Source organism: Anomalospiza imberbis, chromosome 9 (genome assembly GCF_031753505.1).
Source record: "Anomalospiza imberbis isolate Cuckoo-Finch-1a 21T00152 chromosome 9, ASM3175350v1, whole genome shotgun sequence".
In the NCBI taxonomy this organism is placed as follows: Eukaryota; Metazoa; Chordata; class Aves; order Passeriformes; family Viduidae; genus Anomalospiza; species Anomalospiza imberbis.
The window spans coordinates 6,531,148-6,675,326 of NC_089689.1; the positions used below are offsets into that span (position 1 = coordinate 6,531,148).

Below are 144,179 nucleotides of genomic sequence, written 5' to 3' on the forward strand. Positions count from 1 at the left end.
TGCTCTTCACAAGGAGCTCAGCAGAGACTTTGGTAAGGAGCAGGACAGAAAGCAGATGGAAAAAAAAGTCCAACAAACCAGATTGGAAAGGCAGCAAAATTCAACCAGCTTCACTGGTGCAAAAATGTCTTGAGAGAAAGCCCAGCATGAAGCAGGTAACCCACTCCACCTGACTGAACAGTGATTTTATTGTTTCTTCTTTCATGTGATCACAGCCAGGAGCCGCCACTTGAGACACCACAAACACTATTGATAGAGGCAGGCACTACCCATGTGCAGAGCCAAAACAAAAGTGGAGGGAGGGAGGAAGGAAGGCTGGATACAAAACCTGCTGGGGTGAGAATGCAAAACCTACATGTGACCAAGGTCCTCTGCTCCCTGTGACAGGGACAGGACCCAGGGAATGGCTGGAGCTGTGTCAGGGCAGGGTCAGGCTGGAGCTCAGGGAAAGGCTCTTCCCCAGAGGGTGCTGGGCACTGCCCAGGCTGCCCAGGGAATGGGCACAGCCCCAAGGCTGCCAGAGCTCCAGGAGGGTTTGGACAACGCTCCCAGGGATGCACAGGGTGGGGTTGTTGGGGTGTCCTGAGACAGAAGTTGGACTCAGTGGTGCTTGAGGGTCCCTTCCAGATCTGGAGACCCTGTGATTCCATGAGCCAGGAGCAGAGGTGTGCACAAAAGAAATATAGGGGTGCAATAAAAATGTTGGAGGCAGCCTCCAGCACTTTTTCCTTAACAAGCACAAATGCAGGCACAGAACAGCAGCAGCACTAGAAATGTGGCTGTGAGAGGCAGCAAAAGACACACCTGTTGGTGCAGAGTGCTAAGTGGGGGAAACAAACAAATAAAATAAAAAACACCTGAGACTTTAGGTGAAGGAAACACTTCCTACTTGTTTCTCCCAAAGTTAAGGGCAATGGGGTCTCCCATGTAGGCAGACAGCACTTGGCTGTTAAATTTTCCTGCAAAAAAGAACCTGTAAGAAAGAAAACATCAAGTAACCAGCCAAATAAAGGAGAGGAAATTTCCCTTTTATGTGCCTATAGTTTATAATGAATTGGGCCCAATTTCTGTAGCAATTGTGAGCTGAAAGCCAGAGCTTTGCTATAATTCAGTTTGATTACTATTGTTGACTTCCTTTTCAATAGTTTTCCTAAGAACCAATAGAAAAAACCAAGAATCTATTATCAAAAAGTCCAGCAAGGAGGGGAGGAGGAGGAGGGAATACATGAAATAACAAAAATTTAGATGTTTTGAGCAGAACATTCTATTAGAAGGAAAGGGTTTACTTCACAGGCAAATTTCACTCCATTGCCAAGAAATAACAAGCAAAGGAGCAAAAAAATGAATATGTCAGAAATTCTGTTGTCTTGTCAAAAGCAAAGCACATTAATTGTGTAAATATAAATGTAATAGTAGTGATATAATTCAGCTCAAGCAAAGCCAGCTAATTCAGAATCCCACTGCCTAAAAGAGCCTGCTTAACTTATCAGCATTCCAGTCACAACTGCCACAATTTCCATTTGTGTTGTCAGAACACAGAAGTGGCTTAAAAGAAAAGGCAAAAACCCTAGAAATGCATGTATAACATTTACTAATCACTACTAATTCAGAAAGATTTAGGAATTTGTATGCCTTCAGCTGCCAAATATAATCTGAAATGTTTTAATACTCTCCAAGACCCTTACTGCCCTTTCACTTGCAAATTTCAGACAGGATTACATTTTCTTGCTTGGCTTCTTTGCACAGAAATTGTGCTCTATGCAAGGAATCAGCATTATGTGATTAACACAGACAAGAAACAATCAATACAAATAAACAGCTTAAAATGGGCTGGAGTGACAGGACAATGAGGAATGGCTTCCCACTGCCAGAGGGCAGGGTTAGATGGGCTATTGGGAAGGAATTGTTCCCTGTGAGGGTGAGGAGGCCCTGGCACAAGGTGCCCAGAGAAGCTGTGGCTGCCCCTGGATCCTTGGAAGTGTCCAAGGCCAGGCTGGCCAGGGCTTGGAGCAACCTGGGCTGATGGAAGGTGTCCCTGCCCATGGCAGGGGTGGCATTGGATGGGCTTTGAGGTCCCTTCCATCCCAAACCATCCCGTGGTTCTGTGACTCAGTGGATGGTGTTGGTAGCACCCAAACCAATGCAGGATAAGAAAGAAATGCCATATTCCTGCCACTATTAGGGAAACAATTCCAATACAATGATACTTATCATCCAAGACATATCAGTCAGAAAACTTAACGTCTTTAATGGAAAAGATAACAAAGTTTTGATCATGAACAGGTCCTGGCACAGGATCATCCAAATTTGCTATGCTGCTAATTCAGAGAGCTGCTGCTAATTGGTCCCAGACAAACTTCTCCATGTTATCTTCTTTGATGCACTTCAGAAAACAGAAAAAATTAAGTAAATTGATGAAAAACACAAACCCAGGGCTTACTCCAAAAATCTGTGGGTCTTTGTGTTTGTTTTTTTTTTATTGTTTTCCATTTTCTAAGCACTGCAACCCATAGATCTAAAAATGTGTTGATTAGCCAACCCCAAAGCAACATTTTGTGAATACCACTAGCAAAGGGAAGAGAGGAAGAGAGAGCCCACCAGTTCTGAGAGGGTCTTTACAGGACAGGGCCAGTGTTAACAAACAGAATGCTACCTGGTACACACTGGATACCAAGGAAATACATGAAAATATGCAGCTGGGCCTATGGCTGAGTGAGCTGTTTCTATCAGAATTCACTTTGAAAGCTATTAGACTAAATTGGACCGTGGAAAATTGTGAGACAATTTGCATTCCTGCTTAAAAATCTATAGTCTGAGTAAATCGCCCTCAAAGCTTCATCTCTGTTAAACTGAAACATAAGACTCGGTATTAAAGAGCAAAATTTACCTGTTGACAGCAGTGATGAACGGTCTTTGCTCTACAGACATTGCTTAATTAAAAACAAATGGGGTTAATGTGAGTTAAAGCTACAAGCTCAAGTGCAATCAACAGTCAAGTCAATCTGAGAGTGGGGTGACCTTCGAAGGAGAATGTTTTCACTCCTTAAACACATTGCTGGCTTTGGGGAAAGAAATAGAAAGTTTAAAAAGAAAAAAGAGAAGAGGTTGTTAATAGGCTGTGAGGAAAGGATCTAAAGAAAAACAATCTTGCATCTTTCTCTTCCCTAGCCACTGAGACAAGGACCTATATTTTTAATGAATATTTTCTGTGCATTTTCATTTATCTCCTCCATATTGTTCTCCCTAAGTGTCTACAGTTAAATCAAAAGAGATACTCACTAGGGAAAAACAACCCAGTCAAGTCTAACAACAACAAAAGTGCTGTTATCCACAGGAATACCACAGCTTCTAAGGAAGAGAGAAAATCAGGGAGCCATTAATTAGAAAATTAGTTCCAACCAAGCTGGCAAGGTTTATTTTTATGTGGAAAATGGGAATGTTGCTGTTTATGTCTCTCAGAGGCCTTTAGAGATGCCAATTGTAAAGAAAGTTAGAAATGCTCAAAAAGAAAGGATTTTTTTCTACACTTCAAGGCACAACGGCAGAAGAATCAACTAATTACATCCCATCTTCTCCACCAGCACATGAACAACGGGATGTGTTGAGGAGTGGGGTGTGAGAGAGCAGCCAGCCAGGGCCACCCCAACCCACTTTTTATCCATAAAGATTCTGGAAAGCTTGGGAGAAGTTTTTTTATGAAATCTCAGAGAAATAAGAGTCTTTAGAGGATGCCATTCTGCCAACAGAGCCCCAGTCCTGCCCACTGGGGAATTTCCACTAGGACAGGGGAATTTCCACAGCCCCATGAGGAAGTTCCCAGGCAATGAATGAGATTATAATTTTATAGCACAGTTACCTGCACAAAACTTATTTCATCTTCACAACTCGCTTGATTGCTTTTCCCATTATTATTGGAAAGTCATTCCAGAACCTCATTTCCTCTATCTGTGAGCAAACTTCTGGAGTCCAGCTGGAATTTATGAGCAGACTGTTTGAAACCACTCATTCTTATGCTAACATTTCCCTAGAACTTTCTCCATTGATTACTTTTCTTTCTAAAGTGCCTCTCCAGACAAAGGCTATCGCCTGTCAACTTTAATTTCACAACGTATCATCATATAAAATAGGTCTCTATTTCTTTAGTCAATCTAATCATTTCAGAAAAATATGGGACATTTTGCAAGATAAATGTTGGAGAGCCAGGATTTAACATGAGTAATAGGAGTTGGAGTAAGGGAGTGCCTGGAGGCAGGAGGCCTTTCTGTGCTCCATCCCTCCTGCTCCCTTCTCAGAAGTGACACCTCCAAAAGGTGCTTTAATGAGCCTGAACCAGGCAATAAAACTTTACAAACACGTATCACCTATACACAAAATAATCCAGGAGCTGTCCTCTGTAATAAGCAATTTCCAAGGATTGAAGCACTCAATCTTTCTTTTCTTTCCAAAACAAGGGTATATTCACTTCTTTTTCTCACTTAAAATACAATTTAAGACTTTCTACCAAGGAATAGAAAAGGTTACACAGACAATTGTGTCACAATTCATTTTCTCAGGAAAGTTCCCAAAATCCCAGACTGAGGATTAAAAGATCTAGCTCAGGTTGGTCGTGCACAGTTCCCAAAGCCAGAAGGAGAACTAACAGAAGGAATGCTCTGTAGCAGAAGGAATGCTCTGTCTGCACACTGCAGGAAGATAATGAGTCTTCAATTTACTTCAGGAAAATAATATGCAAAAATAAGAGTCTCCCATTATACAAAGGACTCTGGGAACACCTGCAGGCTCCAGAATACCAGCTGGTTTTGGGCAAGTCACAGATTTTTTATGTCTTCTCTCTGTGTCTTTTCTAAGTGTGGTTTCCATGGTCCACATTTAGAAAAAAAAAAAAAAGAAATCAATTTTTCTAGGTGTTTGCAAGATCCTGCCTGTGCTGACCCTACAGATGGGATGTGTAAATGGGAATAGTACGGGCAATGCCACCCAATCTGACCACAAACAGCTCAGTTAAAGTTAAACCAGCCAAAAATCTCAATTAGTGTGTGGTTTGGGGCTGCTATAAAAGAGGGGAAGACAAAAGATTGGGCTCATGTGTTGTTTCATGAAAGGTCACATGAGAATTGTGACAAACCAGAACAAAATCCATTTCTTCCCATCACCAACACGAGGCCATGCTCTCCTCCAGACCAAGGTTATTTGTCTATCCATGTCTTAATTTGCTGATAGGCATCACACACTTCCCTTCCATTCCTTTTCATTCAAAATTAGATAAAAGTTAGGAAATTGGGCAGCACACCGTGTCCCCGCAGAGAGACACTCGGAGATTCAATGTCATCCAAAGTCTCCCTGATGTGAGGAGCCCAGACTAATTTACTGCCTCTCCTAGTCTCAACAAAATATAAACAACATCATTTACTGTGACCTGTGGTGTGCTGCTTTCCCTTCTATTTTTCAGATATGTTTAATAAGTTTCAGGGAAGCACAAATGCAGAAGTCAGAGACCAAGTGACAGGAATAATTTGCTGAAACATGGAGATCCACATCCCTCTTTGTTTTTAACATAAATGACAGCTTTTCCTGCCTTTAAAAAGGAGACTGAGGAGCTGGGCACTCTGCATTAGCCAGGTTTAAAACTCTTTCCAGGAACTTTCATTTCCTCTGAAATAGCAACGTGAGAAGAAAACTCGACTCACGATCTCCACAGTCAGCTCCAGGACTGGAGGATTTAACACCACCCACCAAAAAGGACAAATGAGCCCCCAAAAACACCTCTGTCTGGAGCCAGAGGTGAAAGAAGGAATTTAACAGAAGCACTCCCTGGCCATGGGAGCCACAATCCTGGCAGGGCAGCTGCTCTGTGCCTGGAAATCAGGGACAATTCAGGGAGCCAAGAAAGCCCAAGCCTTTAAAGCCAAGGTGTCCATCTCCACCCCAAACCCTTCATCCTTCAGGTGTTGGGAGAGCATCTACTTCAAAGAGCCCTTCCCATGGCTCTGAGAGGTTTGGAGAGTGTTTCTGTGCTCAGCTCATTCAGTTCCTCGTTAAACTCGGGTCTGGCAAGGCTGGAGAGGGTGTCCCACACTCACACAGGGAGGGTGGAGGGAGATCAGCCTTCGAATCCCCGGCAGGGATGTTGCACAAGGCATTCACGTTTCCAGCCTCCCTGGAACACCCCAGAGCAGAGGAAATGTTCTGTAATTTACTGCCATCAGTGCTTTTGCCCAGAGCACTGATAAAAAAGTTGGCTTGGACAAAGTAGCAATAAATGAAACAGAAATAAAATTTTGCGGGGTTATTATCATTGCTGCTCTCATTTTAGAAGAAAGCCAGAAGGGGGATTTCCCAAGAAAATCTGGTTTTCTAAGACTGAAACTACAGCCAGCCATCCCCACTGTGGGACTAAAAAGAAAGCAAAGGCTACAAGGAAATTGCAGCAGTTAGAGACACTTAGGGTTTATCCCGGGACAGGAGGGGAATGCCTGATTTCCTGTGGCTGCTCTCTCTGTGATCCCAGTGCAGAAGAGACTCACCCACCCTGCTCAGCACCCCTTCTCATTCACCCCTTCCAGCCATCAGCAGATCCTCAGGCAGTGTCGATTTCTGGCTAATGCCAGGCTGGCTGCCACTGGCAACACTCAGATGCAAAGAAAAATCCTGAGCACTGAAGTCCAAGATAATATTGAAACAAAAAAGTGCATTAGAGCACGTGCCTTGTCTATCCCATGGCATCACTTTGTCCTTTAGCAACTATAAATCCAGTAACTTGTTCTGATCCTGGAAGAATACCAATCTGGAACCTCAGATCTGCCAATCTCTGTGTATTTTGCTGGCTTAATTTATCAATACTACCAATGAATATAATTTATTCAATAATAGCAGTGAATAGAAAAAAAGATCAAATGCACAAATGCTTCTTCTGTCCTGCTACTCAGTAACAGAGTGAATAAAATACAGAAAAGGGATAGAGTGGACAACTAAACACTCACATCTTTCTCTCATGTACCAAGACATCCTGAAGCCTTGCCTAACAAAAACCCCTTCTAAAATAGAGAAAAATACCATGGAATATGAAATAAGAGAGCAACACAGAGTTTAAAGCACACTCATGCATTGGTAACAGGGTTTTGTGGGGTAGCCACAGCAAAATATTGCACTAGGGGCTGTAAAAAACCATGGAATCCCACACAGGCCTGGATAAAATTTGGCACTCTTTTACAAAAGTGGGCTGCCAAGGGGCTCTGGATTCACCCACTGAGGATTTCCCCCCTGGAAAGCCCAAACACACAGATACGTGTCTGCTCAAATGCATCTTTTATTCCCAAGTTTAAATTCTCAAAGAATATTTTGATCTGATGGTTGCAGCCATGCAGATATTAATTTAATGCCTGTAAATTTAAATTCAACTTGGCAGCCTGTGCATAGAGCAAAGCATTACCTGTCCCACATATGAGGCAAGGAGTTGACAAGCTGCTTCTTTTCTGTGAGACAAAATGTTTATTAGGGTGCTCCCCAAATCAATGCTGGGGCTCTGCAGCCAATTTAGAGGCCTCTGACACTTATGAATTATGAATTTGCCACTCAGTATTTAATTAGAGCCCAGCTATAATTAATATTAGCTTTCCTGGAATGCAGGAATAAGCAAACTAAAGTGCCTGTGGGGTACATAATTTTTGGAACACCACGATGACACAGCCAGGCACTGTGGAAGTGTGGAATGAATGTGACTCCCAAAAGGGTTGAGAAAAATGTGTGCAGCTGCTCACAGGAGGCACCCAGCAAAACTACTGATTAAAATATTATACTCAGGAAACTTGAGTTCTGTTTTGAAGCTGAGCTCTCCAGAGTTTTCCCTGTCTCTCCATCCAGCCCTTCCTCCTCTACAGTGCAGGGAATGAAGAAACCCCAGTTTCCCTCTTCCTCAGCCATTTGATTTAAACCATCCTTTACAAGCTGCTCAGGTCGCCCTTTGTATCCCAAAACACGTACACGAACCAGGATGTCCCACATGAACATTTTTCCAAGGAATGTGATGGAGCCACAGAGCTCCTGCTCCCATCTCCCAGCACACTGCTCCTGTGCACCCACAGTGCTCTCCAAACTGGATGTTGAAAAGCCTCAGACCAGAAGAGCAGCCCAGGTTAATTTTGGATGGAGTTTGATAATTAGAGTTATCAGACAGTAGGAGCCTTCCTCGGGCATGTTTGAAATTCCCTCAAAGGAAAAACAATGTGATATTGTGAATATATTATTTCTTTGCAAAGATAAAAGCTGGAGTCATGCTGTGGTCATCATAAAACTTCTCTCTCTTTTGGTTTCTGATGTTTTTCTGCACTTTCTGTAGATCCTGCTCTTCCTTTTCTTCCAGATGTATCTGCTTTAGATGAAATAATCTAAAAATCTGTAGTAGCATGACACCAGCTTACTACAGCAAACTAGATCTAAAAACACTCACAGCCCACAAGTCCATCCATTACATGGATGGCTATTTGCATAAAACAATATATAAATTCTAAAACCTGCAGAAAATAGCTGAGATATTTGAAGGTTATCACGTCTTGCACCAAAACTCTGAAATTTAATCAGCTTTGGGAGTAAATTTCTTCTGGCTGCAATGTCCCTGTGTCCAGTTCTCCCTGCATTGCCTGGTGGGAAACATCCTTCTAGTGCAAGCCAGGGAAAACTCAAATTAACTCCTATGTAGAAAGTTGTGCTTATAATCACCTTTTTTATGGAGCTGGAAGTTTGGGGAGCAGAGAGTGGTCAACAATGAACCTGCTTGACAAGGTCAGGTGGTTTGTGAAGAGAAAATTGTTGCCTGTGTAAAAGTAATTAGGTTGCACTGAAGCTGCCAAAGTCCCAGCAGCCTCCATGGGGTAAAGCAGAGTAATTAAAGCAGTTTTAATGCCTATTTTCACCCGCAAAGTCTGGCTCTAACACTGGCTGTCAAAAAAAAAAAAAAAAAAAAAAAAAAGCACACAGAGGTGATGAAATTGCATCATTTCATAAAAAGCTACTACTAAATAGTGAGGTGCTGGTGCTGAAATGCCCAATTATCTATCCACTGGAATATTAACCTCTGTGCCCACAGGTGTCCAAGCAGGAAGCAGAAGTGGGGAATTTGGTGCAGTCACACATTCCCTGAGCCTTTACCAACTCCTAAAGCCTTGCCAGCAGAGCAGCCCACAATTTAATTTGCTGTGCAGCTCCAGCTCATGTTCTGCTCTGCAAAACCCCCCAAAAGCCCCTCTATGGTCAGCCAATGCTTTCTGCAGCAAAAAAAAAAAAAAAAAAAAAAAAAAAAAAAAAAAAAAAAAAAGCATTGACAGAAAGCCTTTGGAGCAAGGGGAAAGCAGGAGGAGCTTTAGGAGCTTGAGCAGAAGTTGGATAATCCAAAACTCAAGTTTTCCAGGCTGCTCGGGTGAGGGTGCCCAACCTCAGCTCAGCTCTCCAATACCCAGATTATAACAGTCTTGGATTTAAGCACCATTTCTCCTCCCATATTTCCTGGGAACAAATTTGCCATTAAGGCCAGAATTCCATCCACCAAAGACAGGAACCAAAGATAACCTCAAATGGTAAAGAGATAAGACTTAATTATTTCCTACCATTACTGATGTTTCAATAGCTCCCATAAATTGTTGAGATTTGAGGGGCAGGTGTTGTTTTGCCTTTTGTATGTTTTTAATTAAGCAAAGCAGACAATTTGTAGTAACTCTGTAATTTTTCCCTCACCCACAGAAGAGCTTTGAACAACAACTTCTTCCAGTTCTTTCCGTTTTACCTGCGAGCTCAAAGCCAGCTTTCCTCTGCTGCTGACAAAGTGAACCTGAGCAGTGGGAAGCCAGTAAATCTCAAGCAGCAGTGATGCTTTATGTACCTTAAGTACTGCAAGATTAAAAATGTGGTTTTATCACAGTGTGATACCGACGTTAATAACTCGTCTGGGGCAGGAATTCAAAGCTTTCACTATTCTATAATTGAAAGTAGCCCAGTTGCTCACGGATTCAGGTAGCAACAGAGGAGCTCAGATCATCTTAGTCAGTGTTTCACTCCAACAGGAGCCTGAGAAGGGCAGTGGAGCATCACTCAGTCAGGCATTACCAACACTGGGGTTTGCATTAGCAAATGAAGCTACATGCAAGTCACAATCCCACGCCAGCCAACTACAAAGCAGGTCAGGCATGCAGAAAAATTCATTCGTGGCACTTGCTGAAAGCAGAGAGAACATTTAAATTTCAGATTTTCAGCCCATCAGCAATAGCCTTACCTGCTGCTACATTCTCAGTTGTCCCAGCAACAAGCAATTCCTTTTCTTTCAGCCTTTTTATTATCCCTTCTCCTTTTCAGTAGGCTTTTGTGAGACAATTATTTCATAAATCTTAATTACTGTTTCATTTTGTTTTGACTGGGCTCAACATAAGGACTGCAGGCTGTCACAGAAAGCAGCTGTCCCTCCAGCACGGCCACGGCCGCCGCAGCTCTCGCTGCAGAGCTGGCACTCTCACATCAAAAGGAGCCAGAGCAGCAGGACCAGGACACTGGAGGGATTTCAGGGCAGGACAGAGGGACACCCAGGTGGTCACAGCCTGGGAAGGGCCAGGAGGAGCTGCCCTGTGCTGGCTATGGCATCCCCACAGTACCAGGGACGGGGTGGGAGTGCCTGGCTGCAGGGAGGGCGGGCACAGGTCACCAGGAAAGCAGGCAGGGAGCACAGGCAGGAGGCTGGACTCCACTGCAGGGAGTGCTTGGGATGTCACAGCTCTGAGAAGGGTGGGGAGACGGTGGGGTGAGGCAAAGGCACAAGAGAGGCCAGTCAGGGGCACTCTGGTGGAGCAAGGAAAGGAAAGAAACCTTCCTCAAATAGTTTGAAGAAACCTTTACCCTGCCTGGGAGCTCCTGAACATCCCTCTTTGAGGGAGCTCTCCTCAGAGGGTGGGCAGGACAAGCCTTCTTAGCTTGCTAAGCAAAAGGAACATTTAAATTCTTGTAACTCCTTTAAAATCTCTTCACCACACACAGTTCACTTCACCACGAGAAGCCAAACAACCACCAGCAAGAGCAATTTGAAACATTCATCTGGATGGCAGTGCTATTTCACATCTCCTCATCAGCCATTGCTGGCATCAAGCTTAGCACAAAACCCAGAATCTGAAATGGTTCCCAATAAAAGCAGTGCTTCCATAGTTGCCCTGGAGCACCATTAAACTGGGGCCACCTTCAGTGGTGGAGCTGCAAGTTAATTTTTAAATTTTCCTTAATTGATTTCAGCTAGCCATGTTGTTCCTAAACCCTATCTCACCTCCACACTTGGCTCATCCACTGACTTTTAAGGGAGCACATTTGGTGCTCCCTTATTTTCTAGTCCCGGACTAAATCAGGAGAAGTGCATCTCCTTTCACTGTTAAGGATTAACTGCAGGATAAAACAGTCTGAGATGGGAACACTGCAGTTGGAATCTGAAATGCAGGGAACTCTCAGACCTTTGTGCCTGTAAGCCAAAGCCTAGAATTAAACACAGGATTTGATCTGAGACCTTGGGAAAGGCTTCCAAACTTAGGTGCTAGAAGTGAGAATGTGGATTTACAGTTTAGAGCAGAGACACATTAAGAAGAAGGTGGTTTAGAGTTTTGGAGTTTAAGATACAGAAAAAATAAAAGTTACAGGGGTAAACAAGGAGTTTAGAATGCAGCACTGTAGGTTTGTGTGTCATAACGTGATTGGCTAAGAAAGCTTACACTGTAGCATGAGTCCATAAGACAAAATATTTAAGGATTGAGTCAAAAACATAAATATTCTTGTTAGCAGTGTTTTATTAATCAATGAATCTTTAAAAAGTCTTGTAACTAGGAGTCTTGTGACCTTCTGAACTATGCTGTAAAGATGTGAGCCAAACTCACCCTTCCTGCCTATGCAGAAAATAAGAAAATAAACCTCCTCATCAAAAACAACTCAGAAGTCCTGTCTTTCACGCATTCAAAATTCCTTCAAAAATCCCCATACACTGCTCTTGTGCAGCTGCATCCATCTGGGAGTTGTGGGTTCTGTCCAAAAAGGGACACGGAGCAGCTCACTGCCTCTCAGAACTCATCACAGCTCCCACCAGCAGTGAGCTGGCAGTAAGATGGGGTTATAGACAAGGTGCTAAGGCTCAGGAAATACTGAATCACACAATATCACCCACTCCAACCCCTGTCCCTGCCCAGTCACCCCAACAATCCCACCCTGTGCATCCCCGAGATCGTTGTCCAAACACTTCTGGAGCTCTGGCAGCCTTGACCTCTGCCCTGACTTACTTGTGTCCATAAAAGTGTCAGAATGTCATTTTGACAGCTTTTGGTTATAATTTCACCCCCTCCTCTCCCAGGACACACATTGCACCTGATTTTAAAAGATGATAAAAATGTCAAGGATGCAAAAATGCCCTGTGTGTGTCCACAGCTTTGGAACTAAATCAGCTCTGCAGTTACAATCATCTCTGAAATCCAGCAAAAGTCTCTGGACCCAAACTGTCACCATTTGTATTTCCTAAATCAGCTTAAACCAACCTAAAACACAGGGCTCAGTTCTGCCTGTAAGCCTGTGTAAATGGCTCTCAATGCATACACATTGCTCATTTCCCACCTGGATTTCCTGCTATTCCATCTCATTTGTGCAAAGCAGGCCCAGCTCGTGTTCCTGTTCCAGGTCAGGCTGCAGAGGAGCAGGAGCTGCAGCACACAGGGAAAGAAAAAACAATTCACTCCTCCCTTGTAAATCATAAAGAAACGATGTAGGCAGAACACAACTCGGGCAAATCCCTGCATTTCTGATTAAAGAAATATAAAGGCAGCAACCAGAAACTTGCCAGAGACCTACAGGAATGAAAAAAAAAATCAACTTATGCAGACATTCACACGTTTTTCAAAAGGAAGAATATTTAAATGAAGTGGGTGAATGTCCTAAGGTGGAATTGTAAGAGTTTTAGTCAGCCATAATTTCATTTGAAAAGCCTAATAAAACCCCTGGATTTAAATTCCATATATCATTCTGCTTTTGTTTTGCAGTTGTTGAAAATGCCATCACAAGGAAACAATGTACACCATTTCTAGTAGTGCATATTTATAGTTTATGCCTTCTTTATCCCAAGAAATTGGCATGTACATAAAGAAAATCAATCTTTTCCATTTCCAAACTGTTTTAGAATTTATGTTCATTTTCTATTATAAGCATTTGATCTGGTCTATGAGAAGTGAGATGGAAAAGTTTCTACCCTTTACACTCAGGAGAAATATGTTCATGAGTATTTTTAGACTCTGCAATGTACAAGCCTTAAAACCTGAGATATCCCTTCACATTTTTATTTCCTGATGCTCAATATCTTTTCTGTTGCCCATTGGTGATAACAATTCCTTTGGAGCAAAATGAGGAAAAGCCAAAGTTTGTTCCACACAAATTCCTCCTTACATTAATAACACTGACAGGGGTAGAGATGCTGAGGCAGTTTCTGTGCACTCGACAAAAAACCCCCAAAAAACTAATATGAAGCTGTAGAAGCATTTTTGGTTCTATTTATCATCAGCTGTTGCAATTAAAGACTGACAAGTTTGCAAAGCAAACAAAACAGAAATAACAATTGAGGCCACACCTCTGGGGGGAATGGGAAAGTCTGGGTGTAAAATTATCACCTCCTGAACCTGGTCAGCATGGCTTAACACAGATCTGGAGGAAAACACAGGTGTATGACATAGATATACATGAATTTAGCTCAGATTTAGCAATAAGCCCTCTTGCTAAATACATAGAACTTCTGCTCGGAGGCCAGAAATCTCAAAAAGTTGTGAGTCACTGCTACAGCTCAGTCCATGTGACCACTTTTCATCCTTAAGGGCTCAGACAATTCAAATCTGTTTGTCTGCCCTTCTTCCCTGTCAGAAATGCAACTATTAATTAAAACCCTGAGTGGAAGCAATAACCAAGAAAAAAACAGATTGATGCTGCCAAATTTTTGGAAAATGGTTCATCATTTCTTATTCCATGTGGCTGGTGACCAGCTCTGGGGGTTACATTCCTGCTGAGATGAAGGCACCAAGAAATCTTGGAAGTGTTGGGTTTTCCCTCTTTTCAAATAAAAAGAGTAGAGCAACCATGTCTGAGAAGATGCTGACACCACTCAGCAACCAAAGTGATGGGGAAAAAACCAAGGTTGGGAAGTCACCTGCTAGAGTTCAAACCATTACCTTGAAAAGCAAAGGTGAAACCCAACAATGCAAGGCACAACTTCTGAATGATCTGCTGGGGAATGCCCACACAGGCAGGAAGGATTCCCCACAAAATGGCCCCAAAATTGATAAAACCATAAGGAAGAACTGTTTTCCAGAAAAGATTTCCCTGTTTTTGCTATCAGCACTGAAGCTCTGCACCAGTTCCTGCTCATCATAAATAAGAACAGGGCAGAAAAATCTGGAACCTCAGTGCAAGGTATGAGAGGGGAGGAGTTATAGAATTATATTCTGCTTATTTTGACCCAGGATTATATTCTGCTTAAATTTTTGTGTGCTCTGGTGAAATTTAAAAATCAGAAAGTAAAATGTGCACGTGGAGTGGCACTGGGAGAAGGACCTTCTCCATGACAGGATTAACTCAGGGAGGGGACAGGGAGAAGTGGCACAGAGAACACGTTGTGCCAACACTTCCTCCTCTAGGATTTGACAGCAAAACTCTTGAAGGACACAGGAAAAATTTAAACCCACAGTGAATCTGAGAGGCTGCAGCTCTCTGCCAACAAGTGTTCCTCTCCAGTATTGTGGGGGAATTTTGTCTTTTGGAAATGTGGAGCTTAGCAAGATTTCCAAAACTCTGTTGCCTCTCAGGGAAGAAGTGAGTCAAATCTAAATCAAGGTAATATAAATCAATGCTTATAAATCAAGGTAAACATGCAAATTTGCTTAGGCAGAAAGTACAGTTTGTCTATATCCCACTTACACATTTCTGGTACTTCCTGTGCAATTTCAATCACTTTTATTTTTTTAATGAGAAGAGAAGCCAGTCTCAGGAATTGCAATATAATTGTGAAATTTAAAGGTTGCCATCCAAGTATATTTTCATTAATCCTCTTTAGCTCTGAAATATCCCACCGAGATGCTAATATCTAATAATCCATTTAAAGAAGCTGAATGTTATCTGTAAAAATTAAATTGTTTACATTCACCATGGCTTACTGTAAATAAAAATGCTCCTTTAATATTTAAAATGCAGCAGAGCTTGGTGTATTTCGTATTTTCCCTGCTCGGTTTTGGCTCTAACCAACTCCATAAATACATTAGCACCATCTTTTGGCTAAACTGGGTCCTGACCTATATTTGTATCTTTTCCTTACAAGTGGGGTTGTTGTATTTTCCAGGAATTTCCAACCTTTTGAACATGAGGAAGAGCCAAACAGGGATGTGAAGCTCAGGCTGTGGCTGACAAACCAACCAAGACACCATTTTCATATCTACACTAAACATGGAATGTGGGCCTGCTCTAGGGATTTGCTGCTACTTTGCCATTCACTTGTACTTTATGTTACCAGATATAAAAGGCTCTAAATTCAGAGTTAAGGTGGTTTGTAAAAAGTATTTTCCCCTCTTTATTTTACCTTAGGTTTTAAATGTGTTTCTTGAAATTAATTGAAAGGTGGGATGAAAATGCAGCTTCTGTTTAGGCAAAAATCCCCCCTCCCTTGTGTATTCCCTTTATCCTTCTGACATCTCATCAGGAAAACCATCCTACATCCTTGCTCTGCCAATGGTGCCTCAACAGGATCACATCAGAGCAAGGATGGAGGGAATATATGGCAAAAAGGACAAATTCAGGACTTCAGGACATTGTACAAACTGGACTGCTGGAATTTCAAAGGTAACAAGTTGGGGTTTTTGGAAGGGGTGGGTTTGGTTTCTTTTTGGTTGGTTTGGTTTGGGGTTTTTTGTTTGTTTTGTGGGGGGTTGTTTTTTTTTTTTTTTAGTTGGTTTTGTTTTGGTTGTTTTTTTGGGGATTTTTTTTTTTTTTTTTTGCTTCTCTGGATCTGAAGGGATTCTGGATAGACATTTCAAATATGAGCACCTGTGGAGCAAAAAGGACCTTGGAAAAAGTGGAATTGTCTTGCTGAGGATCCTCTCAGTCTAGTTGCAGCCTCACTCCAGTGAAGTGTCCCAACCTGCTCCCACGGAGCTCTCTGGAGTTTGGCCAAACTCCTGTGGGATTACCTGGACCTGCAAGGAAAGGGTGCTGAGGATCCTAAACTCCTCAGTCTGACCTGGGGAGAACAAACACAATGGCAGGTCGCTCAGGGGATTTCCATCCCATGAAATCAGCACACACACGATGGGCTGCAGAGGAAAGGGCACTTCAGAGCAGGACAACAGCCAGCTGCAAAGATGGGTGGTTTCAGACAGAAAGGACACAGTTGGACACAACCTTCTGTCGAGTTTACATCATCCACAGACCTATTAATCCCACCAGAATCCTCTCTACCTCATTTGCAAAAAAAAAAAAAAAAAAAAAAAATCTTCCCAGGGCAAACCAGCACGAATTATTGTGTATTTTTAGTGATATTATCTATATTCCAGCTGGGGAATGGGATCATTTGGACACTGTGTCTGCAAAGCTCTCACCATTCATCACCACCCTGGTCCAGGAGTGCAGCTACATCAGGATTTGCCCCTGGCACTCAGTGTTGCAGCTTTGTTAATCTAGAGCAGAAAAATAATTTACTGCATGAGAGCAGCAGATACCAGAGCAGAAGCTCAGGTGAGAGGGAGGCAATGGGAAATATGTGCCGTGTATATTTATATATTTAATATAGGCATTAAAAAACACATCTTTGCAGTAACAGCTACTGGAGGAGGGTCAGTGAAAGAAAGTCAAAAAAACTTGCCTGAAATTGGCTAAACCTGTCCAAATAGAAGGCACTTCTTTCTTCCTGTTCTTCCTTTGGACTTGTTTAGCTGCAATGAGAAAAACTGGTAATTATATGCTACCTTATGACTTATGGCTAAAGCCATGCAGTTCAAAAGTCTCCTGTGTAATATATTTATCTATATAATTTTTACCTCTATAACACACATACCCACACCAAAACATATTTTTTTATCCCTACTGATGTAATTTCAGGACTGAGAAGTCTGGAAAGATTGCTTGGACTGGATGATCTGAGAGGTTTCTCACCTTCATGATTGTATTATTTGGTGATTCTAAAAGAACATGTGTGGGAACAGGGATGTTTTAAGGTCACAGCTGAAAATAGGAGACAGATAATAATGTCTTACAAGAATATTGACAGATATCTGAAGAAAATGATGCTAAAATGGGGAGAAATGCAAGGATGTACAAGAGCTTGTCTCGTTCTAGCTGGCAACAACCACATCAACCACATCAAAGAGATTTATGGGATGCAAAAACTCATAACTTGAAATTTCAGGAAGGTAGGGGAGGGATTTTTCCATTATTTACCAAATGAAGGGGAAAAGATATTCCAGGGCTACATTGCCTATATGATCATCCTACACATATCTTTTCAGGCAGGGAAAATCTGCAAGGAGCTGGTGGGATTCTGTTCCCATCTGAAGACCCAGATGATCATAACTTTGCATCATTGACTGGAAGCACAGGGTTCAGGAAATGACTCTCCAGGGACCTAGCCTGGCTCCATCCCATTCCAGCTCCTTCCAACCACATCCAGGGGAAAATCTGCCTTGACAACACACACCAGTGACAAAATCCATGCCAGAAAAATCTCATATAGGAAAGGACAAGGGCAAAGAACCAAAAGGAAAGAAAACTTTTATCATTATATTTGCAATGCAGAGGCAAAAACTGAAATCACCTGAAGCAAGGTAAAACTGCTTGAACTAAAGAATTAGAAATAGATGTTTTTCTTTTAATTCTGAAAGGCTAAAAAGTCTCACCACATACCTCCTTGCAGGAGGAATTTAAAGTTCAAGGAGATGTTTTGGATAAATAAAAAAAGACTAAAACCTGGGTGTTCCTCTAAAGGTACTACCCCAACTTGTTGCAATTAGTTTAAATCAATTCAGAAAGTATTTGAAACACACCAAAAATAATTTCTAAATAGAAATATAGTGAATACTGGGGAGGGAAGGGTTTAAAGGATTTGTAGGAAGGGTTTTGCAGGAAGGATTTTTCTCCTTGTTGCGCTGGATTTGCTGATAATTTCTTAAAACATCTTCAAGGCTTCTAAATCTATTGAAGTTAATTTTTCTTTCTATCATCTGCTAATTTTTCTGTTAATTAATCTGTTAATCTTATTTCTATAATCTGTTAATTTTTTTAAGTGTTACAGCTTGGAAATGTCAACCAACAAAACATACCATTTTTTTTTTCACCTTCCCAGTTGCTATTTAATAATGGGCTATGAAACCACTTATTTGAAGAGAGCCCAGCCAGTCCCAATGGCTTTTGGCACCTGCATTAAAAGCAACACTGTTCTGCTCTTTAAAATGGCAATTTCCCCAAGCCAACCACACATTATTTGGAGTCCTTTGGCACAGTGTTTGTGTGCTGTACCATTGTCATGGGAAGTGTTTTGTTTATTGAAAACCCACTCTCTGTGAGCCACTAAGCCGAGTAAAATTCTGTATTTAACAGCTCTCTGCACGTTGGGCCCTGAGAAAGGACTGCTGCAGTCACTTTATTGCAAACAGCAGAAAATCAGCTCCTGCCAGACACTTAAATATTCCCTTTTTAAATCACCTAAGAACATCTTATGGAGACTGGCTTGTTTAGAGATTGGTGTCACTGTTAGAGCCTCTCTCACTTCTTCACAAAGATCATTGGGATGATGTGGGAGAGACTAACCAGATTTTTCTTGTGGGTTGAGGGAGAGCTGGGAAAAACAAGACAACTGGTTTTATCTCTCTACTATATTATCCTCGCTAAAAATAAAAATAAAAATAAAAAACTAAAGAAAAAACCAAACAGGAACCACACTAGAGCACCTTAAAAAAATCCCAAACAACAATCCACACATCATCTTGGATGATCCATTCCCTTCCATAAAGATAAACCTGAACACTGCTTCCCTTTTTGCAGGACAGGATCCTTTTAAATAACCCTAACAGACACATGTCACTGCTCAACAATTAGATTTTCTTACCATATTAAACCATCCTACCAAATACCAAGCAGGCCAAGTTTTCCCTGGCTCTTAAAAATCAGCCTCAATATGGAAAAAGATACCAAACTTCTCACTAACCCTAAATCAGTACTCCCCAGGCTAAACCATAAATGTGTTCAACCAAGTCAGCCTTAGAAACTTTTCATTTAGCTCTCCATAGATAACCCTAGATCAGCATTTTCATTAAAAAGAAATGTCATGGCTCATTCCTTTCCATGATTGAAGAGGAAGCAGCAAACATCTTCCAAAACTCAGGAGAGAAACATATGCAGCAATAAAAAATAAATACAACTGTGATTGTTGTTCCATTTAATATTTCAGTCTGTGATTATAATTACTTTCTGATTGGGAAGAATTCTCATGTTAAAAGACCATGCAATGGCAGCTCAAGTAGATCAAAAAAAGCAATGGCAGAACTCACAGGATGAGCCAGGTACAAGGTGCAGGGACAGAAATTTGACTGGTTTTCATTTGCTCTGGTTTTATTCTAATTGTGCAGCTGAAGAATATTTCACCCTCGCCACCTCTCTGTTACCTGTCCAACATCTGTCATTTAGCAAAGTCCTGGAACAGAGCTACTGGAATACCAAAAGCTACAGCAGATTTTGGTCGTGGCAGGTCAGCAAGTCCTTGTCCCAGATTGCAAGGAAAGATGTATTCCATTTGCCATCTGTATGGCAGTTGTCTTCTGTTAAGTGGGCAGTTTTCCTTCTCTCTTTCACAACCAATCCTCTCTCAGGGCAGACATCTGCTGATAACGGGCCGTTGAATGTCACTGTGTGACTGATAAGAACTCTAACAGCCCATTGTGAGATGCTCTGCCCAGAGGGAGGAGCCAAGCATTCCTACCTGGATATAATCTGAGTTTTTGGGACACCAGACTCAGCCTTTTCTGCTAAATTTCCAGGAGGACTGCAGCCATTCCAATTTGGACTTCTACCAACACCCTGACTAAAGGGGTGTCAGGTTGTATTCTGACTCTGTCAGTGGTTTTTCTTTTGTATTATTGCATGTATTTTATTTCTTTTCCTTTTTCCTAATAAATTGTATTTCTGACTTGGAGTCTCTCACTGGTTTTGCTTTCAAACCAGAACAATCCTTACCAGGCCTTTCCCTTTGATATCTGCAACAGCCAGAGACTGGGTATGAACAAGTCCTTGGTCACAAAGGAAGCCACTGTCACAGAACAGGAGACAGTGTCCCTGTATTGGGCAGGCACAGACCCCACAGGCTGTTATGGTCTGTGCTTAAAGGCTCCTTAGACAGACTAAGGAGTAAACACGGAGCAGAGCAAATGGGTAAGGGTTTGGCAAAACATCTTCCTTCCCTGCAGATCATTTGAGGTCAGAACTTTTCACTGGAGTGGGGATGAGTTTCAAGGAATGATTTGTCCAGAAGTCTTTCTTCAGGATGAAATGACTGGTTGGAATAAAGAGCTGATGGAGAAAATGAGGGATTAGGAAGGGGAGAGTCTCAAGAAGCAGGAGCTGAACTTTCCAACATAATGGCTGGCATATCTGGTCCAACCATGACCCAGAACTGTAAGAAATCTGTAATCTGAAAAGCAGGAGGTGCAGCAAAGGTCCCTTTCAGGCAGCACACAGCTATTCCCCAGGGCCCATGGCAGGGGACATTAATGGGATGGAGTCAAGCCCCAGGCACACTCAGCCTCCCCCCAGGAGCGCAACACCTCCGTGCCATTTCCATTGCTCCCCTGCCAGCAGACCCCTCTGCTAAAGCCTGATGCTGTCCAGGATGGGAGTTGTACTTGAATCCCAGGAAGGTTTGGGTTGGAAGGGACCTTAAATCTCTTGTTACACCCCCTGCCATGGGCAGGGACACCTTCCACTAGCCCAGGTTGCTCCAAGCCCCTTCCAACCTGTCCTCAGACACTTCCAGGGGTGGGACAGCCACAGCTTCCTCTGGGTACCCTGTGCCAGTGAGGTGCTGGGTATTTGGTGTAAGAAAATCTTCCAAATTCCTCTGTTTGAGAGTCAGTAAGATAGACTCTGATAATTGGAGAGAAATGATGAGCAGTCTCAAGCCAAAAGCCAGTTTCTAAAGTTCACACATTTTCCCTTTTACTAAAGGCTTCATGTTCAACCAGTGTGTAAGCTCCACCAGAAAACAGCACTAATCTTTCTTCAGGAACCAAGCCCAAATTTGCAAACCAAAGTGAAGACCTGAAAGAGTCTTTTTGTTGTTTACACAGCTCTGTCCTCCAGCTCTTTAGTACCACAATGTAGAGCACTAGTAATTCAACATAAATACATAACTGTACATAAGGAGTATGCACAGAGTCACTCACAAACCCCCAAAACCCACAGACAAGGAGCTGGGAACCTTTGCTGTTGATCATGACTACTTTCTTTGTGTTAACTTTGAAATAGTAATGATCTTCTTTTATCTTAAATGCACGAACAATGAAGTAAAACAATGTCAAGTCAGATGAGAGAACCCGAAGTCACTTCAAACAATCGAGATGCGACGCTTACTGTTAAGTACAGTTCTGCTTTCCACAGATTAAAGTACTCTCAGATCTATTTTTTGTTCTAGTCAAAGGCAGACACGTTGCATAAAACATCAGGGGGCTTTCTTTGATCAGATGCATAACTTTACATTTCCTGTTAAACAGCTATAAAAATAAAAAGGCCTTGTAAGAGGTAAACTCAGAGGCTATTTATACTTTTCCGATGACAGCTCAATTGAGGTCTTGAGTTTAGCACCACTTTCAAGATGTAAAAATAATTATTTGTAGAGTAAGTTTTCAAGTTACATCTCTAGAGGAGTTAAAGGAATGATCCACAGCTCTGTGCAAAACAAGTCCCACTTGGAGAGGGTTGTTACCTTCATTGAAATAAAGCTCTGCTCAATATCACTGGATTAGAATAGAGAGACTTTCTGAGCATTAACAGGGCCTTTTTGTGCCACTCTGCAAGTTCACTGGAATGATAAAACTGTCTTAATTAAGTCTAAAGATTTTCTCAGCATAAGAGATTATCCCTGGGAGAGGCTGCCAGAGCAGCTCTTTGTCTTTGACAATTAGATCAGATCTGAGGCACAAATGGCAAAGCCCAGAACAGGGGCTTCTAAGAATAAAGCATGGCAAGGACAGGCTGGTGCTCAGCCTCAACCTATAGCCTCGTTTACTGAGGGTTTTAAGGCTTTTCCAAAAATAAAAATGAATTTGAGCTATCAAGTTTTTATATTGATTTTCCTCTCTCTCATAAAAAAAAAAAAAAAAAAAAGGCAGGTTAATCAACTACTGAAGAATTGGAAGGAGATTAACCATAGGAAAGAACTTGTAATACAAAGGAAAATGGGGCTGTTAAGACCCTCATACGAAGGGTGAGATAAAAACCATGCTGGACTAAAGGTTGACTTCTCCAAGTTTTTTTATCTTACAGCTCTGCAGATTTTAACACCCGGCAAAATAAATCCTACTACACAGGAAATGGCTGCTTTTACTGGAAGCACATTTTTTTGTTGGATCACCAAGTGAGCACCAGGGATGCACAGAACAGTTTTGGTTTGTGTGTTTCCCAGGCAACTTAGTTTTAGCAGTCAGAGCAAAGAGAGAAGGAATTCTTCTTAAAACATCAAAAAATCAAATAACCTGCTGGCAGATTAAAGGAGTTTTATCCTCATTTATCTAAACTCCTCATCAACATCCTTAAACTCAAAGGGATGTGGGTCAGCTCTGCTGTTCTTTCCTGAGTCACATCTGAAACCATGACAGTGTTCAACCGCTTTGAACAGCATCAGCTCTGTGTGTGCTGCCAATCCCACCCCAACCCTCAGGAATGTGAACTTTCATCCTCTGAGACACTGGGTTTTAAAAGTGCATTATTTTTTTTCTTGCCACAGTGATACAATAGCATTTCTAAAGTCTCGGTCTCTCCATAAAAAATGCTTGTTGGTTATGCAAATAAAGGCCAGCTCGATGCTTTGGGTTAATTGACACAGTTAGGAATTCATACACGCAGCTTTTCCAGACTGTAGAAAAGAATTTCACTCTGATTTGCAAGACCAGCTCAGAATCATCAAAGTTGGAAAAGACCTCCAAGATCACACAGCTGCATTCCTTTAGTGGCCCACTCTGCACAATCCCTCACCTATTTCACAGCTGGAAAAACAGCACTTAAATTCCAGCTCCACACTCATTAAAATTACATACAGGTACCTGTGTTGTGTACCTGCCAATGTATTATTTATTCTCCTTCCCAAAACTGGGATGGATTGTGTGGTTCTCCTTGAAGAGGAAGCCAGGAGCAGAGCTCAGACAGCTGACCCACAGCTGGCCAGGGGGATATTCCATCCCATGGAATGCCATGCCCAGTGCATAGACTGGGGGAGCTGACTGGGAGGGAGCAATCACTGCTGGGGGACTCAGATATTGGGCATCACTCATCTTTCCTGTTGTTTTCCTCTCTCTCTCTCCCTTTCACTACAATTATTATTATATTTTATTTTGTTTCAATTATGAAACTGCTGCTTTCTTCCCAATCCTCCTCCCCACCATGGGAAAAGAGGTTAAACCTCAACAGACAGAATGAGATTTTTGTCTACAGTTTTGTTATTCTCAGGCAAGTCCTTTGGCCAGTCCCAGTGCCATCCCTGGCAGGATTTTTTTCACTGCAACCAAGAGAGGAATCAAGAAATCCACTGAGGCTTTCAATTCATCTTTCAGCTGTATATCAAGCATTAAAGGATAAATATCCACCTGGTGAACAAGGAGCTTTGGTAACACATCATGGGAAAGAGAGCTCTATTCCACCTTCCAATATCAGATACTGTCTCCTGTTCGCCTTTGTGCAAAATAATTTGCAAAGAGCATATACCAGGAGATGGGGCAAGTGGTGATGAAAACTCCTTCCTTCCTTCAAAGGCTTGAGGGTGTTCTTTTCCATGAGTTCAGCTGGATCTGTGCTAAAATGTTAATTAATCCATTTGTATCATTTCCTCTGAATAATAAATAACAAGAATAATAAAAAACTAGCGAGAATGACAGAGTGAATTCTGTGTCTACACCAACAGGAGCTGGTGTCAACCTCACACTCTCCTTTGCTACTTTAAGGGCATTTTTGTTTCACCTTCCTGTGAGACCTAAAGCCATATTCTGCTTTTATTTCAAAGTTTACATTCCTATGATTGATCCTTCTTTGTACTGAGCTCCCCTGTGGGTGCTGTTCCACTCAGAGCTCAGAAAACATCTCTCCACCCTCCATTATCTGGTTTTCAGGGTGGTTTAGACAGTTCCAGGCCAAGCTGGATGGGGCTTGGAGCAACCTGAGATAGTGTAAAAGTTCCCTACTGAGAGGGACCTCTCACCTGCCCATGGCAGGGGTGGAACAAGATAATCTTGGAGGTCCTTCCAACCCAAAGCAGTCAGTGATTCTGTGATATCTGCGATAAAATCCCAGTTTCCAAGTCACAGTTACTGTCCAAAGAAAACATTCTGTCTGTATGACAAGTGATGACTGGAAAGCAGAGGGAAGAAATTCCCTGTGCCTCACAGGACTGCATCCATGCAGAGGTGACAAATGGGGGGACAGGCAGTTTGGCAGGACAGAGAACAACCAGAATTCATGAGCATGTTCCCGGTAAATGTTAGAGGATTATCCCTCAAAGAGACACAGGTTGGGGTCTGGCGAGGAAGAACCTCCCAGCTGCAGCCAGGCAGCACAAGCCAGAAACAATTAAATTGAACTAATTTCAGCTAATGAAGCAGCTCAGATGGAAACCCCTCAGACAACTGTGACACACAAACAGCCTCCTCCAGTGAAACTTTGGGAAAAGGCTGAAACTTGGCCAAAAAGCCAAAGGACACACATCACTTGTGAGCAGGTCAGCACGTTGTTCTGAATCCTGGAGTTCTGCATCAATATGAGGAATGTGGCACTGGACTATTCAATTTTAGCCAATAAACATACAGGAAGGTTCCAAGATACAAGAACAGTCATCAAATAAACCAAGGTAGAAGATAAGATTCATGTGTTTTAACAGTTTTTGTGCTGGCCCTTTCAAATGATCTCAGAATGTTTTATACCTAAATAGTTTCTAAACCCCCTTTCCCCTTTTCTTTAACAGATATGTTCTACCTTTTTTTTTTTTTTTTAAGTTAAACTGAATGGTAAGAATATTTCCTCATACACTTTTTATTTTTAAATTAAACGTGTCATGTATTACACCAGGTTAGGAAGAATTGTTGGCATAGGGTGACTTAAAAAAACATCACAAGGTTCAGAAACTTTCCCTTATTATCTCATTATGGTCAACTTTGAGTAAATATTTTCTCCCATGGGGGAACCTTGCTTTAAGAAATTCCATTCTTCCATACCAAAAATGTAGCATAGCTAAAACCTCATGTTTGCAAATGTACAACCAACACCATCTAAAGTAAACTTCAGCAGGCACCAAGATTGATGTTTCCTTTGCTTTGGAAATTTTACCGTGGTACAACACTAGAAAAACACAAGACTAATCATTATCCTCAAACTTCCCCTTTAATTCTCGAGGAGGAAAAATCAAGCTGACCAAGACCATCAAAATACTCCATGTTTCTAAATACCAGAGCCAAGGGCTGCTGAAGTTTCCAGTCAGGGCTTTTAAATGAGAATTATCCTAGATAGAGGCACCAGGAAAGCTCAGCATGCTCATTTCAGGTGCAAATCAAGCTGCTCCCAAAGGGTGGGCAAAAACAAAGTTAACAAAGCCTTGGCTGGCACTCAGCTTGAACCCTGGTTGAATCACATGTACAGACATTGTGTTTCAGGGAAAATAAAAGGTATTGCTGACATCAATACATCAGAGCCAAAGCTGCACAAGTCCCAGAACTGAAGGGCTGCTTGATGTAGCCCAAATGCGGAAGCAGGAATTACAAATGGCCAACACCTGCTGCATTACTGATCTGGATTCTCTTCTTCTGAGCCTGTGGGCATAATTTGAAATTTCTGTTCCATTTGTACTAGACCAAAGATTTCTGTCAAGGCACCATCTGTAGCAATGAAATCCCCATCCAATTCCAGTTCCTGACACAAACCAAACCGAACCAAATGGAAATTAAACCTGCAAAACACCTACATGCAAGCACACCCTTCCAAACTATCAAAGTCCTCACCCATCAGATTGTATTTACACCCTGTGTAAAATCCCTTCTGGGATCATTTGGAACAGCCACAGCCAGGAAAAGCCTCAGTGGAAGCAAAAGCACAACAATTTGAAAAAGGCTGTCAGCCTGCATTCCCAAGGCACTCTCCAAAATTGTTCCTTTTATTCCTCTGGGGACAACTGGGGTGTCTGGGGCACTCCAGCAGCTGCAGGTGCTGGTCCCAGAGTGTGCAGGGACCACGTGCACAGTGCAATCAGTGCTTTGGAGCAGAAAAGGGAATTGTTTCTGATATAAATTGTTTCTGAACTGCTCTGTTTTCTTTCTTTCATGATCTGCTGAAGGAAGTACATGACTAGGGATGGGACAAGATCCAGCACTTTTGCATAGTTTTTTGGTTTGGGTTTTTTTTTTTTTTTTTTTTTTTCCCTCAGGAGCATTCAGAAAAGCACTGGATTCTCAGCCAGGTAGAAAAATAGAAATGAGCATCTTACAAGGAGAGAAAATGGAAGGGTTTTCAACACTGCACATTTTAAGCTGGGACAGGGCACACAACCAATTGTTGTGCAAACACGAGATGTAAGAAGATAAATTTGTGCACATTCCTGTTTTGCTGAGCTGTGAGAGAGGAAGGGAAGGTCTTGGAACACACTACTACAGGGTAGGACCAGGAGGAGCTCTGTGCAGTGGGGTCATGCACAGCACCTCCTGGTCCCAGCAAATATTAATTATCTAGGGCTGATGACCCAGCAGAATTGTTTGGCAAGAGAACTTCTCTTTGAAAGGAATTTAAGAACTTCTCTTTGAAAGGAATTTAAGAAATTGAATGCTTTTGACACCACTGGGGTGGGGATCATCAGCTAATATCTATACTGAGGCTATCCTGAAAGGAAGCTGAGCTTCCAGGCAGCAAGAAAGAACCAACCTGCTGGGGGACCTCGTGTTCCTGGAGAAGTCAATTAAAACCTTTCAGGGAGAAGAGATAGCTGTAACATGGGTCACCACAGAATGCTGGAGTGGTTTGGGTTGGGAGGGTCCTTAAAGCCTATCCAGTGCCACCATGGACACTTCCCACTGGACCAGGAAGGTCCAAGCCTTGATGTCCATGAGCCCTGGATGACTTTCCAAGGAAAGACATCCCACATTTTAACACCAGTTCATGATGATCCTGTTGCCCCCTTCTCTGCCAGACTCGGGCAGATCCAGCACAACCTGGGCTGGGGCAGGACAAGAGCTCTCAGGCTGCTCCCTTTGCTTGTCCACAGACAACCATGAATCTGCCAAATCCCACCTGCCTGGGGCTCCTTACAGACATTAAATACTATCTACAAGAGACACAGTTGGTTGGGTCAAGAAAATTTATTGAGCTGTTGCCACAGACAGTTAAAATTTATGAAGGGCTTCATATTAACCAGATTGTATATAAACATTTTAAAATGCTTCATGCAGAAGTAACTGGAATAACTCAAGAGCTGAAGCCATGGGGATTTGCTTTGAAAATGTTGCATTTTTCCTCTGAAAACATTTACATGTGACCAGAGGTTTTACACCACACCTATGTAGTTGTGGCTGCTGAGGGAGAATTTTGTGGCTTTTGTCCAAAGTGACTTTGAAAGAGCATCCCCTCTGAGAGGATGCGTGGAGGGTTTGCTGCTCATGTCTTTTCTGACCTTTGAAAAGAACACCCAAACTGCACAGAAGCAGCTCTTCCACAGCACAAGTGGTCTGTTATTAATTAACACTCAGCTGAGCCTTTCTCCCTGGTCCCTGCAGGCACGGACAAGGAAGGGAAGTTAAAGTCAGACGGGGGAGGCAAGGAGAGGCTGAGTGCCCAGCAAAGCCCTGGCACAGGAATGCAACCTGGGATTTAAACTTCTGAACCCTGTGAAGGCCAGGATCTCTCTGTACAGTCCCAGAAGCTGTTGCTGCTCCCTCATGCTTCAGTTCTAGCTTGCCATTGATTTGTGATTTATGGTTAACCCATGCAACATCACCTTGCTGAACCTGCAGGCAGCCTGAGGTGATTTTGGGGACATTCAGCAGGATATATGGATGGTCTTACCTTCCCTAGACCCCTCAGTGTGATAGCAGATTGAAAACCTCCTCCTGACTTTCTGCACTGGGATGTTTTACTGAAGATCTCCCAGTGAAGTGGAAGGAAAAAGAGTGGAAGTCAAGCCTGTGAGATAAAACTCAGTTTTACAATTAATCTGAGCATGGGAACAGCTGGAGCTGTGTCAGAGGAGGGTTAGGCTGAATATCAGAAAAAGGTTCTTCCCCCAGGGAGTGGTCAGGCAAAAACACAACGAGAAGGGACACAAAGACACACAAATTCTCGTTAAAAAGACATTTTCCCAAGTGCTAATGTAACAGAACAACAACAGGTGAAAACACGAGAACCTAAAATTAAAATTAATGGCAAATTTCACAACATGTTCCTTTAATCCCTGAACTAATAACAGAGAGTGCAGAGCTCATTAGAAATTCCTCGCAGGACCAAACTCAGACTCGGGGAAGAGTTAAAATGGACAGCCTCGCTATTTGCTGGTTTGCTCTCCAAAGTGTTGCCTTGCACTGGATGAATTTAATCTGCTAAGGAAAAGGGCAAGAGAGGTCCCTGCAACCAGAAGATTTCGAGGGAAATTGTCACTTTCTCCTCTTAAGTGACAATTTTGTAAATTCTCGCTGTGACAGGAACAATCGAGAAAAGGAATTAGGGGAGGGGAGGGAGATGCTGATGCTGGGTTTGGCACAGAAGGAGCTCCACAGCTCGGCTCGGGGCTTTGCCCAGGAGTTCCGGCTCCTGCAGAGCACGAGTAGCATCTAGAGGATGTGGGGAGAACTTCCAGAGCAGGGAAAGCTCATCCTCGGGAATGGGAACGGATTAGGGGAGAAAACAAGGGCGTGCCCTTACCCCATTGCTCTCAGAGCTGCTTAAACAGCTCCAGGCAAATCCCACTTTGCCAAATTTAAATGGGATATTATGGCATTTCTGCTGACAAAAGAGGTAAACTAATAACACACACACAAATATCCCACAAACCCTACAGCAGGTGGGGAAAGGTGACAGACTGCAGGGAGGAAGAGTCCAGTGGAAGGTGACCCCACAATGGCAGGGGGGGAACAAGGTGAGTTTTAGGGTCCCTCCCAACCCAAACCAATGTGGAATTCTGTCATTAGAGGGTGAATGCTTTTTCTCCATTCTGTTAGAATTAACAGCCAGCAGTGGCAGAGGACTGGTCACCTGGCTCAGCCACCTGAAGCCTCATCTCTGATAAGAAGGGATGCAAAAACATCAGCTCTTGTAACAAAACATCTGAAAACTACAGGAGACTAAATTAAGAACTAGATATTAGGAAATCTTTTTGAAAGAACCTTTCTTCCCCCCCCCCAGAAGTAGCTTTTACAACAGTCAGTTTTCACTAAAACTCACCAATGAGCTTGGCTGTACAGTCAAACCTGTGCTTTTCTGAGCAGGAAGGATAATTTCCTACTGCTTCAAAGCAAACAGCCTTGGCTGGGTTTGCATGTCTGAATGTCCCTGTGCTAGAAGACATCCGGCACAAGCTTTGGAAGGGCACCTTCTCCTCCTTTCCTATTTCATTACGCATTTACTAAAATCAGAGCTCATTTTTTCGCCCCCCCCCCCCCCCCCCCCAGCTGCAAAAAAAAAGCGGCAATAAAAATCCAGGCAGATTTTGACTAATCTTTCTCTCTTCCTTTAGTGGAACTCCACCTAAAGCTGCAGCTGTTACCACGACTTCTGCCCAAGGCACCACTTCTTCTGTTTGTTCTGGAAGGGCACAAAAAGCCCTTTAGCCATCCCACATTAGTGTTGCTCCCAGACTTTATAGGGCAGCTCCCTGCCAACCCACCTGAGCCAAAGGAACACAATTTACATGCAGGGCCAAGAATTTACTGACAGGTTAATTAAAGCCTTGACAGTCCAATCCAGGAATTATTATTAGTCCAATTGCAAGGATACAAACATTTGGGGTGCAAAGCACCCAATTGTTTCAGCCCTTTTGCAGTGATGGGGTGGTTACAACCTGCACATGCAGAACTTTCTCACATCTCCCCCTTTTTATGGGAGCTCCCCCTTTTCTACTTCTTGACCCACCCGTCCCTGAATGTCCTTCATTGTCCTCAACATCCCACCTTCCTCACCGCGGGGAGGATTCTGTTAATGGGATTTCTTCTCCACTCTGTGGCTTTCTGAATGGTTTGCTTACTTGCTTTTTCCTTTTTAGTGCATAAATCGCATGCTATATCCAGTTTTCCTTTTTTATGGGCAGTCACTGTATGCTGGATTCTTCTTTGTTCCCTTTGTCATTCCCCAAATCAGCTTTATCAATGTCCTTGTCGCATCCCTGAGTGCCCAGTCCTTGTAGGTGTTTACAAAGAGTAAACAACCTACAACACCGACAGCCCGCTGTAGCTTCCCGTGGCAGCATTTTGGGGGCTCTCTGCTATATTCTCCTGTTTCTGAGTGCTAATAAGTCATCAGCAGGAGTTATTTCCACAAAGATTCCGCTCTCCAAGGTGCTGCTGAATGATCCACTCCAGCGGAGCAGGCATCAGGAAGCAGAGTAGTTCGCATGGATTCATGTGCAAATAAGACAAAAGTACCAGCAGCTCTTGACTTTCCTTCAGGGTTTTTTTAAGAAATTCTTTCTCCTCACTCCCAGTCACCCTCTGAAACTCCCGACCAACTGGAATTAATGGTTATTTGAAATATTGTTTAAAGAGCTAAAGAACTAAACCTAAATAGCTTACACTCTCTGGGGCAAATTCTGCAGGGCTGTCAGATTTGGGCTCATTTATTCTTCTTCCCAAATGCTTGTTGTTGCCCACTTCAGGGTTTGCTCCACCTCCTGCTGGGAAGTTTCCAGCTGTGAGAAAGGAATATCAAGCCCAGGAGGGCTGGTATCTCCTGCACATGTGTTTTTCTCCTGAAAACTGGATCCCAGCTGTGGTGTCTTAGCCTAACTCTTAAATAGACCAGGAATTGGGAGCCGATTTTGCCAGGGATCAAATTGATGGTGGGATTTGTTGTTTCTTGATAGTTTCTCATTTTTGGAGAGGTCAAACCACCATGGTTTGGTTTTCCCACCAGCTCAAAACACGTTGGGTGCCTTTCCCTTGCCTCTACTCTCCTCTTACCATCCCTGAAAATACATTGGAGTCTCTGTAAAAAAGTGATTGCTTTTCAAAAAAAAAAAAAAAAAAAATTCCCAGAGATTAAAAAAAAAAAAAACCCAAACCACAAACAAACAAAAACCCTCATTAAGTCTCCCAGTAAAATTTCCCTAGAGGGAATGAGCTTGAAGTGGCATTCAGAAACAGCAACCAGTGATGCCAGGGACACTGTGGGACAGAGAGCTGTCACCTGGGTGTGATGTACAAACGTGGTTGGCCTGGGGAACTCCTGAGGAGCCCCAAAAGAGGGGAAAATAGCAGCACAGAGATTAAAGGCTACCTGGAGAGAAAGAAGCTGCACATGCTCCTAGTTCCCATGGAAAAATAGAAATAGTGTGCTACAGTGTGCTAAGCAAGCAGATCACAAGTAAATCTGTTCCTGTGGAGCTCCTCCAGCACCCCATCCCCTGGGAAAGCAGGAAAGCTTTCTAGCATCACCTAGGGTAGCTCATGCAGGTCGGGATAATGCACCCTCGGAAGCCAAATTCCCCAGCACTTCATTTCAGGGCCCTCTGACTTCATTTCCAGGGCTCTCCACGGAAATGCTCGCTGCCCTGAGGGACAGCAGTGTCACATTTTACTCCTCTACCTTTAAAGACAGACAAGATCTCAAGAAGAGGCAGAATTCTCTTCAGCTACAAGACCAATTTAACACCATAAATGTGCAGTGAGAGACAGCCTCTCTGTCCTGGCATTCAGGAAGCCTTGCTGGACCACAAGTGACACATCAGCAGCGTTTCCACCTCCATCTCCCTGACTCCCTCCGCTCAAAGAAACAAAAATGTGAACAAGGAGTTAAGAGCCGGCACTACCCACAAAAGACAGATTTATTCCGTTTGTTCCTTACTGCTCTCTTGGGCTATTTAGTGTCTTTCAACGCTAATCCATCTTCTCTCATTTACTGTTTGTATTAAACCGCAACCCGGGGTCAAAGCTGAGGCTGAGATTACAAAGGGGTGTTCATTGCATTTTCAGAGGATGTGCAAACACATACTGACCTCTTGGGGTACTCCCTTCAAAATCCAGCTGTGCAAGGTCGGATCAAAACACTGATCACTGCAATTGTCCTTTGAGCCATTTGCAGATTTCCTGACCTCTCACAGGAATAAAAGAGAAGAAGATTTCAGTCTTTTAAAGTCCTGAACATGCACCCACACTTCCCAAAATCCCACATTACCAAAATTATTTCCTCAATCTGTGCCTTGACTCCCATTTGCTCGACAGACATCACACAGAATCCCAGAATCCCAGAATGATTTGGGTTGGAAGGGACCTCAGAGCTCATCCAGTGACACCCCCTGCCACAGGCAGGGACATCTTCCACTGTCCCAGGTGGCTCCATGACCTGTCCAACCTGGCCTTGGACACTTCCATATCCCATATTTGTCAAATTTACCTGAAATATTTTTCATTCATTCATTTATCTCCAGATAAAACTGTTAGAATTAGCGATTTCACTCCAGCTGGTTTCCAGGCTCCTACCAAACAGGAGAGAAAATAGGAAACACTTCCTTTATTTTTAGCAAACTCATTTTCTACCTGTTTTCCTTTTCTTTCTCTTGTCTTTTGCTCCAGACACAGGAAAACCTGGCCATGTTCTAGGCAAAGAAAAAACCAAGGAGATTTGATGGCATAATTCCAGTTTTACTGCTTGGCACACAGGAGCTGGAGGAGGATAAACTCAAATACTCAGAAATATAGTGCAGTGTTAGAAGCCTTATGAGTATCTGGCTGGCCTGATTGATGTCCCCGAGCCTCCCAGCTTTGCCTGGACCAGCCAGCCAAGGAGAACACCAGTCCCTGGGATGCCATATGGAAAATGGGCAATGACACACATCCTAAGGGTGGCCTGTAGGGTAAACAAGGTGAGTAACGATCCCTGTGAGCTCCTTTCTGGTGCTGGAAATGAGTCTGCAATTCCCATTTCGGCATTCAACTCCAAACATAACCCATTCACAACAATTTCAGATTCACAGAACAAAGCTGGGCCCTTGAATTATGGCTGGGACAGCAGAAAGTAATAAAAGAAAATTTTATAGAGCTGATAGTCATCATTATGCACTTGTAATCATAGAATCATTAAGGTTGGAAAGGACCTGTAAGAGCATTGAGTCAAAATCCTCTGTTTGGCGGGGGAGGAAATGGAGGGGACACAGATCACCACATTTTCATTTAAGAAAAAAATTTTTTTTTTTTTTTTAATTAAAATAAACCTTGGCATTTTGATCTCCAGTGTTTTGCTCCTGCCCCACTGAGATTTCTGTCCTATTTAATCCAATAATGACAGAAAACAATTGACCACTCAGACTTGTATTCATTTCCAGTTTCTTTCCTTCCTAATGATCCCTTTGACTCCAGGTGCAAAATTGTCTTCTGAAAGGGGGAAAAAAGAGAGCCACAAAAAGCAACCTGTGCCAGGGCCACACCACCCTCACAGTAAAAAACTTCTTCCTTGTGTCGGAGGAGGAGAACATTTACACCAGACTTTCACTGGTGAAGCTTGATCTTGTTACTTTCTGCTTTGCCTTCACCACGTACACTTTCCAGCCTGCTCTTTAAATACTCCTGGACCCCCCTCCATTCCTATAAAACTTTATTGCTTCTTGTTAACAATCCTTTAATACCTGTCAAAGATGGTCTAAAATGAAGGAATATCCTTGTGCTTTTCCAAGCCAGGTTGTAGCACTGTTCTCTCTCCACCTCCTGGCAATTAATGTTGGGTCCCCCAGGTAGAGCCAAACTGCAAATAAAGAGGAACATAAAAATGTCCAGGCCCCATCTATTGCAAAAGGCAGAGGTTGGCACCCCTTGTTGCTGGAATTTACAGACTGCCTTTTAGTTTTATCATTTTATCCCCCTTGAAGGCTAAAATCAGTTAATCCTGGGTAGCAGCATAAAACTTGCGACCAGAGAAAGACTGTAAATCATCCGAGGGTGTTGTGGCACAATTCCCTGTTGGAAAAAAAAAAAGCAGCAGCACTTAACTCCTTCCCCTCCCGTTCCTCTTCAGGGCTCCAGGCAGGCTGCAAGGTGGGTATTTGTTCATTAGCACCTCTCAGGGTGCTGCAGTAGGTGTGAAGGGGCCCGGAGGAACAGGTCTCGTAATTAGCCAGTGAAGTCCATCAAGGCTGAGAGCAGGGGAAGGCTCAGAGGACACAGTGATGCTCAGATGCTGCAGGCACAGGGCACGAGGGTTCGTTTTAAGCTCCAACCCTCACCTTCCATCCCACTGTGAAAAACACGTTCATTCTGCTGTGAAAATTGAAAAAGTTTAATAAAGGACAATAGGAGACAAGGACCACAGAGCAAAGGTTATTATGGCCGGGTGCATCTTGGCACTGAACCAAGAGCACACTGTTATCTTCGGGGATATCCCTTAAATGCCTTTTAATTACATCAGCCTGTTGCATATTCATAGGCCCTTATGCATAGTAAACTTTTTTTCCCAAACTAGTTTACATGTTCTAAGAATCGTTTAGCATATCTCCTCTTCGGATCCGCCTTTTTAGAGCATGTGTATTCCTTGGTTGTGCTTTTAGTCCTTTTTTATCATCATCTTCTGTTGATGATGAAAACTGTCTTCAGACAGTGAGTGCTGATAGTTGGCATATCTGTAGCAGGTGTTCTCCTCATGTTTATTGGATGTTCTCCCATCCAAGCAGGCATTTTAACACAAGCATACTCATATCAGCTATTTCACTATGTCCAAGCTTAATTAGCAACAAAAATAAAAACTATGTCTTTATAACAAAGTTACTTTAACATTACACATATAAAATCCATTTTAATACTTGTGACAAGCCAATATTATAATATGTATCTATAACACCAATCCTTCATCTGCAATTCTTGGGCTCAGGCTCTCCAGGAGCCACTCGAGCACTTGACAAGGAGCTCAGGAATGAGCTCGCATCCAAACGTTCAGGTGGGATCCCGAGGAAAGCCATCCCCATCTGCTCGGGCTGCTCCCCACATGCCCCCAGGAACTGGCAGCCTGCCCCCTAAACTATAGTAAAAGCAGCCCCCAACATTTGGAAAGCATGAGGTCTGACTCCAATGATTTCAGAAGGCTAATTAATTACTTTATTATATTATACTATAACTTTATTACACTATATTACACTAACATACTGTCACTAACTAGCTATACCACTAATAAGAAAAACCTGTGACTCTCTGCCCGAGAAGCCCGACACAGCTGTGGATCCAATTGGTCAATGAATCCAAAACACCATCACCAGAAGGCAATCAAGCAATCACCTTGGGTAAACAATCTCCAGACCACATTCCACATGGGCACAAACAGCAAATGAAATAAGAATTGTTTTGATTCTCTTTTCTCTGCTTCTCTCACAGCTTCTCTCAGGAGAAATCCTGAGAAAGCAAAGTCTCTCTCTGTTCAGAGGGCATGTGAATACCATGCTAAACCACTCCAGCAGGCACCATCCTGGGAAATCTGCCTTCCCAAGAACAACAAAGGATGCCAAATGCATTGTCTTAATCGGTTAGTGAAACTTTAATCAGTTGTACAAGAGGATGGATGGATGGACGGATGGATGGATGGATGGATGGATGGATGGATGGATGGACGGACAGATGGATGGACGGATGGATGGAAAGGCAGTGGAGAAATGCACCTGTGAGTTAATGAACAGGATGCTGAACCTCATCCTGTGATGTTTGCACTTCACATCACAGTCTCCCTATGGGATATAGTGGGTTTCTCTGGAAGATCTGGTATGGGCTATAATGGGGACTAAAAATCCCCACAAAAACAATGTAAGGAGTAAAACAGCAACAAAACCCAACTGGAGAAACCTCATCTGACCCAAAACATTAAATTAAACTGTTTATCAATCAGTTTCAGCTCACAGCTGTGTCATTCACAAGGGCAGGTCTGGAATGGGTTTCAGAGATGCAGGTATTTCTCATTTCCCCGGGTGGTGGTACTAAACTTCCAACTGCTGCTGCAGGGACGTTTCAGATGAGCTGCTGCCCTTCACATCCATGGCTTTCCTCGCTGGAGAACAGAAATCTGGGCACGGAGTCCCTCAGTCCCATGTCCAGCACAAACGGAGGAGCTGTCCCAGCACCAAGAGGTGGCGCCCAGAAACCAGGAGATGCTGCCCGTGGGACTGGTGTGTGCTGGGACACTGCCCAGCACGGCAAGGCAGTATCAGGGTGAGGAGGGCAGGTGGAAAACACACATCAGGACGGATATAAAAACTGTACAAAATGAGGATCAGCCCTTTCCAGCCTCCATTTCCAGCCTTCAGGGCTCCTCATGCTTCAAGCACCAAGCTCAGGTTGCTGCACCTGTGCACACACCAAATCAGCAATTTGTTCTTTCTCCATATCTTTGCTATCCATTTATTCCAGACCAACCCTTGACTCCTTCTCCGGGCCTCAGCTTCAGTTTTATGCACCCTTTACAGAAAGACTGTAACAGAGTAAATTGCAAAATTCCATAGTAAAAGTCCCTATTGTGTTTTCCAGTTTCCTTAAGCTAAAATCTCTTGGGTTTAAATTGAGAAGTGAATATCCAATTTCCATGTTTTGAGCACAAACTACTGAATGAAGAAAAACAAACCTTGTACTGCAGAAATTATTCGAATTAGGAAAAAAACTCAAAGTACAAGTCTAATCATGATCTTTCATGTTACAAACACAAGATGATGATCAGCAACACATTGAAAGAGAAGAAAAGAGAAGGGGGAAAAATCTGGTTAAAGTTTGTCACTTAAATTCACTGCAAAGAGATTTCACTGAGGTAAGACATTCTAAGCATTTAAAAAATATATTTTTTTTACCAAAAAGAAGAAGGAAAATATTTACACTTTGAGAAATTGATAAGCCAGTACTTCAGAGTACCCAGTCACTGACTGAGTGCTATAACTTATGGGCTGAGATTTCTATGGCTGGTGTATTCAAGCCTTTCTGAACACTGATGAAGGACATAACAATCAGCAAGGAGGACATCCTGTAAACCCAAGGGAAAGAAGCCAAAGTCAAGCAACCTTCTAACCACTTTAGTAAAATAGTCTGGATTTGTACCCTGAGCAACCTGGTCCAGTGGAAGGTGTCCTTGCCCATGGCAGGGGCATGGAATGGGGGGAGCTCTGAGGTCCCTTCCCATCCAAAGCAGAAAGCAGTCTGGAACTCAATAATTCCTCACAGCTCTCTCCTCAAAAAAAAAAAAACCAAAAAAAAAAAAAAAACAAAACAAAAAAAAAAACCCAAAAAAACCCTGTTTAAAAATTGTGGAGGGCACTACAATATTTTAAGGCACTTTTGAGAAAAATCTGAGGTTCTGTTCTGCACTGAACCCTGTGGAGCCTCTTCTGCCTCTTGCATACTCTGTATTTGTTTTTATCATTTCTTGTCAGTGCCAAGCAGAGCAACATCGAATTTCTTCAAAGTACTCCCTGAAAAATGGCATTTGAATTTAAACACCTCACCTGCTAGAACTAAAAGTCTGTACAGTGCCTGGAATTACATATTTTCCCCCCTGTGCTTCTGCATCTGCCTAATAATTACTGTCGTTCTGATTTAGAGACAACATACAGGGGACAGCTGAACACTGCTGGGAGGGTAACCTGAACAGAGCTTCAAGTAAACATTTTTTTTAGGAGACAAGGATAAAATAGGAGCTTTGCTGCAAATACAGGATCTGACTGAACTTACAAGGGGGAAACACAGAAAAAAATGTTGGACTTCTGGGCCTCTCCATCAATTTTGTTCCCACTGAAACCACTCCATTTCCACAGTGCCACTAACCAGCGTTGGCTTAGTGCTGGAAGGAACTGTCATTGAAAATTTCCATTCAGGTCCATTTTAGAGTAGCAACAAAATGTTCTCCAGAATATTTTTTTTAATTCTCACATCAAAGAAACATATCCTGTATTAATTCAAAACCAAGGAAGTGTTAAATTAATTTTTAACATTTCTCCCTGTTACAAATTCATGACTTTTGGAGATATTTCTTGTAGTTTTACACAATTCTGAAAAGTTCCTTGAGTTCCTAAAAGCAATTCTGATTGTGCAGTTATTTGCTGAATTCCAAAACAAATTTAGCCACTAACTGAAGAGAGGTTGCTCTGGATAAAAATACAGATCCTGCACAACTGTCCTTAATCAGAATCCTGATGGATCTGAGACACCCTTTGATACAGTATGTGAGTGTCTTCCAGCCTCAGGATTCTGTGGTTTGTTGTCAGGAAGGCAAAATAAAGCAGGTAACGATTACAAACTAAACTGGGAAATAATCCAGCCTCATTTGTGCAGGTAAATATTAAATGAGAAGGAATGAAGAGTTTGTTTAGTTCAGGTTTGGAGACTTAAAACAATGCTGTGCACACCTGGGAAAAACCTGATGGCTCATTAGTTGGGCTGAAGGGTCGGGGAGCTTGGAAGAGCTGCCAGCCAGAGGCTACAAAAAAAGGCTGGATGACTTCCAGTGGTGTTTTGATGGAAGTCAGGCTGTTAGGGATGTCCATGGCAATGTGGGGAAGAGGTGCTGAAATTTCTTCTCTTTTCTTGGTGCCTCCATTCCTCCTGTTCTTCATAGAATCCCAGACTGGTTTGGTTTGGAAGGGATCCTAGAACTCACCCCATTCCACCCCCTGCCACGGGCAGGGACACCTTCCACTAGCCCAGGTTGCTCCAAGTCCTGTCCTACCTGGCCTTGGACACTTGCAAGGGGCAGCCACAGCTTCTCTGGGCACCCTGTGCCAGTGATTTTCCCCCAGCCCTGCCTGTGTGTGAGTCCTCTCACTATGGAATTCTGGCACAAAAAATGTTTAACCTGAGATTTTCCCTTGCTGCTTACAAAATGCAAAAAAGTGCCAGAGACCACTCTGTGGTGGGATGTGTGACCCTCAGGACTTTCACATCCATAAAGATGGGAGAGAAGAGTAAACAAGTTTAGGAAATAGTGGCAGGAATTTTTGCTCCTGGGGAAAAAAAAAGGGGGTTGAGATCAAACCTCCCATCATACTATCAGCACAGGTAAATGCTCTACACTACATGTGAGTCTTCCTCTAAAAACAGTGAACCAACAGATCTTATCCAGTGGAAGGTGTGCCTGCCCCTGGCAGAGGGTTGGAACAAGGTGAGCCTAAATGTCCCTTCCACCCAAAGCATTTTGGGATTTTTATGGATGAATGTATGGAATGTCAGCCACAGCAGATGAAGTACTGCAGTAGAGCACACCCAGAAAACATTACCCAAGACACAACCCAAAGCTCAAAAAAGACAAGGACTCTTCCAAAATTTGCTGTTAAATCTGACACATCATGAATGTTATCTTGGCTGTGTCATTTCTAAAGAACAACTGCTATAAATAATTGTATGGGCTTATCTGCATCTCAAAGTCTTACAGTTTAAAATTAAGTCCAAGTAAAGAGTCTTATTTTCTTTCTTGCCTTCTCAGAGTGATACATAATAATTTATGAGCTACTTATCTGTTAGGTCTTTACAGCTGAAAATACCTAAAGGCAAGAAAACCAATAAGACACAGAGCAAAATATGAGACACGTGAGGATCCCACTGTGCCATTCCCAGCCACAGTGCCAAGGTCTCTCCCGGGCACTCACTGACTCCTGCAACTCCTGCTGGATAAGAGAAAGGGCCAGCAGCTCTCCTCTGGTTTGTCAGCACCCCAAAATCATCAGAAATCTCGATTTTCCCACTTGTAGGTGCAGAGGTTTGTTTTCTTTTTATTTTTACACACAGGGATCCTTGTTCATAACGTGAGCTGTGAGCTGGCAAAGGTTTTAACAGCCACAGCCTCTACGAAGTGAATGGATCGATGTGTAAAACACTTGGCAATTAACCATGCATTAACTAACTAAACTCAGAGCCTTGAACAGCACTCACAGGTGGAGGGGGCTGGGTTAAACTTGGGAGCTCAGTGCACAGAGGCACTGAGAGCGCCTTCTCCATGTTTTCCTTACACTTACCTAGAGAATCCCAAAAACATAAAGCTGCTCAACTGTTCAGTCATGAATGTCTTGTATCCATATACAGAATTCTGAGGCAAAAAGCAAAGAGAAGACTTCCAATTATTTTTCTTGCATTGCCACTGAGAAGTAGAGGAAGAGGAAAGCAAGTTTTGGGTTAAGATTGCTGAGGAAAATCTGATGACACAGGGGCAGCTAAGCCTTCCTGTAAGAGACAACTGAAACCTGTCCAGTTTTCCACTGAAATGATTTCTGTTCCAAGGTTAATCACCTTTTTTTGCAGCTTGAAGAACTGTGATGTCCCTGAGCCACACATTTGGTTACAGAGGTTGCCTGAGGGACATCCAGGTTGCTCAGAGGCACCTGGTATTAATGTCCTGCAAAAAGCTGTTTGTGCATCCAGGAGGAATGTCAAGAATCATTAAATCCCCATTTACTGGCCTTGTACATCACAGCATTTATCACTTGGTGCTGGCCTGGCAAAGGGCTTTCTCACCTCTGCGGGCTGAGGGAGGCTGGAACTGCCTGGGTTTTGCAGGGAGCAGCCCCTGGCTGCCGGGACTGCCCTTCCCTCTCCGGGTTACATCGCCCTGCCAAAGATCTTCAGCCCACGGTGAGGAGGGCTGGGGACAAGAGGACACCAAGGAGACCATCTGGGAGCCACTCGAGATCTGTGTCCTCCTCCTGCTGGGAAGCAAAGGCTGGATCTTCACATTTGTTTTATTTTTCCTAAACGCCCTGTGTTTATTTGGATGGTGAAATATCATTGCTTGGCTATTACCTGAGGATTCACAACACCAAGTTCTCTGTTTTGTAAGAGCTTTCCTCAGTGTCCCACCACACAGGGAACTGGGAAAATATGAGCAAGGGCTGTTTTTGACTGCAAGGATTTGCCATCAGAAAAGAGTGATTCAGTGGCATCCTTTAAGCCAACAAATATTTGTAAAGTGCATCTTACAACACCACGGGCAATTATAAGAACTATTTCAATGAAGTTGAATTTGTCAACCTGACATTTATTACATTACACAACAGAGCAGGAGAGTTGGCTTTGGTCACACTGCAGAACACAAATGCTGGAATTCTACATTGGAGTGAAACGTTCAAACTTCTCCAAACTGAGCTCCACAGGAGGAGCTCTGGCCTCACCCTTCCAGCCACACACACAGAAGGGGCTGCTGGGTTTGGAGCTTGCCCTTTTGGGCATCCCCTCCTTTCTGTTATGATCTGTTTAAGGAATCAAACAGGGTCTGGGGGGTTTATTTCATTTCAATCAGCTCCACCAACACTAGATTAGATATTGGGAAGGAATTGTTCCCTGTGAGGGTGGTGAGGCCCTGGCACAGGGTGCCCAGAGAAGCTGTGGCTGCCACTTGATGCCTGGAAATGTCCAAAGCCAGGTTGGATGGGGCTTGGAGCAACCTGGGCTAGTGGAAGGTGTCCCTGCCCATGGAACTGGATGAAATTTAAGCTCCCTTCCATCCCAAACCCATCTGTGATTCTGTAACATTTGCTGACCTGTTTTCTACTCTGTGTATCAGCCATGCCATTGGCCCAGTCCAGATCTCTCCTGCTAAATCCTTTTAAATCAGTGCACCAATAACAAGCTCTAAAACAAAACATGAAATAAAAAGGGAAAACGATAAGACAGTGATTAAAGACCACTCATGTCCCAGGTTACAAAAGGTCAAAACTGCCTTGGTTGGGCAGAGGGAGAACTCACAGCAGAAGGATGGTCTAAAACTCAGTGTTAGACTAAACTCTGTGCCTTCAAATTTTCACTCAGACTGATAGGAATTTGGCTGATATTGTGGGCAGTTACCACTGCCTGGAAGAAAAACATCTACATTAAAGTGGGTTGTACAAAACACCTGAGGCTGCAGCCTTCAGGACAGAGAGAGGCTTTCTGACTCTGGGAGTGCATAAAGCCCACAGCAGGCAACTCAGTGTCCCTCAGTGTTCACCTGCTTTTCACATCCTCACCGTTTTTAGTAATTTTATTAAATTTAGGTCACTCTCATCACATTTTGCTGCTTTCACAGCTCACCTTCCTTGCCATTGGTATTAAATAATTTACAAGCACAAAGACCAATCCCAACCCTGCTGCCCTTTCCTCCCACAGGGACCAAACAGCAGGACAATGATCTTTGGGACTTTAAATACTTCCTTTAGCTGGAAACGTGCACTGGCCCCCAAGATTGAGAAGAAAGGTGGGGTGGGTTCAGTCTTGAGCAATGACATTTCATAAGCTGAACATAAATTTTAAATACATATATTTAACTGTATAAATACCTGTGTTCTTCACCTAGAAGATTGTGTTTCCTGTATTTCAAATAATTTACACTGAAACACTGCTCCCTCACACCACCCACACCTGCTGCTGGATCTTCCAGCTGTCCCAGCTCACAGCCATGCCATGGACTCTGGTGGAGTCCCCATCCCTGAAGGTGTTCAAAAACCACGTGGATGTGGTACTTGGGGACCAGGTCTAGTGCTGGACCTGATGGTGGTGCTGGACTGATGGTTGGACTTGATGATCTGTTAGATATTTCCCAACCTTAATGATTCCATGATCCCAAGATTCCAAAATAAAAGGAAGTGAGCAATAAAGCCACAGTGGATTTCAGATGTCAAATTATTCTCTAATTTGTTTTCTGGCAGCTCTTGAAAAAAGAGAAAAGACACAGAGGCAACACCAGCAAAAGGCTTGTGGTCTGGTATGTTATTGAAACCTGCTCTGTATCACCTTGGAATAAATTTCTTTACCTAAAAATGGGTTTAAAACATGGTTTAAAACAAGGTGTTAAACAAGCCTTGAAGCTGAGGGAGGAACAGCAAATGAGAGTTAAAGAGCATTACTAACTTCTGGACTTCTGCAAGATCAAAAAAGCATCAGTTCAAAACAGCTTCCTCCCAGGGTTATAAAGGGACAGAGCAGTTATGAAGGAGGAGCAGAGGGACCTTCCCGTCACAGCCCTCCACAGAGCCCTCCAGCATGCTCTGTGCTGGCAGCATCCTGGGATTATTAATTAATGCCAGAAGCAGGGGCTGACCCGTCACACAAAAATGCCCTCAAGGCAAATCCCTGGGGTTTGGTGAAACCGGACCAGGATTGGCATTGAATCCACAGCTGCAAAGCATCAGTGTCTCTGCTTCCCAAACACGCTGGCGAAACATTTCCCTCAATCCCTTTTAAAACCGTGGCGTTAATTCCGGTTTGTGTTTTCCAACACACGCCCTAAACGAGCTGTGAGAAAACGTCTGGAAGGTGTTAAGCACCAGCGGGATGTGGAGGGTGTCTCCTACATTCTCCTCCTCATCCCAGAATGTACAGACTGCCTGGCATAAGTCCTGTGTCCCCTGCTGTCAGTGCTGGCCCAGCATCCATCCCCCCAGTCCATCCAAAAAGTTGGGTGAGGAGCAGAAATGCAGCTAAATTACTAAACAGCGCCAAACAAAAGATACAGAATCATAAAATCATGGAACGGTTTGGACTGGGAGAAACCTTAAAACCCATTCAGTGCCATCCCCTGCCAGGGGCACAGACACTTTCCACTATCCCAGGTTGCTCCAAGCCCTGTCCAACCTGGCCTTGGACACTGCCAGGGATGGGAGGTGTAGCTTTACCAGTCTTATTTATTCTTCAATGGCACAAGTTACAGTTTCACACTCAGATAAACCCAGAGCTGCCTGTATTTCCCTGCTCAATTTTGACTTGCCTAAAACAATATACCAGGGTGAGAATTTGAGAGACAAAGGCCAAAACCACCTCAGGGTTCCCAGGTTTCTGTGGCCAGTTTGGCCACAGCCTTTGAGGAGGACACACTGGAAGAGCATTGTACTGATTAAAGACAAAATATTTAAGTATAAAGGTGGTTTGATGTTAAATTCCCCAAGGTTTTTCTGACAGGTCTCGGGCTGGCCTCTCAGTGGGCTGCTGGCTCCAGGTGAAGGTGGAGTGGCAGGGAAGCCCCAGGTGCTGCAGAACAGTTCCCTCTGCAGACACCAGACCCAGCCCAGCACCAGTGACCCCATCACAGCTGGGCTTCCCCTTTCAGTGCCCCATTTGTCCCCACATCTTTCTCAGACCTGGCTGTGTTCCTGGTCCATTCAGGTCCATCCTACCACATGGGTCTCTCCAAGCTCATGGCTGCCTGCTCAGGGAGCTCTGTTCCCAAACATCTCCTGACAAAACCTAACAAAACCAGGAGTCTTTTGGCTTGGCCTTTGTTCTCTGATTTCAGGTTTGTGAGGCCTGGCACTCATGGGTTACGCAGCCACAGAAGAATTCTTGTTCCTGTGGAGTTTGGTTGTCTAAAGGTTAAGGAGTTGCCGTGTCCTGGCTGCGCCCCAGTGCCTGTTCCTCGCGTGCACAGCAGCGCTGTGTTTGTGTTGCCATGGGGAATTCCTGGGAACCCTCACGGCCCCTGCCTCCCACCCTGGGAGAAGGGCCCTGTGTAACCTCCTGGGTGAGTCACATCCCCACACAAACCTGTCCATCCCGGGTGCCAGCAGTCAGTGAGGGGTGAATTTACAGCTCCAGGAAACGTCTGCTCTGCTTTGCTTCCAGTGAGCACCAGAGCAAGACCTGTTATGTCAACACAAGTGGTTGCACAATCTGGTGTTTGATCCCACATCCACTCCCGAGCACAAGCAGCTCTCCTGGAAAACAAGCTCTGTAGGAACAGCTCTGCAGGTCATCACTCAGTGCTCAGGTGTCATCCCACAGACAAAACATGCCCAGGGGAACGGGAAAGGGCATGGGCTGCAGCCCCATGCCCTGCCAAAACAGATTTTCTTCTCACCGACACAAACACGCCGAGGCCACCGCTCCGGAGCTCCAGCGCACCCCAGGTCAGTGGGATTTATTCTGAACATTCCCTTCTGCTGGTAAAGGAAAAGGCAGGCAGAGATTTCCCGTGCCCATCCTGGCACTGCAGCCTGCCCCAAGGTCCCAAGGAAGAGATGCTCAAGGCCACCCTCAGTGCTGGGTGTCCCAGAGCCCACCAGAGCTGCTCTCCAGAGCACACCAGAGATGTTTTCCAAAGCCATTTTCCCAAGCCCACCAGAGCTGCTCTCCAGAGCCCACAACAGCCTATTTCCAGGGCCCACCAGAGCTGGTTTCCAGACCATACCAGAGCTGTTTTCCAGGAACTGAGCTCACCCCCAAGGCTTCACCCCCTTTACCAGTGCAGGGTGGCACTTCCATGTCCTTCAGGCATGAAGGATCTTCATGTGCTGCCCCTACAGTAATGTTTGAAGCCCAAAATAATTCATTCTCTAAATCCATCTTTTTCTGCCTCCTAGGGATCACACGCTGGGTTGGGAAAAAATATACTGTACACAAAAAGCAGAAGAACCTGGATTAACAGGAGGGAGAATGAGAAACAAAGGATTACATTTCTAGGTATGGGAAAACTTTGTGTGGTTGGTGTCACATTGTGTGTCAGAAAAGGGTTTTTCCTGCATTCTTATTCTCCTTCCACATTATTTTAATAATGTCTAAGGAACTTCCATGCTTTATAAGGAATCCAATATTAAAGGCAGCAAAAACTCATCCCGTGCACTATCAGTCTTGTGAGCTGCCCCACACCATCGAGCTGCTCCACATCTCTTCACAAAAAAACTGAAAATAGCCCACAAATTATCAAAATAAAACTGTCTGAAAACAGCAGGTGACAAATATAGTTTTATTTTTTATCATCTGGTAACACTGTGATAATATAAACTGTATCAAGCTGATAAAACTCTTCCATGAAACAGAGTAGCTACATATTATAAAATAAAAAATACAAATATTACATTACCAAAAGGAAAGACGACATTTAAAAGAAAATATTACAATAATATAATGGTACCAGTTCCTTTCCGTATTCCAGAATTTATGGAAAATGTTTAAATTATGCAGCACTAAGATAAGTTACTTTTATTTTTCTCTCTTGATTTTAAACATGCACTAACTCAAACAGAAATAAAACCTATTGATCAATACAGGAAATGTTATTTAACCACAGAACTTTGCATGTAGACTTGGACCAACCTAGGCTAGTGGAAGGTGTCCCAGCCCATGGCAGGGGGTGGAATGAGATCAACTTTAAGGTCCCTTCCACCCCCAACCATTCCATGATTCTTTGGTGCAGTAGCTGTTAAAAGAAATGCACTGTAATTATTTCCCTTCCCAGGGATTTACTGATTTTAGCTATTAAAGTTCTCAGAGGTGCAGCTGCATTTTCTGTGCATTTGCAGGGTTACAGCAATACTGGTTGAGATGGTACTGAAATAAATCTCTCTCTATGCACAGTCTTTCATTATTCAAAGTACTAAGAATATATGTTTAAAATAGCCCTTAAGGCTTCACATTCTTACCTGGGCATGTTCTACCAATCCCCAGTTAACATTGCCACTGTCCCTTTGCAGAAATGTGTTGTTTTAATCATGCTCAAATGCAAAATCACTGTCAATTTATGAAGAAACATCCAGGTCAGAAATACACAAACTGACAATAATTTAACACGTGGCTGCCAGTAGCTCAAGAGTTCAAGCAATGTAATTTTGAGGATTAAATAAGAAAAAGAAAGTACCAGAGGTTTCGTTTTTTGCTGAGTGGCACAGACATTCTCATATAGCAGTAAAGTGGATTTCATTTTTCTTTTCTAATTCCATCTTACCCTTCAAGCTATGCCCAGTATACATCAATTAAAAATCAATTACCCCCCAAAAGAAACCAGTGTTTACAATTTTATAAGAAAACAAAGAGACACTGAACCCAATGATCTCCAACTAATTCCGCAGTTCTAAAAACAAGGATCTCAACCTACTGAAATGTTTTTCTCTCTCAGAAAAGCAGTACAAAATGCTATTGGAACTTGAGCGTTCACAAGAAGATGTGTTCACAAGTGTTGCACAGCCCTGAGAGGAGCAGGGATGCTCCACTCAAGTCCTTTTGCCTGCAGTTCCAAAGGCAGGAGCAGTTTCTGGGCAGGGCAGGGCCACAGCCTCTACGTGTGGTTGTTGTTGAGGTTGCTCTTGTTGAAGAACCTCCTGGCCTCCACACTGCTGAGGGACACGGAGCAGCGCGAGGGGTTCTGCTTCCTGTACTCGATGCTCTCCATCATCGCCTCCTTGATCACCTGCACCAGCAGCAGAACTCACATCTGAATACTTGGAAATGGACAGAAACAGCCCCTTCTGCCATTAACAGCTGCTGCTCCCACTTTTAGCACCCCTCCATCACTAACCAGAGGGATTGACGAGTTTTAGTACAAATGGTATTTCTTGAGTGTATAAAACACTGATTTTAATGTGGTTAGTAAAAATATGAGGGAGGCCACTAACACCAAAGAAGTCACACAAAAATCCACAGTATTTAAAAAAGCCCCAGTGAAACTCAGAAAGGTAAATCCAAACATTGAGAAAAATCCATTATTTCAAGGATGTAGAAAGTAATTATTATGTTGAGAAAGATTTAATCTTCACTTTTATTTCCTTGATGCTGATGTAACAAGTTTTCTTCACTATATTGATTAAAACCCCTGTATCTTTATCTGGGATGATCATTACTCTTGTCACTCCACAGATGTTGGGATCATGATGTCACGTTTCACTAACTATCAATTACAAACAATTATTACTGAGTTAGCTGACAAAGAAATTTCCTTCAGAGAAAACTTCCAGTGTCCTTTTTGTCCAATTAGACAAAAAAAACACCCTGAGTATGAAGTCCTGCATATCATGTTTAGATCTTTAACAGTGCCCTTTGCTCAGCTATCCCGAATGGCTTGGGATGGTAAAACGGCAAAACCAAGGCAAGAACCAAATGAGAAAATCAGGCAAACACTGAGGCAAAGCCCTGTACCTTCTGTAGGGCTGATTTAGGGCTTTCCTCACATCACCCACTTCCCCCCGTAACAATCCAGCCCTTTTAACCCTCCATACTTACATCCATGTTGTTGAGGGTATTGAACTCCATGAGGTCATGGAGCCTCTTGAAAGCCTCATTGGGATACTGGAAGTTGAAGGTAGAGAAAGGTGTGTCTGGATCATCAAAAATATCAAAGTCTGCAAAATCCTTTTCTTCTTGTGTTTCTCTGGGAACACCTGCACAGGACAAATACAAAAATTCCATCCAAATGTTAGGGCTGAGGATTTTATTATTTTTAACAGCTCCTTTGAATTAATTCCCTAAGGACTACAGACAAAGCTGGAGTTGTTTCAGAGGTAAAACATTCCTAGTACATAACCACCAAGTGTTTCCAGAGGAAGCGGTGGATTCAGCATCAGGAATTGTGAGCTCACCTGGAGCTTTGTACTTCCTGAAGTTGATGTTGGCCAGCACAAAGTGGATGATGGTCGGACAGTCCTTCTCTGAGGAGGTGTCCTTTGGTTTGAAAACATAGCACTCCTTCATGCCCTCCCTGTCAAACACGTTGGGGTCTATCTTGGGGAAAGGAAGCTTGTTCATTTTGGCCCATTTTTCAGCCAGCAGGATTTCCTGGAAAGAGGAGAAAGACTCAGGTTCACAAAAGCTTCCACTGCAAAGTCAGGAGGTGTGCAGAGACAGGGATCATGTGGGGTGGTTAATGTAATCCATAAATTAGTAAGTCTCCAACACAGGAAGGACATGGAGGGAGTCCAGAGGAGGCACCAGGATGACCAGAGGTATGGAGCAACTCTGCTGGGAAGAAAGACTGGGAGAGTTGGGATGGATTAGCCTGGAGAGGAGAAGCTCCAGGGTGCCCTCATTGTGACCTTCCAGCGCCTGAAGAAGCTGACAGGAAACATGGAGAGAGACAATCTCCAGGAGATGGAGTGACAGGACACAGGGAATGGCTTCCCACTGGCAGAGAGTGGGTTTAGATGGGATACTGGGGAGAAATCCTTCCCTGTGAGGGTGGGGAGGCCCTGGCACAGCGTGCCCAGAGAAGATGTGGCTGCCCCTGGATCCCTGGGAGTGTTCAAGGCCAGGCTGGACGGGGCTTGGAGCACCCTGGGCTAGTAGAAGGTGTTCCTGCCATGGCAGGGGTGGGATGAGGTTAATGTCCCTTCCAGCCCAAACCACCCTGTGGTTCTCAGGACTAATCAAGTCCATCTCAGCACAGATGACCCAGCAGGACCAACTGAGCACCTCACTCACCCTGCCCAGGCTCCACCACCTGCCACATGAGTCACAGGAAAGAATGTGGTCTGCTCCAGAAACCTGGGGGTGAATTTACAGAGCTGACAGCGAGGGAAAAGCCATCCATAATTTTACTTTGCAAAGCAGTACCAGTGCTGTGGCAACCACTGAGAGCTCCTAAACACCAGGCCATGCATTGTTGTACTCAGAATTAATCCCCACACTCAGTGGCTTCTCAAAGCACACCGAGTGAAGAGCTCTGGAAAACAGGCTTCTTTTTCCTCATGACAACTCAGTAAACAAGATAATTTGTAAATAATGACTCAGAAGCATGTAATGAGGGTGTGTGAGAGGGAGGAGAGGGAAGGTCAAACATCTTTAACTTTGGTTTTCAATGAAATAGGACCCTTCTTTGGACTACTGTTTTGGATACGCAGGAGATTAAGAGATAGCGGGTGTAAAATGGTAAACCAAGGCTCGAGTCATTGAGTAAAATATTAGAGTGCTACCATAGATACAGGCCCACTTCTGAAGTGGCATTTGCTCTTTGCAATGCACCAATGGGACAGAACTTGTTCCTGTTCCTGTCCTCTGCCTCGGGAATATACCTGTGTCCGCCTCAGCAAACATCCACTTGTGCTCCAGAAACAATTCCCTTCAACAGAGGCTTCTGGAAAACCTAAGGCACCATCTAATTTTCCCACCATTTTTTATTGTGTTAAGGAATTTTTTACATTTTGAAAATGATGGTTTAGAGAAAAACCTTCAGGATACCACTTGAGTGCTCACTAATCTGTCCATGTTCCCCAAAACAATCCAGAATATTGCAGCTGACAAAGACAAAATGCTAAGAGTAGCAGGGGTACAGACTTTTGCTCGGACTCCACCTGGGGAATGTTAAAAAAGGGAGGAAAAAGATGTTTCAGAAGCAATGGCAGTACTGTTTCAGAAGCAATGGCAGTGCTGTGTCAGCAAATTTAGCTGCTGGGGCAAACACTCTTGACAAAAAAAGAGATACATTCTTATGCAAAGAGAATATTAAAGGAAAAAAAACAGACTCTGGGATTCAGTTATTTAAAGAAAAACAAAGGATTTCAAGCACTAGGAAGTCTTCTCAGTGCTCTATTCTCTCCAGTAGCCCCAAGAGATCTAGAGATTACAGGAATTTCTTCTTTTTATTCTCCTGTAATTTGGCTTTGCAGTTGGCAGCACTGATCTCAAGCTCATTTTGCTACTGCTTTTGTTTACTAATGTTTTGAGGGTTTTGTCACTCCATAACAGCTGAAGGAAAAGAATTCTCCATTTGTTCTAACTGAAATTTGTCTGTAAAGCAACAAGGAATGCCAGTTGTTTCTCAAACAGGAATGTTTTCTGAATTCCCTTAAAAATAATTTAAAAAATCCATTTGGGTTTGAAATAAATAATGACTCTTTTTTGAGGATGGTAGAATCACTACCGTTGGAAAAGACCTCCAAGATCACACACGACCAAATCCCACCACGCCCACTAAACCACAGCACAAAGTGAGAACCTCACAGCAGTCTCTGAAGTGCTGTTTTTTCTGTAGCAGTTACCAAAATGATCCATGCAAAGGCTTTGGGATCATCTGGAGCTGTGTGGATGTGCAGGTTGTACAGCCTGACAGCTGTGTTTTCCACACCTGCTGCAGAAAGCAGCCATGGCACTTACGCCCTGTTCTCCTGTTGCTGTTTTGCTCTGGGCTGGATGGATGTAAGAGTTCCATTTAAACCAGTGCTGGGATTATCCTGGTGAGATGTAAATGAACAGTTAGCCCTGATTCCAAAAGGTTATTTATTTAGCAATCCTGAGATGATGCATTTCTGCAAGATGATGACACGAAACCATCCATTTACATCACAACACAGAGAGGAGAGCAGCTGGGCGGAGAGAGAGTACGGCAGGGAAAATGACTTAATTGTTTAATTCTGACAGAAAATAAAACTCTGCAATCAACGCCAAAGCAAAACTTCCATAAAAACAACCAAGCTCCTGCTTCAAAGCAAGCTCATTATTCCTCTTTGTGCCACTTGCCTCATGGAAGGCATGCAAACAGGAACTGAGGCACAGGGCAATATTCTGCCTTGACGTGGAAAGAAATACTCCAAAGTTGTAGATACAACAGCACCAAGGCCTTTCTGGGACCGTGAGGAATAGAACTGAGTCACCTTGAACTCCTGAAGGCAGGAAAGGAAGGGCCTGTGTCACTTACTTTGAAAGGAGGGCTGGAATCACTTGGCCTGGCTGAGAAATCAAAGGAGATGATGAGATCCACACCTCTTTGGGGCCTTAGGATGAGTGGGTAGGGCAGGTTAAAGGTCAGCCCACTGTCCACAATGTGGATCTTCTTGCTCTTCACATCCAGGGGCTCATAGATCCTCTCAAACTCGTCGGGATCTGCGTGGAACATGGGAAAAACAAACCAAACAGGGACACCTGAGTTAAGAACTGAGGTTCTGATGAGCTTTCCAGTGTCTCCCTAGGTTCTGGGGACAGCACAGAATTTGAACTGCACAGTGTATCCCAGGTAAACACACCATGAATTCAAGTGTAACTAAAACTCTTAAAAACTGGAGAATGAGGTGAAAAGCCAGAATTGGAAGAGCCCTCAAGAGGTTCACAAGGCAGACCCAGAGGAGGTGAACCAAAGGGGACAAATGCCCAGGTTTGATCCCAGCCCTCCCACCTTCACTCCATCATCCCAAACAGTCCATACACAAAGGAAGAAGTTTATGGGATGCCAAGAGACATATGGGGGTGTCAGAGGATGACCCCAGACTCTGTTCAGTGGTGCCAGTGACAGGACAAGGAGCAATGGCCATAGACTAAAACACAACAAGCTCCACCTCAACACAAGAAAGAACTTCTTCTCTTGGAAGGTGCAGAGCCCTGGAACAGCTGCCCGGGGAGTGGAGTCTCCCTGTCTGGAGACATCCCAAACCCCCCTGGACGTGCCCCTGTGTCACCTGCTCTGGGTGACCCTGCCTGGGCAGGGGGTTGGACTGGGTGATCTCCAGAGGTCTTCCAACCCTAATATTCTGTGAACAACCACCCCTGCCCAAACCTATTCCCCCAGGCTCCTTCCCAATCCCACATACTTCCTAGCTCTCCCAAATTTACCTGAAAATCCTCAATGTGACTCTGCCCTTCTGTGACACTTGTCAGTGTCTGCTTCTGCTCATTAAATTGGGACTATCAGGTCTTGTTTCCCAACCTGCACCAGACCTGATGACCTCACACTCACCACTCCAGCAGGAACAAAGAGAAACAGTGACCCATATCCCTAATTCAGGCACTGGACAGAATTCCCTGTCAGCCACTTGCTGCTGGTGCTGTCCCAGCGTGGCATCCACCACTCTTTTCTCTAAGCCCAACCTGATGATGTTTCCCTCTAACCCAAACATTCCCTCAGGTACAGCTCAGGAAAAACCAATCCATTTTCCCTGGGTGTCTTCACACTTGTCCAGGTCTCTGGACACTAGAAAATGAAAGTGTCTGGACACTACTAAACTATCCCTGCTGTAATGAAAAACTTTCCCCCAACAGTCTTTTCTTGTTCTTACAAATATTTCCAGTGCATGGTTTTGCTTTTCACCAAAAAAATCTAATGCTCATATCTGTAGAGGGCAGTGTAATGTAAGGAATGCTGGATAGAAAAAATATAATTATTTCTGCTACAGTTGAATTTCCTGGCACCTACTTATTGACAATGACAGTAATCTGGAAAAAAAAAGGGTATTTTTGAAGCAAAGAAAATCTATCAAAAATAACTCTAAGTCTTGTCCCTGTCATTTCAGGAGCAGCATGTTGTGAGGACCAAACAAAATCTTAAAACAGATTATTTCATTTTTTATTTCTGTTGTTATTTATAAGAGGACCCTTTTCAAATAATAAGGCACCATTCCAGATATATTTCATAATCATAAATTAGCATAAATGAAAGAAAATGTATCAGTATTTATCAAATTCATCACAATTTTAAAAAAACAGAAGAAAACCCACACTGACTACAGTTCCCTTTAGCACCAGTAGACCAATTTGGTTTTCCTCCTCTTGTTTAAAGACAACATGCCAAGCATAATTTAACCCTTGTTTTCACTAGAACTTCTAAGGAATTGTAAAAATATTTTTGCTCAAGTTTCATATTTTGTTATGTTACAAAAATTTAATTTGAAAGATCCTTTAATCAAGAACAGCATCAGTTATAACAGTGTTTGTGATGGGAGTGTTATTACTGCCACACAAACTTCCTCCCACCACTGAAGAATGAGATGGATCCTATTGCTTACAGCCCTCATGATCCTAAAATCAAATTTATCAAAATAATATTATTTTTAAAGGAGAAAATGTCTTCACGTTGTCAATAAATTTATAACATCCATATAAATGGGTTTTAGTAATCACAATCTTCATAAAATCCCAGAGCCTGGGACATGACTTTTCAGCCTTTCAGGAAAGATGCATTCCTATTACCAGCACCTTCCAGTCCATCAAACAGCAAACTGGGAGAAAATGGGAGGATGTGGCACTTGGGGACAGGGTTTAGTAGCAGTGCTGGGTTGATGGTTGGACTTGATGATCTTAAAGGCTTTTTCCAGCCTTAACAACTCTGTGGGACTGTGTTTACCAGCCCAGCTCAGTCCTGTCAGCTTCCCAGCAATGGGATACACAGACAGATATTTGTTAGGAAATCATAGCGGGCACGTCCTAGAGACCAAATCTGCCACAGTTGGCAGCTCCACTGGGAGGAGGGCAGATCAGAAGGGCACTTGCTACTGACGTCCATCTACTACAACTGTTTCCATAAATACTCAAGTAAGGAAGCAGGGATTAGGGGTTATTTTTCCCCATTGTAATGCACTTGGCATTTTCTCAAATCATTCTGGTGTGTTGTAACACCAAGAAAAGAAACAGAACGACTCTGAGTTCGCAATAAAATCACTCCTGATGAAATAAGAAAATGTTTAGCATTATCTCCAGAAATAGAATCTGTGGAAAAGCAAAGCCAAGGGTTTTACTTCCCGACCAGGCAGCTGGGATCTCTGCTACAGGCACTGCAGACCCTAAATTCAATCCTCAGCAATGACTGTAAGACTGCCCTAGGTCAGCCACAGCTCATCCTCTGCAGAGGGTTTGGGACAACTGGAGGTGGAAAATATTATTGATATCCTTTCTGATTCACTTATTTCTCCTTTGGAGTGTATGGCAATAAAGGAGAGTAAGCCTTAAAGCAATACAGACTTCCCTCTGCACTCAAGATGACAGGTAAACTGCTAGTGCTAGGAATAAATATGCACAGCTTAAATGCATCCAGTGCCACAGTAATCTAAGGATTTAAATTTTACACCACAGTCTCCTTTCTAGCTGCGCCTCTGGGCTCCTCAGCTCTTCCATATATTAGGAAAATTCACAGCATTAAAATGTGGACACACTCATCACACTACTGAATGATTACATTTTATATTAACTACTGACATTTCAAGGGGTTTTTAACTATTCTTGACTGTTATATTGCAACCACTCGCAGCTGTCAGATCTGAGTTGTAACTGCAGGTTTGTGAATGTGGGCTTTGGCTAACAGCAAAAAACTGCAGTTATGTCAGTCTTTTCCCATTTTAACCTACAGAAGTTTCAGGCACTCCAAAGTAATTGTGTCAGAGGTACAGAGATCTGTCAAACCAGCATTTTATTTCCATCTAAATCAAATCCCAGGAAGTTGACAGTTGATTCTGAAGACTATCCACGTGTCTTAATTATGCAAAATTCTCATCAACTGTCATTTTTTCCAACCATAAATTTCCTATCCACTTTCCTGCCTCTTTTCCAAGTACTATAAATATTAAGACTACCCAGTTGTAAACACCTCTGAGATGACAGAAATATTTAGAAAGCGGAGTCCAGATGGAAATTACTCTTCAAGCCCTGCAAGGGATTTGTTACATTAACAAATACACATTAGAGCACGGCTGCTACTTAAGCTTTTAAATGACATCAGGTATTTACTGTTGCTTAATGAGCAGTTGAGACAATCTCCTTCCTCTGAATAGGAAATGAGGGCTGAGGAGAATGGTGCTGTCACCAGGGATAGTTGGTAGGGCTGTGCTGGGAGGAATAGCCTGGAGGGAACATCCCCTTCAGAGAGGTGTAGTGGTTCTTTGCTTGATGGACCACAGAATCATGGGATGGGTTGGAAAGGACCTTGAAGATAGCTCAGGACCATCCCCTGCCATGGGCAGGGACGCCTTCCACTGTCCCAGGTTGCTCCAAGCCCTGTCCAGCCTGAGCTTGGACACTTCCAGTGCCAGAAGAACACCAATAAATTAACTGCCTTTCACTGAGCAGACGGCAGTGAACACTAAGGCAAAGGCTCCAAAATCCTAACCAAACACAATTATTCTTCACTGCTACAGTTCCACACACCACATCCCTCATAGAATGAGGGAAGACTTTGAACTTCTTCTGCAAATTAATATTTTTCTGAAATTCTTATCCTCTATCAGCATTCTTGTTTAAGCCAACATGAAATATGGATGCACCTGCACATCAGGAACCCTGGAATGGGAGTGGTTTGTCAGGTGGATTCACACTGGCAAGAACATGGTGTAAGCAAAGTAAGAATCTATCAGCTGTGTCAGGGCAGGGTCAGGCTGGAGATCAGGGAAAGGCTCTTCCCCAGAGGGTGCTGGGCACTGCCCAGGCTCCCCAGGGAATGGGCACGGCCCCAAGGCTGCCAGAGCTCCAGGAGGGTTTGGACAATGCTCCCACTGATGCACAGGGTGGGATTGTTGGGGTGTCTGGGCAGGGCCAGGGGTTGGACTCCATGATCCTGGTGGGTCCCTTCCAAAATTCACTGATTCTGTGATCCTACAAGTGAAGAAGTGTGTTGCCTCCAGGGGTTTTTCAAAAGACAAAGACAGCAGATGAGCTACAAAGGTTTTGCAACAGGGAAGCCCTGCAGGAGAACATGGAAAGGTTTCATTTCCACCAGCAGGCTTAGCATCAATAAGAGCCAGGGAACAACCTGGATACCCTTTGGAGAAGGCCAATACAGTGAGAAAGCGGATGTAACAAGGGGCACCATACACAAAAGCAGTTTGGTCCCCTTCTGCCAAACCAAGAGCCACCGTCCCTCCAGCGGCTGTTCCACACGCTGTGCCAAGGGAGAGGGCAGGGAGCAGGCAGGAGTCACTGTGTGGTGCCCTTTGAGCCTCCCAGCCCCCTCACAAGCTCCACTGCTGGACAATGCCCATGGTGCTGCTGTGGCCCTCCTGGTGTGATGTTACCGTGCTGGGAACTCGCTGCCTCTGCCTTCGTTAATAACCACGCACAGCACCAGCGTGCTGGGAACTGACCTGCCACTGCTGCCGGCTCCTCCTCCTCCAGGGACTCCTGGGTGAGCAGCTCTGCCAGAGGGGACAGGGGGTAGCAGCTGTTGAGGTTCAGCCCCAGCATGAAGTTGTGCACCTTGCCAGCGCGGCCCTCGCGCGTGTTGAACAGGGCGCTGTCCCCCACCAGGGCCATCAGCATGCGCTGCACCCAGCTCTCCTGGCTGCTCTCCTGCTGCCTCTCCTGCTGCTCCCGCTTTTCCTCAGCGCCCTCGGTGCCTGCACACAAAAATGAGAACACCCAGCAGTGGTATTTAACACAGCAAGTGTAACCCCAGCATTGCAGGGGCTATAAAATAAAGGATCAACAAAAATAATAAAGTTCTTTCAACGAGCCAGGGGCTGGATGATGGAGCTTTGAAACAATTATTTCAGAAAAGTGCAGAGAATTCATCCTTTCAGCTTCACAGCCCAGTGAAACCTTTCATCTCCACCACAATAGTGTGGATGTGTCCATCAAGAAAACAGACTGGGAATGTTAAATGACCTGAGCAGGGCTTTCTCTGTAAGCTCTGCTGGGCTCAGGGATAGACCTGAGCTGATAAGATACATACTTGATATAGACTTCAATTCATCTGGATGTGCATTGACAGCCTTCTCCACCTTTCCTGCCTGTTAGAAATCCAGCTTTGCTCAGGAAAGCAGAATCAGTCTACATAAAGGATAATACTATAGTAAAGGAATTCTAAAATACCTGAAATTATCATTACAGTAAACTATAAACTACAATTAATATCTGGCTTTAATTAACTAAAGAATACAATGAAAGATTCAGACTTAGATGTCTGAAGTTGGAGCTCGCAGTAAAAATGATCTGGACTGGCACCACCCTGCATTCATTTACCTGTCAAAACTTGACTTTTTGGGGGTGTTTTTGACAAGAAAATAATTCAGGCTCAAGTTTCATACTTTAAATCCAGCTTTTAAACGTGCCTCTTTAACCCACGCTTTGAAGTAGCTGAGTTTTACATAAGCAGAGAGAAAAGAAGCATCAGAGAAGACCAACATCTGTCCAATAACGTTCTATGGAAGTGAGAAGGATTTCCAAATGTTTACAATCCCAGATTTGTTGGTTGTTCACTATGGCTACAGACTAGGAGAGAAATGTGTTTGGTGCTGGCTGTAGTGTTTAAACAGGAAATCCACAAATAAACACAAAACCTGGTACCACCTACAGTTTTACACATAAGGGGAGTTGAAGAAGCAATCACTGAGCTGAGCTAATGACATTATTCCCTGTCTCACCATACAGGATTTTCTCTTCTTCTGTAGATCCTGAAATCACAAACAGCTGCATTCTCATCTTTGCTCCACTTGTTAAAAATAAAACTTGATTTTTGCAGGTGAAAATCACTCCAAAAATATAATCAAATACAGAAAGCTGACTAAGACACCAGAAATCTCCAGGTGCTTTAGGTTCTTAGAGGTAATTGTCAATAGAATTTTTCCTCCCACTGCCCAACATTCCCTTTGTGGCTGTGCCTCTTCTGGGCACCTGGATTTGGGCACTGTTACAAACACTGTGCCATGCATGAGGAATTTCCTGTATCAGATGTCATTTGTAAAGGTGCTAGAAGACACTTGTGAATGCTGGAAACACACATTAAACCACTCTTAGGTAAATATTTGATCACAAAACCCTTGAAAACAATGGATAGTGTTGGTTTAGGGGGCGGGCAGCAATTCCAAGGTGCCTCTCAGCTCAGCAGCTTGCTGGAAACAGACTTCCAGAGAGCTCTGGCCCAGCAAACCACATTTTTGGGATGTATGTGGAATTCCAGACATGTGTGAGAGAATCACCTGATGATTAGCTTGAGCAGGAGACATGAAGTGAAGCTCAGAAGCTCCTGGGGTCTCTTGTTCTCTATTTTGCTGAGCCACACAAAAGCTGATGGAAAAAGGAAATGATGAAATGAAATCTGAGCATTTCCTTACCTTTTGGATGCTGTGACTCATCTTCACTGTCTGAGCTGTCATTGCTCACAAGGTGCTTTAGCCTAATATTTTCTGTTGAAAGAAATATAAATTCCTTTAAACTGCAGGGGTTTAACTGGCAGAACAGTTAAGAATTTCAAAACAATCTGAGTCATAAAATTGTCATAGTCTTTGTAATAGAAAATACAGCTGAAGAGACTGGTTCTGCTGTGGACATTACAATGTGAGCAGCAGGTATTGGATTTAGCCTGCGATTTTTGGGCTGGAAAAGAAAATGTAACCCTAAAGCAGTACCTCCCACTCCCCTCTGCACCACATACCTGACACACTTTATTCACCTTCATTAAAATGTAGATGCTTAGCTTCTGTCCTCTCAGTAGCTCCTACTGAACTAGGAAAATGTTACTGTGGTGCCAAAGTGGCACTGGGACATCTCCAGCTCTGGTCCAGACTGTGGTTCAAGTCACATGAATATTTTCACATCTGATCCCATTTCAGAGAGTATTTTCTAAATGATATGTGAAACGAGGCACAGATGACAGATAACATTCCGTGTCTCACTACCTTTCAAAAGCAAACTTTTCCATGATCACATTTATTGACAGGGATCCTCCATGAGGAGCTGTTAACACTCATGAGCTCTATCAGAAATAGGAACCTGGAGGTCTCATTCTCATCCATAAAGAAGAGATTATCAAACAGCTGAATTCCATCCATTAGGAGGCAGACAGAGGTTATTATTTAAAAACTACCTCAATCTACATTTGCTCTTCTTGCTCTTCAGAAAGATCTGGCTGTCTAGGACAATTTATTTATTGGTCAGATCTTCCCCTGTAATGCTGTTTTCTCAACAGGAAACAGAAGTGTAAAAAGCCTTCTATCATTAACTACATCCTCAGATAAAACTCAATAAAGTCCATCCAAACCAAGCCACAACTCTTTCTTTACAGTCCTCTTGCCATTTCTGTGCCAGGAGTGAAACCAAAACCACTCATTTTGCAAGCAAAGGACCATATAACCAACAGGCTGTGGTTAGAATGGAGCAATTTAACTACCTAGAGATGAGACAATTTAGGTGCATTTTGCTAAACCCTTTAATAACATAGCCCAGTGTCAAGAGACTACACAAGTAACTATTAAATACTTGTCAGCTTCTGCTGTCCAAAAATCACACAGCAACATAAAGAGAGGATTCTATTAACTACCAGAAAAGAGCTGGATAGATGCATGTGACCTTCAGCAGCTCTGAGTGACCAGAAACAGAAATGAAAGAAAGGAAAGAACATCCCCAATGCTCTTTCCCCACCTCAGCAGCATCCAGGAGTGCCAGAAACTAAAGGTAATTAATTCCACATTCTTAAATGACTACAAGCAGTGCCATCCTTCCACAGAGGGAGAATCTTGCTAGTAATTTCTCTGCATAGTGGAATTATTTACTAATAGTACCTAATTCTTCTTCCATGGTGGGCCCTTTATTCTGAGAATTGGAGACACCAAGGACTCTGTTAAATAATATTGAAAATGCACTGCCCCAGACACCTGAAAGAGAAAAAATAAACAATGAATGGTGCTTGACAGAAGGAAAATAAACTCCACATAACTTAATAAGCACTGTTTAAGCAGTTGGTTGCTCTCTGAACACACCTCTGAGTTTGGAGCAGGCCAAGTCATAAGCTCAGATGTCCAAGTCAGAACAAAAACCCACGGAAATTAGAAACAAATCAACAATGCCATTTCACATCTGTGCAATCTTTCGAATTAATGTCTTCCAACAAACTGAGAGCTCCACTTCCTGTCTCACACTTTGTGCGACTGCATTTAAAAGTCCATGAACTACTGAAACTGCATTTATTTTTAAGCCTCTTTCTGTCACATACTCACCCATCAGGAAATGCAAGGGATTTTCAGTATATTTCTTCACCACTGTCCCCATAAAAAACTTGCTTCCAAACAGATCAGGAGACATGAAAGTGCCATACTTGGCCATTCCAATTTCATATGGACTGAATTCCACCCAGTCTGCAAAGTCAGAAACAAAACTGCTCAGTCAGAAATCCTCAGGATGGAGGAAAACACAGAAATGAACCAAGCAAAGAAATTTTAGTGAAATGGGAAGCCAAATAACCATCAGGAATATCAAATCAAGGTCAGTGATGTCTCAGCAGGGAAAGAATCCTCATTCTCCCTTATTACAATAAACTTTGGTGAAAGAATGAGGTTGGAAAACCAGAGGTATAAAAGCAGAGATCACAAATGAGGAACACACAGTGACATCTGGTTTTCATCCCCTGCTTCAGCATGATTCCCTGCCACATGTGGGTCTCAGCTCCAAGCTGCTTTTCCTTCACTGCAATTCCACCAAAAACACGGGGAGCAGTGACAGAGGTGCCACAAAACCAATTACTAAATATCCCAAGGGTTGTGAAGTATTCTAGCAGAGGTTTTTGGATTCTACCCAAACTAAAAGTTTCATGGGAAATCCAGTATCAAAAGGCAAGGCTGAGAGGCAGCTGATAAACTTATCAATTCAAACATTGCCAAAGATCTCCTTAAAAGTCCATTTTATTGAAGAGAGAGCTCAAGAAAAATATGGAATAAAATGTTCAAATGCATTTTCTGATCTTTGAAGAAAATACCAGAAATTTGCATTCTATTGATGTAGGCCTTTGAAAATGGATCTTGGCTGACTTGGAAACACTTTGTTTGATACCAGTGGAGTTGCTTCCATCAGAGAATTCAGTTCAAAAAGGGAGCAAATAACAAACAAAACATATCTTCTCTTTTTAGCATTTCACCCATTCATCTAGTTCACCTTCCCTATTTTTAGGGATTGATTTGACTAGAAATAAATCGGAAGTAATTCTGAAAAAGAAAGGCAAAAGAGACAGCTTTGAGATATCCCCACATGTCATGGAATGCCATCCACCCTCAGGATATTCCTGCTGACGTGTGGAGCAGAAGGTGAACACTTGTTCTGAAAAGGAAAGATTTAATCATGACTGCTGGGAGTTTCATTTCACAGGGTAATGCTTATCTGAGCTAAGTCAAATACAACATCCTATTTTCCAAATAAATCACCCACAAATCTTCACATTCACTGGAACAGGAGGAAATTCCATTGAAGACCCAGTCCAGAAATTTCATATTTCCTTTTAGCTGTATAAACATGAATTGGCAGCTATGTGTGCAGAACCAAGGTAACAACAAAGCTGAAGTGAGAATTAGAATTAATTTGTGTTAGCCCACCTCCAGCTTGCATTTGCACTGAAGGAGATTTCTCAAATCACAAAGCCTGCTCAGGGAAATAAAATTTCTGCCTTAGAATCAATGTAAATTAGGAAGTGTAAATACTTCTGTTCAAAATTTACTACAGCTCTCACATCAGGAAAAGCTAAAAGGAGGAATGGAGCTTAAAATAAGAAGCAATCAAGATCTAGCATCCTCTGTAAGGACAGAGATGTCAGCCTCAAAAGGCAAACCCAAGATCCACTGGCACAGGGAATACCTTTTTATAGAGCAAAGTAAAGCCTACAGGTGCTTCTGATCTTGCTTAGAGAAAGATATTAGTAACAAAAGATCATTTTGGTTTTAAAACAGTAATGCAATTAAAATATATTGAAAAACAGAAGTTCATCTAAAACCCAAAATACTCCTATTTTCAAACAAAAAGGTATCAGTTTCCTATATAGCAAAGTTAAAGACACATTTTCCCATGAAATATTTAGCCTAATTTACAATTCCTCATTTTCATTTCCAGCCAAAGCTTTGACAGCAACTTCTCCGAATAACTATTTTTGGAAATACAATCATGTATAAACCTGAGGCAAATCACCTGGCACTTCCCTTTCCAGTCTTGTATATAACTATATACAGATGCACACATCCTTGTCTTAGTCTTAGTGTAGCATCTTCCACAACTGGACCCACTCTCAGCTGAAGTTACCAGAAGGGATTAAAACCTATGGAATAAATACAAGTAAAAGGGTTTTTTTATGTTACCAACAGCACTTCACACTGGGCAAGAAGTGAAAAAGAGACATGATATCTAATTTGTTTGTCCAATTTTAATCACAGAATCGTTAGAGTTGGTAAAGACCTCTAAGATCATCATCTGTTGATGCCACCCTTCTCTGAAAGAGAAGGTGACTGAGGACATTTTCATTTTCCTGTTTGATACACTAATTTAAACATCTTTTCCCTGCTGAAGTCACCAGGTTTCTCTTTGGCTTGGCACTCCTACCTGAATATGTCATCACTTATCCCTGAGTACCTTCTTATCACTCTGTCAGATTCCCAGGAGTCAGATATGCAATTAGACTCAGGTGCATTTAAAAAAAGGGTTTTTTAACCAGCCACACACCTCCCCTCCTTGCCACAAGTGACTCAACACAGATTGGGAACACACCTGCAAACATCAGCTCTGAGACATCTGGTTTGACGTGCAGACAGGTGAAGAGGGGCAGAGCACACTGGGCATTACTGACCTTCTCTTTCATATTGCTCAGAGTGGTGTCCATCCTCTGCAGGGAAAGAAAGACATTGGTCCCAAACACATCCTGCTGATATATATATATAAATAAACATCACATTTTTATTTTATATAAAGATCTGAGTGAGTCCTCTTGTCAGTGAAATTTGATAAGAAAAGTTTTTCACTGATGTGTCAGGTTCTGATTTAAATTAAACATCTATGCATTTTTTCATCCCTTGGTACACAGGGACTTGTCACCAACCTCACACAATCATTAACAGCCCTTCAGCATTAGAAATCTATACATCTGCCACTAAATGCTGTGTTGCCTCTTTTTCAGTGTTTTAAATTGTTTAAAACCCACTATCAGTGTACACTCATGAGGGACAGAAATGCATAAAACACATCTGCAAATCTACTGACACATTTCAATCTTGCCACAAGATTAAATCCAACTGCTGCTCACCTGACTCATTTGAACTGGAAGTCTTTGTGCCTGGTTCAGCCTATTAGGAATTTTCAGTTATAGAATACAACAGTATGAAGCTCTCCTGTTGTCTCATTTTCAAAAAAACCAAGGGGATCTTTCACGTTGAAATTAGTACTTTTTTAAGCAAATGCTGTTTCTTATAGTAAAATGTGCACTCTTTATTAAATGTCACTAAGGTAATTAAAAAAAAATAGTACCAGTGAGAATTATATAAAAGTTTCACAGCTTTAACAGCATCAAACAGTACATTTTTAAGAAAATGCTGTTTCTTATAGCAAAATGTGCACCCTTTATTAAATGTCACTAAGGTAATTTCAAAAAAATACAGTAACAGTGGGGATTATATAAGAGTTTGACAGCTTTAACAAGCACTCACATCATGGATCAGTGTTTCCCCTATGAGCATCCCAAAGATGTCTGTGAAGGTGACAGGCTGCCCTGAGCTCTTCTTGTTCCACAGAGCCTCGATGTAGCGCTTGACCTTCTGAGGGGTGAGCAGCAGCAGGGGGTTGTGGCTCACCGAGTTCATCAGCTCCTCATTGATCTCCTTTGGGCCCTTGGCTGGGAAATCAGGGTGGGAATACAGAGTTGACATATACCTGCAAAGGCAAACAGGCTCTGTGAGCATCAAACCTGCTGCAGGGTCAGCTGCCTGGAAGCTACACGAAGCTCATAAATTAGTTGATACAGTTACTGATTAAATCAGGTTAATTAACTCTCCATTTATACAGGAAATTGTAATTTTCTTTTTCTCAAAGCACAGAAAGCTGAGCAATTTGTTCTAAATATAAGCACAGGATCAAACACTCAATGTGCATTTTCCATAATGTGTATGAAGCAAATGATTAAAGAGACCTCATGTTTCTGTTTAAGGGATAACAGACAGAACATCCTAAGCTGAAAGGAGCTCCTCCAGTTAGCATAGCTGTGGGGCAGACTGGAGGTCCTAGAAGGACACATGCAGTCCTCTCCCTGTAAGAGGAACCTTTCTGCCCTCCAGTTCATTATCACTACTGAAAAATTCCTAAAATATCACAGAATACCAGAATGGTTTGGGTTGGAAGGGACCCTAAAGCCCATCCAGTGCCACCCCTTGCCAAGGGCAGGGACACCTTCCACCAGAACAGGTGGCTCCAAGCCCTGTCCAACCTGGCCTTGGACACTTCCAGGGATCCAGGGGCAGCCACAGCTTCTCTGGGCACCCTCTGCCAGGGCCTGCCCACCCTCAAAGGAAAGGATTTGTTCCCAATATCCCCTCTAAACCCACTCTCTGCCAGTGGGAAGCCATTCCCTGTGTCCTGTCACTCCATCCCTTGGAGACTGTCACTCTCCATGTTTCCTGTTGGCTTCTTCAGGCACTGCAAGGCCACAATGAGGTCACCCCACAGCTCCTCTTCTCCAGGTGAACAATCCCAGCTCTCCCATCCTTTCCTCCCAGCAGAGCTGCTCCATCCCTCTGACCATCCTGGTGCCTCCCCTGGACTCTCTCCAGCAGCTCCAGCTCTTTCCTGTGCTGGGGCAGCTCTGCAGGTGGGGTCTCACCTGAGCACAGGGGCAGAATCCCAATCCCCATCCTGCTGCCCCTGCTGGGGACTCAGCCCTGGGCACAGGGGGTTCTGGCCTGGATATGGCCCCACTTCCCAGGATACGATGCTTCCATAATAAACGGAAGCACAGTATACAACCTGTGCAGAGAGTTAATGGACTATGAGGATGAGGCCAATCATGAGTTTGTCACTGAGAAACAAGCTTAGTTTTACTGCAAACAAAGCTCAGACACACGTGCAGGCAGCCCTGGCTTCCACTTGGTTGGGTTAGGCCACACCAAGACAGGCCCTTCTAATCTGTGAGAGGCTCATTTATATTATTTACCCAGTGACCTGGCCCAGGTACACATCCCTTACTCCAGGCACAGCTCTGAGACACACACGGGGTCAGCCTGGCCCTGAGGTCATGCCCAGCCATTTCTGTGACAGCACAACCAGCCCTGTCCCATGTGGGCTGCCAGGACTCCCTCCACGGGCTCCACGTCAGCTCCTGCCTGCAGGGAAAGGGGAAGGCAGCTGGAGAAATCAGCACAAGGTTGAAGCAAGACGGCAGAGAAGCGCTGCTCCAAGGTTAGGCATGCAGCTGAGGGGACAAGCAAAAACCTGCCTGTCCCACCAGGAAAGGAATCTCCACCCTTCAGGAAAAAAAGAAAAGAGAATTATTCCCAAAGGACAGACTGCATGGAAAAGAAAAGGAAAGGAAGGGAGTGCCAAAGTGTCAATTTATTTATTCATCAAGCAAGGAAAGACTGAAGAATGACATCAGAGAGCAAAGGCAAATTTGTTCAAACACAACTGTCTCCAATCTGTTTCTGACTAGAGCAGTTCAGATAATCTAATATAAATAATAATCTCACTATTTTAACTCAGATTTTATAGGTTTACATTTGATCAACTATGTATTCACTCCTGGGTTTTCCCAAAAAAAGACCTCATAGCCACCAAAGTGACGTCTGTCCTGAGCAGGGATTGCAAACCCTTCCCTAGAAACACAGGTAATGTTTTACAACACCACATTGCACTATTCCACCGTTCTTCATCCACCTTCTGCTTTTCACAGCTGTGACAGAAGTATATTCATCTCTCTCAACAGACAGGGATAAATCTGCCCCCACCACCAGTGACAGAAAAATGGGTTCCAACCTTTTATAGTCCAATCTAAAGGACAGAATTACTCCAGTTCACAGACACTTCTGGCATTTCAAAACCTCCTGGCATTCTGAAAGCTTCCCTCTAGTCTGGGAGAGGGGAAGCAAGCTTCACACAGTGAAAAATGATTGACAAAAAACCCTATACAAGAAACAGAACTGATCATTATCTCCTTCAAGAGTCAACTCTGGGGTTAGAGTGTGGAATTAAAATTCATGTGCTTCCTTAGAGCTAAACCAGGTGATAAAACTCATCCCAAGCAGATTCCCTGCTCGTTCATATTACAGCAAGTCTTTTTCTCTCAAATAATCGAGACATTTGTATTATCTCATGGCCGAGTCTGAAAGGACCCTCGAGGTCTCTGCTCCAGCCTCCTGCTCAATGCAGAGCCAGCCTAAGTCAGATGAGGCTGCTCAGGGCTGTGCTCAGCAAAGTTCAGCTTCCACATGAGCACTGCCTGAGTCAGAGTCAGGATGACACCGTCCCCAGCCTGCTCAGGTGAGCATGGCTCAACACATTCCAGTGCTTGGCCACTCTCCCTAACATAGTTTCCCTAAGAGTTAATCCAATTACTCCTTGTCCTTTCCCTGGGCATCTCCAAAAAGAATTTGTGTTCTTCACAGCTACTCATCAGGAACTGAAGATAACAGTAAGATCTCCCCCATCAATGCCTGTGCCTGCTCCTCAAGGTTAAATGAACTATTTTAAAACCTCATGTACTGTCTAAATTAAACAGTGCCAGTGGGACTGAGACAGTGGGTAATCCACAGAGGGATGCCCTGCAGGGTTGAAGCCAGGCCCCAGACATCCCCAGTAAATCCACCAGGATTTTACACTGGGTGTAAAATGGAGCAGAAGATCTTTCAGTGATTTTGAGGAGCTCTAAAAGCTCTTCCAAAGCACACAACACATTTTGGGTTGATTGAGTCATCAGCTTCAAATCACAAGGGATTTTTTTGGTTTTTCACTTTAATCAGGAAAATAAAACAACACATTATCTGTTGATATAGAAATATGGGTGCATATGTGTGGCACCTCCATCCATCCATTCCTGGAAAAGCACCTAGAGCCTGAGCTCTCCTTGCCCTTTGGGGCACCCGAAACACCTCCCCCAGTAGATCTGGATGTGTAAAATGTGCTGTGAATTATAACCATAGACATAAGGCAGCTCTGGTGACAATTCCTTCAGGACTTGCTGCAGGGAAGCTGAGGATAAGCAAGAGGAAGGCCTTACCAGGTGGATCCAGAGAGCCCAGCAATGTAGGTGGCACAGTCCAGGACTCCTGACTCATAAAGTGCTTTCATGACTCCAGCAAAGCCCACCATGGCCCGGAACCCCCCTCCCGAGCCTAGCACAGCGATCACGGGCACCTGCAGGGATGAGACAACACAAGCACCACATCAGGGACAAGGAACACACCCTGGGAGCACCCAGTCCAGCCCCTGGACACCCCAAGAAGAATTAGAATTTGTTTGAAGAAGTCATCACTTGTAGCAAGATTTCTAAACAAAAACATATGCAGAATTTCTTTAGAATGTCTGTCCTTCTTATCCATGATGTGAAAGAGAGGAGATATTAAATTTAGTTATTAAATGAACTATTTAGTTATAAGACCACATGGATTTTTAAAGCAACCTAAACACCAGCTTTAATCCAATTCATATCATTGTGACAGAGCCAAAAGCAGTAAAATTTACTAATGAGAAACAGAACAGAGAAAAATAATATTTTGACTGGGAGTTTATAAACAAGTTTTATAACAAAAACATCCACTATTACTACAAAGCATGAAGACAATCTCAATTTTACCACCACTTTGCAAAAACTGCCAGAGAGGTAATGGGAATTCATAAGGATCTGGACAACTACTCAGCCACCAAGAGAGGAGTGAGCAGAACCATGTTTATTATGGCACCAGGTTACAATTGTGTCCACAGGGGTTCATTTTACACTTTTCTCCTTCTTACTGCCCAGCCCTGACATCTAGGCTGTTCCCCTCAACTGCACAGTTTCCCCAGGAATCTAAAAAGAGGACAAAATAAAATAAAAATTAATTTGCTCCCACCATCATATGTTTTGGCCTAAGTAAAGGGCTCATCTAGTTTCCAAAATCCAGGAGGATTTTCCACTGTTCAGGGGTGACAAAGGAACCAACTCTTGATTGTTACAGAGCATAAAAAGAATGGCACAGCTGTGCAGAAAGCCCCTATCTGATCAAACTGCTAATCTGTCAAAAATCTCCCTGAATGGCAATTCCAGGTGCCAATAGACAGGATTAGTGACAGGAAAAGGATCCATGTGATGACAGAGTCCTGTTCTTTCTGCAGACTCCATGCTCCAAGCCATGAAACTCCCCTGAGGACTGACTGTCCCAAGGAAATGCCCATGAACAATGACCAAGGCACTCAAGATGTTTCTTGAGGCTTCCACTCCCCAAAACTTCTTATTCTTGATGCAGTGAGATTATTTTGTTACCTCCTTCATAAGTGTTCAGCTTTAGTAATAGAAACCACAGGTATTCGTGCAGCTCCAGAGATAGGGATCTATCCCAAAAATGACACAGCCCAGGGAAGGATTTGGGATATGTTTTGTTAAGCCAACACCCCAGTAACGGAGCAGCTGCTTTGAAGGAAGAGCCATGTCAGTAATCACTCCTTTAATAAGGTGGGGAAGCTTTGAAAGCTCCTCAGGAGCACTGCCCACTCAGCCTGAGCAGACACATCCTAACAGGGTGGAGATGTCACCTGCAGATGCAAGCCTGGAGAAGCTGTGTGAGAACACTCCCAGAGCACCACTGCTCCACCCATCAGTGCACTGGCACTGGGAAAATGGGAGAGTCCCTCAGGAGGCAGAGGAACCCACTATGGAGACAGGCTAGGAATGCCCAGGAGAGTCACCAACATCCTGACTGCAAATGTTTCCTGATCCACAAGCACTCTGTGCATCCCAGGTTCCTGCACTGGGAAGGGTGGATACAACAAGGGAAAAGAGGATTATGGAATCACAAAATCATTCAGGTTGGAAAAGACCTCCAAGATCATCAAGTCCTACCATCAGCCCAGCACCAACACCGTGTTCACCACTAAACCTTGTCCCCAAGTGCCACAGCCACACACTTTTTGAACACTTCCAGGGATGATGATTCCACCACTGCCCTGAGCAGCCCTTTCCAGTGCTTTACAGCCCTCTCCATGAAGAAATTTTCCCTAATATCCAACCTGCTCCTCTCCTGGCACAGCTTGAGGCTGTTCCCTCTCATCCTGTTCCTGTTCCCTGGGAGCAGAGCCTGACCGCCCCTGGCTGTCCCCTCCTGTCAGGTTTGTTAAACCAGTTTTTTAACTCTAATTCAGTTTCTGACGTGTTTAAGGGCAAAAAATAGTAAAAACTGAAATGAAATACACCCACCCTGCAAGTTGCTCTATGGGATAAATAGGGCAGAAGCAGGGAGGGGGGGATGAGCTGCAGCCAGAGCACCCAAAGCCAAGAACCACCCTGATGAAGAACAGAGAAAAGAGGATACCAAGGGCTGCACATTCCTCTACTGAACCCCAAATCCTTTGCACAGAACCACCAGCACATGAGTTCACTCAAACCAAAAGGTTCTTAATCCTATCTTCCAGTAATCAGGCAAGAAAAAGCTAAACCATACTAAATCTTGTTTTGGGAATGAGTCTTTATCCAAATGCCCTGGAAACACAGTGTGTAAAATCTGAATACCTGTGGTGGGAAAAGAATGCCATAGGGCACACAAATTATTATTAAAAAATTGTTCTGCAAATCCAGTCATAGAGAACTATATGCTTTCTTTGGAAGATTATGGTATTTTTAGAAAATTGCTTGAAGCAGTAAAATTAAAAAAATAAACCAAGCAATAACAGAAGTACGAGAAATCTCCACCTCTGTGTTTCTAGAATGTGCCTCAGGATTAAGTTAGGAAATTTAGAACTACTCACTTCCCCATCCAGACATGTATAATGAATTCAGAGGTATTAAAGTCTCCCAGCATCCCTGAAAAGCACAAGCTACTAACAGATGAAGCAACTTGGGAGAATTTTGAGTATGGGACTTGCCCAAGATTAAACAAGACCCACAGACAGCTAAGACTACTCAATGTCTCCCAACTTCATGTTAAGACTTCAAACATCCCATAAATCCTCCTGCTATCTTCCATCTGTAGCAATAAAAGTAAAGCTACAGTTTAATTAGAACAAAAAGGGTTTTTTCATTGCTAGAAACAGATAAAAATTCTGTAAGCTTAGAAATACACGTTTGGCATATGAAAAATGGGAGGATAGATACAGTTACTGTCTGGGAAGATGAATTTAACTGATAAAATTTCAGTATTGGAGTCAGTGAGGGATAACAAGGGAAGATGATGACACAAAGAATAAGAGATCTTAGCTATCCTTCGTAATAATTCATGCACAGATACCACCTGCAAGGATCTGAGACCTGAGGCACTGTGTTCCAACTAGAGCTTGGCAGAATATCCACATCCTTTCTGAGGAAGATCCTATTCTGCCCTAGGTCACACCAATGTCACACTGACAGATTCCTACTGTGAGAAGATCTGCATGTGTTAAGATTAAAAAAAACTGAATTGAAAATTAAGAAACTTCGAAAATATTCCTTCTCAATACACACCACTTATCTCAGTCCAATTAAAATGTGTATAATACTTGTTAAATTCTTTCATGTTCCTCAGAAAGTTCACAGCAGAACATTCATGAAGTAAGACAGAGTTCAAAAGTACACAACAATAAAACATTTACCACCTGCTAAAAACTTCATGGAAATGTAAAAGAGATTCTTCAGTTCTGGTTGCAAAAGACTGTCACATTCTCCTTATATTAAAAATGCACAAAAGGAATCAATGTCAATGAAGGGATCAACCCAGATTAATTCATGGACTCTGTTCATTGCTTGACACCCTCACAGGCACAAAGTGTTCCTGTCATGATTCAGAAGCAGCACAGGAGAGGGAATGGGCAAGGAAGGAAGAGGATGGGAAAGCTACAACAAAATAACTAGATCTGTACCAAGTGGATTCTTAATTAACTCTAATAATGCAGTGTTTTATGACGCTACTGAAGAGCTCAGTAGGATCTGGGCCCCTCCTCACTGTGGTGTGAGGCCCTGGCACAGGGTGCCCAGAGAAGCTGTGGCTGCCCCTGGATCCCTAGCAGTGTCCAAGGCCAGCTTGGATGGGGCTTGGAGCACCCTGAGCTAGTGGAAATGGGTGGAACTGGATGATCCTTACAGTCCCTTCCCACCCAAACCATTCCCTGATTCTGTGAGATGTCCCAAGCCACCATGAGCCCACTGAGATCTGCTGGCTTCCCTTCCTCTTGGCTTGGTCCAAAGCACCAGCAAGTCAAGGAAAGCTGCAGCTCCTCATGTTTCAAAGAAATAAAACTTCATAACCCTAATCCAGTCAAACTGGCTCAAGGAAAAGAAGGAAGGGAAGAAATAAACTAATTTCCAAGCTGACTCTAAATTTAAACCAGCTCATTTCCTGTCTAGTCTTTCAGGGATGAAGGTCACAGAGCACGGGATGGGTACTGGGCATGCAGGGGCATATTCTGCGCTGGGCGAGTCCCAGAGCCACTGCAGGATTCAGCAGGTATTTCACACACCCTGAGGCACTTTTCAGATGGCAATCTCCCCTCAGAGCCAACACCTTAACAAAGCCTGGGGTTCAAACGGGAAAAATTGGCCCAGTTTGTTTAAAGAGTCAATGAATCACAGAACCATAGAATGATTTGGTCGGAAGGGACCTTAAAGCCCATCCAGTGCCATCCCAGGGACACCTTCCACAATCCCAGATTGCTCCAAGCCCTGTCCAGTCTGGCCTTGGACACTGCCAGGGATCCAGGGGCAGTCACAGCTTCTCTGCGCACCCTGTGCCAGGGCCTCCCCACCCTCCCAGGGAAGGATTTCTTCCTAGTATCTAATCTAAATCTCTCCTTTTATAGTTTCCCCCGGTCATAAACTTTAAATTATAAATTTAGAGCCAAGAAAAATTACTCTCCAGGCTAAATATTGTATGTTCATAGAGGAAAAGAATTTTTATCATCTATATTTTTTCTACATCAAACCCTTCCACCTCGCATGCCTCATTCTTTCCTCTCGCAGGTAAATGAAGGATTCCAAAAGGGGATGCTAACCCTGGTGGGAACTCTCCGCACTTACATCACGGGAAGAGGTCAGGTTGTGGCTGTTCTCCCCCAGGAATGATTTGATGCTGTGCATGATGTTGTCTCTGCGCTGCTGCCGGAACCTCTTCTCCTCATCGCACAGGGCCATGCTGAACCGCAGGTCCGTGGAGGAGCTGTTTGGGAAAGGGACAGGCTGTCACAAAGGCCTCAATTCCAAACAGCATCACAAACATCTCCCTGGGAAACCTGCAGAAAACCCTCACCCACTTACATAAGATGAAATGAAATGGTATTTTTCATGTGGCACCATCCATCAGCCCTGAAGTGATGGAGGCAAGGTGCAATGTGTCTTTAAGACATGCAATTTATATAGAGCTCATTAAAAGCAAATAATTTAATAGAGCAAGCGAGTTCTGCACTCACATACAATTTTAAACCTACAGCACAGATCATACTGGCACACCACAGGAAAAACTAAGCCCTTTTCTCTACATTGTGGGATTAAAAATATACACAAGGCTGCATAAGGATCTCAGTGCTGTACTTAAGGTTCAACTTCAGCTGCCACTTCCCACAGACAGCAAAAGGTAGGAGTGGACAAATCCACCTTGGTACCCACTGAAAAGCATATGGTGGTGAAATGGATCCATTTAGGCTCAGATAATAATTCCCAGATTTTTAAAACAACCCATTATGTAATAAAATAATAGGATTAAGAAAAGGGGTAAAAAGAGTCCCTAGAAACAATGTTCCATGAAGATATCCACAATCTGCATGGATATCAGGGAATAGCAGCAGAACTTGATAAGATCCTTTACATTTCAAAGCCTAAGAAGAAGACACAGCCAAGCATCTTGTGTTTATTTAATGTCAGAGATACAAAACACCTGTAATGTACAAAGCCTGGCTGGTTTAGGGTGGTCTCAAGGACCACCCACAAATGCATTTTCCTAGTACAACATGATGAGCAGAAATTATCCCTGGGGGATGTTTGTCATCTGGAGTAATCAGGAAATAACTTGACTATTACAGTGCTCAGTGCTCCTACTTATAGCTACAGACAAAAAATGACTCCTTAAATTCCTAGCTCTCGGAAAATTATTTTTAGACTTGAAATGTACTGTTCTGATTATGCCTCAATATGATTTATGGTCTTTCACCAGGATAGGTGAAGAATGAGGGAGAAAGACAGCTAGAGAGGGGGAAAAAGGGACAAATAAAGGTAGGCATCTGCTTAGCTTTTACATGGAGAACTCCTGGCCTTAAATCTTCACCTAAACCTTCCCTGTGTGGTATTTACATTTAAATACATTTTAGGGGCAGCTCTGTAAAGCAGCTGAAAGCTCATGTGAGAGGCCAAGTTGCCAGAGAAGGTAAAACAGTGAGGATGAAGCTGCACCTGAGTGAGATCTGTGGGTTTTTTAGAAACAAAGCCCTTGAGAAGGAAAGGCCTTCACATAAACCAGGCTGGGAGATTACATGGGATGGCCTCACTCCTACAAACATTTGGAAGGGTCACACCTCTTAGTCCCAGTAAGGGTGTTTAGTCAATAACAGAATTACAACATGAAAATAAACCAAAGTTGTAAAATCTCCTCACTTTTATAGCACCTGGTATTTCTATGCTACAACAAGGAATTTTTGCACTCTACCTCACATGTTTTTAAGAAAATCCCAACAGGTGGGACTCTTGGGGTGTCCTGTGCAGGGCCAGGAGTTGGAATTTGACGATCCCTGTGGGTCCCTTGCAATTCAGGATATTCTGTGATTCCATGAAAATTTTAATGAACAGTTTAAAATAATAAAAAAATCCTTTGCTGCTGGTATATTTCACCCTTAAAAAAAAAAAAAAAAAAAAAAAAAAAAAACAAAAAAAAAACCCACGAGATACTCACCATACTTCCAGAGACAATTCCAAAGTCATTTCTGTGACCTAAACAAGAAATATTTAAATATGGTTACAGCACTTAGAAAGGGAAAATCCACAAACACACCTGGGACATCAACTACTACTGTCAGAACTTTTCTTTCTTTCTGCCTCACTTTTTTTTTAAAAAGGAGGATATTTTTGGCACATACGAATGAGATTCTTTTCTATGGATTTGTTTTTAAAGCACACGGTGTGATTCCAAAATACACCACTAGAATTGAATACAGTGGAAAATGTTGGTAAGTGCTGGCTTTCATTCCTCAGATCCTACTGTCTTGCCTTTCTTGCACTGCTGATCCCTTCCTGACAGCGCAACTCATCTGTGTCCTGGGGGGATCTGATGCTCTTCACCCACTCTTGGCTGGCAGGAGAACCAGGGGATCACATCTAAGTGCCACCTGTGTGAGGGAATCACTGCTCTGTGTTCCACAGGAGCCACCAAGTGTCTCTCCACAGCTAAACATGCCTTAATTAGCAATCAGGAAGGGTGATGGCTTACAGCTTGCTGGAAAATGCAATAAATGTCACTGCACAATGGCTTCACTTGCCAACCACACTGAACTGCCTGGCCACGAGCTATGGGTTGGCGTCCTCTGCTTTTCACAGAGCACTGAAAGGGTTGACTGCAGGGAAGAAGTTAAAAAATTATGATTAAAGCACCAATTCCCTATCAGACACAACCCAGGAGTACTGGCTGTGGAACTAAGACAGATTGGAAAGGTATTTTCACCCTCTGTGCAATGGCCTTGCTGGTGCAACCCTGGAGGAGTGACAGACTCAGATTGTCCTCTACATAAAACCAGATTGTCCTCCTCTCTTGGGGCATGCGAGCACCAGGGATGGAGCCACAACACCCCAGACTGAAGGTCTGCCTGACCCTCAGACAGCAGTGAAGGATCTGGGGTGCACAGCTGCCCCTGACCCCCACAAGCAGACCCAATTCCTGACACGGGAATTGCAAACGAGGCCAGACATGAGCAAGGTGGGGGGAAAAAGAAAGAACGGGCAGGGAAACAACAAAGGGAGGACATGAACAAACAGATTGAAGAGTCACTGAGGAAGCACTTCAAAGGCAGGGAAGCAATTACATTATACCCCACCTGGCATTACTAATTTAGAAAGCACTCCTGAAACCATGCAGTGATCCAATGCTTATAAAAATGTATGCACATGAAAGAAACCCTTGGAGGGAAGCATTCCAACAGGGAGATATCATGGCATTTTCTATACCTTACACAGACTGCCACAGACATTTCAGGAATATTATTTCATTTTCAATTGCAGGAATTCTATGTATACATTGCCTACATCAGGCTCAACCTGACTTCATCTCTCCTTAACTATTTGCTTATAAATTTCAGAGTGCATTTGCCTTTTTTGCACTGTTTTTTCCCCCTCTGACTCCCTACCAAGCTTTACTGAACACTGATGATAAATTCAAGCAAGGCAAGGCCTTATATTAACGGAATGAGCTTTGTTAACTGTGTTTGCAAAATATATTCATCAGTTCCTTCTCACTGCCCCACCTCATGCCTGTCAGAACCAGGACCTGCTCTCAGTCCATGCTCTGGAAGCCCAAGAGTTACTGAAACACTTCGTGAAATAAATATGCAGTACTTCAAAAAATGCTGTTATTTTAAAAAGGAAAAATAATGCAGGGTATCAAAATTCCAACTGCCCTAAGACTATGCCAAATGAAATGCTAAAATTTACATATGAAGCTCTCTATTTTCCAATAAATAGGCTTTAACCAGTTATTTGCTGTTAACTATGCTTTTAAAGTCATATCACATGGAAAACAGCAGAGTGGTGACAAATCAAAATCTCTGATCATACAATAAACCATAGCCCAAACCAGAAATGCAGATGGTATTTACAGATTTCAATATGTGCAGAACAAGCTCAATTCCACCCAGATTTAACAATAGTTTCCAGGAGTTACAGTGCAGGCAGACAAGCCCTGTTCAAGAGACTCTATCTGATTTGCAGACATGTTTAAAGGGAATAATCCAATTACTGCATCACCTGCATCACTGCATGTTAACCAGGTCTGTGTTACAACAAGCCACTTCCAGAAAGTGAAACATGTAATAATAAAAGAATTCCTGCAGCTTTCCGGAAGCCACAGGCAGCAGCAGGAGGGGCAATGCACTGACCAGCAAACTCTGAGTAACCTCACACTAACTGAGGGCATGAAATTAAACTGAATTGAGTGTGGAAGAAACTGCTTTAGGCAGAGAAAGTCCCAAACTAGACTTAAAGAGGATCCTTCCAGCAGGGACACCAAGGCATTCAGTGGCACCGCTTTGCTTAATTCTCCTCTCAGCAGTCTGTAAGAAGATAAATAATTAAGGCTTAGAAGTGTATTTAGGCTCTGTGTTTCTCCATGGGCAACAGTGAATGCTCAGAAAACTTCTGACAAGGGCAAAGTCATGAATGCCCAACTTACATCATTGAAAGTTAGCTGGACCTCCTTCTTCTCTCCCAGTTTCAGAGAAGAGATGGGAAACGTGGATGTGCCAAGAGTCTCATCCATAACATAGTTGGCATCCATGAGAGTAACCTGAAAGAGATATCTGGATATTCAATTCCACTGCAAGAAATCCCTTTTTAATTCCATCAAGCCTATGCCTGAAGTAAAAAAAAAAAAAAAAAAAATTAAAAAAAAATAATCGATAAAGAATGGGCCTGACCCAACCTAGTCAATGCCCAGTGCCAGCTGACATTTCTTTTAAACCAGGATAAGTGGAGGTGGCACTTCAAGGAAGTGAACTGCAGGAGTATACCAGGATTACTCATGATGGGATTTTCATCTCAGCACCTTTCTGGCAGCAAATCTCACCATCTTTCTAATACCTTCAAATTCCACCTATAGAAGAAGCAAAGCACAGTACCTTCAAATTTCCAGTTAGTAAAATTTCCCTATGGAGAAACTTGTACAGTTCTAACTGTGACACGCCAAAAAATCATCCAGCAACTTTTCAGAGAAGATGGAATCTACATACCCCAGCCTTGACTATATAGATCAAGATTGTTACAGCAGTGATTTGGCAAAGGGTGCAGCATTCCAATTTACACAAAGCTGCTCTCTGTACCCAGCCAGACCTTCAAGTCTCTTCTCATACTCTCCATGTTGGAGCAGAGACCTTTCCAAAATGTGATAATATGCAAAGAAGGATGTGGATATGGCAGAACACCATTCCATGCTTTTGCTCTAATCCATGTGGATCTATGTTTAGCAGACTTTTTCCCCCAGTGGCTGCTTTCCAAGTCCTCAAGTAAGATATACAGAAAGAATTTCAAATTCTCATTTACACAGTTTTTATTAAATGAGATCTCCAGACTAATTTGATTTATGGTTCTTTTTCTACTTTGTGGCATTATATCTTCTAAAATATCACATGTTCGTGGCTTGGACTGTATCTTTTGCAGAAAACAAAAGGAATCAAGATTCAATCACTTGAATAATTAGTTGCTACATCTGGGATCAGCCTCTTCTCACCTATAAAGAATCTTCTTCATCCTGTGCCACAAGCAACCCTTTGAAATTATGAATTGTCTTTGTTTTAGGATAGAGCTTATTATTTTAATGGTATTTACATTGCTCTGTTTCCTTGCAGAACTTTATGCCCATTCCTGCAATCTCTGAGTGCTGTCTCTTGAAACCAAAAGCAAAAACTTCTTAGTGGGATTTTGAAGAGCTGCTTACACTTCAGAGGGCAAACTGCACTTAGGATAGAGTTAAAGATGCAGATTGAAACAATCCAAGGAGTCACAAGGATTGTGGAGTCTGAGCTTCAGACTTCACAGAGGGTTTAGGTAGGGAGGTGACTTTACATATTTTTGAGACTGCACTCCACTGCAGAATCCAAAGGCTCTTGCCTACACTACCAGGTCCACAATTAACCATTATTAAATGTTATCATCTACTCTTTGCAGGCAATTATCAGGGAATTTTATTGCACTATCTCAGACCCAGCATCAGCCTTTAGTTATTGTAAAGACACATTTCTACCTATAATCCATCTTGCTGTGTTTGTGACTGTAGTAATTTTATCCTTTTCAAAACCCTTGAACCAAATTTTGCCCTCAACAAATTCCTAGGGAAGCTGCCCAAGTGTAAGGGAGCTCAGAGCAGAGCCCAGGCTCTGTTCCAGGAGGCCCAGCAATGGTACCAGAGGAACAGGCAGGAACTGATGCCCAGGAAATCATTGTGAATTCCCTATCTTTTGTGTCTAGTGCAGGATGCATGGGATAGTTCTTCATGATCCAGCAAGCAGACCATGGCTGTAATGCTCAAGCTGTAGAGCCTTCCCCAGGAACACAGGGAACTTGTAGAAAGCACAATTCCCTCTCAGACCCAAGGTCTGATGGTCACAAGCTCAAGGAAAACCTTCACAGGCTGCAGCCTCTGTCCCAGTTGGCCAATTTAGACTGAACACCAGGTGAGAAGAGAGCAGGTGGCAGGGCCATCCTCTGTGAAGAACAGAGCTCACAAAGGACCAGAGCTAACCTTACATCCTTGCCATGCCCATTCAGAAAACACACCTAACATTCAGCACTTGTGTGCAGCCTGTATAGTTTAACACTCTGAGACTAAAGAGTGGCTTGGCCAACAAGGCTGCACATGGAGTGTGCAGAAGAGGCCTGGGTGGGCTCCAGGCAAGGACACAGCAGAACCAACCTTTTGCTTTGTCTCCATGAGCAGACAATTGACTTAAGCCTCACCTATTCCCTATCTGTAAGAGCTGAATCAGGGTAGGAAGCAGGGAGTACTCTGCAGCTGATGTGAGGAATAACAAGCTGCTATCCCTCAGGAGCTGTCCCAGAGATGACTCACAGGCATGTCTTGTAATGACTCTTCAGGCTACTCCTTGAATAACTCAATTTATCCAACACCTCTTGCTTAGTACCAGCTAAACCCAGGTTTAACTTTTAAAACAAAGGGGTGATCTTGAGACTTCAGATGCCACACATGTGTAAGCCACTGTTGTTTTATCCTTCATCTCCCCAGCCCAGCACTGGGATTTACCTCCAGAACATTCTCCAGATTGGGGTCCAGAATGAACTCAAAGGTCTCATTCCACACGGGGTTGATGTCATTGTTGAAGTGCTTGGTTCTCTTCCTGCAGTCAGGGGCAGTGGGGATGAACAGCTCCACGTAGGGATCTGGAGTGTCAACTGTGGAGCAGAACACAGGTCAGGCAAGGGGAAATTCCAGCTTGGGCTGGAAAAATTGATACAATTCTGTGAAATCACAGATCCCCTCTTGGTACCTTTCTTGGACAGAAAGATATGCAACTCGAGTTACATAAATGTAATCACAAAAATGATACAACTATACCAACAATCTCCTCAAAAGAAACATTAGGCTTTTAGGAGGGGAGGGGAAAAGCCTTGAGCAAACAAAATGGCACAGGGACTAAGTCAAGTTTATTGGGAATGTGCAAACATCTGCCAGGGAGTGGTGTTTTTAAAAGCTTTTACTTCTACCTCTCTTTCTAGCGTTTAATAGCTTTGGCTCGTGTCACAGCAGCAGTATCCCACAAAACAACGAAAACAAGCAGTTTGCTGTGGGTTTTGGATCCTCTTTCACCTTGGCAGGTTTGGGAGTGATGGAGGAAATCAGTCACAGCACTGCAGTGCTGCACACAGCATAAGGAGCACTCAGTTCTGAAACACCACCACCACCACAGCTCTAGGGAGTCACCACAAGATGAGGACACCTCATTCACACAGCAGAACCCCGACTGGAAACAGAGATAAGGGAACTGCAGCAGATAGCAATTACCAGGGGGAGAAAAGGAAACATTGTCAAATCCCAGCAGATGTGTCTAAAAATAGCCATTCCTAAGAGCACCGAATGCAGCCCTAAAAATGCACTTTCTAACAAGTTAAAGCATGCAGGGGTTTTCTGTACAATGAGGGATTTTTTGTGTCAAATGGAGCCAGGGCTCAGATGCTTCCCAGGAGAGCAGGGGAAATTATTTCTGTGGTTGCGGTGGATCATGAAAAGCCTCCTGCTCTGCTGTGGTAAAACACCCACGTCTTTCCAACACTGAAACATGGAATCACAGAATATCCTGAGCTGGAAGGGACCCACAAGGATCATCAGTGCAACTCCTGGCCCTGCCCAGACACCCCAACAATCCCACCCTGCGCACCCCTGGGAGCATTGTCCAAACCCTCCTGGAGCTCTGGCAGCCTTGGGGCCGTGCCCATTCCCTGGGGAGCTTGGGTAGTGCCCAGATTAAATCCTATCACGAGGAAAAGCAAGTTCAAACATTCCTCCTTGTACACATCTTAAGTCTAAAGATACCTTTTTTCAATAAAGGCAAATTTTAGAACACTGGGAGTTCAATAAGACCTTATCCATGAGATTCCTGAGGTCCAGAATCAGTTCTCCCTCCTGCTGGGAGAAGGAGGAAAAGAGGAAAACAAAGAAGTTGGATAATTTCAAAGAAAATCAAATGTCTTTTGGGGGAAAAACCCTGACCAAACAACCAAAAAAAAAGGCTTTTGGAAACCACTCAGGAAGTTCTGAATGTGTCCCCAGGCAAATCCTATTCAGTGTTACCCTAATCCAACTCATCAAGGAGTCTTCCACTGCACTCCATACCTGTGGGGTTCAGCTAATTGCTACATTGAGTTGGTCTCAGTGCTCCTTGAGTAATGAACAAGCAGCTATTGAAGGCTGGGGATCACAGAATCACACAGAATAATGAGGTTGGAAGAGACCTCTAAGATCATCACGTCCAACCTATGCCCCAACACCTCAACTAGACTGTAAGTGTGGAAAGGCTTTAAATAGCAACCTTTATTAGCTCCTGAGGAATTATGTCTGATCTTGTCTCTTCATTATGGGCAGGGGAACTGGGGGATCAAGCCCCAAGTCTTTCCTCACGGGCAGATGTTCCAACTTGCCAACTTTTCCATTCCTTTCAACTACTACACAAAGCTCTGCCACAAATAAAAGAATCAAGAGAAACAAAGCTCTTTGAAACTAAAAATCCATGAAGTGACAAGGTCTTGCTAAGTCTTGATATCCAGCATGACTTTGGCAATAAACACCTAGGGTTGATCTGCTAAGAGACTGAAGTTGCCTACAAAAACCTGGATTTTTGACAAAATCCCGATGGCTGAGCAGAGTTCTGTGCAAAAGATCAATGCCTCCCTCTCCATTCAGATCATGCTGTGATCAGTCCCAACCCTTACAAAAATCTAATTTTTCTTATCAACAAAAACAGCAAATGGTTTCCTATCCATATTTAAAATCCCAAAGCATGTAGAAACCCCAGATCTCTGTCATGTAGATCCATAACTAACTTTCTACCAGGCAAACGCTGGTAAGTGTTCAAACAGGAACTAAACCCAAGGCATGGATCAACTGAACTTGGAAAAATCAGTCTTGGTAGTTCAGTATTGCCAAGTCACCTCACTCCATCTCTTTATTGGCTTTTTAACCCAAGGCAAAGATTTAATCACCTGCCCTTTCATGTTTGAAAGTTCATTTGGAGCATTTTCAGTTAAGAAAATGAAAATTTATTCCAATTTCCTTCTTTAGATGAAGAGAAAATATACAGGAAGACTGCTTGCTCTGATTAAGATACTGCTATAAGCAATACTAAAGACTTCTTTAAGATATATTATACTAATCAAAATCTCACTCCTTGGATGGGGACCAAAAACTATCAGCAACCTGGCAAAGAACACAGAAGTACTCACTTAATGTATTTCAAAACACTGAGGTTATCAAATGTACATTAAACAGCCAGCTTGCACTCTCAGCATCGGTGTTTTTATTCCTGCCTGAGCTTCTGCTAATTGATTTGCCAGGTAATGTTAAAAAAACCTAAGCTGAAAATGTAACTAAAAATAGCTTGATCAGCACTGTTATCACAGAACCCCAGAATGGTTTGGGTTGGGAGGGACCTTAAAGCCCACCCAGTATCACCTCTGCCATGGGCAGGGACACCTTCCACCAGCCCAGTTTGCTCCAAGCCCTGGCCAGCCTGGCCTTAGGCACTGCCAGGGATCCAGAGGCAGCCACAGCTTCTCTGGGCACCCTGTGCCAGGGCCTGCCCACCCTCACAGGGAAGGATTTCTCCCCAATATCCCATCTAACCCTGCCCTCTGGCAGTGGGAAGCCATTCCCTGCGTCCTGTCTCTCCATCCCTTGTTCCAAGTCCCTCTCCAGCACTCCTGGAACCCCTTTAGGCACTGGAAGGCTGCCATCTATATTTTGATTTTTAAAGGAAGAATCATTATGGGGTATGGTCAAAAGCTGTTGTTCAATCATGACAAGAGAATTATCTATGTCTGAGAATGATCTCTATCTGGACCTGATGACCCTAAAGGTCTTTTCCAGCCTTAGAGATTGTGTGGAAGGGCAGCACTGTTGGGGAACTGGTCTTTTGTTGCAGCAGCTGCCTCAGCAGCAGCCACCGGGGGGAATTGCACTCTTTCCCAGGACATTTCTGAGGAAAGCAGAGTTTCTGTGCAGCTCAGCCCTAAGGCTGTTCCTTATGCAAGCACTGCTGCTCTATCACCATTTCTCAGAAACAAGGCAGGCTGAACCAACAATTAAGCACAAGTATCTCAAACCCCACCTGCACTCTAAAAAACACAATTAAGGCTTTCAGCACTGATGCCAACGAGGGTCCTGCAATTAGCAGCTTGGAGGCAGATGAAGTCTTGGGTAATTAACAAAATGTTGATGATAATCCAGATTTATAGCCCCCCCACCCAAAGCTCCAGGAGCTGAAGACACTCATCCAAAAACAAGAGCAGAGTCAGCATCCCCTCTGCTGGTTCTAAACTGCTGCCTTGGGAACGGCTGAGAGGTAGCAAGTAGGGATTCACTGACTTTTCCTCATCTGGTTTATCTCCTGGTTAAGTAATGGCTAGAGGATTCTCCCTTTAAATTACATTATGAATCACCAAGTGAAACACACAGTGGACAATAATTAGGGTCAAACATTTTCACAGTGAAAAATGAGTAATGCTTTAAGCAATCTGGCTATTAGGGAAACCTGTAAAATTTTCTGCAATGACTGGAAACTATTTGATCTTATGTTATTAGTCTGATGAGATGGCAGTCAGCAGGCCTCCATATTCATATGATTAATATTGCAGATTTATTATTTATATTTCAGTCATTTCAATTACTTCAACAGCATAAAGAAACTATAGAAAGCCTATTCAAATATAATACTGAGATACACACATATCTATCTCAAAATAAAAAGTGGTAATAACCCTTAATTTATCCACCAGTAAGTGCAATCCCATTGATAAAAACTCACTAGGTCCCAAATGACCATCTTTGTGTATTTCCCACCATTTTTTTGGCTTGCTGCACCACAGTACGACTTGTTTAGCACATGCAGCTGAGCAGCCTGGCTGAGGTCAAGCCAATAATGGGAATTGCTGGATGACCCCTCTCTCCTCAAAGAGGAAGCAAGCTAGATAACAACAGAATTTCTATTCAAATTGTGAATTTTATGGGGCCTCACAGTGGCATGGAAATATGAGTTGGTGTCTCTGCCAGGGTCAGGAGAAAAAGTAATGAATTTTAAAATCATGGGTTTTCCCAGCTCAATGAGATTTTTCAAAAAGGGAATTCTTAAAAATTGTACTTATCAATAACTGTCCCTCCAACCATGGAACAGATACTTGAGATGCTCCAGACAAATCCATAGCCTAGCAGTAATGCAGATGCCAGGAGACCTGCCAGAGACCACATCAACCTAAAAACCCCAGGAGTACTCCCTGCTGCTTGTGTTTAATGCACCACAGGGAATGCCAGGGCTGGTGGCTTTGGGGATTTTGCAAAGGGGTGATGCAGTGCTAGATTTCGTGAGCAGAAGGTGACTCTAAGAGAAGTAAGGCAGCTCTGGAGCAGCAGCTATGCTATGAGAAATCCTGGGATTAGGTAACACCTTCATTAAAAATTATTTGGCCCTTTTATGACACTGCTTTTTATGTCTGGTGTTACTTCAGTGGAGGAAAGAACCAGCTCCCAGCACAGGCACTGCACTATCACCCAGTTCACTGGTGCAGGACACCATTGCTTCCACTGATCCAGCCATGAAAAGGCAAAAAAACCCCAAACAAGTCAGCTTTTGGTCAAACCACATCTGTAGAAGTGCCAAGAGGAAAGAAAGAAATACTGCCTTCTCTAGGCTATCTGCACAGGCCCCTTTGCAGACACACACTGAAAAGTGACTGAAGCATTAAGCAAAATAACATTTTTCTAGTAGTGTGCCAGAGTCCAAGGGGTTTAGGGTTTTTTAATGAATTTAGATGCCTAGTTCTCATTGCCAAACCAGTGAAATATCTCACTCCATGCACTGGTTTTGCACAGCCTGGTTTTTGGTAGTGGGGGATCCACAGGGATGGCTTCAGTGAGAAGCTGCTGGAAGTTTCCACCATGTCCAGCAGAGCCAGTCCCTGATGGCTTTCAAGCTGGACATGCTTCTGGCCAAAACTGGGCCAATAAGAGGCTGGTAATGCCTCTGGGATAACAGATTTAAGAAGAAAATCTAAACCAAGTGGGACACAGCTTTTTCTTCTAGTTAGAGAAGAGGAGGAGGTGAGAGCATGTGAGGAAAACAACGTGCAGACACCAAGGTCAGTGGAGAAGGAGGGCAGGAGGTGTTCCAGGGGCCAGAGCCAAGATTCCTCTGCAGCCATGGTGAGACCAGGGTGAAGCAGCTGTGCCCCTGCAGCCCCTGGGTATCCACGGGGGATGCAGAGATCCACCCACAGCCCCTGGGGATCCACGGGGGATGCAGAGATCCACCCACAGCCCCTGGGGATCCACGGGGGATGCAGAGATCCACCCACAGCCCCTGGGGATCCATGGGGGATGCAGAGATCCACCCACAGCCCCTGGGGATCCATGGGGGATGCAGAGATCCACCCACAGCCCATGGGGATCCTCGGGGGATGCAGAGATCCACCCACAGCCCCTGGGGATCCATGGGGGATGCAGAGATCCACCCACAGCCCCTGGGGATCCACGGGGGATGCAGAGATCCACCCCAGCCCATGGGGGAGGTGCCCATGCTGGAGCAGGTGGATCCCTGGAGGAGGCTGTGACCCAGTGGAAGATTCCTGGAGGAGGCTGTGACCCAGTGGAAGATTCTTGGAGGAGGCTGTGACCCAGTGGAAGACCCAGAGGAGAGAGAGGGCCCTGCTTCCAGGCTGGAGCAGCCTGTCCTTGGAGGACTGCACCCCATGGACAGAGAGCCCCACGCCGCAGCAGTTTTGGGAGGGCTGTGTGCCCGTGGGAGGGACTCACCTTGTGGCAGGTGTGGTTTGGCTGCTGCTGGTGAGAGTGGACCCACGCTGGAGAAGTTCACAGGGAACTGTCTCCTGTGGGAGGGACCCCATGGTCTCACAGGGAAAGGACTCCTCTCCTGAGCAGGGGAGAAAATCCCGGTGATGAACTGAGCAAAACCCCCACGCCTGTCTCCCTGAGCTGTCGGTGGGAAGGAGGGAGGGGCTGGGGGGAAAAAGGTGCCTTAAGGGCTTATTTTACTTCTCATGATCCTCCTCTAATTCTGTTAGTAATAAATACACTTGGTACTTCTAAGCTGAGTCTGTGAAATGCATAAATGAACATTCTTGAGTTGTAAGAGCTTTTCTTTGGTACTGATGGATCTGTGGGACAGTTGGAATCCTACAAAATACAAGGCAGTACCCAGATGATGAATCACAGAACGGGTGAGGTTAGAAAAGATCTCCCAAGACCACTGAGCTCAACCATCAGCCCAGCATCATCACTGTGTTCACCACTAAACCTCGTCCCCAGGTGCCACATGCACATGGTTTTTGAACACCTCCAGGGATGGGGACTCCAACCTCCCTGGGCAGCCCCTTCCAAGGCCTGACCACCCTTTCCAGGAAGAAATTCCTCCTGGTGTCCAACCTGAGCCTCCCCTGGCCCAGCCTGAGGCCGTTCCCTCTCCTCCTGTCCCTGTTCCTGGGAGCAGAGCCCGACACCCCCGGCTGTCCCCTCCTGTCAGGAGTTGTGCAGAGCCAGAAGAGCCCCCTGAGCCTCCTTTTCTCCAGGCTGAGCCCCTTCCCCCGATCCTTCTGCTGCTCCTGATGCTCCAGACCTTTCCCCAGCTCTGTCCCCTTCCTTAGCTCCAGCCTCTCAGTATCTTGTCATGAAGGGCCCCAAACTGACCCCAGTTCAGATTCTTCAGCTCATGCTTTTAAAATAACATTTTCAAAATGAATTAAAAGTCTGCTTCGGGCAGCAACCTGCAGAATTCCTTATCCAAAGAGCTGTGGATGAGAAGACCTATGTGGATTGAAGGAAAAACGGTGAATTTTCTGCAAGAAAAACTCAGTGACAGCTGATTACCCCAAAGGCACATCCAGCTCAGTGGGTCTCACTAAAGGCAGCCAAGGAGAGGAGAGGATCAGTGGGAAGTGCCACATTCTTACCCTGTTCATATTTTTCTTTTACATCTCACTGTGATCTTCCCAATTCTCCCTTGGATCAGGCATTAGCCCAACCCTAACACAACTTCAAAGCATTCCTGGGACAGGGGAAAGAATCGAAAGCTAGAAAAAGTCAAATTATCACAGGGGACAAATGGGAGCTTCCTCCTAAACCGAGGGAGTGAAAGGCCCAAACTGGAGGAGCAGTGATGTCCACAAGTCCTGGAGGGGAGCCCCACCAGGAAGCTCTGCCTGGAGACAGGACAGCACATGGGACAATGTCACAGCTGAGATGGCCATGATACACAGAGTAACACCATACCAGTTCAGAAAGCTGCAAGCATCCACCCTTCTTGCCCTTTAGCCCAGCGTTTTATCCCCTGATGTTCCCTTTGGTGGTTGCTGGGTGCACCTGGGCACTCCATGGCTCATTGCTGTCAGTGCTGCTCACCTGCTTCTCACAGCTGTGCCCACTGGGGATGAGGCTGGGCTGCAGCCCCGCTCCCAATCACCACACACCGTGTGCCTACAGGAGAGGAGCAGCTCCCAGCCACCACGAAGCTCTGGGGCTGGTCACAGCCTGGCAGGGATGGGACAGGGGGTTCTCCAGCCACACAAGATGGATCCCAGGCCTGAGCCAGCACTGTTCCATGTCATCATCACAGCACATGGGAGAGCTTCCTCTAGGATGGGAACGAGTTTTCACCAACCTCCCACAGAAACAGGTCCCCCCTCAGTAACTCCATGGCAAGCACTCACAGACAGAATTTCTCATCAAAATTATATTTTTGCAGCTGGGAAGAGCAGCATTATCTGGATCAGTTTCACTGTGGAACACACAAGCCTCTTTCCAACATGGCTTCTACCTCCCAGCACTGGATATCCCTACAAAAGGGAAAGGATACTGGGTGTGCCAAGGAAACTGAAATCTAGCATTTGGTTGCCTCAGTGTTAGACTGAGATGTGCAAGATCTGCAGTAGGCATCTTGAGCAGTTGTTAGCAGCATTTTTCATTTAAGATTTTTTCTTTTATCCATCTTTTATGGATCTATGTTTCAGCCACATGAAGACTTGCACATGCAGCTTGTAGGATGTGGAGGATTGGCCAACTCTGACCTACTTTTCCCAGGCTGTTAGGCTGGAAAAGGGGAGCAGTTTAGCTTGTTTTCCCCTTGCAAAAATCAGGAGCTGCTCCAGGGCCTTGCAGGAAGAGCCTTATCTGATGGCACTCCACCAGGTAAGTGCACTGTAGCTAATTCAGGATGCAGGACTGGCCAGCTGTACTCCAGAGAACAGCTGGATGAGTCCTGAATAAGCTGCTGTAACACAAACCACAATACAAGCAGGCAAATCTCCAATTGCTTCCTTTCAGCTAGGCCAGGTTTAAAACCCTGCTCACACCTGCCTGGACTGCTATGACTTGGGTTTAACCAAGCCAGCTTCAAGCCCAGGAGCTCTGGCTCACGGGGAGCAGCCCCAGGGGACAGGGGTGTGAGGGATGAACAGTGCATGCTGGACATCCCTTCCTCATTCCCAGATCCCAGGGCCAGACAGGTAAAGGTGTGCTCCCATCCCAGTTTCCTTTGGAGATGCAGGAAGCCATGAGGAAGGGCATCTCCCGAACATGGGGGGATGTCCACAGCTGGCTGCAGTGACATGGGCTGACCATGCCAAGAGCCACCAAGGAGCTACTTCCCAGCTCTGTTTGGGCAAGTTTTGCAACCAGAGCTGAGCTCTGGTGACTGCACTGCTGCCAGCACTTGTTTATCTGAGCAGCTTAACTGCAGTGGAGATGCAGCCTTGATTCCAACAGGGTGGGCAGCAACTGGGAGAGAAGCTGAGTGCCAGTGCTGTGAGCTATCAAGCTTTAAACATTTTTAAGAAGGGAATTTTTTCCTATAAATACCCAGAATGACACTGTTCATTACTGTGGCATCAAAAGAAGATGAAGCAAGGAAAAGCTGCAAATCCCAAACAGGATTACGCAAGATGAGTGATCGTTAAGAGCAGAGTCACACAACTGGTTTCCTCTGTAGATACCACTGTTTGTTGTGAAAGCCAGCACACTTAAATACACATTTAAAGATAGAAGACAAATTTTATAATGCTTCCTCTGACCCAGTTTTCCACCAAGATCCTTGAAAGTGCAGATGGGGAGAGATGCTATGGAAAAGAGACCCAGTTTGCAAGCATTTCTCTTCCACAATGCTGCAGTTTGGGACTCTGGCTTTTTTTCCTGCAAGTTCTTGTACTGTCACAGAAGTAAGGAAAGGCTCTACAGTTTGGGTGGCATCTGAGTATACTCAAAACTACAATTCTACTATATATGAACTCACTGGGCCAGAGGCAAGGTCTTTTTCAAGAGATCCAGTCAGATAAGTGATTTTACAAGGTCTGCAATCAGCAGCAAGCTAAGCAATTAAGATAATGAAATCCTCACGAAAGCCATGCAGATGTTCTGATTTTTCACCTTGTAATAACTTTATGTAGCAGGTTTTGGGCAGCAAGGGCACAGAATCCTAGAATGGTTTGGGTTGAAAGGGGCTGTAAAGCTCTCCCTGCCATGGGCAGGGCCACCTTCCACTAGCCCAGATTACTCCAAGCTCTGTCCAATGTGGCCTTGGACACTTCCAGGGATCCAGGGGCAGCCACAGCTTCTCTGGGCACCCTGTTCCAGCATCTCCCCACCCTCACAGGGAACAATTTCTTCCTAATATATTTTTTGTCTTATTTTTAATTGAACTGTGTTTCTGCCAATTCAGCAGGGTCCATTGGCTGACCCCAATCCCAATGACAGCTGGTAGAGGGATGCAGCAGGAAAGAAGGAAAGGTGTACAGCAGGAGGTGGGTTTAGCTTTATTCCTGACTGTCCTACTCTGCTACAATCAACTGGCAATAAACTACAGTCATTTTCTCCAACTGAGCCCATTTGCCTATGTGGGTGAGAGGTGAGAGCTGGCCCTGTCCTCATGTGACCCTTTCATCATGTTCTCTCCCCATCCTGTTGACAGAGGGAGTGACAGCAGCCAGCCAAGGTCACCCAGCACCCATCTGCTGCACTTACTCAGCTCACAAACCTCCCAGGCTGGACAGGAGCTGAGCACACCTACCAGAGCAGCAGCCTCTAAACCAGGATTTAAACCTTTGCAAAGCTACAGCTGCATCATCTGCATGTTGACAGGAGAGAATCCAGGGTGTGGGAGTCACCCAGACAAGGACACTAAAACTGAAACAAGTGACACCAGTAAAGGAAGGACTTCTATAGAGGCAACAGTAAATGGGCAGACACCTGAAATAAGAAGGGACTTGGATGAACTACTGGGAAAGAAAGGGTCTGCCCTCAAACCTCTTTTGCCCCCTTCCCACCATCCTGGGTGGTGAGTTCTACAGGAAATCTCATTTATCACTCCCACACATGAAATCACAGAATGACAAAATGGCCATTCATGAAGAGCTCAAGAAATCTTGGAAAACTTTCTGGAAATAGTGGTTATCTGCCCAGCCAGGGCTTGAGGAGACAGAGGAGTGGATGGCCATGCCAGAGGAGTCAGTGCCTCCATGCCACCCATTGTGAGGGGCACCACACACACCAGACCTGCCAGCTAAAACTCCTTGAGCACAGGTAGAGTTCAGAGCCCCTGGATGAAAAATATCACACAAAGCACTTCAGCATATTTCATAAACTTAGATTTGCTCAGATCTCTAAGAGCTGTTCCAGAAAGTCTTGGAAAGGCTGATATGGAAAAAAAACAACAGCAAAAAACCCAAAATCCCTCATGTTGCCCCAGGCTCCATCACACCACAATGTAAAATTAACTCTCTTATTCCCAGAGCACCTCTGGTTCATAACCTGAGCAAAAACAAGAGAAAAAATTAGGGGCAACCCCCCCAGAAGAATTAACAGTTTGGGAGTGTCTATGAGGGAAGTGAAATTCAGGCACCCACCCCAAACAGGGCTCACAAATGGTCTGTCACAACCATCTTCCTGTCCTTGAGACAAAAAACCTGATGGAAAAGTTCAGCAATTCTCTCAACAAGTTTTGTATTTGGCAAATCAAATAGAACACACATATATATATATGTATATATAAAATATCTCTCTCTCTCTATATATATATATATAGGTTGATACAATCAACAGTAAAGCCCTTCCCCACTCACAGCTTCAAGCACCTCCCCACAGTAATTAACAAAATCATTCACTTCATCAAGTAGCTGCCAGGCTCCCAAGACAGGGAATAAAAACACTTTTAATTTTCCAAAATTAAAAAAAAAAGAAGCAACAATCTGTTTTTTTCTTGCTTTGAGGGATTTGCCAGAACCCCAAGGACCAGCCCTGGGTCCTTGAAGCTCACCCAGAGATGCCCCAGACTGAGGGTGCCTCAAGGCTACTGAGCTCTGGCAGAAGCCAAGCAGGTTTCAGTGGCCCTCTACAGCATCACTCTGGCAGATTTTATCAAAATAAAATGTTCTTCCTCAGCAGCTTCTTGATTTTGATGACTTGCTAAGATAAAAGGATTTTTTTCTAGAAAAAAAAATATACAATTATATTGAAGGATAATATTTCAAGTTTATACTATAGGGCCATATTTGCTCTGGTGCACAAAGTTGCCGCGATCTTCTGGCTTTTGTCACCCTTTCCATACTCCCTTTAATGTCATATCATGGGGTCCTCACTTCAGCCTCCCCTTTTTTCCCTGCCCACACTGCCTCATGACAGACACCTGTATCCAAGAACCTGTGTCTTTCCATTTAACTCATCCCCTTACACACACAAACTCACGGACTCCTCTTTCCACTCTTCCAGCACCTTTCCTAAGGTCTTCTTATCTAAAACTACCATATGTATGAAATTACATATATCTGCATGCACACATACACACACCACTGCATCTTCCCTGTGTGCTCCTTCCCCTTACCCCACAGGGGATGACAGACTCCTAATTCCCTCTTTTCCCCTTTGCCAGGGCTCCCCTCTCTTCCCTTGTACTTGTGGCTGTTGAACATCCCCCTCTCAAGTAACCCTCCTGCAATTTTAGCCTCAACAATATTCTTCAATTATGAAAACCCCCTGAAGCAAAGCTGTGGGTCAGAGCACTTGCTGTACTTTGACCCAAAAGTAGTTTCCAGGAATTGGGAAACACTTTTATGTGTTTCATAAACACAAGAAAGTCCAATCAGCTTGATGGGAGAGCAGGAGCCTCTGCTTGATGGGAAAGGCCACACTCATCCTCCCTGCCCCCAGCCTGCAAGCACTGGGAAAAGGGAGAGATGGCCTGGCAGCAAAGCAGACAGACCTAAGGAAGGAGTATTCTTTTTGCAGATTCAGCCAATATTCTCTCCCTCTTCCCTCCTTAAGAGCAGAGCAGAGCTGTTCTTCCTAGTGGTTTCCTGTTCAGCTGTGAAGTCCAGAGGCTAGCAGTCTCCCAGAAAGAGGAAGAAGTGCTGGTGTCATCCATCTCCCCACCACAAGATCTGCTGGCCCACTTGGGTGGTTTTTTTTAGTTTTGTCTTATATTTTTTCTGCTTTCTGCACTGACTCAGCAGAGAGAGCTCTGGGCTCTTTCTTTCCCCCAGCAAACCACAGCCCTGTGAGGTGGCAGCAATTTCCAGTTTCACTGCACTCACACAGCACTTCTGACTGAGCCAAAAAGCTAATTGTAGGTGTTGCTGGCTTGTAGATAAATCATTTACAACTCACTCAGCCCTTCTGGATCAATGGAAAGAAGAAGCAGCAGATCTGCTCTCTGAGTGAGAGTGAGCAGTGACACGGGGACACTGCCCTGGCTTTAACAAGACAGACAGAAAGCCATCACCAGCCCACTGACAACCATTTAATGCACAATGAGTCACCATCTCCCCCTCCCTGCCCAGGCTCATAGAAGAAAAGTAAAATAGAGAGAGATACTCACGCATGTCACCAATGGCTCCTTTGGTGACATTTGTGGCTTTCCTTACTGTCACAGTGAATATGTGTGAGTACTGGTGTTCCACCTGAAAGTCAGAGAGTGAGAGGTGATTAAGCTCCAGAAACAAGAAACATCCCCTCTATCAAAATAAGGTTTCATTTTGTCCAAAAACAGAGAGAGAGAAATCACCCAGTCAAAACGTAAGGGAAACTCATACTGGATAGAGCATCCTAAAGCTGAACTGCACCCTGGAGCTTTACCAAGAGGTACCTGCACTGGGGCTGCTGGATTTTCCTGCAGCCACACCTACTAATCTCAACCAACAACACTCCTCCTCACCACAGAACCTGCTCCGAGGCATTTAGTCAGGCAGGAACCACCTGAGTACAGCAAGGGAAAAATAAAAATGGGCTATTTTACAGTTTGTCTTGGTAATTGCCTTCCCCTGCTAAAAAGAATGACGGGAACTACTTCAAAGTCTGTTCTGGAGCAGATAAATGCACACTGCACACACAAGGGGTAGAGTTAGTGCTGCACCTCCTAGTACACATCAATATTCAGTGTGAAAGCAGCCTCAAGACAATGTAAGGAAGGTGCAAAGCAAGCTGTTAAAACACTCACCAGGACCTTTCATGCACTTTCTGGAGGTTCTCGTTTCCTCCAAAGCCCAGACACACAGCAGGAGCTGCCTGCCTAGGAGCAGGTGTGTCCTCAACAAACCAGGGAAGTAGGAAAAGATGTGAAATTAAGAAACAAAAAGCAAAAGCCTTGATAAAAGAGGTAACCAACTTGGCTGTACTGTTGCTTTATCTACATAGCCCTGAGTTTGACCAACCTGCTGGATACCACTGAGAATCACCAGTGCAGACTGCAGGGCAGCCAAAACTGCCTTTACAGGGACACAGAGATTGGAAGGAAATGTGAGGTATTAAAGCCATGATCAGGTTTCACACAACTGTATATTTTCTATCTTTTCCTAACCACCCACTGACCTTGTGAAGCACATTAAAATAAACTCAGTCACTGGGACCAAAACAACCAGCGAGAAGGCCACCATCACAAAATTAACTGAAATTCATTCAAAATCATAGACAATATCCTTGCTATGGGACATGCTTATTCAGGCTCTGCCTGCTGCTTTCCTGCTATTTTTTCATCTGGATCCTTCCTTTTTTTTTTTTTTCCCAGGACTGGTTGTTTCAGTCAAGCCTCCTTATTTTGTGTCGACAGCTCACATCCAGAGACCTGAGCCAAACTGGATCCCTCTCATACGAATAAAGAAAAAAGTTAACATCTTATAGGTTACATACCATTTTCTCAAAAAAAAAAAAAAAAAAAAAAAAAAAAAGGAAAGCCAAAACTGATCTTCTAAAGACAGCAAAGTGACTTGTGAGTGCTTAAGTGGCATTTGAGTCAGGAGTCATTAAAAAGCACCTCCAGTGACACCAACACAACTCCTGCAGCAGCCTGAGGTGTGCCAAGGCACAGCCACATCCCCGTGGCAAAGGTTCCAGGAGAAAACGCCCACAGCCATCCAGGGGTGACTTCACTGCAGCCATGCCTGACCCAGACACCGAGTTATCAGTTTATCTGGCTGGAATCACCCCCACGCCGTGCCAGCTGCTGCAGGATCCAGCCAGGACTGTCTGCCTGGCTCTGGAATTTTCCCCTGGCAGCCATAGGAGTTATCTGGATCCAAAACCAAACGAGCAGGCAGGGGGAAACTGTGGCAATGCCAGCTGTGTACACTGAAACCATCATGGCACAGCAAGTGATTCAGCACCCACAGGAAAGGGGGAATTCAGACTCTTCCCAATACTCCCAGTGGGATGTTGCTCACCTCGAAAGCATCAGCCCCAGCAAAGAGGGTTCAGCTGTGGGAACCCAGATTTCCTAAGGAGTAACACCTATTTCACAGCCTTCCATGGGCTGACATGAAGACATCCCAATGACTGAGTGACATCCATCACCTTCTGCACTGCAGGGATGAAGGGGAAGGAGGATGTGAATTCTCCCTGAACAAATTTCTGCCTCTGCTACAGGCCAAAAAGAAGTCCAGAGTTTTCCTCCACAGCGGTGTAAATGGGGATTTTCATGGGTATCTGAGAAGGGCTGGGAACACGACTGTGTGAAGCCATCTTAGCTCTGTCATTTGCCCTGCCCCAAGAATTTTAAAAGCCCTGACTCTCCAGAAATGACAGGCTCTTGCTGCCCCCTATTTCCAGTTTGCTGTCTGAGAATGTTCAAAGCTGCTTTATTATCTCCCTATTATATTATCTCCCAAGTATATCAGATTGATGAAATTGGTTTCACAACTGGCCTCAGTTTCTTCATACAGACTGAAGCATTTCCTTTGCCATATCCAACCTTGTAATTAAAAGAAACAGCTCAAAGTACAAACCCACCACCCTCCTCCTTTTTCTCAGCTGTCAAGAAAGAGCTTGTCCTCACTGGAGACCACAAATCAGAGAACACTGAGCATTTAACAGTGGAGTTATAATTAAGTGACAAGGGACATAGGCGTGCTGGGTTTAGTTCTCAGATGATAGGTGAAGTTTGTGTGCAACTCTGATGTCCCACAGCTCTGGCAGGAAAAGGGGGATACTACACAATACTCCCTGATAACAAGCACTCTGTAAAATAATTTGCTTGCACCTCCCTAAACTCATATGTGTAAATTCTTATGCCTAGAATCAAAGCAAGGCCGAGCCACCACTTCCCAGTTTGCTCTCTTCACAGCAGCACAGAGATCACCTATTTCTATTACACGTTCATAACTGTTTTACTAATGCCTTCACAAAATTTGGTTTTTATTGACTTAAGCAGCAACATCCATCATTCCAGCTGTTGTACTGCCAGGAAAATTAAGTCTGGTTTAAGACTGGGATCCTCTGAAAGGCATGTGAAAACACAGAGGCCTGGCAAAACAGAAAAGCAGTATCTTCTTTCCCTGAGCCTCACCCAAAACATTACACTGAGGATTACAATTATACACAGTTATTAATGTTTGGCCATAGTCGTACACTTGGAAGAAATTTGCCACTACTGTAATAAACAATCTCCCTCTTAGTAAAAAAAAAAAATAAATAAATACACAGATACACACAGGAATCTTGAAAGTCTAGATCTCTTCTTGCACCAAAATAAATGTTTTTCATGCAAATTAAGTGTAAGGGAAATTTGGGCAATTTTCCACTCAGGGTCCAGTTTCTAAGGAGATCAAAAGGCCTAAATGTCCATATTTCAGAAGCATTTTTTTGTTAGTTTTTTAGAAGGAGTTTTGATGAAGGCCCCTGAAAACACAATGAGAAATGTATTGACTCTGAATGCCTTTACAAATCCAGCCCTTGCTAGTTTAGATGACTAAGCTGCATTTTCTCAAGTGACTTACGTTCACCTTAAGTCTTGATAAAAATCTGTACAAATACCTCAAGTACTTCTGAAAAACAGAAGATGGTAAATAAATCACTTAAACGTTGCAACACTGAGAGGAGCAACATCTACATTCCTTTAAAAATCTAGGACAGGTTACAAATTTCAAAAGCTCACAATTAACTCCAGCGCAAGGTGTCCCTGCCCATGGCAGTGAGGTGGGATGGGCTTTAAGGTCCCATCCAACTCAATCCATTCTGAGATTCTATGGATTTAAAAAACTAAAATACACCATCCAAAGTGACCCGCTTTACACATGTATTTCATTTCACTTCCTCTTCCTCCATAAATTTAGAGAGGAAAAGAGAAAAACCAAAAAGTTTTCACCATGCCCTGTCTGAATATGGGTTTTCTGAGTTATGGAAACTCGGGTGCACAGTGTTCACTGCTTAATCCACAGCATTTTCCATGACTGCACAGTCATGGTTCAGCATCTCCTGTTTTCACACCTCAGCTCTCCTTTGTTCCTCTCTCACCTTTGAGTGCTTTCCTTCCCCTGAGTAAAATTTCCCTAATTACCTGCTTTGCCCTCTTTTAGATGTCCCTGCATTTGTGAGCACACAAACACCACCCCCTTCCCACCAGGGGCTGGGGCACAGCCCCAGGATCTCCTGGAACACGGGCGGGTTTTGCCTGCCACCCTTCCGGACGTGCCCAGCGAGGCAGGGATTTGCATGTGCTCAAAATCACATTTGTCATATTCCAGAATGCTGAGTCACAGAGCAGAGCTCCACCAGGACGTTGGCATTCTGTGTGCCAGGCAATCAGGCAGACTGCACAGGTATTAAATGGGCTTACTTCCTTCATGTTAAGGACACTTGAGCTAACAATGGAGCTGGACAAATGAAAATATTTGCCTGTTTACTTAAGTAATTGATTTTCATGGAGTCCATGCTCTTCTTTCACAGGGTATTACAGTTAAGACAAGCTTTTGTACCCACACACAAATTTTATCTTGAAGTGTTTATTCCGTTGTTATAATATTTATCCTCCATATCAAAGTAAATGAAGAGGTATTACACACTTTAATTCTTTGCATTTCTGGAATAATCAGTTCTGTCTGCATCTGCAGCAGCTTTCTGAACATCTTAATTTATACCTCAGAGTCTTTCATAAAATGAGAAAGAAAAAAAAGGCTCAAAAAACACATAAGAGTCAGCACAAGGACTTCTGGAAAATGCAGAATCCTTTTAAGTAATTTAATGCCAAATATCATTTAAATCCAGTATTTTTGCATTGATGTGAGCCTGCTGCCCATGACTGCTCAAAATTGCAATAAAACTTTCCACGGGATTTCAGTTTTGAAATTAAAAAACTTCAAAGATTTCCATTCACTTTCCGAGCAATTAAAGGATCAGTTCTTGCACGAACAGTGTTGATTCTGGAATTAGCAACATTCCCACAGCAACAGTTCAGCATTCCCAGGGAGCTGTAACTACATTTATTACACACACTTTTTATTTACTATATTATATATGTAGGACAGCTCCATTTTGTTGATTATTAGTATCAAAAAGTCATTTTATGTAAGTGATTGAATAAAATATATAACCAAGTGCCTCAGAGACCTCTCCCATAAAGGTACAGATCATTCCAAGCAATTCATCCAGGAGAGGGCACTGATGCTGAAAGGAATTAAGTCAGTATTGACTTAACACAGATATCACCCTGAGGTCTGTCCTCCCTCCCAGCAGTTCACAGGACTGGGCAGGGAGTAAAAGCCAGTTTGACATCTGCTGGCTGCACACTGGTGTGGAGGATGTGAGTGCATGGGGCACAAACCACAGGGCTGATAAGAGATCACTTGTAGGAAGCACAGGGAGTATTTTTAGCCATGTAAAAGTAAAACACTGTGACTAGTGTGTGGCAGCTATCTCTGGGGACACCTCACTGTTGCTGCTGTCAGCCCGGTGCTGTTACGAGAAGCCCCTGATAGGAACACACCCAGTGTGGCTCTGGATTTTGGCTTGGGCAGGAATTGCCATTCCAGTGTTTGCTTTGGAAACTCACTTCCAGCACAACTGCATTCAGAGGCTGCTGAGCCACTGAGGGCAGTTCTGCTCCCATTTCCCTCCTCCTTCCCTTGCTCCTAGTTCTACACGTCCACAAGATGAGCTCACCCTCCCCTTGGGCCAGCTCCAACAGCACAGAATGAACTTTCTACCCCTTCCATGGAATCCCAGAGTGGTTTGAGTTGGAAGGGACCCTAAAGCCCACCCAGTGCCACTTCAGACCATGGGCAGGGACACCTTCCACTAGACCAGGTTGCTCCAAGCCCTGTCCACCTGGCCTGGGACACTTCCAGGGATCCAGGGGCAGCCACAGCTTCTCTGGGCACCCTGTGCCAGGGCATCCCCAACCTCACAGGGAAGGATTTCTCCCTAAGAAATTTTTGTCTACTTTTGTATTGAAGGGATTTTTTGCTCATTCAGCAGGATCCATTGGCTCACTGCCATCCCAAGGGTGTGACAGCTGGAACAAGGATGCAGCAGGAACACTGGAATAAAGCAGGAGCAAGGGAGCAGGGGCACAGTGCGCTGCTGCATGGCACGGATCATCTCACTCTGAGTTTGCACGATATATTGTGAGGATTCTCTTTGAACCATCATTAGTGACATACAGCAGTTTAAGATCTAAATATCCCAAATTGCCAACTTATCTCTCCATTTATACTAATGAAAAGGGAAAGAGCACAACCTCCTGCCCCCTCCAAAACTGTACTGGAAGGAAGAAAGCTGACACACCTAGCATTTCTTGAAGGAAATAGTAACAACTCCAATGATATGTGCTTATTTAGAGTAACTTCCAGCAGGGAAGGCATACAAGACAGTGTATATATATCAGAGAAGATGGTGTGTATATATATAAGATTCAGTGCTACTTACCACAATGTGTTGATAAGGATCTATGATAGACATTTTTGCCTTAGTTTATTCAAGGCCAAATATCTATTTCAATCCCACACAGGAGAGGCTTCCCCTTTTTTCAGAGTAGAGTTCAGTATGAAAGGTCCTTCAACTAATAAATAAAAAAGAAGACAAAATTAATTTGGTCCTTTTAAACTATATTTTACAAAGCAAATCAGTTCCTACTCTTTACAAAGGTTTCCACAATTCATTTGTTTACCAAGAACTTAATTTCACTATAAGCTATATAGATAAAGGTATTTACCTGCCTGAGCTGGAGAAATTTCTCGTGCTTATTTCCTCTACCTCAGGTTAAGTGCAGGAATCGAGTATCAAATTCCAGTCATACCAGTGTTTCTAGCAGCTCTACAGACAAACAAAAGAAGAGAGGAATTATATTTGTCCCATAACTATATTGTAGTACTTATGCTTCCACGCATTACAATCCTAGTTACAACTGCGAGCTCTGCAGGAGCAGCAATACTGCCCTCTGTAATCCAGGACAGCAATTCCAGCTGGGGCTGTATGCAACCTCCTGGCCAACTCCAGCTGTCTGGAGATGTTCCAGAGGCTCGGAGGAGCAAACTGCAAAACCAGGACTTCATGGCTCTTCCACAGGCTCTCCATAGGCCACTGCCTTCTGAGCACCCGGTGAAGATGAAGGCCTTCAAAGTCAGAACTATTTTTAACCATCAAAGTAACTTTCTGCATCTTTAAAAGACTCTGGGAACTGCTGGACAGGATCAGTTCTCAGATCCAGCTGGACCATCGTCAGACTTGAACCATCAGCAGAAATTTCAAAGTGAAAAGAAGTGAAGCACCATTTGGGGTTTGGTCTCAAGGCAATAATTCCTAATGCGCAGTTCTGAAATGGCAGGATAAGCCCTAAACGATTGTATATATCACTCCCAAACCTTTGCTCTTGAGCTACTACATGAAGGCATGACAATAAAAATTTAGTTTCATTATGATCATTAGAACATTACAATGTCCTTTCTTTAATCACTGAATCATTAAGGCTGGATAAGCCCTCCAAGATCATCAAGTCCAACCATTAATCCAGCACTGCCAGGTTCATCAGTAAACCACATCCCAAAGCACCATATCCCACACATTTTCTGAACACTTCCAGCAACAACAGTTCCTTCACTTCCCTGGTCATGCCTGACCACCCTTTCCTTGTCAGCCCTAACAATAGTTTTGAGGCTAGGAATCACCCTGGGTTTATTTATTCATTTTTATCTGAGGAAGTGTGAATAAGAAAGACATCAGCATTGGAAAATCACAGTGCCCAGCTATATCATTTCTGGAGGAACTGCTGACATCTTGGAAGGCAATCCAGGAAAGGGAACAGCAGGAGCTACCCAATCACCATAACGAAGAGGAAATTTGTAAAACCAGAAAATACTCATTTCCCCTAAGTGCACAGCCAGCTACCACACTCACTTTGAGAGGATACACAAAACCAAGCCAAGGATACTGCTCTGTCTGGTGAAGTAAGAGAACAGGTTAGACCCAGGATGAAAAGCCTGGTTCGAGTTAATGTCCTGCATCCTAAAGGCAGAGTTCCAGTTCCCCAGATGATCCCTGAACTGGTTCAGACATGAGATCATGCTCTCTCTCCCTACAACCCCCCGCCTCATTTGTTCCAACATCTGCAGGAAGCACGTTCATGATGCTGCAGACAACAGCCTCTTTGGCTACGGGGCCAGGATGAGTCCCCAAGCGCCATCTGGCCTCCATGCTGGATGAGGCAAGGATCGTGCAGATGGACAAAAATGCAACCACGTCATCAGCAACTGCATCGCAACACCCGCGCAGAGCGCAGGCCACGGGCAGGGCTCTCAGCGGGGACAGCAGGGCCAGGGAGCAAGGAGGCCTCATACACAAAGCCTGGCACCCCGGGGTCCCACACAGCTCCGACCACCAGCACTGCCCATCCCAGCCCTGCCCATGCCATGCTACTCCAAATGGCAGCTCCTGGCTTGCTGCGTTCAGCAGAGTCGCTCAGGATGTGATAAACACGGGCAGGTACCCGAGCACAGGCCCCAGTGCCATTTCAGGGGCCCAGGGCTAAAACTGCGGGTGCTGAATGGTGGGTGCTGCTGCCGATTATCTGTTCCCAACAAGCCTCTCCTGTGGAAAAGCAGGTTGAGTTAGCATTCAGGCAATGCAGTCAGATCCACACGCAATACAGCAAGAGAGGCAAGAAAGACTCTTTTTGCAAGGTTTTATTCCAGCGAGGTAAATCACACGAAGCTGAAGAGAACCCGGCGAGAAAGAGGACCACCACATGGTGCAGGCAGCTGAAGAAGGGGAAGGGGTGAGGGGACAGAGCTGAGGGCAGGGAAACTGGTCTCTAGGGGAGGGGGGGTGGCCACCAGTGATACCAAGCCAGCAAGGGGACAGGGAAAGGGGAAACTGGGGGAAGTGAGACAGAAGTCCATGGGGGAGTCTGTGTTTTCCTCCCAGAAGAACTACTTTATGGTAGTTAGTCACTGCCCTCGCCAGGGCAGAGGACTTGAGAATTGACTGAGAGCAGAGAGCTCATGGGATGCTACACAGGGCTGGCAGAGGGACAGCTATCCATGCTCTTCCCAGAGCCAGCAGGACATCTCAAGAGCAAACAGACATTTAAGTGACTTGAATACTTAATCTCTTACACTGGATTTAATTCAAATCAATTAATTACACCACACCCTCTGGAAGCTCGCACTGCATTACCCATGGAGTTTGGGTAAAGCACACAAAGAGATCTCTAGATCTAAAAATTGTAGTGTGGCAGAGGAGCCAAATACAGCACAACCAGGAAATTCTGATTACACTCATCAAGAGCCGCGAAGAAAGTCTTGAAGAATGTTTACTGCAAACATCTGCAGCAAATAGAGCTGTAATCCCAAAATTATCTTGTTAAACACTTCCCCTACATGCTGTCCATCCCACACAGCCTAAAGGGAAAGTCTTCATGGACTCACAGAATGTCCTGAGTGGGAAGGAACCCCCAAGGATCATCCAGTCTGACTCCTGGCCCTGCACAGACACCCCAGCAATCCCTGGGAGCGTTGTCCACACTCTCCTGGAGCTCTGTCAGCCTTGGGGCCATGCCCATTCCTTGGGGAGCCTGGGCAGTGCCCAGCACCCTCTGGGGAAGAACCTTTCCTGGTATCCATGAAAACCCTGCTCTGGCGCAGCTCCAGCCCTTCCCTGGGTCCTGTCCCTGTCACAGGGAGCAGAGACTGGAGCTGCCCCTCGGGAGGACCTGCAGCCCCCGGTGAGCTCTGCCCTCAGCCTCCTCTGCCCCAGGCTGACCATAACCAATTCAGAGCTGTATCACAAGCACACACAAAGTCCTGCCCTTGAGATGGAGTTGGTGAGCCCTGCCCTTAGCAGATGCAGGGCAAGCAGGGCCTCTAAACACATCTTCAAGGACACTCTGATATTACCAGCACAGGTTGTTTTGCTTCCCTGATAGCTGGTGGTGTCACCCATCTGTGACTGTGCTGTTGCTGGGGCTGACAGCATTCCTTCCTAAAGAAAGAGCACCTCAAGGCAGCACCACCAGCATTAACTAAGCTGGCCATACTGTTTAACTGTATATTATACGTAATCTAAGAAGAGATAAGTTAACTGGAGAAGAGAGGGTTGCGTGGAAACCTTCCAGCAGCCTTTCAGGATGTGAAGGCACCTAGAAGGAAGCCAGACTCTGCATCAGGAATTGTGACACAACAAGGAGGAATGGCATCAAACTGACTGATGGGAAATTTAGATTTGACATACAGAAGATATTCTTCCTTCTAAGGGTGGTGAGGTCCTGGCACAAGGTGCCCACAAAACTGTGGCTGCCGCTGGATCCCTGGAAGTCTCCAAGGCCAGGCTGGATGGGGCTTGGAGCCACCTGGGAAAGCATCCCAGACCATGGCAGGGGATGCCACTGGATGGGCTTTAAGGTCCCTTCCAACCCAAATCATTCCATGACCCTCTGATTCTCACTGTTTTATTGGTCAATATCCAAATTGACACAAATTTACAAATTACACAGCAAACAAGCTACAGTTTAGCCTGGCCCTGTCAGGGAGAGCCCTTTCCCTTTCTCCCAGTGCCATAAATCCCAGCCTTGTCATGGAGAGCCAGCCTTTCCCTAAGTGCCTAAATCTCACTTTCACCCAAAAGTGAACTCTACCTCTAGCTCTGTTTCATTGCCAGGCACAATCGGTACCAAGCTATCAGTGGATAGCTGGATCACTCCTTGAGTCAATAGTCTTGTGTGATTTCAGCTCACACTCACTTGAGGTGACACACTGTAGTGGAGAAGGGATTATTGTCTTGGAAGACCAACTATAGCACAGTAACTCACAAAAAGAAGCTACACACGCACAGAGAGATTATTACTGGAACATTTCCATTCTCAGTACATTCCTGGATAATTCATTTGTACAGGATATGTCAAAAGATAAGAAGAAAAATGAGTTTTTTCCCATGCTGAGCACAAGCTTACTCTGGAGTTAGTCTCACCAAGTGGAAAAGCCCTGAAAACGAGTAAACACAGCACAATATAAATATCACTGCCAGAATACATATTGTCAAGTGTAAGAAAAATCATTAGAGGGAGGTTGTTTATATCAAGCTGTCCAATTCTTCTTAAAAAATCAAAGACACAAACTAATTTAAATAATGTGTGACTCACCAGCACAGTCATTAACTTTCAATCTATTAGGAGAAGAGTAAGGGGTAGAGAATAAGCTAAGTAATGACTCAGACTTTTTGTATGAATGTCACCCTCCATTTGTATCAAATCAGATTACAGCATTTTATTTGGTTAGATTGATCCTGTGATTGTATAACAGAAATAACAAATACTCTGTTTCTACATGACTTTGTCTAGCATCCTGGAAAATCACTGTAATGTTATTTCTTAATTTAGGGCTTCCCACACAAGGAGGAAGGATTACCTCTGACTCCATGTAGAGCACCCATCACTCCACTTCCTCCACAACTGGAAAAGTGGATTCTCTGCTGATGTGCCAAGCAGATCCATGGGCCAAGGCCAAAGGGATGAGGGTCAACAAGGACAAGTGCTGGGTCCTGGCCTTGGGTCACCCCAACCCCCTGCAGCTCCAGCCTGACGGGAAGAGTGGCTGGAAAGCTGGAAGAGTCCCTGGGGGTGCTGGGGACAGAGGCTGGACAGGAGCCCAGGTGTGCCCAGGCGGGCAGGAGGCCAGTGTCCCCTGGGCTGTGCCAGCCCTGGTGTGGGCACAGGCCCCGGGCAGTGGCTGTGACCTGTGCTGGCACTGCTGAGGGACCTCGAGGGCTGGGTCCAGTTCTGGGCCCTCACGGCCACACAGACCTGGAGGGGCTGGAGCGTGTCCAGGGAAGGGAACGGGGCTGGGGAAGGGCTGGAGCCCCAGGAGGGGCTGAGGGAGCCGGGAAGGGGCTCAGCCTGGAGAAAAGGAGGCTCAGGGGGCCCTTCTGGCTCTGCACAACTCCTGACAGGAGGGGACAGCCGGGGGGGTCAGGCTCTGCTCCCAGGAACAGGGACAGGAGGAGAGGGAACGGCCTCAGGCTGTGAGGTTGGACATCAGGAGGAACTTCTTAATGGAAAAGGCTGTCAGACATTGGAACAGACTGCCCATAGTGGAGTCCCCACCCCTAGAGGGGTCCAAGGAAGTGCTCTGGGCTGGTGACAAGGTGGGGATCAGTCACAGGCCTTTTCCAATCCCAGTGATTCTGTAGTTCTATGACTGCTCTCCCCATGCCTTGCTAAGGAACTATGGGTGGAAGGAAGGATTCTGAGCAGAAGGGCAAAAGGTTCAACCTTTGTGCCACATTTTTGGAGGACACTGTGAGGTGAAGCTTGTCAAGGAAGTTGACACAGCATAGCTAGACAGGAGATTTTAAGATCTGACTTCCTGCTGTACGGGAGGTAATAGATGAAAAGATAGTGGATCTTTTTTTAAAGATTACTTGTTGGCCTGTAAGCTATTACTGAAAGTATAGGTGACACAGCAACAGTGGAAGGAGGACTGTAAACACTCTAGCAGGGCTGAAAGTGTGGAGAAGTCCCAACAATCACCACCTGTGTAAAGTTTCTCCTTTTCTAGTGCTGAAGGCTACTTTGGAGGCCAAAAGTGAGGAAGACAAAAGTTGCAAAATTATCAGGCCACAGATACACTCCATGATACAGGAGGCAAGGCTTGGTGAGTCAAGGGCATCAGACATGGTCCTTTAATAAACTTGAATTAGGCTGGATTCAAAACATCCTCCCTATCTTATATTCTGCAAGGAATGGCCTCCCCAACAGGAATATTCAAGAGGCTGGAAGCATCTCTGCCTGAATACCCACACCCGTGTCACACTGGCCATGGGAGTTCCCTGGACTGAAAACCCAGCCAAGTGCTGTAGTTTCCCCACAAATACCATCTGCAAGTCTGAGGAAGAGGCAACTGATTCAGGGCACAATGGTTTATGTTACAATTATCCTGCTTACGCAAGGGGGACTTAACAAGAACCACTTGCTGCAACAGCCTGTGAGGTTATGAGAAAAACCTATGTCCCCATATGTGAACTCACTGTATGGCCAACTCACAGAAGGACTTCAAAGTGGAACTGAGTAAATTCAAGGTAAGGAGTTCATTTATTCAAGAACGAAAGAGCTCCTTGAGTTGATACCTTTAAATAACTGTTCTTCAACATCATATCTTACTTAAACTGAAATTGCACTGGAAATAAAAAACAGCCTTGAGAAAGAACAAAAAACTCAGCTGAGAGATGCCAAGAATACTCTTTAAAAATGGCAACAATCACTATCCTTTGCTACAGAAATCAAAGCTACAAGGCAGAGAGTTTAGATGGCAGAGTCTCAAAATTGGTCAAAAAACCTCAGGCAGCTGACCAGTAATCCCCAGTGCATGGGTCAGGCTTATGTGGGAAGCAGCACACTTGTTTTCCAGCAAGAAAGCCAAGAAACAAAGAGGAACATGAAAAATCTGATGGAAGTTCCATGAAAAACAATTATTAGGATATGGACCTGAACCAACTAGAATGCATTACTCAAGCCCACCTCTCCAGGTAATTTACTATGAGCACAGTGCAATTAGGAAAAAACAAATGGAAAAATGCCCAACATTTCTATACAGTAGGAATTTGGGACCTAGTTATTCCACAAATAAACTTTCCATATTATAATCCTGGAATTATGTAGGTTGCAAGGGACCTTAAAGCCCATCCAATGCTACCCCTTGCCACAGGCAGGGACACCTCCCACTGCCCCAGGTTGCTCCAAACCGTGCCCAACCTGGCCTTGGACACTTCCAGGAATGTTTGACAGTTATTTTTTAAGGGTATTTTCCCTTTTGGAAGCCCAGCTTAAGGTTCACTTTTGAACTTCAAGATATTGGGTGCCCCAAGTACCCAGAGCCAGGCTCACTGCCAGTGGCAGCTTCCAAAGTCTTGCCAGGAATGCAAACACTTATGCAAGAACTCCTAAAATTAAATGATAGACATCTCAACTGCAACACCTGACTGGGCAGAGCTTTTTGTTGACTATATTCCTTTAAATCTCATGTGAAGGGGGGAAAGGAAGGGAAGAAACCTCCCTGCCTTTCTTTCTTACCTGGAGCATTGGCAAAACTTTCCACTTACTCTGCTGCACTGTGGTCAAGAGCTGCTGCCTGCCAAAACCTCAGGATCACCCTTTCAGAAGCCTCACTGGTACCATGGCAAGAACTGTTGCTGCATGATTTAGAGCTCTAGAATCAGCTTCCAAAAATCTCATTCCAAATCCAACCCTGTTCCTTGGGGACAGCACCAAGCTCAGCCAACTTCTAAGTATTTCTGAGCCAATGCCTTTTAAAGATTCTATTAAAATCATGAGGGTTTGGTTCTTATGTATCTGTAACTTACCCACGCCTTCATTCCCCTTCTTTTCCTTCCCTGCTGTAAAGTAGGAATGGTTTAAAAACAAAAACTCTAAGGAAAACATTAGAAAAAGTTTTTATTTAAGTGTTTATGGGGTTTTGGGGAGAGAATCCAACATGCAAAGGTGCCTGATGCACTCAGGCTTCAACTGAGGCAGCTGACAGCCCTTCTGCACTACAGTTATGCAGTGGTTTCACACAAAACCCTAAAAAATCAGCTAGAAATGGAATAAGCTGGTAAAGTTTTAACAGCTAGCTTCTGGTCAGTAATGCATGTAAAACAAATTTAGCTGACCGTAAGGTCAATATTTCCTTTCTATATCTTTTTCATTCCTTTTCAGTTCAATTGGTATCAGTTTTGGGGATTTCCTGGCCTCTTGGCACAGGCTGTAGCCCCAGCCAGGCTGCTGGCACTGCCAGGCTGGAGGAAGGGTTGCACACACAAGGTATATTTTGTCATCTCCCACTCGTCATGTCTGCACAATGTGACTCAGCTTTCTGGTTTTGGGCTCCTCACTCCAAACACGAGCTCTGGTCACCGTCTGCAGCCAAGGGGACAATTGTGCAGCACACTTCCTTTGGTCTCTATGGTCACTGCACTTAAAGCATGACAAAGTCAGAGTCACTCAAGGAAATCTGTCTGGACTTTCTAGTAAAAGTAGGCATGAACAAACTTCTGACGCTGACATTTTTCAGCCTCTTTAAATGCTGAGAGTAAAATTTATATGGAAATATTTCATGGCTATTGACAAGCTGGAGTCTGAGTAAGTAACATAAATATATGTTTTACACACAGACACAAAGACAAACATAGACATGCCCAACACATATATTACATTTTTGAGAGGAGAAATTAAGTATTCCATAACAGTGATCTTTGTCTTGTATCCAACCCTAGGCTCCTGAGCAAAGCCAAACGTGGAGCAAAGCCCACCTGGCTCCACACAGCCAAGCCTCTGGCCAAGCAGACCTTCAGCCCTGCATCTGAGCTGTTACACAGAATCCCAGACTGGTCTGGGTTGGAATGGGCCTTAAAGACCATCTCTTTCCACCCCCAGGGATGCCACTCACTATCCCTGGTCGCTCCAAGCCCCATCCACACTGGCCTTGGGTATTTCCAGGGATGGGGCAGTCACAACTTCTCAGGAGCCAGCAGCTCCTGAGCTGCCAGCTTGTGTTTGAAGGCAACCTCATCTTGCCAAAGCGTTTGCACAGGGGTTTGATTTTCTGCACAAGACTTGGCTGGGCTCTCCTCCACCCTCCTGTCCTGTTGGAGAGGGCACACAGTGGCACCTTCCTGCTCAGAGACCACACTGAGAGCGGCGCCTCACTGCCCCTGCCCAAGCTCCTTCCTCTTCCTGTGCTGTGGCTCTCTCAACTTCCCCACGTTCTCAGTTCCCTGGGCAGCTCTGCCAGCCCTGCCCTGCCAACCCGGCCCTGCTCCTGCTTTGTTCCAAATTCATTAAACTGAATTTGGAATTTTTGCTTTTCTGCCCCACCATTCCGGACGGATTCAGAGTGCCAACAGGGAAAACACCGAGCTGTGGCACAAGCTACAGTGCCACCCCTGCTGATTTAGGAGGAAAGCTTTGAATCAGGTGCCACTTCATTTTTAGATAACTCTTATCTACACAGACACACAGTCAAGCCCTGAGAGGATGAAGGGAAGGACTGAAGCCACTACTATTGTAAATGCAGGTGAACCTGGTGGGAAGAAATGCTGATGTCTGACTCCAGTTCAGAAGGCTGAATGATTTCCTTATTATAACTATGCTGTAATACATCAATATACTATATAAAGGAAAATATTCAACCTACAAACCTACTTGTTCTAACTATATCTCTAACTAACTCAACTAGTGAGATCTGATTGGCCATCAGGCTCAAACAATCCTCACCAGAATCCAATCAAGCAATCACCCCACGCAAACAATTCTCCAAACACATTCCACATGGGAAAAACAAGGAGCAGAAATAGAAACTGTTTTCTCTTTCTTCTCTCTGTGCTCCTCTATGAAAAAATCCTGAGAAAGAGAAGAATGTGCCTGCCACACACTACAAACGAATGCCCAACATTCCCAACTGAGGCTTTAGAGATGACTTAAGACTGATGTATTAAAGAACATCTTTATAGAATTATTGGAAAATTTTCTCTATCATAAGCAAAAAAAAAAAAAAAAAGGGTAAATTTCTCTTTACTGTAATATGACTCTACCAGTACCAGGAGGTAATTCCATCAGTGGTTACACAAAGCAGAAAAAAACCCACAGAAGTAACAAAACCCATAAAAACATAGCAACTTAAATATGGATTTCAGGAGTGTGGTACAATAACTCTCAGTCACTAAGGAGCCACAAACAATGACTTCAAAGGTAAAAGGACAGCAATCAAAGGGAGGAAGAAACCCCAAATTTGCATATCCCCTTGTTAAAAGACCTTTGCAAAATCTGGGACACAAGGGGACTTTCATGCTTCTCTCTGAGGCACGGAGGATTGGTTCAGGAAACTTAAATGAACTATGACTACTCTCTTACCAAACTACCTAAGCTTCTAATTTAACTATTTCTTAAGACACCGAGGGCTTACTCCCTCCCTTGCCAACTCAAACTCTCTCTCAGCATATGAAACACCCATGGATGTGTTGGCTCTGTGGTGAAAGGGAAATGACTGACACATTACAGGGCAGAGAGTACACAGTGCAGGTGTTTGACCACTATCCAAGAAGATTTCTACAAAGAAAATAATAAATAAATAAAGAAAATAATAAATAAGAAAATAAATAAAGAAAATAAGCACAAAGTTGTCAGAAGATAATTACATGAGTTTAAATAAAACCCTTTAGGGGAGAGTTTAACCCCACTTATACAAAAAACAGCACTTAAAGGAAAACAGCCACTAAGTGGCCAGGAAAGGCCACTCAGCTGGGGGAGAAAGACCTTGCCCTGCCCACACCATTCCTTTCAGATAGTGATTTTGATTCAGATTTGGCTTAATGCCTCCGAAGAAGCTATTTAATTTCACAGAATCATAGAAGGTTTGAAGTGACCTTAAAGCCCATCCAGTGCCACCCTGTGCCATGGGCAGGAACATCTCCCACTAGCCCAGGTTACTGCAAGCTCTGTCCAACCTGGCCTGGGACACTTCCAGGGATCCAGGGGAAGCCACAGCTTCTCTGGGCACCCTGTGCCAGGGCCTACCCACCCTCCCAGGGAAGGATTTCTTCCTAATAGCCAACATAATTTTCTCTATAGCAAAAACACCCTTATAAAAATTTAACCTGTGTTCTGCAGGCCACAGGGGAGTTGAAGAGCTCATTGAATAGCACACTGAATTAATGAATTTGGGATCCTTGGAAAAACTAATTTAAATATAAAAAGCAAAATAACACTTGGAAGCATGTCCCAGCTGAATGCAATCACTCAAAAACCTGTGTGGACATGTGCTATTCCAAGTGGAAAATGCCAGAGAAATGCAAGATGTTGGCAGGCTTTGCCATTAGCAAAGAGCTGGTTCTCATTACCATCAGCACAGGCTTCACAGCAGCTCCTTAAGGGAACCTTACAGTGCCTGGGAAAAGCAGGGAGTCTGAGAGCATCATCACTGAAACAAACACACACCCATAAAAACACTCTGGATTTCGGGAAAGCCACGACCTGCTTCCCAGCACCCTCCTCTCAGATGCTGTACAAGCTCTGTTCCTATTTTTTGAAGTTTTTCACCAGCCCTGTCCTTAAGTCACAGCTGTGGGGCTTTGGTTACATGGAGAAAACGACTTTTTCTTCACAATACAACAGTCCAAAAACAACAGGTTAGTGAAAATTACAGAGTCCTGCCTTTATCATAAGATAAAGGGGTGTTACACTCAGTGCTATGGTTAGAAACTCATGATCCATTCTGCTTGGATTAAGGAGGAAAAGGATTCAAACAGAACAGCAGCACATGAATAGTTAGTTCTGTATTTTATAGAAATTGTCTAGGACAAGAGATGACCACTGTTGCAATGTTCACTTCAACACATACCCATATTGATTAAATTAAAGAACACATGTGCCTCAAAAGTCTTTCAAAATTCTCCATTATAGGCTAGTTTTGAAAAACAGAACACAAGAGGATCAACCAGAAAATTTCCATTTACTCACATTCCACAACCACCTTCTCCCCAAAATGCAGTTTTATGTTGTTTCTTCCAGTACTGTCAGATCAGGCAGCAGCTGCTGGCTTTGCATAGAGCTCCAGTTTTGCATGTGAGGTCCAAAGGCAGAGTATTTGGGATGGAACATGCAAAGTGATGGAGCATGCCACAGCTGCTCCCTGTTCAGTGCAATCATCCACAGGTGCTGTTTGCTTTCCCCTGGGATGGGACAGAATGGAACCTCTGCTTGGGGATGTTTGTTTTTAGCATCCCCTTGACAGTGCAGTAAATTAAATGCATGAGAAACACAGTTTTAGTAATTAAATCCTATTTATAATCCCTGCCCTTGAGAAACAGACATGGTAGTGGGAGGGACAGGGAAGAAACACCAAAACAAAAGTAACTTCACACCGAACCTGTAAGGCTAAATATTTCTATTTCATGGTCTGGCCAAGGCCGTGGAGCAGATGGGAAGAGACAGCCTGGACATGTGCACCCAATTCTTACTCCATCAGCTCCATCTATCCCAACATTCCACTTATCAGTCCTGTCCTTCATGCATGTTTAATAAAATGCAATCCCTTGGGGGCTGGGACTGCTGCTTACAGCAAGAAATACACATTTGTACAGATCTTACTATAAGATCTCTGTGTGTGCATAAATAAGGACCTTTATAATCCCAGTAAAGAGGAAAGGATAATTTATTATAGAAGTGCACATTCCTAGTCATCTTGGCAAAGGATATGAGCACTGATAATACTAGTAGGAAAAGAAATTAGAGTCTTACTGATTTATGCTGAAATCATTCTAAGGAAAATACCAGATGAATATCAAAAATTAGTCAGTTCAACAGCTTTACTATCAGATAACCACAAAAAAAAAAACACAGATGCGACTGATACATCTCAAATAGTTCAGAACTTATGTATGTAGAAGCTTTTGACCCTGTATTTTGTGTCTCCTTCCTAAAGCTGCACATTTAGGGAAGCTGGAAAGATACAGATTTTTGTTTGCAGGCTTAGCTGTATTTTTAAAAGTACACTTTCAGCATCCTAAGCCGAAGTAATGTTGTTTTCAGGAGAAAAAGCAGCTCTGTATCTTTCTCTCCAAGTTACCAGTGCTACCACTCATTTGGAAGGAGATTAAACATCACAATTAAAAAGGGCTTGCCAGCAGAACTGTGCAGCCTGGACAGCAACCCAGTGCTCAGAGACACCACAGGCACCACTCACTCAGCTCTGACACCGACCCCAGAGACTGCCCAGAGAGCAAAGGGCACTCCCAGAGCCGTATCTCTGTGCTCTGAGGGATATCTGTTTGGAATCACATGGACTTTATCATGGAAGCACCTGCTTTTCCTCCAGGAATCACTTAAAGAGTCTGGGACACTCCCCCACTGACTCCTACTCTGGCTGTTTGTCAGTCCAGATCCCAAAAACATCCTTCCCAGGCCCCCAGCCAGGGAATAATTAGCATTAACTCCATGATTGCAGAAGGCTGATCAATTGCTTTATTATATCATCTTACACTATATTATAGTATAGTTATTAAGAAACTCTGTAACCCTTCCAGCCAGTCTGACAGAGCTTTGACCTAAGTGGTCAATCAATCCAAACACCATCCAGTGTCCAATTAAGAAATCACCCTTTGGTAAACAAATCTCCATGGCACATTCTACATGGGCACAACAGCAGGTGCAACAAGTGGAGATAAGAGTTGTTTCTCGTTCTTTTCTCTGATCTTCTCACAGCCTTCCCCAAGAAAATGCCTGGGAAAGTTGTGCCTGCTCTCTGTGGCCAGCGAACTGCTGCCACACTTCCCCACATGTGCTGGGAGTCTTGGAATTACCAGCACGCAGCAAAAGCCTGAGCAGAGATGGAAGTGTCAGCCCCACCACCCACTCTCAGGGAAAGGAAAACACTCTGGGGGAAAAGCTGCAGTGTCTGCATCCCCTGGCACAGCTACCAGCTGAGACAGACCAGCACAGGCTGAGGAAGCACCACCACTGACAGCCCATAATGTACTCGAGAGAAAATCAGCCAAATCTGTACATCTGTCGATATATGGCTGATATTTTCCCCTCACCAACACTGTTGGCTCATTTTTTTACAGAAACTGCACCATTCTATATAATACCACAAAAGCCCAGAGTGATTTGGGTTGCAAGGGACCTCAAAGCCCATCCAGTTCCACCCCTGCCACGGGCAGGGGCATCTTCCATCAGCTCAGGCTGCTCCAAGCCCCATCCAACCTTGCCTTGGACACATCCACAATGTGCTCACACTGGAGAACTAATTGATGTTTCTAAAAAAAAGTCCATGAATTCTCACTTGCAGTATTGCCACAATATTTTTCATTTAAAAAAAATTAGAGTAAAGTTTAAATGTTTAGCAGGTCCTTTTGCTTTCCCCATCATTTGTTTAAAAAGAAAATATTGGAAGCTTTTGTTGCTCAGTTTGGTCCTGCTTTGGAGACCACTTTCCCCTGTCCTAGAGCCCACCTTCCGTCCCTTCCTCCTCAGCTGAGTAACTCTGCTCCAGACGTTGACACACAGACTACTGGAAATTGGTAAAGTCAGGAAATTTGGGTCATCTCTCTGAGGTAAACAGTAAATGAAAATCCTCAGGAAAGTCTGAATACCAAGGTGATGAGGGGCTGGTTTTTTCCTTCTTTTTAAAAAAGGAAGAATTCTTTTGAAAGTATTCTGTTACTACATCACGTTATTATAACCTAGGGCAGTGATGAGGTCATTTCCATTACCAAGGCAGGTTCTGGGATTTGTTTTTCAGACTACTGAGAAAGACACAGTTCTATCAGTGCCACAGCAAACCCAGACAAGAGTTCATCACCTCACAGCAAGGTCCTGCTGGCCCTGCCCATCAAATCAAAGACAAATTCTTCCACAAATTATGTAGAGCTTCTGTTTAGAAAGAGACAAATGAAATAAAACCAGACCAGTGGCAAACTCTGTTTAAAAGTGTGTCCCATGAGTGGCCCCCAGGCTTTAACTGGAAGCTGAATCCCTAACTGAACCAGAGCTGTAGGGAAGGACCTGCTTTTATTGCTTAAATCATGTCCAGACTGTAAGGCACCGATATTTTTGATATGTACTTGCCCATCAATGTCAACTAAACAATTAGTTAAGAATTCAGTTTTGCTCCCTCAAGGCCACTCCCATTCCTTAGATACAGAGGATAAGTGCCTTGAAGGATAGGGAGACTCTGCTCCACAACACTGTTATGTGTGTAAGGTAAAAAGTAAATTGGAATTTAATCTCTCAGCTCCACATTCACAACGGCCATACCATACTCTGAGCTAGAAATTTTCCACGGAAAACTAAGTATTTTCTCATATTTTGTAGTCAGTTTTCATATACTTGAACTTCTGGGTACAAGGGGGAGACACCTCCTTCTCTGGATGCTACTTGCTGCTACCCCTGGTATTTTCCATCCCAAGCCATTCAATTAACTTCATGTGATTTGATTTCACTGTTCCCAAGTCTCCAGTCCCACTGCCAAGGCTGTCCTGTTCCAACCGACTTGGAAGTCACCGAGGTTGCCACATCCCTGGATGTTGCACATCAATTCAAACACTCCAACAGAGCCATTCCCGTTATTCCTGCAGCAATGTGCACCCAGAAGGTCATTTCTGCATTGCACTGGGTTCAGCCCTTGGCATTGTCAGGAAGAACTGAGGTTATCCAAAGTGTCAGTGAAGTCTGCTCAATGGCTTTGCAGGAGGGAAATACTTAGTGCTCACCCCATGCTCATGATTTTTCCCCTTTGTAGGATGAAAATTCAGAAACTGAAGGGAAAAACTATGGCAAAACCTGAAATATTTCCCATTCTAGCTGGTTTAGGCCAACTGGCAAAAGTTACCTATTCAAAGTGCCATGAAAATTATACTTATGATAACAATGTTCAATGGACTATATTCAAGTTAAGATGAAATCAAATATGCAACTCTAGTGATGCAGCAACATTGGATAACTTCTCTTTTTTTTTTTTTTTTCTAATTTTTTTAAGCAAAACAAGTCACAAACAGCTCTTGGTGCCAAGAGTCAAACTGGTGTTTTTCCAGTGCAGATTGACTGGCCATACACGAAGAGATTAATTTATGTGATTCAAGCATAAATCAATATTTGCACTTATGTCTTGTTATGGATCCCTGCTATAGGGGAACAAGAGAGTGCAGAAAGGTGGACAGGGCCAAAGTGAAGATTTGGAGAGACAACAGTGCTAGAAGAGCATTTATCTCTACACCGTATATTGAAAACTTCTCACTAAAAAAAAAAAAAAAAAAGAAAATAAAATAAGCACATCAGTTTTAAATTCATGCTTTCTGTCTGGAATCCTTAGCAGGCTGAACAACTCTTGGTTAACCACAAAGCAGCTAATCCCATGCATCAATAGCTTCACGTGCATCTCATCCTACTGAGGTGCAGAACAGCACCTTCTGCCAGGAACATCCACTGCAGTTACAAGTCCTACCCACAGCACTGCTCCTCCCTTGGGGTTGGAGCTTCAACCGGGAGTCTGCATCCCATCATCCACGTGGGAAATTCCACACTCAGCAGTTCAGGCGGCCGGAGAGATTTTCCCCAAAGCGAAGGCACAAGGTCAAGCTCTGGGCAGGGGTCACCCAGCCCCAGCAGCTCCAGCTCCCCAGGGAAGGGGACAAACCCCAGTGCAAAGCCCTGGGCTGCTGGGGGAGCACGAGCACAGCAACTGGTCCCACCGCCGAGGCAGCAGCTTCTGCACAGGTGCAGCTGGGCAGAGGCCGGGCAGAGCAAATCACCCCGCAGCTGCGAGTGTGGGAGTCCCAAAGAGGCACAGGGAGCCCCAGGAAAACCAGGTTGGAGCACCCTGGGCTAGTGGAAGGTGTCCCTACGCATGGCAGGGGGTGGGACTGCATGGGCTTTAGGGTCTTTTCCAACCCAGACCATTCCGTGATTTTGGTCCGTGATCACACCAATGTAAGCGAACAGAAACCTGCTAAAGGCCGTGACCAGGAGCTCTTACAGGCATTTCTCTCACATCAGACCCCAAGAGAAAAGCTGCTCTCGCAGGCATTTTGCAGAATGTTCCCTCTGCAGCCGCCCTGCCGCACCTCCCCACAGCTCGCACGGCCGGCTGCTTCACCGCCGGTGCCCGTGCCCGTGCCATCCGCGGGACAGGGGCCGGGCGCGACCCGGGAAGCTGAATCCCTAGCTGAACCAGACGGATGGGGATGGAGCTGCGGGACCTGTGCAGGGACCCCGCGGTCCCGCTCCCACCCGCTCCCCCCGCGTACCTCTCGGAGCCCCGCGGAGCGAGCGCGGCGGGCCGGGCGCGGCCGCGGCTGTCCGCGCAGGGACTGCGCCCCGCGGGGGCTCCGCCGGCCCGGGCTGCACCGTCCCGTCCCGTCCCGTCCCGTCCCGTCCCGTCCCGCCGCGGGGGCGGCTCCGCACCGGCCCCGTTCCCGGCGCCGCTCCTCGCCCGGCCCCGCCGGCCCCCGCTCGCTCCCACCCCGCGCTTACGGCTGCCGGGCTCCGCCGGGCGCGTCCCGCTCCGCTCCCGCCGCGGGCGACTCCGCGCTCCGGGCGGGGAGGGGCCCGCGCCGCCACCGCCTCTTAAGGAGGATCCAGGCGCCGGCCCGGGCTGTGGGGGACAGCGGCTGAGAGGGGCTCAGGGGGTGTGCGGGGGACATGGGGTGAGGGGGGACAGCGGCTGCCAGAGGGGACAGCGGCGGGGCTGCGGCGGCTCCGTCACTCCGGGCGCTGCGGTGACCGGGCCGAGGGGACGGAGGAGCCCCGGGCGCTGCAGTGGGGAGCGCTTGGCCGGAGCCGGAGCGAGCGACTGATGTGGCAGAAAATAGTAACCAAATAAATGGAATTTGCATGAAAATATCCCTTGCGTTAAAAACCCCTTTCTGTCGCGCGGCGGTGGATGTTACTGTGGGAATATACCTTCCTCAAGGTGTTTGATTCAGCAGGTGGGATCACAAAACACTTTCATTCTATTCAAGTACCCCGTGAACATTTGCACGTGTAACACTTTCCCTTACAGACTCTTGGTTTTGAAAGGCTGGGTGTTGAAACAGCGGTGACTGTGCCCTGTGCACCTCGGCCAGCTCCACCAAGGTGTTGCTGGATCACTCCCATTTAAAAAGTGGAATTTTAAGTCATTGTTAATTCTATCACTTTCGTCCTTTGTGATGATTAAAGAAGACCTTAGAATTCCCTTCCATTCATTCACCTTTTTTTTCTGTTTTGCTTTAATAGAATTGAAATTGACGTGTTTTGAAATATACTGAAATTGGAAAATTTATTTCTAGCTTGTAGTGTATTATTTGCTGCATTGTGTCCTGCTAAACAGAGTTCAGCCTTAAGCTGAAGGAGGGCAGGTTTAGATTAAGAAATAATTGTTTCCTGTGAGGGTGGGCAGGCTCTGGCACAGGGTGCCCAGAGAAGCTGTGGCTGCCCCTGGATCCCTGCAAGTGTCCAAGGCCAGGCTGGAGAGGGCTTGGAGCAAACTGGGCTATGGAAGGTGTCCCTGCCCACGGAAGTCCATGGGACTGGATGGGCTTTTGGGTCCCTTCCAACCCAAACTAATCCATGAGTGTACGATCCTTTGTTTAACACCCAAAAAAGTATTTCCTACCTGGGCTTTTGGAGCTCACAGTGAGTCAGTGGGAGAGTCTGACAGGCTCAAACCTCAGCTGCTGCTCACCCATAACCTGCACTCTTAACATGAGACCTCTCAAAGATGCCAGTTCTTCTCCAGATGTACCAGAAGACGAGACTGAGTTTCACTTCAATGTTGACGTCAAGCTCTTTCCCATGACCCATTTTTATGCTGGGGCTTTGCAAAACTCAGTGCCTAAACTGGAACTCACTTCTTTGAAAAATGTGGTCTTAAATAAGCAAAGATAAAGGGGAGAAGAAAAGGCTTTTAAATTACTCAACTGAGACCTCAAAGTGCAGCAAACCAAAGGATACTATTCTACAAGTGAGGGGCACGTAGGTGGCATTCACGTTGCATTAACAAAGTTAAGTGTCTGGCAAAGCAGTAGCCACAATTAGAGGACAGCAAGCCACTCCTCGGCACAAAGCAAGCCAGAAGCCTCATTTTCTCCATTATCTTACTGGTCCCCTGCTGTGATACACTGAGGGGCTGAGCCACTCTGGCCACCACTGATGATCTAGTGGTCTGGCTCATTTGTGAGGGTAGGGAAACAGGGTAGGGAAGAGCTGCCCTGTAAGTGCTGTCACAAAGAAGGCCAAGTGTATGTTTAGAAAGCCAGCCTAGGACTGCCAGCTCAGAAAGTGCCTGTTTGATGTGGCAGCCTCCTCCTCCACATCCTCAATGTGCCATTTGAGGGAACATTGACCAGAAGAATGTAGCGAATCCACGATGGTGCCATTATTTGGGTCCTTTTGTCTTCCACGTCAACCACTGTCTGCAGACCACCTTACCTCGTCTCTTGGTAGGAAAGGACTCTGAAATGTGTCACACAAGCTCAGTATTGGTCTGGAGACGTGTAGAGATGACAAAATCATGAATAAATTTGCTCTCATCGAGTTACTTACCCTTTCCTCTTTGACTAGGATTGACCAGCAAGGCTGAGGGTCTGACCCCCACATCTGTACTCTAAATCCTCCAAATGCACTTCTTTGAAGTGCCCAAGAGATGCCCTGCTGAGCACAAGAGAAGCAGAGTTCCCAGTGCTCCGAGGTGACCGTGTGTGCCCAGGGCAGGTGTCAGCCACGTTCCTGGAGGACCTCCTGCTCCACCTTCTCCCTGGCAAAGCCCTGCTCCAGCCACAGCCCTGTGTGGAGCCACGTGCTGATCGCAGGCCTGATCAGCTACCCTTGAACTCTGCCAAGGAGGGGGCATCTGCAAACCCAGGGTTTATCTCTGACTCTCTTTCTCGGCATTTGAAATCTCTCCAAAGCGTGATTGATTCCCAGGGGATGGCTCTGGTTATCGTTTTTGTGGTTTTACAGATAGGAAATGCTGGAATAAACACAACCCCCAGCAAACAGGGGAACTCCAGTATTTCCATTAGAACTCCCAGAGTCAGTTCTGATTATCAAAACTCCGATTTCTCCCTGGTCAAGGAAACAGCTCAGACTCCTGATAAGGAGCTGAGTAACTAAAAGTCAAAAATTCCTCTTCCCTTCTTCTTGACGCAAGGAGAAATAAAAAGCTTTTATTATACACTGTGACTCTTCTTGTTACTTCATGTAATTATTTTTTATCTTAATCCTTTTTCTTCAAGAAAATTATGGGTAGGGTTTCAAGATTTATTTTTTTCCCCTGTGACAAAGGAAGTTTAGGACCTGCCTTCCCCCATCCCTCATTCTCCCCCACACACTGCAAGTCCTGTGCTGTGGGGTGCCTCACCAACTAACCTTGGAATGGGTTAAGAAACCTCTTTTCCTTGTCTTTTTTTGTGAGGTTTGTTGTTCTAATTTCAGGCTACGTCAGCCCACTAAGAGCTGCCTGCTGCAAGGTCCCTGACCCCCCTGCCGTGTGTGTGTCCGGAGGTGCCAGAGCCCCCAGACCTTGTTCTGCTCCCCTCCCTTCCTGCGGCAGTGGGAACGAGCCCTGGACTGCGGCGAGGCAATGACAGGGTGTGGAAAAGGGCCTCAAGAGGCACCAAAGAGATCTCTCCTGAAGCAGAACTTTAAGGGAAGCCATGCCAAATTACAGGGGCCCTCTGAGCGTGTCCTCAAGGGCACAGCTTCAGGCAAACCATGGAAAAGGGAGAGTGGGAATAGCAGGACAAACACGCAATTAAGTAAACAAGAAGGGGGTATTTTGTCGGATGCTTCACACAAACCGACTACTTTCTTCCAGACATTTCACCATGTATCAGAGAAAAATCACTCTTTCATCAGGCTCACAAACATGAGGTGTTCCATGGAAGGGTGACATTTGCTCCTGTCAAAATAAAATATCTCTCCTCCTGTGGTGAAAATCATGACCTAAAGCACCATGAGGTGGGGGCGGGATCGACTGTAAATTTGTTATTAAGATTTCTCCAAGTGAAAATTAGCCATTTGCTTATCTATTGCATATCCTGACATGGTTACCTGGGGTTCTGCTTAAAGCAGGATTTTCAGGCTGGTGCCTCCTATCATTGACATCTGGCAGAGTAAATGCATTCCTTTTTACCACTTTACTCCTTAAGACCATTTATCAGATATATCAGGACTGCAGAAAAATGGCTTTTCCTCCAAGCCAATTTGCCTTTGCCCTTTCTTCCCCACTCCCATATGGAAATATTTCCCCTATGACATAAAAAAATAAGTTATAATTCTGGAGGACTCTCCACTGTGAATGAGAAAACTTTGCACCAGAAGGGACTTCTGGAGAGAGCTCTCAGTCAGGTGTCTGATTCCTTGATATTCCTCTTCTCCTTTCCCTCCCCGCTTCTACCTACAAGGTGGTTTTCTGGGGCTGTGGCCGAGTCACCCCTGGCCCTTTATGGAAACAAACATAAAGGGCTAAAATAGCAGCAGGTTTCAGTCACAATCCTGTGGTCCTGAAATATCCCCCGAGTGCTTGAAGTGCAGCATGTCGCGGGAAACCTTCATATTAAGGGAGAAGTCAGTCCCTGTAATTGCCTGCTATTGGATCTATGGTGTCTGCTCTCATAAAATGATGGGATCACAGGAGAACCATCTGGAAGGGACCTCAGGAGGCTCCTATCCAACCTCCAGCTCAAAGCAGAGGCAGCTCTGGGCTCAGACCAGGTTGCCCAGGGCTTGATATTTCCAGCTTTCCTTGACAGGAAACTGGCTTTTCATGAGACTTTGACTTGTGGCTTTTCAACAAATTAGAATAATTTTATACTGAGACTGATCCTATTTATACTAGGATATTTTAAATGAGATGCGTACAGGACCAATTATTTTACTAAATTATATCCAGGAGTTCCACTTACATTATGGATGTAAATAAAGTTGCCTCAGTCTAAATAAAAATTAGTCACTAAAAGAGGCAATAGACAATAAACCACAAACATTTTAAGAACATGAATGACAAGAAGATCATTATTCTGAAGATCTTTTGTCCTCACTGTTATTTCCCACCTGCCATCTTGCCCAGTACCTTGTTGACAACCGTGCCCAGCAGTTTGCCCTTGATTTCCCCTTGAAAAAATCATGTGGTTATCACATATTGATGGATATAATTTAATGTCCCCTGGGAAGAAGTGTGGACTCACAGGTCCAAAAGTCTCAGCTCTGTCCTTGTAACCATTATTAGAGGGTCAGTGCAAACAAAAAGTTACAAGAAATAGAATTCAGTTTGAAATTCAAACTAAAAATCAGTAACTAATGAAGTCCTTGTGATCAATACATAAATCAAAAGAAATTAAGTCAACCTCACTCCTAAGAAGTGCAAAAGAACTCCCCCAAGTATCACAAGAAAACTGAGAGGAACCCAAAGACTGTATTAGGGATATACTTTTGAAGAGGTATATTTTCATTAAATAGCTAAAGGTGTTTGGACAACCTTGTTTGCCCTTTTGAGAGTAATGGCACCATCAACATTCACTTCACACTCTGTTATTAACATCATGGGTCACTGGTTTTATGCTTCATTCAGGCTCTTCAAAGACAACACTCCACTTAAAGGGTAACTTGCACATTTCCTCTCTCAAATGAGGCCATTTCTGTTCTAATGCCTTCCTTTTCTTTCCATGCAGCCATTACTCTTTGGTTTCTCCGTTGACTAAAATCCATCTGAGCTCTGCTGGGACCACAAGAGACTCGGTTCTACATCAGAAATTATGATGGAAATGCAAAAGCAGTGCAAAACTCCAGGTGTGACAGACCAACGAGAAGCTCTGAAGGAATGTGTTTGCTGAGTTTTGCATCTTCTTTGACAAACACTGCCTTCATCTCTTTGGTTATTTTGTCCTCATTCTCCTGACTGTTACTTTGTTTGTCTCACACCCATAAACTAAATTAGACATGAAAACCCCACATCAAAGACTGATATGAGACACTACACCAGGCAGAGGGCTGGGTTTATTTTAAATATGTCCTAACATTCAGGAAAGTTCCTAGATACAATCAAAGTTTTTGACTATCAGGAAACTTTATTCCCTAATGTCCTAAATCTATTATATTGTTATGACAAAGGCAAAGCACATAAAAACATTTCCTAAACACAAAGAAGCACTCTGTAAAACAAGCTAAACTCAAATAGGACAATTTTTTAACCCATAGGAGTTATGGACCCTTTGTCCTTTTCTATCACTGGAAAAAAAAAGATATTTTTGTGTGCTGAGGCTGAATTTGAATTTTCAAAATACTTCTAGAGCAGCAGAACCTCTATGTACTGATTCAGTCTGGTACCAAGCATAGTAATCAAAAATAATAATCAAATATAATAATCAATAAAAAAAATAATCCCCAAAATCAAAAATAAGTCTTATATGGAACAATCTCCTAGCTTGCTGTTTTGGGAAAAATTGAGTCAAAATTTTCAGAATTCACAGAGAAGTGAACAATTTTTTACATCTGCAGAATGAGGAAATTGTGTTTTTTCAGCTTGGTTTTTTGTTTGACACTGAGGAATAGATCAGCTGGAAGTCAAATATGTTTGCCTTAAAATACAAATAAAACCAAGGAAATCAGGAGCCAGCTGTTTCTCAGGTACTGTACAGACTTGCACATCTCTCCCTGAGAAACTATGAAATCTTTTCTCTATCTTATAAATGGTCAAAGGCACTCTGGAGTAAGAGCAAACCTAAAGATTTCTCACTGACAGCTGAATTTCTGAGTTGCTGTTCCTTATCAGATTGATCCTTGGTAGTCACTCTACGCAGCAATGAATATTTCCATTATTTATTTCTGAAGTGGAGGATCCTTGTGATTAAAGACATCTGCTCCCAGAAATAGCTGGAAAACATCAGGATGAGGCAAACATCACCCACACCACCCTGCCTGGCAGCAAGCCATCACTCTCCCCAGAATAACAAACGGACAGATCATTTTGCAAGCAGAAGTTAAGAAACAGAAGTAAAACCTGGAAATTTCAAAGTCACTATCACACAGAGATCAACACAGAACAGTGGATAAATACATGGTGCACGCAGAAGGATTTTTTTACAATTCTACAAACATTCCTGGGCATTTCAATAGAGCAAGAAAAAAAGTGCATTTCGTGTCTCAGGACCTGACTATCCCAATTAGTCTTTTTGCACAATGTTGAGTTACAGAAATACTCTGGGTAATTTTCCTATATCTTACCTCATTCTCTTAAACTTTGGGGTCTGCTGGCCCCAGCCTGGCATCCCTGGTGCTGCTGCTCAAGGCAGTATGAGGCAAGGAAATGTTTCCAGCCCTGTGATCCCTGTTCTGTAGCTCCATGGACTCATGCTCTGCACTGGGACAGAGGGGTTCGGGGGGGGGGGGGGGTGTCTAAGGCAGCTAAATTCCTAAGGAATTAAAATCTCTGAGGTGGATGACTCCTAAACATAAGCTGTGCCGTGGGATTTTTACTTTTTCTCACGGTAATGAACAGGACCCTCCCAGGATAAGGTAGTTCTTTGTTACATAAGAAAATTGAGGAGGTCCCTGTGATTCTGTGAAAAAGGGAGCACCTTCCCCACAAACAATGGATCTTCTGGGAGGGCCTCTCTCCACAATCCTGCATTTAAACTCCACCTCTGTCTCACTTACCCCTGCCTTGGGAGAGAACCAAAGATGAGAGCGCAGAACACCAGAACAGGAGGGTCAGGCTGGAGATCAGGGAAAGGTTCTTCCCCAGAGGGTGCTGGGCACTGCCCAGGCTGCCCAGGGAATGGGCACAGCCCCAAGGCTGCCAGAGCTCCAGGAGGGTTTGGACAACGCTCCCAGGGATGCACAGGGTGGGATTGTTGGGGTGTCTGGGCAGGGCCAGGGGCTGGACTCCATGATCCCTGTGGGCCCACTCAGGGTATTTTCTGACCTGTTATAAATGCATCAGTTGATTTAATAATTAAAGGAATTTATTAAATGAAATCAAAGTAAAACTGGAAAAGCTACAAGCAAATCAGCACCGAGCCAGGCGATGGGTGCTGGGTGAACTGGGTCCAGACTAATGCAGCTCCGTACCCTGGCAGTTCACAGGGTACTGATTTCACAGGGTCTTTTTTATACTGTTTCCAGACTTATCGGGATTCTGGGGGGGTCCTCCTGTTTCCTTTTGTCCTTTTTCACATATTCATGCATGTTTTTTTCTTGTGGTGCTTCTAAACCGGGGTTTTCCCGGAATACTCTGATTGCTGAAATCCTGTTAGATGGTAACCTCCTCGAGTATCTTGTTCTGGTGACGAATATTCATCTTATCGTTCAAGGCATATCTTATAGACAGAATAATTCTTGAGAATAACCATCTTTTGAGACAGGAATTCATCCTGTCTATATTGCTCTTTCCTGTCACTTGGTTCCATTAAAAAGGATACTGTATTTTTTAGTCCTGAGCATGAATTTATTGTAAATCATATATTACATGACCCAATGATTCATGCTTCATCTACTCACCCCTTACAAGTATCACTATCTACTGGAAAAGAATACACAGCAATTTGCCAAAGAAAACAAACTTTATAGGAATGAGTAGAGGATGATATTATTTGATAGAGCATAATCCTTTTTATTAATGACTAAATGGGCACATTGAGCTTAGTCCTCAGTGATTATGCTTCTTTACATTCCTGAATATTCCCAAAATAAATTATGTGAAGGGACATAACTCAGCACTTACAGTGAGTTCAAAAGGGCTTACTCCTGTGGAGGTGCCAAGTAAAACATGTGAAGAAAAAATACCCACAGATTGAAGCACAAACTATATTTTTGTCAGTATGTGATGTGGAAATGTTTCAGCCTGCTAGGGGCAGAAGGACACAGTCCTGTGCCACTTGCAGGAGCAGGCAAGTGAATGAAACACTTGAGGAAAACAGCTCACTGATAATATTGGTAATTTCATAAAGACCCTGGTGAAGAATCATCATGGCAACAGGGTACTTAGGTCTGCAAATTGTTAGAAATAGTCAGGATGCAGAAAATAAAGAGAAAAAAATGGTTTTTGTGCCTGACACATTTGCGGAATTTCTCTTTTCTCTGTTCCACTGTTTGTTTGGGGGAATTCAGCCCAGCTGTCCTGGTGAAACAGTGCTGACTGCAGAGCAGGGCCCTCACCTGCAGCTGCACTCTCCACTCCTGGGCCTGCAGACCCCAACCTTCCTCCTTTTGCTCTGCTTGCTTTTTTTTTTAAGCACAGAAGTAGCATAATCCACGACCAGTGTTCACCAGTCATTGTCAATACCCAGAGCTCAGCAAGCAGGTTCAACACAGTTGACATCAGCATCCCCTCTCATTTGATGCCAAGCACTCAGAGCTTATTCCAGCACTTTGCTTATCAGAACAAACCCTTGTTTCCTTGCTGGCTACCTCTTCCCTTTCCACATGGGAGGATGGCATCTTATTCAAGGAATGTAAAAATATTCCCTGCTGCCTTTTCCCTAATGAGACCTCTCCCAAACAAAGCTTCCTGTAGAGACAAATTGTGACAAAGCTGTATAAAATCTTGCCATCAATCCTGCAGCCAGCTCTGGTTCTGAATATGACTTGGCACTACATTTTTATTCTATTGTGGACACATTTTCCAGTGGGATTGAACATCACATAAAAATGCATGGAGGCTTTAAGGACATCTGTTTCAGTCCAGGTTTAAACCAGAAGAACTATGAGGTGATGGAAGCTTCTCTAGTCAGGACATCACTTAAGCCCTGTTGAAGTCCCACTGACGTCAAAGAAATATAAACATATGCTTAATTTTAATTGTATGCTTAAAGGCTGGTCTGAAATGGGTCACAAATGGCCACGTCCTCTATTTGTTCTGAATTCTATGGGATCATTTCCATCAGGGGAATTAATTCTCATTAACACTTTCATTTTTCCAAGACCAAATTCTTTCTGCATTCTCTATGTATAAACCATCCAAAGCTTAACCAGGAGAAAATCTTAAAGCATGAGTACCTGACAATAAAAAACTACATTTCTTACAATAAAGTGTTGAAAACCAACCATTACTGTGCTTAATGATTAATTTGCTACGTCTTTGGTTTTCAGCTTTGCCTAAGGCTGCAGGCTGTTCTTCCAGGCCATTACTTGCTACAAACATCCAATTTCCTATGTGTTTCCTTGGGATTTATTATAACACTACTGAGGGGTAAAGGTCACCAGAAGTCTTTTCCACCCATACTCAACCTCCTCAGTGTGGTTCTCAAGGCCTCTGATTTCTGACGTCCCTTTGGGAATATCACCCATTGTCTTGGTTTGAAAGACAGGTGTCTGCTAAGGAAGGCAGGAGCCTCCCTCAGAGTGGAAAAATATAACCCTACAAATTCCAATAATTTTGAAATCTAGGGGTTTTCAGGCAAAGGTACGAGGACAGGAATTCTTCACCAGTACGTACAACACGGCAGACAAACAGCAGCAGTGCTGCGTTAGCAGCAGCCGCAGCCAGGAGCACAGGCCCGGCTCCCTCCCTGCGCTGCAGCCGGGGCGCCAGGCTCGGGAGCACGCCATGATGGTGATGGCGGCTGGGCCGGAAGGGAAGGGAAGGGAAGGGAAGGGAAGGGAAGGGAAGGGAAGGGAAGGGAAGGGAAGGGAAGGGAAGGGAAGGGAAGGGAAGGGATGGAGGAGAGGCTTTGCTCCACAAGCCCTGGGCAGCTGATCCCGGGGCAGATGGGGACAGGTCCCTTGTTTTAGTGAGGGGGTGTTAATAAGGTCCCAGTTCAGTGGCTGCTCTCACAAGCAGAGGCTCACCCCCATGGCAGAAGCAGCCGCTCTGGGCTGGACCCCGGTGGCAGCAGTGAATTCTCTTTCCCGAGCAGCAACTCCGACCCTGCTCCTCTGAAACAGAGAGAGAAAGAGAGTGAGAAAGAGAGAGAGAAAGAGAGAGAGAAAGAGAGAGAGAAAGAGAGAGAGACAGCAGCTGGCCCAGCCCCATCTTTTACCTGCCCAAATCTCATGGGATCTCTGCCCCACGTAGAGAAACTCCAGATAAGAGAAGTGCAACCAGACGCCCTCCTCCCCTGAGCTTGGCCACTACTTTTGTTTTTTTTAAGTACCCAGTTGTTAGTGTGTCCTAGCAATTTATGGGAAAAAAATTCCCTAACTAAAAAGAAACAGTAGGAAAGAACCTACAACACTCATCAGTAAAGAATAGACATGGAATGTTATGTGATGGAATATACAGAATCATGGAATGGTTTGGGTTGGAAGGTATCTAAAAGTTCATCCTGTTCCACACCCTGCCATGGGCAGGGACAACTCCCACTAACCCAGGTTGCTCCAAGCCCTGTCCAGCCGGCCTTGGACACTGCCAGGGATCCAGGGACAGCCACAGCTTCTCTGGGCACCCTGTGCCAGGGCCTGCCCACCCTCACAGGGAAGAACTTCTTCCCAATATCCCATCTAACTCTGCCCTCTGGCAGTGGGAAGCCTCTTGTCCTGTCCCTCCATCCCTTGTCCCAAGTCCCTCTCCAGCTCTCCTGGAGCCCCTTTTGGGGCTGGAAGGGGCTCCAAGGTCTCCCTAGACCCTTCTCCAGGTGAACACCCCCAGCTCTCCCAGGCTGGCTCCTGTCAGGGCATGATTCCCCAGTTAGCGGGTGACACTGTAGGCAGTGGGCATTCCTTGCTCTGGCTCCTCTGGATGGGACACATCTCCCTCTGCTCCCAGGCCAGCCCTGAACTCAAGTTCTCACATCACAGCTCTCTGCTACCAACCACATCAGAAAAGGCAATTAAAGTGTGTCCTGCTACCTAAAATCCTACTGTCATTGGGATGGAATGCGTGTTCCAGGCAGGGGTGGAGGGATTCTCAGGCGCTGAGATAAAACCCTCAGAGCAGCTGTGCTCAGAGAGGTTCTGGCACACGGAATGGCCCCGGCTCCTCAGCGGGATGCTGTCCTCCAGCAGCCACTCCCAGCACAGCTCTGGGGGGACTGGCCCAGCGTGCCTGGGAGAAGGAGAGAACAGGACAGGGTTTTTGCCATCTCTCCTGCCTCTCACAAAGCAGTTTGGGCCTGTTTTGCTTCTTACTACCCCCTCCCCATTCCTCACGTGCTGCTGAGCACCCTCCAATGTTTCCATCACTTCTCAAAGAGAGAATGGGATGATCTGCAAGACATGATTTTCCCCTGTATCCGGATGAATATTTCCTCCATTACTTCATCTGCTATTTTTAAAGACACCTGAAACTCTTTCCCCGACCATTGTGTCCATAGAAGGTGAACTGTCATGGAGCCAAGTTGTGCTGTATATTTACCTACTTTATTACCCTCTCAGAACTCCAGCCTTCCAGGCACTTACCTGTTTTATTTCTGGGTCTGAACTTCTTCCAGCTCTTCTCTACTCAGAAGGGAATGATAGGATCTAGGTGGAATTGCACTAAAAACCATTACATCCCACTCTGGTATGGGATGGGACCAGTTTCAAAATCATACTGGGTTAACTTCCTCATAACTGGGAAGTTACTTCTTTAAGGAAACCATAATTATTGAGCATATTTGATTTACTGCTAATCAACCCATTATCAGTCTGCTGGAAATTTCAAGGAGTTTTGCACTTGAGATGGCAGAACTTAATTTTTCTCCCTTTTGACAATGCTTCACTCGAAGTCTGTCACTAAGCTGTTGTCCCTTCAGCCATTAGTTTTGTAAAACTTTCCTAGGAATGGATGTTGAAATTTTGAAGGGGCACATTACTATTCCTGGGTATAAAGAGTCATTTTTAGCCCAAGCTTGAACAAAACACCTGAAGTTTTGAAAGTTTGACTCACTTTGGAAGTCCTAAAAACATATTGTGGATCCAGACTTTTTCTTTTTAAAATTTTTATCCTTCAGTATAAAACATCCAGATGTTTTATTGTTTTTAAGAACTGAGCAGTAATTCTACCATTCTTGAAGGTCCCAGTGCTTGCAGTTCTAACTGAGCTCAGGTCATAAATCCAGGTTAATGGTGCTCAGAAAATCCCAAGTAGTCCAGCAGACACAGAGGGCCATTAGCAAGGAAAGATTAGATTAAAAAAACTGACTGCTCCTTCCCTGATGGAAATTATTTTCAGTTTCAACTCAGCACAGTTTAAAAAAAGCTCCACAAAATGGAAAGGATCCCAAGGAGGAGATCCCTGCACTGAGGCTGACATGGGAACTGTTTGTTCTAGTAAAGGACTCTGCTCCTCCTCCGTGCCAACTCTGACAGTGCCAGAAACAGCCCCGTGTTTTTACTGCAGTTATGCAATCCCAAGGATTATGCCTGGCACACAAATAGTCTTCAACTCTCTTCCCATATTAGAGAAATATCCCTTTCTTTTCCCCATCCACAGCCTCAAGTGATTGGAGGGGAATACAGGAGCAAAGGATGAGAAGGAAGACCAGGAATTCCATCTGCCATTGTTAATTTTACCTTCTTTGAGTGCAACAGGCCCCTGGTATAAATGGGGTGCACAAAGCATGGTGAAATTCTGAACCCATCAGCACCACACTGTTCTGGTTTGAAAGCAAATCCAGTGAGAAACTCCAAGTCAGAAATACAATTTATTAGGAAAAGGGAAAAAGAAAACAAAATACATGCAATAATACAAAAGAAAAGCCACTGACAGAGTCAGAATACAACCTGACACCCTGTTGGTCAGGGTATTTGTGGCAGTCCAATTGGGAATTATGGAGGCTGCAGTCCTCCTGGAGTGTCAGGTGTGGTTCTGTCAGAGCAGTGATCCTGTAGAAGGGTGTAGTCTTCCTTTGAAGATCCAGTGGAAAAACCCAGCTCTTCCTCTTGGGAATCCAGCAGAAAAGGCTGACTCTGGTGTCCCAAAACCCAGATTATATCCAGTTAGGAAAGCTTGGCTCCTCCCTCTGGGCAGAGCATCTCACAATGCGATGCTGTAACTTTTATCAGTCCTGCAGTGACATTCAATAGCCCATTAACAGCAGATGTCTCCCCAGAGGGAGGATTGGTTTGTGGAAGAGATAAAGAAAACTGCCCATTAACAGCAGATGTCTCCCCAGAGGGAGGATTGGTTTGTGGAAGAGATAAAGAAAACTGCCCAATTAACAGAAGATAACTGCCACACCTCTAACAGGTGGCAATCGAATACATCTTGCCTTGCAATCTAGGACACACACAAAGCCTCTGCATCCATAATATCCACTGGGGTTAGGGGCTTGAAATAATCTACATCTAAATCAAGTTGACTGCAAGTTCCTATAGGGGTTAGGTAAGATTTTATCTCTAAATGCACATGCTATAGATTTCTTAGCCAGATTGGAATTAAGTCTAGTGCTTCAAACACATCAAATAAATTGTTCACAGTGGGTTCTCAGAAAACCCTTTAAATAAAAGTATAAGTGGTTGGATGTGTCACATATACAAGCATACCTCCACACACTCTGTATCTATATAAATGTATCTGTCCAGGATAGTATGAGCCACAAACAGGCACAAAAGCAAGGCAAACACAACCTGCGTCACACCAGAGTAATATCCATTACTGGAGAGAAAGGCAAAAGAAACCAAAGGAGAAACCAACTAACAACCAACTGAAGTTTCCTCTATACAACTGGACATGCTCATTTAACAAATTCACAGAATGGTTTGGGTTGGAAATTACCTTAAAGCCCATCCAGTGCCACACCTGCCATGGCAGGGACACCTTCCACTAACTCATGTTGCTCCAAGCCCCGTCCAACCTGGCCTTGGACACTGCCAGGGATCCAGGGGCAGCCACAGCTTCTCTGGGCACCCTGTGCCAGGGCTCCAGAGCCAGGTGCTCCTCTGTACAGCAAAGATGTCCCTGCATCGTTGTTGATTCCAGATTTAATTTCACCTTGCTAACGTTAACCAAAAGCGGCAATTCTTGGGTATTTTCAGAAGACCTGCCCAAATCTTCCCTCTGTGAAAAAAACAACTTGACTAAATTATCAGCTCTAATTCTCTGCTCTTCTCAGATGATTTATCTGCTGATTTATCTTGACAACTCACAGTTGTGATTCTGCTTAGCCAATCCAGTGTCTCTGCTTGCTGGAAAGACTAGGAAATTTGATCTTCTAAATAGTGACAGGAACAAACCTAAGACACAAATGCCACTGTGTGGTGGTTTTTGCTAAAAGAGGTATAAGATACAGCTAAAACATGTGCTGGCTGGATGGTTAGGGATCAATAAATGGGATCAGGATCCTAAAACTTCAGCCAGAAATAGGCTGGCTTTGAGAAAATTGAGGTCATAGTCAGCCAACAACATGCCAAGCAACTAAGAGCACATGGGCAAGAGTTATCCTTGAGGAGGGGGTCATGGATTCATATCTGGAAACCCAATAAACTGGGGCTGAGAACAGATGGACCTGAACAAACATAAGTACAATATTTCCACAGGTAAAAGACAATTCGCTTGCAGACCCCTCCTCAGCATGCATGGCGTGACCTGGAAATTTCTCTTAATTGAAATGCATAGGGAGGGCCAATCCACAGAGCACAGATCACACCTCCTGACCAGAGTTTGCAGTCACACCACTCAATCTGTCTTGTTGGCAAGATTATTTGCACTTTGTGATACAGGCTCCCACTGCCCTTGCATCCCAGGTATGGTGAATCCAGTAGGAACTCCAAAGTGTGCCCCTGCCCAGGGGACAAGGCAGAGGTGACAAACCAGTCCTGTTCCTCTGCTCTTACACTTAGGGGTTTGGCACAGGAACCTGAACAATTCTCACCAGGCTTCACATGAAGCTAATGGCAAAAGCCTAATTTTAATCTCCAAGTCACCTCTTCTAGCTCTGGAAGGACTAGTTCACTTGTTTATTTCTCCACGGATATCTTGGATAAAGCTTAAGGTGATAACGCAGTGCCTTGCATAAAAGGGTAAACATGGAAATTTGTCATGAACTAGGAACATGCAAAACAAATGATTATTCACTTCCTAATATTATGCTTTCTTTTAAATAAGATGTTCTGTCATAAGAAGTGATAAACTTGGTCACAAATACAGAAGCTTTGAGACTGGGATTAGGTGAAGATTTGAGAACATTCATATGATCCATAATGCCATCAATAGCAAAGACAGCAAAGGGTTTGCTCTTAAGAATACATATCTCCTTAAGTAATTACCTCTGAGCATAGGGGAGAACATGAATATCTATGGTTGGTGTCTGGAAATACACAGATGGGTCCTCACCCTTCTCTGAATGAGGCTGGTCACGTGTTGGAACAGCAGCAGAAGTATCACAGGAAAATCTGTAACACTACACACACCTGAATGATCTTTGATCTGGGGCTTCTGTCAGCAGCTCAAACCTCCCATTCAATTCTCTCCAGGTTCAGCTGTTCCTAAAACTTTTCCAGTAGCTTACCCCTTGTATTAATTTCTATTTTTTCACCTTACAGAGATGCATGGCTCTTTAGAGGTGAGTATATCAGAGTCCACTTTTCCTCATCATAATTCTGTGCATTAAAGGATGGGCACAAGGTTGTGCCACTTGCAATGTAGACATTCACCAGACAGGACTAAATCAAAATCCTTCGTAAGCCCAACCTCATTTTGGCTCCACCTTTCCCATTTTTAAAGTTGTAAGGAGACAGCCCAAAAAGAGTCACAGTTTCACCAGATGTGTGGATAAATTTTGTGTTCTCTCCTCAAAATGTCGATCTGTTTAATATTTTTTTTTTTTTTATTATTTACAATTTCCTGTTTAAATAAATTTTATTATGCCTTACACATATTTATCTAGTAAAGTTCACAAAACATACATTCTGGAAATCTGGAGAATGCTGAGGTTAGAGTCAGGGAGAGGAGACAGAACAAGACACACAACGTACATCACTATCCATGGCTTGCATACTCTCACCATCATCAGGAAAAGGTTTTGGACTCCCCATCTGTGGAAGTGTCCAAGGTCAGGCTGAATGGGGCTTGGAGTAGCCTGGGATAGTAGAAGGGGCAGGTGGTGGGACTGGATGGGCCTTAATGTCCTTCCCAACCTAAAACATTCAGGGATTCTGGGGTTCTAAAAATGGACTGAATCATATGAGTGTCCACACCCAGCTGAGAGCAACTTGCTGGGCATTTTCAGTTGGCAAATATTTTGAAAACCAACATTTTTCCTTTTTGATAACAAAGTGGGAAGACAATGGGAGTGAGAAACTAAAGACAGATTATTAGTTTTGGTCTTGCTATGTTTTCACCTTTATTCTCTGGTCAAACAAAAGAACAACATGATGCCAAAAACGATCACCTAGCCATGCCCATTATTACTTAAATCCAGTCTCTGAGCTGAACACACAGTCCCTATGACACAGGGATAGCCTGGTGTTCCAGAACTTGCAGCTCCTCATAATCCCCAATAAACTTTTCAGGAGGTTTCAGGGGTTTCTGACAACCTCAGGGAGCTGAACAGCTCCTGTAACAGGAAGGCAAACAAGGCTCACACAGCTCCCAGCCCACGTTACGTCATGTGGATAAAAGGAGGAGGTGTGACCTCAAAGAATGACAGCAGTGGTTATCACTCCTGCAAAATTCGTATGGATTATTTTAAGATGCACGTCAATTCAAATTTGTCATCTCATTTGCCTAATGGCACTTTATTTAGTAACTAAGCAAACTATTTATTTCTGTTAGCATTGGTTACCTTCATGTTAATTATTACCTTTTAGTTTTGAGGGTAGCAAAAGAAAGGGTTTTTTTCCTTGGTTTTTTTTTTGGGTTTTTTTTTTTCCCAGAGGTTTTTATATGCATCTCCCCCTAGCCACAGTACCTAGCTAAGTTTTGAGTTTATTAACACAAAATTGTGGGTGGGCAGGCACTGGAAGGGGCTGCCCAGTCCCCATCCCTAGAGGTGTTTAAGGAATGACTGGATGTGGCACTGAGGGCTCCAGTCTGGCTGACAAGGGCTCGTTGGGCTGAGTGCTCTGGTCTAGCTCTGGTGATCAGTCACAGGTTGGACTGGATGATCCTGGAGGTCTTTTCCAGCCTGAATGATTCTGTGATTCTAAAACCTCTTTAGGAAGCCACACATCTAACCCACCCCAGGTGCATGGAAAGGGCTGAGGGGTGAGTCCCTTTACCATGCTGGACTAAAATAATTTCAGCTCTTGTCAAAATGAAGCACTTTGCATATCCTCAGGAAAAAACATTGTATTTTAAACAAAAATTCTGCAAATGTGGAATACACTGTTTTCCACAAGCTTCAAATATGCTATTCCACACCTGAAAATAGATCTGGATATGCCTGGGGTTAGTGTATTTAAAGACATGTTCTCTAGCAATGCTCCTGTTCATGAATGCCTGATCCCAGGAACAATAGGCATTAGAGCTCAGGGATGAGCACTCCATCCCAAAATCTGGACTGATTCCAGACACTGGTAATTTTAAAAGAAGGTTAAAAATGGCTATATCAAATGTGAAATTCAAAGTGAGAGAACAAGATTCACCTTATGATAAGGATAGAGCTATATCAGGTGGAAAAGCTAATTTTTATACACAGGAGGTGAAGATTTTATTAATATTTTGGTTAAGCATCAGAGCAAAATGGAACAGCTGAGAAAGAGTAAAATTAAAATCACCCTCCTAATTAAGTTGGAATTGGAACACCTGGGAAGGGGATGTTTTGAAATGTTCGCCTGGATGAAATCCAAACAGCCTTAGGGTATGGAATGAAACACATTATCTCAATCAACACATTTCTGGATGACTGCAAGCCTGAAGTCATAGAAGGTTTTTTGCATAGGAGGTGGTTCCAAGTTAGTTAGGTAAGTGTTATCCAGCAGTGTATGAAACCATTGGATCTGAGGAGTTCTGCAGATAGGCTTGTTTCACTCCTGCCCACCATGGACATTTTAACTGTCCACATTCTGATGCTGTGCATAAGTTCTTTATTTCACACTGATCTTGCACTGCCTTGTGCTGAGGAGGACTTCTAGCTAATTGGCAATTGGCAAAATATTCCAGCCCAAGGATAAGTAGAGCATCCAAATCATTGCAATGTAAAACTCCATGGGGCTGCAGAGACTTGTTTTGGAGCAGCTAACAAATCACCTGATATGAAAATATTGCACACCCAGTGGGTGCAGCACACTGAAAAGGACGTAAGGTGGTTATCTGGTGATTCCTCCGGTACTTTGCGTTTGTTGGGGGCTTTTTCTCCACTCTGCATTGCTCACAGGCCTCCCTTTACTCATTTACATTCATTAGTGCTGCAGAGCAGGGAGCAAGGAGCCTTGGGCAAGGGGCCCAGCATTCCTATTGCTCAAGTATAACAGAAATTATCTACACGTAAATATTTCCCCTCTTTCCTACCCTCAGGAAAGTCTATAAACATTTAAAATCCCCAGGAGCTAAGTTGCAACACTTCAGAATTATTCTGTGTGCAACAATCCATATTTGATTGATCTGGGCAGGAACTCCGGCCTTCCACAGGAGTTCAGCCAGTGGAAGTTCACAAGGTCTCTCTGGCCACATCCACACCTGTATTCCCAGCCACCCCACATGGGCCCAACCCCAGATGATCCCAGTTCATGGAGTCCAGGAGAGAGGGTGGAGGAGTGTGTTTGTGGTGAGAGGAGCCATGGGGAGTGGTTTGCATGGCAGCTCAGGCCCTTCCCACGGAAATTGAATCAAGAGGAAACATAGGCGTTGCACAGAGTCAGGTGTTCTTTCCCCAGAACGGGACCACTTTACAGAGCTGCAGGCACAGAAAAGCTCCATGGAACAGCAGGGAACTGTGATTCCCACCAGCCCAGCCACTGGCTGCTGGCCTGGGCACCACTGATGGCCTGCCCAAGGCTGTGACAGCCTTTGTGATGGCTGGAACCAGTCACACACAGGAACTGCTGATGCCTCAAAGAAGCACCAGCCCAAAATTAGCTTCCAGACAGAGCTCTGTGCTGGTGATATAAACCCTGCTATTTCCACCTAAACCTGGCCTCCAGCCCACGGGCCCTAGGTTGCTGGCAACTCTCTCCAAAACAATCCCCAGAAGAATGCCATCTGAAACGAAACTCCAAAATAACACACACCGCCAGAACGCTGCAAAGCCCTCATTTACTTAATGAACAGAGGGGCAGCCAGCACAGAGTTTCCACAGCTGCTGGAAACCACTGAACAGACAAGCTGATTGTTTTCTGTTGGGCTTGTATGATTTATCTCCTCTACACCGGGAGTCAGGATGAGAAATAAATCCCAAAGTATAGTCAGGACTGCCTCTGGATAAACAGAAAAATAGTGGAAGAGAGACATGTCAATATTAAACCAAATTTGCAACTGCTCCACAAAGAAACACCATCAAAATTCAAGATATAGGATGAGTTGTGTGAAGGACAATAACAAGAACCATAAATTCACACACTTTACTTGTAAAAACAGTAATTAATCTAGCCATGAGTTAGTCCCTAACCCAGACACTTCAGTTCCTGGAACAAACACTCTTGTGTGAGAGCACATCATCTTGCAAATCATGGTTGGAGTTGACGAACTACAAGGTCTTTTCCAGCCCTAAGGATCCTGTGATCTCCAGTTCTGCTCTTTGCAAAGGGCTGTTTCTGCAGGCACACGGTGCACCTGGCTGGCTTCAGGTTCCCCAAGACATCCAAATGGCAATAATAAACAGATGACATTCCTGAAGAGGGATGACTGACACAGCTCCAGCACTGAAAAGAGATATGGGATGTTTTTCCTTGCAGATATAAATTCTCTGGGCCGTGGCTCTGAGCTCTTACAACCACTGCAGGGCTTGTAGATCCCTAATTATTTTCTATTTCTGTAATTTTGATCATTATACATTTTCTCTAATTGCATATTCTAGGGAGAGGAGTCAAAGCCAGCGAGGCTTTATCTCCTGATGAGCATCTCCCGGGCACAGTTTCCCTCAGAGGCTGGATTTTAAGCCCAGTGAGCTGGCCAGGTTTTTATGCCATTGCATAATTGACCGTCTCAAAAAGTAGAAAAGTATCTGAAGAATTTCCAGATGATTTGCTTTTGCTTAGAGTCATATGTCTTGGCAAGACAAAATATGATGTGATGTCTCCTTCCCAATAATCTAATTTCACTTTGAATAAAGCAGGAATTTCTCCAGTTTGTCTGTCCTGAGGTGTACATTGTCTTGATCTTGTTCTGACCTGAGTAGTTTAACTCACAGTATTTCTTCAGGTGCTTCCAATTCCCAGTGGTAAGTGCAAATAATTTGAGTTTCTGGAGGCCTGTTATGGAAAAGCATCATGGGGCACAATTTTAATCTGGTCACTGAGTCCTTTTTCCTCACCAGTACCCAGTAACCAGCTCATTCAAAATAATTTCATCCCTTTTATTTCTTAATTTCTTGCTTTTTTTTTTTTTTTTTATTGTAAGGGTGTGTTGGAAATGTGGCAAAGTGACAAGCCATTGGAAAACAGTCCTGATTTAATTCTGGAAGTGAAGATGAGTAGAGAGAAGCCTTGGAAGTTTGGGTATGCTGCAGTGGGCAAAGCCTGCTCTAGGAGCCTCCCCACCCTGGCGCAAGCCAAAGCCATAATTTGTGCGGGCACTGTCCATCCCAAGGGCTGCCACAGGAGCTGTGTCATGGAACATTCTTCCCTGGCTGACACCAGATGACTCCTCCAGCCTCCAGCTGGGAAGAGCTAGAGTCAGTTTTAAGGAACTCAGTGTCTCAGTAGCAATATCGGAATCCCCTTTAGGCCCCAGCGAAGAGTGCAGGGGGACCTTGGTGGAACCTTCCCTGTGGGCACTGATGGAAGGGTCACAACAAGGAGCTGCAGAGTGGAGCTTCCCCCTTCTCAAAGCACTGGATGGCATTGATCTGGGGAGACCTTGGAGCCCCTTCCAGTGCCTAAAGGGGCTCCAGGAGAGCTGGAGGGGGACTTGGGACAAGGGAGGGAGAGACAGGACACAGGGAATGGCTTCCACTGCCAGAGGGCAAGGTTAGGTGGGATATTGGGAAGGAATTGTTCCCTGTGAGGGTGGGCAGGCCCTGGCACAGGCTGCCCAGAGAAGCTGTGGCTGCCCTGGATCCCTGGAAGTGCCCAAGGCCAGGTTGGACAGGGCTTGGAGCAACCTGGGCTAGTGGAAGGTGTCCCATGGCAGGGGGTGGAACTAGATGGCCTTTATGGTCCCTTTCAACCCAAACTGCAATTTTGTGATTCCATGAAACCACGAATTCACAGACAATTTTACAAAAGCCTGCAGAGCAGAGCTTACTTGGTGGAACAGCAGGTTTTGCACTGTTGTAAACTGATCTGGTAAATGCTCTTGTAGAAAAAAAATCTTATTTGCAGAAGTAATGTTTCTTTAAATTTAATGAAAAATGGGGTTAATGAATAAAGCTAAATAAACTTCAATACGCAAAGGCATGTTTTATGTAAGAAAGCATTACACTGAAATAATCTTCCACTCAGCAAAACCCACCTCAGTTTCCCTTATCCACTTTAATGTCCATGTGCTTGAAGCAAAGGAAAATTCCACATGATTGTATTTGCCCAACAAAACAGCATGAGGCTGGATGACAGATTTCACTAAAATTAAGCAGGAAGTTGCTAAAAGAAAATTCAAGCATCTGCATTGAGGAGGGAAGTATTTGGAAATCTCTCTAAGGAGGGTTTTCTGTGCAGGTTTCCCACAGAAAGATAGCCTTTCAATATACAATGAAAGGCTAAATACTTACTAAAAATGGCACAGCAGAAGCAATTACCTTAATGTGAGTTGCAGCTGGTGACCAAAAGCAGATAAAATGTCAGCTGACGTTTCTTTATGTAAGGCAGTTACAAAATCTCATGACGTATTTCAGATCTGCCCGTGATCAAATGTCCACATCGGAAACACATGGAGGCTGCGTGGGGAAAAACGGGCTCTGCAAAAAAAAACAGGATCATGGGAGCGGGGAAGTTCATGGCTTAACTTTGGTAACAATTGCCAATAACAATTGCCAATAAGGAAAACATCCTTTCCTTCAGTCAAGAAAAGACAAACAATATTTTCCATTTTAATAGATACACCTTATATAGGAAAAAAAATCCCATAGATGAGTGTATCCAAACAAAGTCTCTGAAAAATTATTTGAAATTTTAAAAAAAGTTTAAAAAAATACAAGTCTATTCCAGAGTGTGGCTGCCAAAATCTTATGTTTATCCAATAGTTCATGTTTATGGTCTTCCTCTTTAAATTCACCATAAAAAGGAATTTAAAGTCTTGTAACCTAAAAAAAAAAAATTTAAAAATAGGACAGATTGTAGTTAGGATGAAATTCTCAGTCAGCCTCTGCCTCAAACTACCATATAGGATAAAAATGTTGTGCTTCATCCTCCATTCATCTACACTCCTTGGAAAAAGGTCGTCCTAGAGAGCTTCGAGCTGGGTTTAAGTAATTTAGGGCTTGTTTGTCAGGAACTAGTCAGGCAGGACTGAAGTTGTGACTACCAAGAGTGCCAGTTAGGAAAGGAATACTCTAACACACTTCATCTGAACAAACAAAACACAGTTCTGAAAGCCATTTCTGTAGGGGCTTCATTCATTCCCTTTCATTTAAAATCATGGGGATTCAGTGTCTGGGCATCTCCCAAGGAAAGAGCTCAGCCTTGCTTTGGATCAGGTGGAGATCCACATTTAAGCTGAGCAAAAGAGAGCAATTCTTGTGTTCTTTTCCACTCAAGATGTGTATCATGTCCCAAGCAGTGTGCAGATGCCCAGTAGTCATGATATCATACAGGCACCTGGCAAAGAATTTGCAAAGCAAACAGGCCTGGGAGAAACCTGGGCACCACACAGCACTGTACAGGTATCTCATTTCACATCTCATCTCTGCAGGTAAATCTGATGTAAAGTCACTCTTCTCACCTGTTTCATTACAGCCTTTGACTCGTAACTGAGTCTGTCAAGAATGCCAGAGAATTAGAACAAGAACTCAGAGACATTATTAAAAACAGAGGCTTGGAAAGGGTTTGTTGAGCAGGGCTTACTCTCTGCAGATATTAATGATAAAATGAAATCTATCATATTGGAAAGCATTCCTCAAAACTCTTACTGGCTTGCAAATAAAACACAAGCTGTGGATTTATGTTGTTTTCCAGCAGCTGAAGTCCAAAGGGAAGCTGCTCTTAAAAAAAAAAAAAAAAAAAGGGGGGACTCAAACTTGCTTAGGTCTTGCCTAAGTCAGATGTAGATTTTTGTGCCACCCAACTTTTTTTTTTTTTTTTTTTTTTTTGTGCACATTTTAAAAATATAATTCCAGGAATAAAAACAACTCCAACTGAAGCTGATTTGGATAACAAGGTATGCTGCATTTCCCTACACAGTGACTGACATCCACAGGTATCCCCCTGAGGCGAGCTCCCAGCTCACCCTCCTGGTCCCCCTGCAACAGGTATGTGCCAGCAGCCCCAGCCCATGCACAAACATTCCTTGCCAATCACTGTCCATGGGATTTCTCCTGAGGGCAAGGCACTCCAGCTCCCAGCTCTCACACCCTCTATATTCATATGTAGTTTTGCCTGGAATTGTGTTCCTAACAATTCCAAAATCGTGGTAGCCTGGAAACCCCATAAACGAGGACCTTTTTACTGCAATTTTCCTGGGGAAAATAAGCAAACCTCCCTTGTCTCCAAACCAGGTAATGAGTACTTTTGTTTTCCAGCACAACCCAGGGTGCCAATGAAACTGGGACCCAGGTGATCAGAGTGCTCCATGAGGACACAGCAGGAAGACGCAGGGAAGTAGAGCCTAGTTGTCTAGCCAGGGTGATCCCATGAAAGCACAAAGCAATTTCATAATCAAACCCTTCTGTTAAGAGAGCTCGAATACTGCAAAAGGCACAAAACAGGAACTTAAAGACACCAACTTCCCCCAGAGATCGTTCAGTTCTCAAGAACGTTGTCGGAATATCCATGATTGTTATGGTATCTGTGTCCCTCGGAGTGTGCTTCCATTGGGAGCTACGTATCCAAACTGACAACAGACTTCAGACTGAGCTCTTTGTGCCATAAAAGAGCAGCAAAAAGGCACAGGGCAAATGAAACTGATTCACATCCCAGGAAACTACTGTGCTATAAAACAGGAGATTGCCACAGTCACAGAGGGAGGGAAAATATTTTAAACACATTAAAACGGCTCAAGGATAAATTCAGCACTAATTCAGCTGGGTTCAGTTAACCAATTGCAAAATGGAGCAGCACCAGTGCTGAGAGACAATGTTTGCCCTGTTGCCACTCCATCTCCCTTTCTTTTGGTGGCATTACTGAAGCATGTCAATCCTTACAGGTCACTGCATCCTCTGTCCTGAACCCTTGCCTTGGAAAGGTGTGAATTTATGCAGTTAAACCTAAAATAGAAACAGGAATAGCTTCAGGGAATTGCCTCCTGCAGAAATGTCAGCAAATGCAAAAAGGCTGAGGTTGACGAAGGTTCTCTGTTCTACAGGCTGCTCTGACCTGGACCAAAGGTACTTTAAGTAACAGAAAGAAAAATAACATTAATTCTTAGCAAAGATGGTTTATGTGCTAAAAATGGAAAGAGCACTTAGTTGATGCATAAAATCTCCACCTGGTGGTGAATCCTGCCACAGCAAACTTCCATTTCTGAGAAAAATTCCCTTTCCAATATATAACCAGTTCTTTCCCCAAGATAATCCCAAAGCAACAAGTGGGGAAGGGCAGCCTCCTGAGAAGCAGTACAATTGTATCTCCCTGATTTTTCATTATTTTGGAAAGCTGAAGAATCCCTTCAATTCTATTGCAGCTGACAGTGACACAAGTGACATTCCCCAGCCAAAATCAGACTCCAGGGAGCTCACGTCACACTGACTGCAGCATTTGGTGGAAGGTGGGGGGTGCTGACTGGTTTTCCAGCTGCAGAAGTACTGCTTCTCAAGGGGAAACATCCTCTCCAAAGCCTGGAGTTCTGCCCTGTTTCTTGGTTTACTTTTTGATTAATTATAATAATTGAAAACTTTAAGCATCATCAGTTATCTATATCTCCAGGGTCCTCTAAATCATAGCACAGTTACCTTTGTATTATCATTTTAGGGGCGATTGTCTAGCTGCACACAATTACTTCAGTTTTCCCCTTAATGTTGCTGGTTCTACACTCCAGAAACATTTTCCTATGAATGTTATTTAAACACAATATCTCACTTGCCTGCTGTTTGCAGTAAAGTCTTATCGTGTGATAGCATCCACAAATGCTTTGTGAGATAGAACAAAATCAGTGTGAGATGGACATATGAAATGTACAAAAAAGTGTGTAGACCCTTGATCTATGGTGCTATGCATGCCATAGCCTGATCCACTGGATAACCAACATTCCGTATTTAATTGATTTGGCTTATGCAAGAAAAAATATCACCTTTTTTACACTTGATAAGACTGAGCAAGACGTGGCTGTGGCCACAGGCCCCTGGTTCAGATGGACTGACAGACATCCTCTGCTTAAGTGTATGACCCAGCCTGTGGTTTCTGCATGCAAATGTATAAAGAAATATCATCTGCCTTCTCTTGATTATGCAGCTTTTTGTGTACCAGTCTTAAAACATCCAGAAAGACCCACTACTGATGTACACAAGTTACTCACTGACCACAACACGCTTTGGGGCCAAAAATAAGATTATGATTAAATCAGCCTGAATCCACTTTCCGTCAAGCCAAGGATCTGCAATTCAAACACCATCAGCCTCACAAGCTATCTTTGTTGAAGCCACTATGGATTTTTGGTGTTTAATGGTGACCTCGAGGGCGAAAGTGCAGCTCCACACCGCAGGGTTGCACAACCCCATGACATCCTCCTGCTTTCATTGTCATTCCTCACGCAACAGGCACTAAAAATAGTAGCAAAGCATTCTGGTTAATAAAAAATAATCTCTGACGAAAAGATAACGTATTCTCAAAGAAATTAGGGAGAATTTGTTTACAGGGCAACTATAGGGGGGGTAGGGGTGGGTGGTGGTGGGGAATTTAACAGAAAAGTACTGGGGGAAAGCCACTATTTGTTCAAAAAATGCCAAAAAACAGGAATTGGTCTTGTCAGACACACTAAATTCCCCAAAACAGAACCAAACTAAAACTAAATTCCCTCCAGCATTCCTTCCCTCCCCGCTGTGCGGGGCGCTTGGCAGCGCGAGTGCTGCGCAGCCCGTGTGCGCCACAGCCCTCCGAGCTCCTGCCGAATGAATTCAAGAAATAGTGAGTCGTCAATCAGCGGAAGCCCGCGTTGCCAGGAGCCCGGCGTGGCGCCGGGCCAGCCCTGAGCCGTCCCCTCGGCCGGTGACGGGCCGTCCCTCACACCTGCCCGAGCGGGGCCAGGCCGGGGCGGGCCGGGGCTGGGGCGGGCGGAGAAATTCCCTGCTCTCTTCATGCTTCCGGCTAGTGACTCAGCCTGGCTCCGCTCGGCACTGCCATAAATACGGGATGCGCGGCAGAGGCCGGCACTTGGAGCTGCCAGCTCAAGCCCCGGGGAGCCAGCCCCGCCAGCCCAGCCCCGCCATGCCGCTGCTGCCCCTGGCCCTGCTGGCCGCGCTGCTGGCCGCCGGCCGCGCCGGTGAGTCCGCGCCGCGCTCCGGATTAGCGCACGCTTTGCCCTTCTGCTGCTCCTGCTCCTCGCTCTCTTGCCATTTCTCTGCTGTGTAAGGGTGCCAGGTCCCCGCTGGCCTGTGAGGGATGATCTCCGCTTCGGAGGGGGGTTATTGCTGGCAGCAGACAAGAGGCGAATTCCTGCGCTTTTAAAGCTGCTTCCTGGTAGCTCAGAGGTCACCGTGGATGGATGGTCGCTGTGATGCTTTCCCGATCAGCGATGAACTCCAGGGCGCT

General features: G+C 44.3%; 2 protein-coding genes and 2 long non-coding RNA genes across 4 annotated transcripts in view; 1 reads left to right on the top strand and 3 right to left on the bottom strand.

The window, feature by feature from the left end:
- Positions 1-2,224: 2,224 nt before the first annotated feature.
- On the bottom strand, positions 2,225-43,357 carry LOC137478961 (uncharacterized). Its single transcript, XR_011001899.1, has 2 exons — positions 42,707-43,357; positions 2,225-2,383 (listed from the first exon to the last, which is right to left on the bottom strand). It is a non-coding gene; the product is annotated as an uncharacterized lncRNA (long non-coding RNA).
- A 2,733-nt stretch (positions 43,358-46,090) lies between these two features.
- PLA2G4A (phospholipase A2 group IVA) lies at positions 46,091-99,682 on the bottom strand. Its single transcript, XM_068199477.1, has 18 exons — positions 99,582-99,682; positions 99,296-99,428; positions 92,982-93,063; positions 79,646-79,794; positions 77,063-77,176; positions 74,579-74,616; positions 72,718-72,856; positions 67,759-67,895; positions 64,205-64,427; positions 63,273-63,387; positions 60,749-60,886; positions 60,314-60,406; positions 58,868-58,939; positions 56,900-57,151; positions 51,760-51,944; positions 48,710-48,905; positions 48,354-48,511; positions 46,091-47,544 (listed from the first exon to the last, which is right to left on the bottom strand). The coding sequence occupies exons 2-18, from the start codon at positions 99,326-99,328 to the stop codon at positions 47,413-47,415; spliced, it is 2,256 nt and encodes a 751-aa protein (XP_068055578.1). The 5' UTR covers positions 99,329-99,428; positions 99,582-99,682; the 3' UTR covers positions 46,091-47,412.
- A 34,838-nt stretch (positions 99,683-134,520) lies between these two features.
- Positions 134,521-141,224, bottom strand: LOC137479174 (uncharacterized). Its single transcript, XR_011002012.1, has 2 exons — positions 139,079-141,224; positions 134,521-136,601 (listed from the first exon to the last, which is right to left on the bottom strand). It is a non-coding gene; the product is annotated as an uncharacterized lncRNA (long non-coding RNA).
- A 2,599-nt stretch (positions 141,225-143,823) lies between these two features.
- Positions 143,824-144,179, top strand: part of PTGS2 (prostaglandin-endoperoxide synthase 2) — a 7,511-nt gene continuing 7,155 nt past the window's right edge. The window contains exon 1 of the mRNA XM_068199478.1: positions 143,824-143,910. Within this exon, the coding sequence (XP_068055579.1) occupies positions 143,856-143,910 (55 nt within the window). The 5' untranslated portion in view covers positions 143,824-143,855. The remainder of the gene's footprint in view (positions 143,911-144,179) is intronic.

Coding starts and splice junctions, on each gene's coding strand:
- PLA2G4A (XM_068199477.1), bottom strand. CDS start 99,328: ATGTCTATCATAGATCCTTATCAACACATTGTG. Junction 93,064..99,295: donor ATCCTTATCAACACATTGTG/GTAAGTAGCACT, acceptor TCTGACTTTCAG/GTGGAACACCAGTACTCACA. Junction 48,512..48,709: donor CAGGAAGTACAAAGCTCCAG/GTGAGCTCACAA, acceptor TGTCCTGTGCAG/GTGTTCCCAGAGAAACACAA.